The 141,711-nt window shown below is 36.1% G+C and overlaps 14 protein-coding genes, 3 long non-coding RNA genes, 1 other non-coding gene and 3 pseudogenes across 28 annotated transcripts; 9 read left to right on the top strand and 12 right to left on the bottom strand.

The window, feature by feature from the left end:
* Positions 1-7,565: 7,565 nt before the first annotated feature.
* On the top strand, positions 7,566-13,384 carry LOC113699092 (probable inactive receptor kinase At5g10020). Its single transcript, XM_027219185.2, has 3 exons — positions 7,566-8,761; positions 10,000-11,667; positions 12,450-13,384. The coding sequence occupies exons 1-3, from the start codon at positions 7,801-7,803 to the stop codon at positions 13,025-13,027; spliced, it is 3,207 nt and encodes a 1,068-aa protein (XP_027074986.1). The 5' UTR covers positions 7,566-7,800; the 3' UTR covers positions 13,028-13,384.
* Positions 13,385-26,520: 13,136 nt separating this feature from the next.
* On the bottom strand, positions 26,521-27,711 carry LOC140010341 (uncharacterized). The gene is made up of 2 exons (XR_011817624.1): positions 27,448-27,711; positions 26,521-26,775 (listed from the first exon to the last, which is right to left on the bottom strand). It is a non-coding gene; the product is annotated as an uncharacterized lncRNA (long non-coding RNA).
* Positions 27,712-28,145: 434 nt separating this feature from the next.
* LOC113699562 (cytochrome P450 71AU50-like) lies at positions 28,146-36,521 on the bottom strand. Its single transcript, XM_027219932.1, has 9 exons — positions 35,589-36,521; positions 35,429-35,543; positions 35,303-35,373; positions 34,227-34,310; positions 32,901-33,450; positions 32,338-32,591; positions 31,492-31,940; positions 28,968-28,978; positions 28,146-28,300 (listed from the first exon to the last, which is right to left on the bottom strand). Exons 1-9 carry the CDS (start codon positions 36,519-36,521, stop codon positions 28,146-28,148), a joined length of 2,622 nt encoding a protein of 873 aa, XP_027075733.1.
* A 3,233-nt stretch (positions 36,522-39,754) lies between these two features.
* LOC113698471 (uncharacterized) lies at positions 39,755-43,963 on the bottom strand. Of its 8 annotated transcripts, none has more exons than XR_011817902.1 (9): positions 43,908-43,963; positions 43,587-43,648; positions 43,457-43,496; positions 41,551-41,594; positions 41,328-41,464; positions 41,096-41,212; positions 40,615-40,686; positions 40,469-40,519; positions 39,755-40,181 (listed from the first exon to the last, which is right to left on the bottom strand). It is a non-coding gene; the product is annotated as an uncharacterized lncRNA (long non-coding RNA). The 8 variants fall into 8 exon arrangements; XR_011817903.1 differs by lacking the exon at positions 43,908-43,963 and adding an exon at positions 43,786-43,901; XR_011817900.1 differs by lacking the exon at positions 41,551-41,594.
* A 1,744-nt stretch (positions 43,964-45,707) lies between these two features.
* LOC113699561 (cytochrome P450 71AU50-like) lies at positions 45,708-47,541 on the bottom strand (annotated as a pseudogene).
* Positions 47,542-49,431: 1,890 nt separating this feature from the next.
* Positions 49,432-51,650, bottom strand: LOC113699560 (cytochrome P450 71AU50-like). The gene is made up of 2 exons (XM_027219931.2): positions 50,749-51,650; positions 49,432-50,287 (listed from the first exon to the last, which is right to left on the bottom strand). The coding sequence occupies exons 1-2, from the start codon at positions 51,625-51,627 to the stop codon at positions 49,658-49,660; spliced, it is 1,509 nt and encodes a 502-aa protein (XP_027075732.1). The 5' UTR covers positions 51,628-51,650; the 3' UTR covers positions 49,432-49,657.
* A 3,290-nt stretch (positions 51,651-54,940) lies between these two features.
* Positions 54,941-56,938, bottom strand: LOC113698274 (cytochrome P450 71AU50). Its single transcript, XM_027218040.2, has 2 exons — positions 55,992-56,938; positions 54,941-55,726 (listed from the first exon to the last, which is right to left on the bottom strand). The coding sequence occupies exons 1-2, from the start codon at positions 56,871-56,873 to the stop codon at positions 55,112-55,114; spliced, it is 1,497 nt and encodes a 498-aa protein (XP_027073841.1). The 5' UTR covers positions 56,874-56,938; the 3' UTR covers positions 54,941-55,111.
* A 6,537-nt stretch (positions 56,939-63,475) lies between these two features.
* LOC113698320 (cytochrome P450 71AU50-like) lies at positions 63,476-64,745 on the bottom strand (annotated as a pseudogene).
* LOC113698531 (cytochrome P450 71AU50-like) lies at positions 64,705-66,763 on the bottom strand. Its single transcript, XM_027218379.2, has 2 exons — positions 65,786-66,763; positions 64,705-65,405 (listed from the first exon to the last, which is right to left on the bottom strand). Exons 1-2 carry the CDS (start codon positions 66,665-66,667, stop codon positions 64,791-64,793), a joined length of 1,497 nt encoding a protein of 498 aa, XP_027074180.1. The 5' UTR covers positions 66,668-66,763; the 3' UTR covers positions 64,705-64,790.
* A 12,258-nt stretch (positions 66,764-79,021) lies between these two features.
* Positions 79,022-80,013, top strand: LOC140010541 (uncharacterized). Its single transcript, XM_072057830.1, has 2 exons — positions 79,022-79,935; positions 80,010-80,013. Exons 1-2 carry the CDS (start codon positions 79,022-79,024, stop codon positions 80,011-80,013), a joined length of 918 nt encoding a protein of 305 aa, XP_071913931.1.
* Positions 80,014-80,046: 33 nt separating this feature from the next.
* LOC140010142 (uncharacterized) lies at positions 80,047-80,711 on the top strand. Its single transcript, XR_011817401.1, has 2 exons — positions 80,047-80,084; positions 80,321-80,711. It is a non-coding gene; the product is annotated as an uncharacterized lncRNA (long non-coding RNA).
* Positions 80,712-87,577: 6,866 nt separating this feature from the next.
* On the bottom strand, positions 87,578-89,723 carry LOC113698228 (cytochrome P450 71AU50-like). The gene is made up of 2 exons (XM_027217969.2): positions 88,710-89,723; positions 87,578-88,344 (listed from the first exon to the last, which is right to left on the bottom strand). The coding sequence occupies exons 1-2, from the start codon at positions 89,592-89,594 to the stop codon at positions 87,730-87,732; spliced, it is 1,500 nt and encodes a 499-aa protein (XP_027073770.1). The 5' UTR covers positions 89,595-89,723; the 3' UTR covers positions 87,578-87,729.
* Positions 89,724-92,233: 2,510 nt separating this feature from the next.
* On the bottom strand, positions 92,234-94,616 carry LOC113698521 (cytochrome P450 71AU50-like). The gene is made up of 2 exons (XM_027218365.2): positions 93,387-94,616; positions 92,234-93,005 (listed from the first exon to the last, which is right to left on the bottom strand). The coding sequence occupies exons 1-2, from the start codon at positions 94,266-94,268 to the stop codon at positions 92,391-92,393; spliced, it is 1,497 nt and encodes a 498-aa protein (XP_027074166.1). The 5' UTR covers positions 94,269-94,616; the 3' UTR covers positions 92,234-92,390.
* Positions 94,617-96,263: 1,647 nt separating this feature from the next.
* Positions 96,264-98,445, bottom strand: LOC113698059 (cytochrome P450 71AU50-like; annotated as a pseudogene).
* Positions 98,446-107,546: 9,101 nt separating this feature from the next.
* Positions 107,547-109,656, bottom strand: LOC113697890 (cytochrome P450 71AU50-like). Its single transcript, XM_027217491.2, has 2 exons — positions 108,675-109,656; positions 107,547-108,272 (listed from the first exon to the last, which is right to left on the bottom strand). Exons 1-2 carry the CDS (start codon positions 109,554-109,556, stop codon positions 107,658-107,660), a joined length of 1,497 nt encoding a protein of 498 aa, XP_027073292.1. The 5' UTR covers positions 109,557-109,656; the 3' UTR covers positions 107,547-107,657.
* Positions 109,657-114,988: 5,332 nt separating this feature from the next.
* Positions 114,989-115,060, top strand: TRNAW-CCA (transfer RNA tryptophan (anticodon CCA)). The gene has a single exon. It is a non-coding gene; the product is annotated as a tRNA-Trp (tRNA).
* An 81-nt stretch (positions 115,061-115,141) lies between these two features.
* LOC113698226 (pentatricopeptide repeat-containing protein At4g39620, chloroplastic-like) lies at positions 115,142-118,703 on the top strand. Its single transcript, XM_027217967.2, has 4 exons — positions 115,142-115,575; positions 116,070-117,320; positions 118,114-118,153; positions 118,254-118,703. The coding sequence occupies exons 1-2, from the start codon at positions 115,207-115,209 to the stop codon at positions 117,183-117,185; spliced, it is 1,485 nt and encodes a 494-aa protein (XP_027073768.1). The 5' UTR covers positions 115,142-115,206; the 3' UTR covers positions 117,186-117,320; positions 118,114-118,153; positions 118,254-118,703.
* Positions 118,704-119,236: 533 nt separating this feature from the next.
* On the top strand, positions 119,237-120,316 carry LOC113697779 (F-box/kelch-repeat protein At3g23880). The gene has a single exon (XM_072057829.1). It carries the CDS (start codon positions 119,237-119,239, stop codon positions 120,314-120,316), a length of 1,080 nt encoding a protein of 359 aa, XP_071913930.1.
* Positions 120,317-126,929: 6,613 nt separating this feature from the next.
* LOC113698367 (glutathione hydrolase 1-like) lies at positions 126,930-130,000 on the top strand. Its single transcript, XM_027218159.2, has 6 exons — positions 126,930-127,589; positions 127,703-128,221; positions 128,315-128,550; positions 128,802-129,066; positions 129,199-129,336; positions 129,593-130,000. Exons 1-6 carry the CDS (start codon positions 127,227-127,229, stop codon positions 129,809-129,811), a joined length of 1,740 nt encoding a protein of 579 aa, XP_027073960.1. The 5' UTR covers positions 126,930-127,226; the 3' UTR covers positions 129,812-130,000.
* A 645-nt stretch (positions 130,001-130,645) lies between these two features.
* On the top strand, positions 130,646-134,857 carry LOC113698497 (pentatricopeptide repeat-containing protein At2g22070). 4 transcript variants are annotated; one of them, XM_072056469.1, is made up of 3 exons: positions 130,646-133,540; positions 134,065-134,118; positions 134,437-134,857. In XM_072056469.1, the coding sequence occupies exon 1, from the start codon at positions 130,826-130,828 to the stop codon at positions 133,166-133,168; it is 2,343 nt and encodes a 780-aa protein (XP_071912570.1). In that variant the 5' UTR covers positions 130,646-130,825; the 3' UTR covers positions 133,169-133,540; positions 134,065-134,118; positions 134,437-134,857. The 4 variants fall into 4 exon arrangements, with proteins under 4 accessions (XP_071912570.1, XP_027074139.2, XP_027074138.2 ...); XM_027218338.2 differs by having other exon boundaries at positions 134,065-134,142; XM_027218337.2 differs by having other exon boundaries at positions 134,065-134,199.
* Positions 134,858-136,125: 1,268 nt separating this feature from the next.
* LOC113698498 (alanine--glyoxylate aminotransferase 2 homolog 1, mitochondrial-like) lies at positions 136,126-140,273 on the top strand. Its single transcript, XM_027218339.2, has 9 exons — positions 136,126-136,501; positions 137,058-137,288; positions 137,546-137,716; positions 138,053-138,196; positions 138,280-138,459; positions 138,577-138,802; positions 139,526-139,639; positions 139,762-139,848; positions 139,984-140,273. Exons 1-9 carry the CDS (start codon positions 136,259-136,261, stop codon positions 140,025-140,027), a joined length of 1,440 nt encoding a protein of 479 aa, XP_027074140.1. The 5' UTR covers positions 136,126-136,258; the 3' UTR covers positions 140,028-140,273.
* The last annotated feature ends 1,438 nt before the right edge of the window (positions 140,274-141,711 follow it).

The raw sequence follows: 141,711 nt of genomic DNA, 5'->3' as shown, positions 1-141,711 counted from the left end.
TAACATAGTTCTGGAGAAGTCAATTTTCTCTAAGAGTTGTGAAAGATCAGAATCCTGATTGAAGGAAACATATTGGTGACCAGGAAGATGAACCTGAAGACTGTAAACAGCAGGGGTCATTTCATTCAAGCGAAATGCATAAATCCGCCACAAAGCTTCTGGAGGAGAAACCCAACGACCTCGCTGAAATTCCTTGATCTCATCGATATCCTGAGGTGTTTCATCAGCTATGATGTGGAAGTTGACAAGGTCATGGCCTTTAAATATGTATTTGTATAAATACTTGACTAATTTGATGGTTGAACAGATTTCAACATTGATGTGACAATCAATCAGAGCTAGCAAGTACGGAGTATACGGGATGACCCACCTATTATCCAAATCATAGCCTTTGACTCGGATTTTCTTGCCATCGTCTCGCCTACGATAATTCGGATAGCTATCCTCGCCGTGAGTCGTATGTTCAGAATACCCTTTTGGATAGTGACTTTTGCAAACACCGTTTTTCATACAAGGGCTGTTTTTGTTCATTTTTCCACAAGGGCCGTGAATCATGTGCCTTACAACTAGAGAATAAAGATGAGGATGTTCTTGACGATCAGGCAGTTCAGCAGAAACAATTTTATCATAGGCCTCTGGATTAAGAGGTTTAAACTGCGGTTTCAATATAAGCAGTAGGTGAGCATGAGGGAAGCCTCTTTTTTGGAATTCAATAACATAAACATATGCTGCAACGTCTCCAAATAATTTCTTTGTAACCAACTCTGTTTTCAGGATTTCAAACTTTGCCCTGAACACTCTAGCTAAAAGATCAGGCCTGTCCTGAGGTTTCTCTTTGTACTTTAAATGTGCCTTAATTTCTGGCCACAGGGGATTGCATGTCATGGTCAAGAAAATGTCAGGTTTTCCATATTTCTGGACCAGAGCCATTGCATCAAGATATCTACGCCTCATATCCCGCGGGCCTCCGAGAAAAGTAGCTGGTAAATATATTCGCCGGCCAACTTTAGAACCTAACGTTTGGCCTAAAGAGACACTATCCATTATTCCTTGAAGAGCTTCAGTCCGTATGGTATTCTGTTTTTTCCGGTGGAATTCAAGCCTAGATGTCTCTATCTTAACGTAGATATCAACAACATACTGCTGCAACAATCTCAGCGCATGTAACAACATGGACTCATCATCATGTCTCATTTGAAACCTATAACAGTAGTATTCCCTAGCAGTGACGTTAGTTTTCTGTTTCTTGCCACGATCAGCGGCTGAAACAAAATGGAACTACGTATTAACAACATGGAGAAATAGACAATATGTTTGAAAAATATGACCATGCCTCTAAGAAACTAAGTTTATACTTGCCTCTTTGTTCCAGATTAATCAAATCAGATGGACTACCGATAGATGCTGGATCAATAGCAATATCAGCTTCACAAACAGGACGGGATCTTTTCCTATTTTCGCACGTAATCCTTTGGATTCCATGGTGCCATCCAGACTCACCACGAGGAAATAATAAATGATACTGTAAAGAGTCATAGCAAGCATAGTAATGCTTAATCATATGACTCTGATCGGAGTGACTATAAACCTGAATATGAACTGACTTATCAACTGATTCATCATCAGTCTCGGTCCATATAGCGGCTACTTGAGAAGCGGATGGAAGATTATACAAACGCTGATCAAGAGCAGGATTGCAATTAAGAACAATTCTATGGCGCTCGAGATCAGGAACATGACGCAAATCTTTAAAAAATTTGGCATAGGGATTGGCAGCTAAAATGCGCATAAGCAATTTAAGAGTGTCTGCGCGGAGCCGAGAGGAAGCATCAAGTCTCCTGGCAAGCTCCTCATCGGTATCAAAAAAGTATAACTGAATACCCGATGGTTTATGACGATGTGATACCAAACCATCGAGGAAGTGATAAACCTGGCCTTGTACACGAAACGTATAAACACCATGCTTATTCTTCGTCAATTCTGGATCATACTTTGCAGCAAAAGTAGTGAAAGAAACATTGTTGTTGTACGTACGAGCATTTTTCCTGAAATGGTCACATTCTTCATCATCGCCAATAAAGAGGCGACGAAGATCATAAGGCATTGCTGCAGTGACCAGTGAAACTTCCCCCCTTGAACAGCAGAAATTAGGAGGTTCTAAATGGAACCGTATAGCTCCACAATACTGGCAATTCGGAGAATCAGGGAGAATCAAAGAATGATCTGGAATCCTGGCTAAGCGAGGGAGAATAGGTTTCCTAGATATTCGCGGCTGACCTGGAACAAAGGGCAGAGTTTTGATGTCTCTGTTTTATGGATACGCTGGACAAGAACTAAAGGTGAAAAGGCAATAATAAGAGATTTAAATGGACACAATTAGACTGCAAACTGAGCTGCAGGTTTTTTGTAGACACAGGAGCATACCGTGACAATGTCACAGCAAGCTGCATTCCCTGTGAGTGAAAACAAGGTAAGATATTTTTTTAAAAGTAAGAAGATGGGGACAGCTTGTAGCTAAGGGAGAAAGCAAGACAATTAGGATGGCGAAGGGAGTAATGCGAATCTAGCAAGACAATTACAATTATAAGGGATGAACAAAACGAATGCAGATGACGAAGGGAAAACAGGCAGATAGACAATCAGGAGGCGTTTTTTAAAAACAAAGCAGGAGGGAAAAAGAAGAAGCTTAACGGTTCAATCTGCAATAGCAAATGGCAGAGAGAAATAGGAATAAACAATGAGAAAAGGGCACTAAGGCCGCAAAGCTGAAAACTAAAGTTAAGTGCTACCTTGTCGAAAACCAGACGGAATGGAACTTGCGGCAACAGAAGAGGAAGCATGCTGGTCACTTTCCAATGGAGCAACTGTAGAGCTGAGAAGGTGCGTTAGTTCAACACCTGGTAACACGTTTTCTGACTGAACTCCTAAAGAATATGGAGTTCCACCTGCTAACGCATCACTGCTCAGAAGATCAGTACTCTGATTAGAAGCAGAGTGCACAGAAGTAACAGGAATGCTAAGGACTGTTCCTGCAGGAGCTAATGGAGTTTGAGGAGTGGAAGCTGGACGTTTTCTGTTAGAAATGCCGGAGTTTGGCACAGAATCAGAGACAGAAGGGGGAATGTTTTTCTTCTTTGAAGCATTTGCCTCCCTGCGACGGCGTAAAAGATCATCCTTTTTTTCCTGTGGCATTTGTGCGTAACGACACGCGCTAGCTGCCCGTTGGCAGCGTAAAAGCTCCTCCTTTCTTTCTGGGGGCATTTCTGCATAACGTTTTCGGCGTTTCGCATTTCTATCCATGATGCAATATGATACGAGACAGGCGAGAGAACTACATGAATGGTTTACAGGCATTTCCAACCGCAGAGTAGGTACATTAGACAGGAAGTAAAAGGAAAAGAAGATAACGGGGCATATAAAAAAATGGAGGGAAAAGTAGCAAATCATTGGTCGATAAAAGGAGAAGCACAGAGATTAATGGATTAGCAAGGACAGTGACTGGACTACAGGAAGAATGGTAAGTACCTTATCCGCTGAAACAAGGGAAAGCAGTAGCAGGTTGCAGACGGCAAAATCTGGGAGGTTTAAGAGTGGACAGGGGAAAAAGCAATAAGCATCACAACAGTGCAAAGCGTAGAAGCAATAACAAAAAAAGGAAAAACGAACATGACCAAGAAAGCAAACGATGGATAGAGTGCAGACACAATGTACGAGCACGAAGCCGACACCAAAAAAAGGAACAGAGGGCAAAAAATGGTGGGTAGCAGCTAAAGTTAAGCCGTGAGCTAAAAAATAAGAGGGAAAAAATGCAATGAAAGTGAAAACGTTAGAACAAACAGAAGTGTACAGCAGTTAAAAAAATGCAAGACGAATAATAATAGCATGGACAGGCAGAATAAAGCTGTAAGCAGGATTAGCAGGATAAGTAGAAGGAATTGGGGGGGAAAAAGTAAAACAAAAGGAAAAAACATAAAGATTAGTACAGGATTAGGGACAGTGAAACTGGAGCAGCACTTACAGCAGATGTAACAGCGAGCAGCAGAAAAATAGCAGGAACACTGATTGAAGAAAGGCGTAGGAGGAAACAGAGGAGAAGAAAAGCGCGAGTAAGAAGAAGTGGAAGCAAGGAACAAAATGAAGTAAAGGAAGAAGAAAAGGAAGTTGAAATGCAAGGGAAAGAAGCTGAAATGATTACCTGGCTTCTCTTGCATGCACCGGAACCCGGGAAAGCATGGCCGAAGACGTGCATTTTTTTGCATGGAGCCGATAAAAATTAATGGATTGTTGGCTGCGTATGCTGAGAGGGGAATCCGCTGACCAATGGTAGAGAACAGGAAGGCGTCTGCTTTTAATGGCGCGATTATTAATGGTCTGCTTAGTTGGTATACTAATCCAGCATTTGTATTAGCAGTATAATAAGGAAAAAAAGCTGGACTAAATATTGATTTCAAAGGAGGAGAGAAAAAGGGAAAAAGCATGGGTAGTATATAAAAAAGAAGCAAATATTGGATAGCGAAAAAATATACTGAAAAGAATTGAGAAAAAAAAATATAGACTAAATAGAAGATACGTATGTCATATACAATATAATAATATGGAAAAAAGTGTAGAATGTTAAATAGAGAATAAGAAGAAAAAAAGATTTGAGCAAAAGGGGAAAAAGATAGTCAGGTAGAAATAACAACAGAGCAAGTAATATTAAATATGGGATAAAGAAAAAATTGTTTAAAAAATGTACCAAATATTTATTTGAAAGGAGGAGAGAAAAAAACCATGGGCACTATATAAAAAAGAAGCAAATACTAGATACCGAAATAATATAGGGATAAGAATTTAGAGCAAAAAAGACTAAATAGAGTATAGGTATATATATAATAAAAGAAGGGGTAATAAAAACAGCAGGGGTAATAAAAAGAAGCAAATAATGGTTAGTAACCAATCTGAATTGAGGGGGAAAAAATAGAAGATAGATACTGCATGATGACGGATGACTAATAGTGCATGATGACGGAGGACAAAAAAGGCAGCAACAAACTTTAAGAGAAAGAATGGGATGCAGGCCACGTGATTTGCACAGGAGTTGGAGGACGAAAGACCAGGAAGAACCCAAGCTCCATTCCCACTTTATATAAAGTACTTTATATACAATACTTCCAAAGTTAATGAACCATAAAAGAAAATTTTGACTAAAAGATAAGGAGAAAAAACAACAAATAAAAATCATAAATAAATTGACCCCATTAAGGTATTGGTTAAAAGGCATGTGAGTGCCTAGTAGGGCCTTGAGTCAGTTTTTGTGCTGTCCTTTACAGATTGTAGTTATGTAACAGCCTTATACCAACCAACTTGCTCATCCCTCTCCATCTCCCAAGCCTCCTTTTTTTTAAATTTATATGATTCACTTTTTTTTTCCTTTTTCTCTACTTGGGTTCTTTATGTACATAGCTCACATTGTATAAGAAAATATTAGACAGAGATATACAAAGTTACATACCTATATGGATAGAGGAGAACATAATATTTTAAAAAATTAAAAATTAAAAAATACCTAATATGGATATTAGAATTAGGTTGTTTGGATAGAGTATTATTTGAAATAATAACTATAACACTTTTTATAATGTGATGTATGTAAGATAAAAAGGTGGTTAGAAATATAAAAAAGTGGATTGAAAAATATATTTATGATGCAAGCGAAATAATATTTGGAATAATTTCAATATCCAAACAATTAATAGTTTTTGTGTGGGAGCTTTTGAGACTTTTTTCATCTTGTTAACAAGAACTCATTTCTTGATTTTCGTCTGGCTAAACATTTATTTCTTGTACTCACTCCTGACAAAGAAATCCCTAAACTTCCTAAAACTCTAAAAGGCAATACATTAGTTCTTACTAGCTAATTAAAATCTTTAAAAAAAAATTAAAACTTGTTTTTGGGTAGAATTATTTTTTAGACTGCCTCCTTTACATTCTTATCAACATTTCTTATGATATTTTCTAGTGTAGCAAATAAGCTAGCTAGATTGGTAGGAAAATTATTTTTTTCCCATGAGCTTTTTTATTCTGTTATTTTTCTTAGTTTTAATTTTTGATAAGAAAAAGTTTAGTAGTGGAAAATTTCCCAATTCTAATGCTAAGGTAGCACATTAACATGTTTTTCAATAATATCGTGATTCTTATAGATTACCTGTAAACAAGAGACTATTTGCATCACAACTTTAATTTGAACTAAAATTTCCCTTATATAAGATGAAGGAACCTTACTAGTTGAATTAAACTCTGTTGATTTTCTTTGTTTTAAAGGATAATATTAGAAACTTCTCCTAATGTTTCTCTTAATATCACTTAATACCTCTTCGGTTTTAAAAACATCACTTATCTCCCTTACATTTGCTATTTGCAAAAAATCCTAAACTACCCTTTTGCTAAACAAAAATATTCTTAAGTGACTTTGTTTAATCTATTAAAATCACCATCTAAAAAACAGTCTTAAGTACTACCATCACGTCACAAAGTCATATTTGCTAAAAATATAAATTTGAAAAACACAAAATATTCTTTATATGATCAACATCAATTTTTTATGAATCCTATATTTTTTCCAACAACTTCTCAAGCCATGACCTAAACCTTTAAGTTGTAATAAATCAGTATAAAAATCAAATCAAAATCTAGGGATTTTCAAAATCTCAAAGGTGCTAAATGCTACTAAGAGAAAACTCAGGGAGGTTTTCTGATATTATCCTTGTTTTAATCACCTCTGTAATGAATCAATATATGTTAGACCCATATAATACCGGCTCGCACTTGGGTGGATCCTACTTTTAAAGATCCAATGGCTTAGATTGAATAACACCGTCTCACAAAGTGATATGTCATAATTTGGGTTATTGTGTAATTGAAAACCGGCTTTACCCCAGATTTGGACTATAATACCTCCTCCCTCTCTCATAGACTCACACACTCCACATAGAGAACTCTCACAATCTCACCTTTCTCTCTCACACACTTCACACAATATACACATCTTTCTCTCATACACTAAGACACGTAGTCTCACCTTTCTCTATCACACACTTCACACAATATACACACCTTTTTCTCACACACTAAGATACGTGGTACAACCACCACCTTGTATATCGTCGTCTTAATTTTTTGTCACGTTTTAAGAATTCAATTTGTTAAGGATAGTATTTTGATTATAATATTTGTATTTTTTTCTAATCTTACCTCCATAAATTCAAATTCTAAATTTGAATAACAAAATATTCATATGATTAAAGGAATGAGATCGTGTTAAAAGGAGAAATTAATAAAATTATTATTTAATATTTTTAACATGACAAACATTTTTGAAATATTTCGAAATGAAAAGGACACCAGCGCGTCATTTTCAATGGAACGCGCAGAGAGTCCTCCTACATCACACACTCACACACCATTAGCTCACAATTTCACCTTTCTGTCTCTCACACACGTCATACTAACACAGACACAATCCCACCTTTCTCTCTCACACACTACACACAGAGACGTACAGAAAGACAAAGCACAGCACAGCACACTCTCACAGCACTACTCAGTCTCCCCCATACACTCTTCCCCTAATATAAAAACCCTAATTCTCTTACTTCCCTCCCCTTTTGCCTCCTCTCCAACTACCGCTACCTCCACCACCGCCCCTAACTCTGCACCATCACACCACTTTCCACCACCATCATCTCCGCCGCAGCCGCCTTCGCCTGTCAAATGCCTCACCCCTAATACACATCGTCCTTTCTTACTCTCTCGACTCCAATGACTCACACTCTCTCTCTTCTACTCACATTCATCCTCCTCCTTCACCACCTCCAACTTCGCCACTGCTCTGCTGTCGTGGACGACGAAATCCGGTCACTTCTCGAGTTCAAAAAGGGAATTAAAATCGACCCATTAAACAAAATCTTCACCACATGGAACGAAACCCTTTTAGATCCATCCATTCGCTCCAGGAACAACGTCACTTGCCCCTCCTCCTTCTACGGCGTTTTGTGCGACCCTTCTTCCAACTCCATCACTGCCATTAATCTCTCTGGCCTCGGCCTCTCCGGTGAGCTCAAGTTTAGTACCCTGTTGCCCCTAAAATCCCTCCAAAACCTCACTCTCTCTGGTAACTCCTTCACCGGCCGTCTTGTCCCGGCCGTCGGAACTATGACTACTCTGCAGCATTTAGATCTCTCAAACAACCAATTCGTTGGCCCGATTCCAGACCGGATAAATGATCTCTGGGGCTTGAATTATCTCAATTTATCGCGAAATAATTTAACCGGGTGGTACCCCGGTAGTACCTATAATTTGAATCAGTTGAAAGTGATGGACTTGCATCAAAATTTCCTAAGTGGGAGCGTGGAATTCTTATTTTCGGTTCTCAGGAATGTGGAGTATGTGGATTTGAGTGGAAATTCGTTTGTGGGATCCTTGGCATTGAGTGCTCAGAATGTCTCTAGCCTGGCTAATACAGTTCAGTATCTCAATTTGAGTGGTAACAATTTGGCTGGTGGATTTTTCACAGCGGATGTAATGCAATTGTTCAGGAATTTGAGGACTCTGGATTTGGGTGATAATAGGATCAGTGCTGAGCTTCCGTCAATGGCCACATTGCCGATTCTTCAAGTTCTGAAGTTGGGGAGTAATCAATTTTATGGGTCTATACCTGTGGAGCTCTTACAGGGGCCTGTCCCATTGGTGGAGTTGGATCTTAGTAGCAATCAGTTTTCGAGTATGGAATTGGTTATTAAATTTCAACTGTTTAATTATGGGATTTTACTCTGCCTTTTGATTGCTTAGTTGTAAAACTTCGTGCCCTTCTGTGAATATTAGAAATGTTAGAGTAATTATGCATGTGTTAGTCGTTATAATTTTTAAGTGTTGGAATTGGATGATATAGAGCTCCGAAATTGGATTGTTATTAGTTTTATTTGCAGTTCTTTGAGTTGGGAATACTTCATTTGCTGGATTAGTGATTTATAGAAATTTTATGGGGCCTCCTTTAGGTTTTGTGTAAAGTATGGACGTTTTGTCCAACAATTGGCTGTGGGCATATGTCTTAAATTCTGTCAATTTTTTGGCATGATGTACAAGTCTAGTTATTTGATAGCATTGTCTGTTACAAAGAGCTTATCTCACAAAAATGGAAAAGATTTGTCTTGTCCGAGAGGAATGGCTGCTTTGACAATGAATGGAACAATTTCAAATTATTGGAGCAAAACATTTTGTGGACTGGAACTACCCTTTTTCAATTTTGAGCATGAATATTTGGATCATTACTTGGTCATATTGACAAGATACTTGAGAAATTAGTATGTTGATTGCCACTTAATCCCTAGCGCAATCATTTCTTAAAGTTTTTGTCCAATTCTTTGAAACTTGTCGATTTTAACTTGGTAAGTAAAACTAAGACTAGATTCTGCATTTTACATATGCCAAAAAGTATATTTGAAATGGAAGTTAATGCTGTATTCAAGTAAAAAAATGCTTATTTATCTTCAAAAAGGGTAGGTAACAAAAATCATACACAGGAGCAACAGAATTGTCAGTACTAAAATTTTACATGTTTTGATGATGTGCTGTGGAAGCCTCAAGCTATAAACTTTCTATATGATCTTTGCTTTTTTTTTGTCGGTGCCAACTCATATTATCTGGCAGAATTATTTATGAGCTTAACATAGATGCTTTGCAGAATTTAAGACAAAAGAAGAGATTAGAGAAGTTTAATGATGCTCTCTTACACTCTGCATGTACTTATTTTGATCTTTTTTGGCATGCATTCATATCCTTTCTTGAATTCTTGTTCTGCCTATGTGAGAATATTCTATTGAGCCAAGTCTATGAAAAGAAGTTAAGATATTTGCCAATTTGTTACCAATGTTTTACAACTTTCCTGAATCTAAGATTGTATTTCAAAAACATGAGCTAGATGTCCTAAATATCTTGAAGGAACTGTTGGCATTTGTGCAGATTCTATCCAAGAGGTTAACTCGACTACATTGCGTACGTTGAACCTTTCGTCCAATGTGCTCTCAGGTTCACTTCCACCTTCTTTGGGAAATTGTGTTCTCGCTGATTTGAGTAGAAATATGCTATCTGATGACATCAGAGTAATGGATAATTGGGGAGCCAGTTTGGAAGTTCTAGACTTGAGCTCGAACAATTTGACTGGAAGCATTTCTAACTGGACACTGTTGCAGAGGCTGAGCCTGCTAAGTTTTAGAAATAACTCCTTGGTGGGAAGCGTGCCTAGCGAACTGGGGGATAGTCCAAGGCTGGCTACCCTCGATCTCAGCTCTAATAAACTTGATGGGAGCCTCCCTGGTTCTCTCTTTAAATCCCTGACCTTGACCAGCTTGAACATGTCTGGAAATCATTTGAATGGAAGAATTCCTATTGGTGCTTCAGGTGCCAGTGAGTTATTAGCACTTCCTTCATCTTTTCCGATAGAGTTGCTTGATCTTTCAGACAATTCCTTGACAGGAATCTTACCTTCTGATGTTGGTAACTTGGGGAGGCTTAGATTACTGAATCTGGCAAGAAATCAAATGTCTGGAGACCTGCCAAGTGAACTGAACAAAATTAATGGCTTGGAATATCTTGATCTATCAAATAATAATTTCAAGGGCAAGATCCCTGATGAACTTTCTTCAAGACTTGAAGTTTTTAATGTGTCATACAATGATTTAGAGGGGACAGTCCCGGAAAATTTGATACATTTTCCAGATTCTTCATTTCATCCTGGGAACACCTTGCTCATACTTCCACCTGGGGGATCATCTCCACATCACAAAGTTCCTGATGAAATTGATGTTAGAGGAAAACATCATAGCTCGAAATCTAGTATAAGGATAGCTATTATAGTTGCCTCTGTCGGAGCTGTTGTCATGATTGCCTTTGTTTTACTGGCATACTATCGAGCTCAGCACCATGACTTCCGTGGGCAGGGCAGATTTAGTGGCCAGACTGCTGGTCGAGATGATAGACTAGGAAGATTTAGTCGGCCTTCGCTTTTCAAGTTCCATACTGAGGAGCCACCTCCCACATCCTTGAGCTTTTCTAATGATCATCTGCTGCCTTCGAACTCAAGATCCTTGTCAGGTCCGCTGGACTCCAGTACTGAAATTGTTGAACGTGTTTTGCCTGAGGGTTCTGCAACTGGTTCTACATATGTGAATCCCAATGTACAAGATAATCGTCCTGCAACATCTGGAAGAAAGTCCTCTCCAGGTTCTCCAATTGCTTCCTCACCCCGTTTCATTGACACATTTGAACAACCGGTGATTTTGGATGTGTATTCGCCGGATCGATTGGCTGGAGAACTGTTCTTTCTGGATGCTTCACTGGCATTTACAGCTGAGGAGTTGTCTCGTGCTCCGGCTGAAGTTCTTGGTAGGAGCAGCCATGGTACCTTATACAAAGCTACCCTTGACAACGGTCATATGCTTACTGTGAAGTGGTTGAGAGTAGGATTGGTCAAAAATAAGAAAGAATTTGCAAAAGAAGTAAGAAAGATTGGATCAATAAGGCACCCCAATGTTGTTTCTTTGCGAGCTTACTACTGGGGACCTAGAGAACAAGAGCGACTTGTCTTAGCAGACTACATACAGGGAGATAGCTTGGCTCTTCATCTTTATGGTAAGCCCTTGAAACATCCTATTTAATCTGGAATATGTGGCCTGTGCACTGTATTTTCTGGTTTTGTTGATAATCACATAACGGATTACCATTTATTAACTCCCTATTGAACAAATCCTATAATGTGCTTTCTACTTCCTTCTTGTGCTATTTGGAAATATAAATGCTAGTCAGTGTTGTTTGCCATTGATATGTACTAGTATTTTCCTGTGTTACCTATATGGTACCTGTATTAAGGCAACAACACTTCTGGAATCATGAAAACAAGTTGGGTGACAGTTTATTTGAAGAGTTGCATTTGATTGTCTGTGTAAGCTTTCAATGATCCTGTCACTTCAAACAAAAAAGACAAAACAGGGAAGGATGATCGATTTAGCACATCCCAATGGACTCTACACACTTTTTGAGTGAATTTTTCTTGTGCTGAACAGTGGCGCAAGGCGTGTGAGTTATAATGCAGGACATTTACTGAGTGTTCTCACTTATAGTATCTTGATATTCTATGGTCCTCCTCTGTAATATTGATTAGCATTAAGAGGATTGCCTATTGCTCAGCTTCTGCAGTGCTATTATATTTCCCCAAGCAGGTGAGTCCATTTCTGCTATTGTTAAATGTCATTGCTTATTCTCTAGTTGTCGGACTTGGAATTTTGGCGTGTGGTAAGTTTTTGGCAACTGTTAAATTCTGATTAGTGATTTAACATGTCTTTATAGCTGGGTTAGAGGTAAAGCTCTGCAAAAATAATGTGCTTTGCTCATGTTCTGAAATGTATGCCATGCAGAGACAACGCCTCGGAGGTACTCCCCGTTATCATTCAGTCAAAGGGTAAAGGTCGCTGTTGATGTTGCTCGCTGTCTGATGTACCTTCATGAAAGAGGATTGCCTCATGGAAACTTAAAGCCTACGAATGTAATCTTGGAGGGGCCTAACTACGATGCTCGTCTTACAGATTATTGTCTCCACCGCCTGATGACTCCAGCTGGCATCGCTGAGCAGATACTGAACCTGGGGACCCTTGGATATCGTGCCCCAGAGCTTGCAAATGCCACAAAACCTATGCCATCATTTAAGGCTGATGTTTATGCACTGGGTGTTATTCTGATGGAATTGCTGACCAGAAGAAGTGCCGGTGACATCATCTCTGGTGAATCAGGAGCTGTTGATCTTACAGACTGGCTTCGGCTATGTGATCAAGAAGGTCGAGGAATGGACTGTATTGACAGAGATATTGCTGGTGGGGAAGAGCATTCAAAAGCGATGAATGACTTGCTTGCCATATCGCTTCGGTGTATCCTTCCCGTAAATGAAAGGCCCAACATCAGACAAGTTTGTGGAGATCTCTGCTCAATAGATCTGTGAAGCTTTGTACATCTGTTGGAATAGTTCTTTGCTTGACTTGATTGTTCATTGTATTTTCCCTTTCCTTTTTCACCTGATTGATTTGGTTGCCTCCTAATCCAGGCAATTATAACCTCCCCCCCTGCAATTTTTGTGTAAAGGGATGATTGATCCATTGATTGATTGACCATATTCTTTAGTTTGATTGTGAGTCCAGCGAGCTAGGTTTGTCATTATTTCTGTTGACAAATGATAGCTCGACCTTGTGTAGTTCACTCACAGCTATTAGTAAAGTTCCATTTCCTTTTCTTCTTGTAATTTGACTGTTGCTTTTACATCATCACATTCCTGTTGGGGCGATCACTTTGTGCAGATCAACCTTTGTCTTGATTATCTATCTTTTTGTTACTATAATTTATCGCCCTTTCGTCACCTGTGCCAACTTTGTACCTTATTGTTGTATCAAGTTCTGAGTTAGGAGGACATATGACTCTTAGATATTCATGCTCAAGCACCACCACACAGCGCTGTAATGCCTTATCCTTTTTGACATTTTATCTGCGCGCCACCATAGCCACGGCTGACTTGACCGCCTGAGGTGGTTTGCAAAACAATCTGAGACACTGTCAACTTCTTCCAAGATCATACTGCACAAAATTGTCTTTTACTTCTAAAACCAGTGTCCTATCAACCTGTTGACAAAACGCTTTAGCAGTCTTAATTTAGAGGTGGGAGTACGAAATATGGCAAGAGGCTCGGAGCATGCACAAGGAATTTGCTCAAGTAGCTCGACCAACCAAGGTGGGTACCTGTTTCTGGGACTGAGTTACTTGAGGATATGTGAAGAAATTCTTGGCGCAAAATGGCAGTCATGAAGTAGGAACTCCATACAAGGGCGACCAGATAAACATACACAAAATAGCAGGATTTATAAGTTTCCTGATGGACTTACTTTAGGTATAATAGCTCTGCAATAGCTAAGGGCAATTACAGAGAATAATTGACAGCCCAAATCAGTCCGTACTGATGTAGCCAGATTTAGGTGGTCAATTCAAAAACAAAGAAAAAAAATATTCGTTTTTGTTTTTAAATTTGAATTGGATGGTTTGGATTGGATTAGACTGATATAACTTAAACATAGACCATTAATTAGACCCTACAATAAATTGAAGATGCCCTTTATCTAGGTTACATTCTGATTCCCTAAGGATTCCACATCATTTAGCAATAATTTCAATTATAATTCTTCTATATGCAAAGCAAAGGAAGGCATCAAATAGCAATTAGTTGAATAATAATTTTTTTTATGTTGAAAGAAAAGGAAAAATATTTTGAGTGAAGAGGAGGGCTTTGGACCAAATCCATAGAAAAACTTCATAGACCGAAAGTTGGGTTGTTTGGCTCCACAGGTCATAACTCCTATAGATCCGTGTTATTCATCTAGATATACACTGTGTGATATAGAAAGAGAATTCATCGGAGAGTAGCCAATCATTGTAAAAAAGCTTCAATAATGACTACTTCAATCCAAATGATTAGGATTTAGACACTAATCATTGATCATGATTCATGCACACACTTGTGTATTTTTTACAATGCATTCAATTATTTAATAAGGTTGATCAGGTAGAAAATGTAGTAGTCGGTTCATTAGAAACAAAAGATCACATGCAATGCAGGTCAAGACCAAGAGTTTTAACAGAAAAAAAAAAAGGTTTTAAGCAAAGACTGCTGACTAAAAAGAAACAGACAATGCATGGTGCTTGTAGATGCAGTATCATGTTTTTATTAATTCCACTAACTAGTCAATCCACCAAAAATTGATTCTACTAGGGAGGTGTTTGGTAAGTGAATTTTAAGACCAGAAATGGGTTTTAATTTCATATTGTATTCATACATAATGTTGCTTTAAAGTCAGTCAATTAATGAGTTTCATGATTAAATATGAAAGATTAGGGTTTTATTTATCATTATTTTTTTATTATTAAGACCCATTGCAGTAAAGCTTTTTTTTTTTTTTTTTTTTTAAAGATTTTTTTTTCCTAGCAAGGGAGAGGAGGGATTTAAGAAGCGGGAAGGGAGCAGGGGAATAGAACCAAGAATTTCTACGTTCGGAAGCCTTAACCTTAACCAAACACTCCATGGGTTTTTTTTATCAAACTTGAACCAAACCGCTTGTAATCATAAGAATAATCTACAGTGATATTAAATAATTATAGATTCTGATTGAGAATAATTATGTGGATGTGCAAGATTAATGGCAATCATAAGAAGAACATGCTAATCCACTACAATTGCATGCATGTAATCATGCAATTGAGCAAACTGCCTTTTTTTTTTTTTTTTTTCTTCTTGAAGAGTATACTTTCCATCATGCAATTCAAAGCTTCTCACTATAGAACCGCTCAATCTCTTGTCATCTTCTTCTCATTCATATGAACTTTGTTCATCAGTTTTGTTAGTGAAAATGGGTCCCTTGACTTCTTTTGGTTTCATTCAAGAGCCAATTCACATGCAAACTTCCTGATTCTTTTAATTAATTGCCAGAAGAACCAATGACCTCCCTTTTGGAACTTGGCATATGGTAGTTGAGTGGTAATGGCCCACAAACGGGCTAAAATCTAAATTGGCGGTTGCTTTGCTTTTCCTTCCTTTTACTAAAAAACTGAAAGTTAGGTAACACGTCCCACAATTCACTGAATATATTATTCTTTGCATGTTCTTGTTTGATCTAAATTTTGTCAAAGTTGATTATGGAAATTTAATCATCTCAGGGTAAATTTTAGAATTTCACTTTTTTTTTTTTTTTATAAAAAAATGATTAATCTTTCCTATACTAACAGTGTATATATTATCGGCGTTAGATGAATGACAATTATATAAAATTTGAATTTGAAATTCAACTTTTACACGAATGTCATGAATCAAATGGTAATAGTGCATCTACTATCAGTGTATATAAGATTTACTCTAAAAAAAAAATTACAATCTATACTTGAAAGCAGACCAGAATATTTCCCAACTCGACCTTTTTTACACCTGGTTATATGATCAATTTGCAAGACAAAAATAATTACATAATAGATAAAAATTAGTAAAAAAAAAAAAAATTGGACTCTTGAGCACTTGAAATTGCTAAAAGTCTCTCATTTTCTCTCCCCTAATGGCCCTAGTATCCTCCAACTCCCTCCCTATTTGATACCTAGTAGTCTAAGACTATATATATCCACTCATTGACTACATAAAATGGCACCCTATGACAAATAGAAGAAAGCAACTACCATCCATCTATAAGAAATCCAACTACTACTAGTAGCAGTCACCTTAGCTTAATCTTGATACAGAAGAAAGCTACATATTCCACACACACATATCACTATCATCAATGTCATCATCTAGCAGTGGCAAAAAGAAGCAGCAAGCCCAAGTCAAGATGCAGCAGGAAACAGGTGGAGATGCAGTAAAATTCCTGGGAGTAAGGAGGAGGCCATGGGGACGATTTGCCGCGGAGATACGCGATCCAACAACCAAAGAAAGGCATTGGCTTGGGACGTTTGACACGGCCGAGGAAGCTGCCCTTGCCTACGACAAAGCTGCTCGCTCAATGCGGGGCGCTCGTGCTCGTACTAACTTTGTCTACTCAGACATGCCCCCTGGCTCATCTGTCACAGCCATCATATGCCCCGAGGAAACCATCGCGCCTAATCACCGATCCATTCAAAATAATCTTCGCGGTTTTGGATACCACCATGATCATATTAACTCCCTAGTACAACAACAGCAGGAAGGAGAAGTTCTGCAATTTCATCATCAGCACCAGCAACAGCAGCATCAGCAAATTTCCCAGTGCGGTAGTCAGGATTATCTCTATTCAAGAGTTGGGCATTCCAAAATGGAGTATAGTAGTTACTATGATGGCTATTCAGGGACTCCTGGAGATGTATATGCAAATCCAAAAAGTCATTATCATCAGCAACCTTCAGTTTCTGCAGCTGAGGGTATTCTTCACCATTTTGACTCTTCCCACCACTACTCCAACTCTTCGGGAGATGCTGGTGGGTCGGAACAGCTTCCTGCTCTACCTTCGGCCTTTTCGAGTGAGGTTTGGGCTGAACCCTCGACACGCCTGTGTGGCACCTACACAGATGAGCCCACCACAGAACCTGCCTCATCTTACTGTCAGAAACATCCTGGGCTGGGCTTTGATTCCACCATTTTCGTGCATAGCCCACTGTTCAGTCAGATGCCCCCGGTCTCCGATTTGGAGAGTTTTGAACCTCTCCATTTGCCCTCCTCTTATTATTTTTGATTTTTTTTTTTTTTTTGCCAAGAGATGGTTAACTAGACTAATTCCCATTCTGAGTTGCAGAGCCTTATCCAAAGGACACAAGCACAATACTATATTAGCAAGATTCGAACTGGTGACCTACGAGATACTATCCCATCTGATTAACGGTCGAGTGGTGTAATTTATTTTATGTTCTATTCCTGTTCTTTCTTTTTTTTTTTTTTTTTGGTTCAAAATTTCTTTATGATGAGGATCTTGTGATCCCGCATAAGGAATCAAAATAGCCTCGGATACGGTATGTGATTAGAGAAGCATGTACTTGTAGGTGGACCGGTAGATTAAGGGTCCATCTTGAATTAGGTTTGGTTTTTTTTTTTTTTTTATTTCGGTATTTCAACTGCCCCATTTGAGCTGATGTGTTGAAAATTCATTGGGCGAACTTTTCACACAATCGGCTTGGAATTGCGCGGCCTTGTAGCAGCCTATTCCGAGTATCTTGAATTATTATTAACTCTCTTGTTCGTTAGCTCCATGTGACTCGAGAGCGGAAGACAAGTCCGCATTTGTATGGCAAAATAATTTATTTCTATAGTTTAATCTGGTTTTTGTACTTAGCTGTGAAGTTTACTCTATAGTTTTCTGTGCATGATACCGTTTGGAGAAGGTGTCCGTTCTGCCTAATGAATCGAAGCAAACAAAGCTAATCAGGCAAATTGAGAAATTATACAAAATTCCCATTCGAGTACTTATTTTGCATATCCGGGTTTTGTATGGACCTAACCCTTGGACATAATAGATATAAGAAATTATTCCATCGAACATATTAAAAATAGAGCTTTTGTAACGGGTGCTTTTAGGGCACTCGTTAATATATACATCTAGTGTTTATCTAACATACCATATATATATATATATATATATATATATATATATACATATACTATACTAGAAGTGGCAAAATGGATTCATATCCACCAATCCATCCATATAAACCAACCTTAAATGGATTTGGATTATCCATATAAATTCAATGGTTTTAAATGGATAACCATTTAAATCCAATTATGTTGGTGGATTTAAATGGATTATCCATCTTATCCATATACATCCATTTAACTTAAAAAATAGAAAACACATTTATAAAAATGTGAGAAAATCTTGTGGGACAATCTATTTTTTTCTTCATAACTTCCTCATATGTCAAATTAATTTTGTGGGACCACCTATTCTTTCTTTCATAACTTCCTCACATGCCAAGTTGCCAATAACATTAATTACAATTTATTTGCTTCTAGTTCCTAGACTTCTTCCATACTTTTCAAAATTATATTTTAGTCTCTACTCTTGTTTTTTTTTAATTAAACTCTCATGTAGTAATGATTGCAAACATTTATATTCTTAAGTAAAGAAAAAGCGAGAATGCATCATGCAGTGTCAAAATAATTTTTATTTTTTTAATTCTTTTAATTATAAAAGAATTTTTCTAACGAGTGTCCCCGCAACATTGGTTAAGATATGTAAATGACACCTTTTTTTTTTTTTTTTTCCAAATCCTCATACTTTCAATTCCTCTCCCTTTATCACCCAACCCAACTATCCAAAAAAATATATATATACCTAATTTACTAAGTAATATAAGGTAGCTTGTATATCAATGGTATAATAAGGAGTTTTATATATGTTTAGGTACTACGTGCACATGTGATGAAAATAATTTACTTGTCAAATAACATAAGATTTCTTATTAGAACTCCACTTTTATTCAAGACATCACTCTTGAACAGGAGTGCAAAAAATTGGAAACGTAAACTTTTTTTCACTGTAAAGCCGTATTCAATTCATTCAAAAGTTATAAAAATATAGCTAAGTTCTTAATTGTTCATTACTTTACAAAATGATACTTAAAGTAATGATGAAAGGACAGTTAAATTTTCTTGGAACTAAACTAATTTTATGAAGAACTGAAATAAAGTAACAGTACAAGCATTTGTTATTACCAAAAGGTTTTAGGTGATTTAAGGATAAAACTTTGGGGATCTGTATTTTTTAGAAAAAAATATTTGGATCTTAAATTTAGGATTTGGAAGAGTAAATGGATAAATGGATGGATCATGGTTTACACTATCCATTTAAATGACATCCATTTAGATCCATTTATTAAATGGTTTTAATTGGATTGGATCAATTTGATCCACTATCCATTTAACTAAAACCATTTATCAACCATATATCCATTTTGCCACTTCTATACTATACTAACAATTAATTGTTATTCTTTCTTGCATTCATATATTCTCCCTATTTAATCTTGCCTACACTCCCTTGTATTTATTTATTTTGCCTAATTAATCTTATATTTTCAAAAGTATAATACCTGAAATATATATTAATGGGTGCCCCAGTCAGACAAACCGTTTAAAATATAGCATTAAGAACGCATTTTTGGAATTCTGATTTTTCATTTGACATCACTATCCGGGATGTTATTATAAAAAAAAAAAAAACCAATAAGAGGTTTTCAAAGCTAAGGGGGTGTTAGCCCAATCTAAAAGATCAGTAAATGGTTCTCTGCGATTGTGACTAATATCAGAGAATGAAACTTCTAATTATCCTTGCAGAAATGAAACTTGAGATATCAGCAAATGATAAAGGCCTACGACATTATTTGTGTTTAACTGTATTTAATTAATAAAGTGCTATTAGTGCATGAACAATTATTGCCATAAATGTCAAATTCATCAAATGTTTAGTGTGCCAAGCTGTTTTGCCTGATGTAAATTTGGTTGCACATCATTACCATATATGTTAACCTCAGTGGATCAAGGATGACTGAAAATTCTTAAGCAATTTGTAAAATGTGTAACAAAATTAATGTGGAGCCATGTTGGATGAATGTGATTGAAGAGTGGAACAGCCCACAAGACACTCACCAGCAAAAATAGTTTTTTTTTTCTTATTAGATATATATAAGATAATTAGTTTCTATATATATATATATATATATATATATATATATTGATAAGGATAAGAAAATGTAATGTGCCCTTTGTGCATAAAAATGCCTTAATCCCCATAAGCAACAAAGATAATGGGATAAATTGGTTTTTATTTATTTTTTCCAGAATGAGTGGAGGAAAGAATATAAAGAAAGAATTAAACATAGAAAAACGAATGAGGATTGCTCTTGCGTGTCGATATTATCCTTTGAACAAATGTACAAAATTCCCCTTAAAATTGATCTTTATTGTTTAAACTATGCTGTAGCATTATCCCCAGTTACTTTACCATTTGTGAACACATAGTTGCATTGGAATTATAGCATTAACAAGGCAGTTTTGGAGTTCTAAATTGTTTACATTGAAATCGATAACCGGCATGCTAGTCTAGAAAGAACTATTGGTAACATTCTTTGTTTTGCCCTCAGGGGTTTGGTCTGGTGGTTGAAGTTGCTGAAGATGGAGCCTCAGGTCCCTGGTTCGAACCTTGCTGCCAGCAAGTTGCTGAGGGTGGTGAATAGTCTGCGGGGTTCACTCCCTGCGAGACACACCTAAAAAAAAAAAAAAAGAAAAAAAAAGTCTAGAAAGAACCACTTACATATTGCCAAAGCTGAGACTTTCAAAAAAAAAAAAGTTCTATCAAAGCTGAGGAGATGTTAGCAAAATTTATGTCTATGTAACCGTAACAATTCTCAGGGAATGAAACTTTTATTTATCCTTACTGGAATGAGGCTTGAGAGAAAAGAAGATGATGCAGGCCCGGAACACACAAGTGATTGATGCAGAAACAAGTTTTCATGCACTTTCACTCTATTGCTTTATGCCCGTCTAGAATAAGAGGTGGAATGCTTTGCTCATACTTGAAAAAATAATCTGGATCTACAACTCCCTTAACAATTGCCAATCTTCTGAAATTGCTGTTGAAATATTTTGTTCCCCATACTAAAGCTTCTGAATAATAGAGCCAGAAACATTATTTGCTCCTAAATCAAGATCTCTATAGTTCAAATAAGCCCTCCTTGGTTGTTTTGACACAAACGGAGTCATATTCTTAGCCAATTAATGTGCCTTTATGATCCTCCAGCATCTTAATCTTCGCACTGTACCATGTACTGAATAAGTGAATATCATGCAGATTGCCTTTCCCGTGAGGAAATGGAGTTTCCGATTCAGAAATCTCATTCATTCAGCCCCCATAAGGATCAGAGATTACTGCAGGACTCTCTTCTTCCAAACACCATTTCCATAAGTCTTCCAATGCTGCACTGGAGAGAGGCTCCTGCACATAATCTGATGCAACCTTGAAGTAACTCTTAGGTTGGGGTATCCTGTTTTTGAGGGCATCCATGGTTTCTCCACTTGGATAGCCTGAGAAATAAAGGGTTGACTCATTTTGCTACAATCTTCTTTTCTCAAGCCAAGTTCTGGGAATCTTTCCTCTATTTCCCGAAGAAGATTAGTAACTCTACCGAGGAATAACAAATTGAAAGAGACTTGAAGTGTTTTATTCTTGCCAATCCCTTGTCCTTGGATAATCGCTCTGATGAACAGGTTTTCACTGAGATTGTGTGCTATGTGTTGCCATTTGTTGAGAAGACAGTGGCACCTTGGTCTAAAGTCTTGGCTAAGTTGAAAACAGTTACTACTTCTGGAACATGGACTAGCTTGATCCTCCAAGCAGCTATGACACCAAAACTTCCTCCTCCACCTTCTCTAATAGCCCAGAATAGATCTCTTCCCATTTATTCTCTATCAAGAATTTGACCATTAACGTCAACTACATGAGCATCAATAACACTATCAGCAGCTAGCCCATATTTTCTTAACATGGTACCAAATCCACCACCACTAGTGTGTCCACCAATTCCAGCCGTTGGGCAAATCCCAGCTGGAAATCCAAGGTTGGAGCTTTCTGAGCAATTCAATAGTACAATTCACCAACGGTTGCACCGGACTCGATCCATGCTGTGTTATCTGTAGTGCTGGCATGAATTGATCTAAGATTGTTTAGACCCAGTATGATAAATGGAACTTCAGATATGGAGGATAGTCCATTCATAGTCATGGCCGCCACTCCGAATTGTAACTTGTAGTCCAGTTTGCTTGCAACATACTACTGTGGATTGTACGAGGGAGTAATCTAAGTGTGTGATTATAGCCAGTGGTTTTTGAGTCGAAGAGGTTAGAAATCTAAGGTTTTGAATGGGAGATTGCAAGAGAGATTCATATGAAGGATTGCTTGGGACGTATTGCACACTTGATGTGGGGATGTTGGAAAGGAATTTATGAGAAAGGCATTGAAGAAACTGTTCAGGAATTAGTTGAGTATTTGAATAAGTAATTAAAAGGAAAAGGGAAAAAATTGCAAGAATTTTAGTGATTTCTGTCACCATTGTTTGGATTTTGGTCACACGTTTATGCAAGTTCTTGATTTGGGAAAGATAAACAAACTTTCCTAAACATAGCATAATTAAGTAAACAAATACAAGACTATGCAGCATTTGTGTGATAATGTACATTACGGTTGACGCAATGATTCTCTTGGTCCTTGTGAAGGGGAAGTTTTTAAGTGTGTTTGTGCAAACGAATCAAACTTCTTGCGAGCGCTAGTGAGTTGGATTAATTAAAGCTTGACTGAAGCTAGGTTAGCATCGAGTTTGAGTCAAATTCAAACCGACCAAATCGAGTTCAAACACAGGAAAACTCTCAGTTCGTTAACTCGTGAAAGATGAACTTACCTAGCATCCCGTTTCATATGCTGTCTATGTTCTATAGACTGAGAACTAATATTGAAAATGGTCCAGAAATTTGGTATTGATTTTAGAACTTGTTTGTTCTATTAGATTGGCGAGTACCGAGAATTTTTGTTTTCAAATTACAAAATTTCTTGAAATACAGGATTAGGTATCTGCTTGCTTGGAGAAGCTGCATAAAAAATTGCCAGTTCAGAACGATTAAAGGAGATTAATGGTCCAGATATCAAAATATTGCGCCTCAAATAATTTTCTAGTGAATGGTTGGTCTTGATGAATTGCATGCTAAGTTATTTACGTTACTGAGAGTATGTATATTCATTCTTATAGGTATTGGTACACTCTGATTTTGAGACTCCCAAACATGTATTAAAAAAGACTATAACGCTTGAGATTTTAGAAAATTGCGTAATTATATATTCTAAAATAGGGTTTGATGTAACAATTATGAATATTAATGGTAAAGATTCCAGATTACAAGAGCATTACCTTCAAGATTAATTTGGACTAATGGCTAAATAGGTTGGAGAAGACGTAAAATTAATTGCATAGAACTAATAAAAAAAAAAGACATCTTCAAGAAAGGAAGTTGATGATACCAACAAAAGAATAATTCAACTAGAAACAAAATTTTTTTTGGAACACAAAAGAAAGGAATTTTTAAAAAGATCCACCAGAACATTTGCATAGTGCTAAATCAACAAATGGAAAGAAAAGGGACAGGCATATGTCTAGAAATGCCAAAGTTCAACAAGTCAATGTATCATTCTTCAAGAAGACAAACTTTTATGACCATACCTATATATGGAGGAAAGGGCAAACTTGTGTAAAATTTAGTCAATTATGTTTGGGGTTTTTTGGTGGAAGATGCACGTTTTTGTAGCAAACATAGAAACACTGGCAGATGAATCTGTCGTGGTCTTTACATTTTCCCCATCCTTTAGGGTGCAATCTTGCGCAGAACTGGTCACAATGCGGTTGCTTGCAGGCAAATGGTGGCCTAGACAGCATTTCCTCCTTGCACACTAGGGCCAATCTGCAACTTCTACCTGTGTGATCATGGCAAATCGCATCATAATGTGCATACAGAAATAGAATAATATAATTAGAATGTTATTATGTGTCTTTTTTATGTCTTAAATCTCATTGTTTAGTTTTTCTAAAAAGAAAATTGAATCTACCTGTATAGAGTGACATGAAAAGAATGGCCATAACAAGTACAATTCTAGCAGACTTCATCTTCAATGAGAGAAACTTTGATGGTTGGGAATGAAGGACAAAATAGAGATAGACAGTCTAGTGTATCAATTGGACAAGATACTGTACACTTTTTGTGTTGTAGGTTCTTGAAAACTTACTCTTCATTAATTAGAAGGCTATATATAAGGGAACATTTGGTACCTTAGAAAAATGCACCATGGTTCATAACCAAGATGAACCTGACATTAAGAATTAATAATTCAGTAATGTGGACGCATTCAATTTCAGTAATTGTTGCCTAAGGTGTGTAACGGAGAAATAAAACAGCCCACATGAGAGTTGGTAGACAATTGTGCGAGAATGCAATGAAATTTCTGGTCTTCTTTTCAATGTATCATTTTCGTTTGGGCAAATTACACTTCATTCCCCTGTGGTTTAGTGTTTTTTCACAGAACCCCCATATGGTTTCAAAAACTATACACAACCCCCTCATGGTTTGAATTAAAGTGCCAAAGTGACGGAAATGGTCATTCGTAACGGAACTTTTAAAATGTCGAAATTACTCTTATAAATACATGACATACTAACCTCGTATGATTTTATATTTTACCTTATAACCCTTTTATGGTTTAATGCTTTATCACATAACCCCCTTATGATTTTCAAAATATACACATAACCCCCATTAGTTAATAAATATTTTTTAACTTTACATAAAGGTATTTTGATATTTTAGGTGACTCCGTTGCGAATGATTATTTCTGTCACTTTGACACTTTAATTCAAATCATAAGGAGGTTATGTATAACTTTTGAAATCATAAAGGGTTACGTAAAAAATACTAAACCACAGGGGAGTAAAGTTTAATTTGCCATTTTGTTTTGGTATAAATATATAGCCCCACTTATTGTGTGCTGCTAATTTCAAATATTCTCTTCTGAGTTCTAATTCTCAATATCTAAGTCTGCCATTACTCATGTCCCACACTCGAAATATATCATGCACGCCCATAATCTTTTGATATTTTCATTAAGGAAAAAAAAAAAATTCCAGATGCTGTAGAATTGAAGGTTACAGACGACTCTCAGCCACTAATTTTCCTGTTATCCATCCTATCGCCTTGTCTCTATGTTCTGAGTTTTTCTATCCCCTGTTTTATGTACAATTTTATAAATCTTAAGTAATACAAATTAAGAATTAAAAGAGTGTTAATATATATTGGTAACTTTCAGAGTTACTGTGTATATGATATAATTAGAATCCTTTTAGTGACACTATTGAATTCCACAGTTAACAAAATAAAAGTTGCTTGAGCGAGTAGTGGCTTTCATCACACATCAGTTACAAGTCAAAAAAGGAAATTAATGGGAACAGTTAAACTCATTTCCTATGGACAACTACTACCAAATAAAATAATAATAACTTGTTGCTATCTAAAATAATTAAAGATGCATTGATTTGCTATAGAAAAGTAGACTCTTCAATATTATCTTTTTTTGGACCATTTAGTTTTCCTTTTTCCCTTTTTTTTAAAATTTTTTTTTTTTTGATTAGGCCATTGGTTTCATTTGCTTGTGTTTGTTAAGATTTACATATCCCATTATCATTCTCGAAACTTTATGGACAAAGAAAAGAACAAATATTGGTCAATTAATACAATCCCGGCCACAATTCATGATCTCATCCATTGGTATATATATCCTTATTGATTTTCTTGGAGTTACAGTTTATTCCAAATTATTTATGTTTAAGATAAATTTAGTATCAGGAACAAAACATTGAACATAATTTTTTTTTTAATTTTTACACAAAAATCGTATGAGAAAATTGAAGTAAAGATACTAGTAGCAAGCAGGAAAAAAAACTGCCATAGTCATTGCTGGCATGGGCACTATCTTCTTAGTGCTCCTAATGTTGCTAGGAATTGCACTCCAAATAAAATTGATAACAATAGAGCAAAAATCCACAATACATGCTAGACAGAATGGATATTACAGTTATGCACTTTCAGGCATTATATGCTGAGTGGATAGCTAGGAACAACCCTCAGATGTCTAGCCCTGGTAACTACAAGCTATGTTTTCAGACTCGGCCCGGGAATCGACTCGGCCGAGCTTAAGGGTCCAGGGGTCAATGGGTTCGATCGGGGTCAATAGGGGTCGAACCGAATGACGTCATATATAGATTATATATATATATATATATATTCCTGCAAATCAAATTTATAAAATATAACCAAAGAATCCAATCATCTAAATTTATATCCAATTCACCAAATTCATCCAAACTTACAAAATTTATAAAATAGAAATCCCATACATGTTTAATCCCTGACAAATAGCAATCCAAATAAGGTAACAAGCTCATGTTCAAATGCTTGATAAATATCAATCTAAATAAAACAACACGTTCAATTTCTAAACCAAAGAACTATCTAAGCCATTCTTTATCTTCATCTTCATCTTCATCACCCTTTTCTCCAATTTCATAACTTTCGATATCGATGTCATCAAGATCATCCTCATCATCAAGCTGCACATTAAAAACTACAGAAGACTGAAGAGACATTGAGGTAGGAAATTACACTAAAGACTACTGCTTTATTGGACCACAGGACATTAAAAACTGCATTAAATGGTTGTAGCATATTATTCTACCATTTATGTCCATGGTACTAGTACGGCTGATAATTGTATCCATCAGCCTTTGAGGTAGGAAACACATAAGTTGGTCAACAAAACTACAGAAGAGACTCATTCATGTAACAGACATTATTAACTTTTGATCCAGTGTATTCTCAAAACGAAAAGATAACTATTCGCTTGGACTGTGTGATCATTATCAACTTAAAAATTCTTGATCCAGTGTATCCAACCAGTTTGCACTGGTACTGATGCTATACCAGAGAAACGTGAAGGGACATATAAGCATGGTTGTGCGAATTATAACCAGTAAATGGTTAACCCAGATGGAACAGACAAAGAAAAGTAACCAATCATCAATGGAAGAAACTTGAAAACAAGAAGAGACAATCAAATTCAAAATTTCAGATTCTCTAATAAGGACGTGATATTCTCACCCATAATATCCAAATCCCAAATGCCCAGCATAATAAATAAAAAAAATACTGAAATTTTAGTCACAGATCAACTTCAACATAATGAATTAGCCATCTTCACGACTGGTTTAGATTATAAAAATTACCAGATTTAGCTTCGGTTCACCAGCGTGTTAATTACTTGATTGAACCTTGAAATCTGAAGAAACTGGTGGTGTTGCGGCAGTGGAGGCTAGAGATTGAAGGACAAGTGACTAACGGCAACCTTGATTAAGCGACGATCGGTGAATCTCAAATGCCAGCGGTGGAGGCTTTTAGATTTTAGGGTTATTGGAGCTGAAGAAAAAAGGAAGAAAAGTACGGAAAGAGAAGCAGGGGAGCTGACCCCAAGTTTTGATAATTTCGTCTCTTTTTTAGTTGGTCAGTCCAACTTTTGACTGAAAAAAAAAGGCAGAAAGGGCAAAAAAAAAAACCGGGTTTGATCAAATTATCCGGTTCACCGGTCAAACCCGGTTGATCAAATGACCGGGTTTGACCGAGTTTTTAATATCCGAGTTTTTTAACTAGCTGGACCGGATGCCTGGCCGGTTCCCGGTTCGACCGGCCGGTCCGGTCCGAGTCTGAAAACACAGACTACAAGTTGGAAATCATGTACCTTGATAGCTATATTGCTCCCCAAAAATCTCTCTGGAGTAATAATCCATGACAATGTTCTGTGATTGACAACGTTTTGTGATGGAAATCTCCGTGAAAGATATGGTATTAAGATAACTTGCTAGCATTTAACAAAACCTTAATACATCCGAAGAACAGATACCATACATTTCAAGAACTGCTAACTTAATCATTTGCTCAATCGATAGGTTGGAACAGCCATCAGATGGTTGGCCCTGGTCATTACAAGTCCAAATTCCTCAGTCATGTTCAGCTCTGAAGTCAGCATTCCATTTGGAAGTTCCCAATTGAAACAATGCACCAATTGTGCCACCAGAAGACGAACTACAGTGAGCCCCAATTGTGAGGACCCGCAAATTTCTTATATTTTTCTCAAAAAAAAATGCCTTTTATTAGAAAATTATTATCTATTAAAGCCCTGCTACCCAATTGTTCAACAATAAGTACAGATGAACCTAAAAAGTAGGGTTTCACTCTTCGTTTCCAAGATTAGGGCAAATTAGGGTTTTCGCGATTTTTTTCGCCGGATGAATTTTCGGTATGGAGCAAGGATCAAATTTGGTGATTAAAAATGACTTTTAAGTGAGAAATAATATGTGATTAGGAGAAATGAGTTAAGGTTGGTGAATAGGAAGTAAAAATCCTAGTACGTGTGTTGAACGCACCACTTGACCACCACTTTCTTACCATACAAGCCCATTAATACTTGAGCAAAATATCTTCCATTTGCCAGCTATCTTGACCGAAATTTAGGGCTCAAAATAGCAAGAAAAAGAAAGAGAAAAATGAGAGGAGGTGGTGGCGCCAAGTGTCGCTACCTAAGGGTTTCTTGACCAAGACATCAGTCTTCCTTCTTATCCCCCAAATTGTACCTTTTCTCTTCATTTTTCTGCTGAAGAGTCGACCAAAGAGAGAGAGAAAGTGAGAGCAATAAAACAATTTCTTTCTTCTTGAATCTTAGCCAAACCAAGTGAGAAAATCGATTCCAAACCGATTAAAGTGCTAATTGTGAGTAGGGGAAGCTAGAGGAACCAGAAATTTTCAAAGGAGGTGGATTATCACTCATCCAAGCTTGTCTTTGAGGTATTAAATCTGATCATGGTCCTTGATCTTTTAAATCTTGTGTAAATTAGCTTAGCAACTCAAGTTTGTGCTGAATAACGGTTGTTAGCATGTTTTGGGGGTTGTTTTCTTTGTGGACACATGAGTTAGGATTTGAGGAATTGCTGCCAAATTGGAGGTATGATTAATATATGTTGTATATAAGATTATATAAGGGGCTTTGGTAGTGATTGGAATAAGAAATTTGAGAAAGTTTCATTGAAGATCAACAAATTCCAGATTTCTGGAAAATTTCCCCCCTTTCTGCCCATTTTTGTTGCTCCATGTTAGAGGCCGAATTGGCCTTAGGTCTAAACATGTAAGTTGTAGGGAATGGTATTTTATAGCTTTCTACAAAATTTCAGCTCAATCGGAGCAACGTAGCTTGTGAAAAGACGAAAATTCCCTCGCTGATCTAGGTCACTTTCCAGAGTTTCGCGTGGACAGTTCAGTCCTTTTGATTGAATTTATTCACTATAATCCGTTCGGATTTAGTCATTTGTTAAAACATGAAAGTTTTAGTGCCCTGTCTTAGCTTTGTAGATATGGTCAAAGTTTTAGTGCCAAGAACGTCTTAAACGGACCTCGGTAGATGGAGATATGGTCGTTTGAGTACAGTGCGGTTGATTAGCCGAATAGTTGAAACCAGGTTACGTGAGTTGGGAATTTGATCAGGTTACATTGAAAATTTGATGGAGTGCTCTTCATGAAAGTTGTAGGCCTTCATCTTAGCTTCGAAATGTTATAAGCTGCGTATCAATCCGATAAACGTAGCCTCGGATGTGTTATTTTCGCAAAACCCGTCAAAACTGTCTTTTGATAAGTTTCATTTCCGCACTTGATATTAGCTTAATCTTTGCTCTTGTGTTGTTGTGAGCCTATGGAATGGCTATTGAACTGAATTTGTGTTCTGGACTTGTTTTGTGTACAATGTTGGGTTGGATTGAGTAAGAATGAAGCCATAAATGGCTGGAAATTAGGTAAACACAAAGGGCATGCTGCCCAAATTTACGCTCGAGGGCTATAGAAATACACTTGCGACTTGGGTCAAGTTAAGATGAATAGTACTTGAGCCACCTAGGACTTTGGCTATCTTGGTTTGAGGGTTATACGTTAAAACCTAGCCGAACTTGTACCCTTGAGGAAAAGACATAATGGCCAATATAAACTTGTATTTTCTTGTACTTTCAACTCAAGTGTTGTTTCCAAGTATATATGCTACAAAACCTTACGATTTGAAAAGCGAGCAAGTGTTTCACGAATGTCTTCTAAATAAATTTCAATTGGTCGATTCTTAATGAACGGACGTTTAAGTTTCGAATCCTACTCGTGTTTCAAAATTCTCAAATTGACTTTTTATCGCAGATCTGGACTCCAAGCCTGGAGTATAATTGAACGTGAATACTTGAAGCACTATATTTTGGTGAGTGCTTCCAAATATCCGATTGTACTTGGTACATGTGTTTCTTACTTGACTTATATGATTACATGATGAATGAATGATAGGGCAAGGGTGTATTTTACCACACTTGCCCTAATATGACTTGTTCTTGCTATTGATTACACTTGACTTGCTCTACATGTACTTGAGATATGTCTTGCCCGAAATTCCAGAAACCCTGTGACTAGTTAATCGAGTCGAGCCGGCAAGGGTCTGGTCGATTAGATAACAAACCCTGGATCACTTGTAATGTCGAGTGGAGTGTTATCTCCTCGACTAAACGGTATACTCGAGTATTACCTCCCGTGTTTCGTGTGGCGTGCGGGTTCGGAAAAGGGTGTTGATTGGTGGACGGAGATTGGCGTGTAGTGGAGTTTTATTTTGGACTTGTTATGACTTGAAAGTTGGCGGAGTGTCAACTACCACTTGACCAAGCTGGAATGGAGCCGTGATATGGGTTACTGTATCCTTACATGTGAATGTGAACCTGATATTACTTGGTTATCTGAAGTACTATTTTCCTGATTGGATTTGTTTGCTCGCTATTTCACTATTACTTTGTTATCACTTGATTTGTTGACCAATTTGATATTTGGAAACTTCACTGAGATTTGGCTCACCCCGTTAGTTTGTTTTCCTTACAGGGGTACGAGCGAAGCGTGAGACGTGTAAAGGCTAGCGTAGTCTAGTTGCTCTTGATTTTGTTTTGAATTTTGACTTGTACTCGCGCTATTTCTCGAATGGATTGTTTTGTACTTGGATTGTATACGCTTTGAACTAGTTTGAGTATATCGAGACTTTGTACCCTGTTTCCTATCCATGTATATTATAAGCTTGAATCGTGGATGTTATTTATGGTTCATGGATGCGTATGTACGTGATTCGCGTGAGCTTGTGAGTGAGTCCTGGCGAGAGTTGGGCAGGAGGTCCGCCGAACCCTTTGGTACGCCTTAGGGGGAGGTGGGGTCGTCACACCAATTGCACTCCAGGGCAGCCTCTTCTACCTGAGCCAAAGGGAAGAAGCTGGAAATCATGCCCCTTGACATCTATATTGCTTCCTATAAATCTCTCTGGAATAAACTTCTCGGGGTCAGACCATGCATTTGGATCTCTCCCAATTGTCCAAACATTGATAATCACTCGTGAATTCTTTGGTATATGAAAGCCATCGACACTGCAATCTTCCATTGCTGCATGAGGGACAAGCAATGGTGCCACGGGATGAAGCCTCAGTGCTTCCTTTACAACCATATTCAAGTAATTCAGGTATTCTAAGTCTGATTCCTCAACCATCCTGTCAAGTCCTACGACTTCCTCCAATTCTTGCTGGACCTTTTTCAGTACTCGCTGGCTTTTCTGGAGCACTGCCAGTGTCCATTCAACAACTGTAGCTGAAGTATCCAATGCTCCTGCAAGCATGTCCTGAAAAGAACTTGATTTTGCTTCTTAGTTATTCAGCAGGTTGAATAAGATAAGGCGCTATAAGAAAAGTAAAAACAATAATGACTATCAAGTAAACATGGGACTTGAAAAACTAGTTCAATGTGGCCTACAAATAAAGAAAAGCTGATGAAGAACGGAATTAATCAGGCTCAAGTATATCCTATCCATCCCATATAAAAAGAGGTGATTCTATTCCGAGCTCAAACACAAAAAGGCATTCGAATTTACTTCACAAAAGACTGACAACCTTAATTAGACAGCAATGGCTAGTTTAGCGAAACTTCAAATTCTAAATGTAACATTTATTCAAGAGAGAGTATTTCAATATGCACAAAAATGTTGAACCCATATATCTTACATGCACCATATGACTTACCATCAGAATAGCTTTGATGTGGCGGCGATCAAATTGAAACTCAGTTTCTCCAGATTTCATGAGGGCCAACATATGGACAAAGTCATCTGCTGGCCTATCTTGCTTGGCAGATTTTTCATGCTCATCAATAATCTTCTCCAAAAATTCATCAAAAATTTTGCTAGTAGCTTTCATTCTCCTGGTCAATCCTTGAAGGTGAAGTTTTGCAAGACAAGGATAGTAATCGCCAAGATTAGGAGTCGCAGCTAGTTGCCCTCCCTCGTAAATATGGTTCGAAGACTCGGCCGAGACGATACCGCGACTGAAACGTTCCGAGATACATGACAGACCGAGATGTCACCATGAACGGTTGAAACGGCCGAGTCACTCCGAATCATCCCGAGTCAACTTGAATTTTTATTAATTTTACTAATTTTTAATTATTTTTATTTATCATATTTTTTACAAATTTTAGAATATTAAATATTTTAAAATTTTGTGTCTCACCGAGATCGCGATCGATATGCCGAAACCGATGTGGAACGTTCTGGGCCGCGACCATGACCGCGACCGCGACTTTGAACCATGCTCGTGAATTACAACTTTGAAGACTCTCTCGTCAAATTCCGTGTCTGCATACTTCTTTCCAAAAACCATCAGGCAACTCATGTCTGCGTTTAAGGATGAAATCCCAGCACTGAGATCAACAACATCACAATTTAGAGCAGCCCGTTTGAGCGTTTCCACAAATAGTCTGATCTCCTCTCTCCGCATAGATTCAAATGACCTTATCTTAAGGTTACTAAGCAAATTTAAGGTGCAAAACTTGCGGACATCTCGCCAATACGAACCATATTCAGCAAAGGACAAGTTTCTTTGCCCGAAACTCAAATATTTAGCTGCCTCGAGAGGTGGCCTACTGGCAAAAACCAGATCATGTGTCTTGAGGAATTGCTCAGCTGCACGAGGGGAAGAAACAATGATGTTTGACACGAACCCAAATCGTAAATGCATGATTGGACCATGCTGCTTGGACAGCTTATGCAAATCTTGGTAAGCATTCTTTCCCAAAAGATGGAGATGTCCCAGAAGAGGGAGCCCTCTTGGACCCGGGGGCAATTTCTTGTTCTTGTTCTTGATTAATAAGGCATTTAGGAAGAAAACAAGTGTAAATCCTCCTAGTAATGCTGTCCACAACCAAGCTACGGACATCATGATTTACTATACAAGGTCTGCTGGCGGTGTTTGGAAAGTGATTATTGCTATTTCAATTTACTGATTGGAGTGTTATCTTTTTCATCTTAAACATGCATTTATACTTGATTGGTTGACTAGAAGTTCTGACATAGCAAGCTAAATGGAATTGAAAGGGGACTAGTTAAAAGATTTGCCAGATTCGGAATTTGGATTATGCACAAACTGTATCTTGGGAAGAATGAAAGTTAAGATTATCTAGAACGTTTTAGCATCCAATGCCTGCTAAGGATGCTTTTTTTTTCTCCTCAAGAACACATGGACATAGTTACAATCAAAACTTTTGTTTTAGCCACAAACAATAAACCTTTAATCATCAGAGTCTTATCAATACAGAGTACAAGGAAAAACAAAAGGTAAATGGAATAGTGTTACTCAAAAACTCATCCTTTTCATCATAAATAATATCTAATTGGACGGAACTACTAACATTAAATCCAAACACGAAGCTCCAACTTAGCGGGATCATCAGCATAGGTATACGGGGCCTACCTGCTATTTTCAAATTTTTACCAATTTTTAAGTCATTTTGGATTCTAGTTTATGTATACATCTTAGTTTAGTTTAGCTAGAAAGGCTCGTTCACATTGCACAGTCTTGCATCAATAGGCAATCTGCAAAAATCTGCATCAGTCGCTGAAAAATACAATAGTTGCCTGATTAGCTTTACAATAGGCAAAGAAGAAAAGCTCTAATTTATCACCCCAAAAGTGGAGAATCTGGAGAATCTCCTCATCCCCCTAAATAAAAATTAAAAACTGATGAACAAAACTTAGGATAATTAATTGAGCTATATGATGGGAGGCCTAAATTCATTAGAAGTTGTTTAGTTTGTGTCATCATATGCAGTACCGAAAAAAAAAATTGTACCATTGTTTTTTGCTCTGAAAGAAGGTTTAGTTTAATACAAGTAATAGTGCAGAGCCCAATATAATATGTCCTTGTCCAGGCAAAGTAAGTTCAAACACGCAGAGTGAGCAAAAGGGAGCCTTTCTATGCTATTTGTCTCTGTGTCTGTCTATCTCTCTCTTTCAAGCTTCAACAGCACAGACACTCCGAAATAGATCCAAGGCCTCTTAATTGGAGTTCCATCCAATTGTGTAAACTGCCATAATTTTGATATGAATTAATATATTTTTGATGTAATCATAAATTTACACCAACTCAATTATATTTTGCATCTATATTAAAATTGTATCAATTTATACTAAAATTTATAGCTAGCAAGCCATCCAAAAAGTAATGTTGATTTTTTGGGGCATGAACTAAGAAACAACACCTTAGTGTTGCAAAAAAAAGCTTATAAGAGACTTGTATTGAATGTGGAAAATGAGCTTGTGTTCTACATTCATCAACTCACTATTTATAGTGATTACATAAAACAAACTAGCAAAATATCCAGCTAACAATTATCCTAAAAATCTCAACAAAATATAATCTTCTACTACTAGCAAATCTTAGCTAATATATTTGTTAACAAACCAACATGATCTTTGGTTAACAAATATCCTTATTTTCTAATAACTAAATTATTTTGATATCAAACCCAATCTGATAAAATCTGTAGGAAAAGTTGGCATATCTCAACACTCCTCCTTGCCACTTTTGCTGCAGAGTTTCAATTGTCTTTTCAAATCTTTGAACCTTGTTTTGGATAAGACTTTCATAAAAATGTCTGCAATCTGGTCATCAATCTTGCAATGTTTCTTGAGCCAAACTTCAACATCAATACCAAATTTTCAGATGTATTCAAATAACTTCTTTTCAACTTGAAAGTGGAGCTCCCATACATAATAGATGACCCTGAAGAAGAAATTCGCAATACAAAAAATGATTGCAATGAGAGACATAAAGCAACCTTTCAAATTTTTGTATGGCCTTTTATAAGCTTTGTCACCACCATCATTCTTGGGTAGTTTCTCATGAATTTTCACAATGTAACCTCCTTCAATTGCCTCATCAGTGATCTCCTCCTGAATTTTAGCAATATCTAAATTTTTTGGTTCACAATACTACACCTTAGAATTGTCAATTTCTGACAAATTCAAAGCAAAATTTTTGCCTCTTATTTTCACTGAGAAAAGCTCATTTCCAACTGGATCATGTATAGCACAAGTCCTGTTTTTGAAGATGATAGAATAATTCTTCTCCAATAATTGTCCAACGCTTAATAGATTTTGATTAATTTCAGGTACATACAAAACATTAGAAATAATTTTGGTACCTAAACCATAATCAATAGCAACACTACCTTTGCCTTTCACCTCAATATAATCTCCATTTCCAATTCTGACTTTGGAGATTTGCGATTTATCAAGTTTCCTAAATATAGATTCATCATATGCCATGTGATGAGTGCAACCACTGTCTATTAGCCAAGTTTCAGTATTGGAATTATTGCTTGCAAAACATGTGGCCATGAAAAGTTGCTCCTTATCTTGTTCGTCAACCATCTGAATGTGATGTTCTCTTTTTCCTTTATTTTTGCAAACTCTCTTCATATGTCCCATTTGCTTACAAAATCTACATTGAATGTCAGGTCTAAACCAACAATAGATTGAAAAATGTGAGGTTTTCTTACAGTGTGGACACGGAGGATTTCTGCCATTTTTCTTCTCATCGTTGCTATTTTTTTCTTGATCATTTCTTTCACCTTGTCGAATTTGATCCTTGTTTATTGCTTGAAAAGCACCTTCAATGACTTCTTCAGTTCTTATGGCTCGTCTTTGTTCTTGTGCCTCTAGAGCATTGATCAATTCTGGCAAGGTCATTCGAAAGAGATCTCTTGAATCTTCAAGAGAGGAAATCTTGGCTTCAAACCTTTCTGGTAAACTCACCAAGACTTTCTCCACAACTCTGCTATCTGGAAGTTGTTCTCCAATCAATCTAATTTTGTTCACAACATTTAAGAGTCTGTCAGAATACTCTTTAATGTTTTCTTTGTCTTTCATCCTAAGGAGTTCAAATTCTCTCCTAAGGTTCAAAACTTGCATCTATCTTGATCTGTCATTACCTTGAAAAGCCACTTTGAGAGCATCCCAAGTTTCTTTTGCAGTTTCACAAGTCATAATTTTTGTGAATACTGCATCGGAAACTGCTGAATGAATGCAAGTCATGGCTTTTGATCTCCTTTTGACTGCATCTCTATGGGCTCTCATCTCTGCAATAGTTGGATCTTCTGACAATTCAGGAACAGGATCTATCTCTACCACATCCCAAAGATCATTAGCATCCAAATAGGACTTCATTTTGACAGCCCAGATTTGGTAATTTTTACCAGTAAAACTTGGAGGATTGGATAAGAAGTTGTTTCCTGGCATTTCGATGTTGAGGGCTTAAGTGTGAAAAAGGAATTCTCACCAGATTCACTCACTCTCAAAGAAACAGGCCCTTAATATTTAGGCTCTTGATACCACTTTATTGGTTTTTTGGGGTATGAACTAAGAAAAAAAAAACACCTTAGTGTTGAAAAAAAAAGCTTATAAGAGACTTGTATTGAAGGTAGAAAATGAGCTTGTGTTCTACATTCATCAACTCACTATTTATAGTGATTACATAAAACAAACTAGCAAAATATCCAACTAACAATTATCCTGAAAATCTCAACAAAATATAATCTTCTACTACTAGCAAATCTTAGCTAATATATTTGTTAACAAATCAACATGATCTTTGGTTAACAAATATTCTTATTTTCTAATAACTAAATTATTTTAATATCAAACCCAATCTGATAAAATCTGTAGGAAAAGTTGGCATATCTCAACAAATAAACGCTTTTTAACCATTCAGGTTCGAGTTTTCTTTACTCTCCTTTCTTTTCTTTTCTACTAGAGTCCTCTCTTTTCCTTTTCTTCCTCTTCCTTCAATCCAAATGGTGTCTAAAGCTTATTAATATTGCTCCATGTCAACATCTCATGGGGAGTAAGACTAAAGTCTGCACAAACTAAGATGAAAGGGTTAGAATGCCCACAAGATTGATTAAAACAGCATCTTTAGACATCTTCAACTGTCCTCTTCTTCTTCTAATAATAAGAATATGATCAAATATGATAAGGAAACCTGCTGGCAATCTGGGCTGACTTCTCCTGATCATCATCATCATCATCGCCATCAGATGTTATCTCTCTCCCTTTTGATGGAGTCACTATCATGGTAATGTAATGCTACTAGTCATCTACTGTATCCATATATATATATATATATATATATATTCTCAATGGAGTGTTTAGCCTAAAGTAATTAGAAAGCTTCCATATCTCTGTTCTTTTCTTTTTAAATGATGATTTAAAATTATTTGATTCACATTACATACCATTTTGAATGAATCGTATCCTAAATCTGCTATTCGAAATTCAAAAAGTCTAGGGGTCTTGATGCGAAAAGAAGAAGCATATTTTTACCTGTAACATGGTAATCACTGCCAATTGTAAACATAGGGAAGCAAATTAAATAACTAAGGAGGTTACTAAGGAAAAATAAATAAAGTATATTCACATTTTACAATATGGTAATCCCTAAGTAAATATATAAATCTTACAAAATAAACATAATATAGCCTACCTTCAGTTTATGGATCTTTATTTGAAAACTTGTAGTGACACAGCATCAGTGAATTTATTTTTTTTCCTCTACATTTTCGATTAAAGATCTTAATTCCTTTTAATCTGCATGTATCTATTACATATTACTGAAGGAATTTAAATCTAGGGTCACAAAAATAAGGCTCTAAATTCTCATTTGAATTTTGTGAGAATTTTATGGACAATCTAAATAACTATTTGGATATTTTCATTTGATACTAAATATTCAAGCGTTTAGCAATTTTCACCTATTTTCTGTCAAAAAAATTTCACCTATTTTTAAATTGAGTCTTGAATTTAACAGCCCAAGTTTAAAAAGTTTACAATGGATGGAGACAACAATATTTCATATGGAAACAACAATATTTCATCTTCTAAATTATATCAAAATCAAATAAAAAAAGTATATCACAGCTGTTAAGTAAATAGGAATATGCAAAACTCCTTAGAGTTTTAAATCCTGACTAAAGACATAAGTACTACGAAAGTGAATTTCAGAAGGACAATTCAAAAAAAAGAATGTGCTAATTTTTTAATACAACTATTTGTTGATTCTCTTAATTTTGGATGGATCTAACCAACAAGATATGGGATTATTTCTCCATATCTAACAAAATTTTAGATGAACTATAATACATGTTGTTTGGTATTGTTTTGGTTTTTGTTTTTTTTTGTAATTTGGCTCAATTTGTTTTTTTTCAAAGTAACTCAATAATGTTAGAGTTAAGCATATTTTGCAAATTAAAAAGGAACTCAATCCATGTAATTTTTTTGGTAAAATACCAAAAAACTCCCTATAGTTTGATAAATATTCAATTTAACTCTCTCTAATTTGGAAACTTACATTACAACTCCCTATAGTGTTGACTAAATTGAAAATTGGACAGAAAACATCCAATCTAACGGTTGTGTGTGAAATGTCAATATTGCCTCTACTATATGTAAGATGCTTTCCATTCAATTTTCAATTGAGTCGAAATCACAGGGAGTTATAATGTAATTTTTCAAATTAGAGGGAGTTAAATTGAACATTTAACAAACCATAGGGAGTTCATTTATATAGGGGCAATATTGACATTTCACGTATAACCGTTAGATTGGATGCTTTCTGTTCAATTTTCAAATTAGTTGAAATCACAAGAAGTTATAGTGTAGGTTTCCAAACGAGTTAAATTAAACATTTAGTAAATCATAAGGAGTTTTTTGGTATTTTACCCCTTTTTTTTTTACCCTTCAAATTTTACCTTTAGAATTTTGAGGTACAATGTTATTGAAAACGGACTTAATCAGCTAGTACTTGAATGAAGCTGCAGCCAAAGTGGGATACAAGACCTTGATACATTTGGTACAACTAAGAGGAGAACACCGCGACGATGCGCGGTGTAAATTTCAGGCTTGCCCAGAAACATCCTGTTATTCAAATTAAAATATTAATTATAAAAAGTAAAATCTTTGCAACATTTACTAAAAGGACATCAATTAACCCATCTTATTTTGCAATAAAAAGATGGCATTAGAGTTCAAACTATTGTTTTACCGAATGAAATAAAAAAGTAAAGTTCAAGACAGTGACAAAATATTCATCCAATCAAACAAGAAAATTTCACGAAGAAATGCCATTGAAGTTGGCAATATAAAACTACATCCTCTAATAAACCATCAAAAAGTCAGAAAATTTGATTTATTGATGTCCTTGATGTCCTTCAAGGATCATCATCATTACAAAGAACTAAAAAATAGCTATATTACCAGTGGGAATAATGTAAATTACCTAGCAACAAGCACTCCTACCAAACCTGTGTGAATTCAATTTTCGTAAATATCTCCATTTTTTTGTTTAAACAATTTTGCTAGATGGGATTCCAGTAGCTGGCTCGTGGCCCTTTGGGTATTTGACCGGTTCATTCTGTCGTCTCTCAAAGGATTGCTGCGAGAAGTGGTGGTGCTCCCGTTACTGTCTGTACGACGATGTTTACGGCTAAGTTCTGGAGGTAAAATCTGCTTTACTTCGCCTCTTATGGCTTCGAACTAAAAGCAAGATTAATGAAGAAAGTAAGTTCCTTGATTATCAAAATGTCAACGAAAGAATGAGATGAAGAAAGTTTATTACTTTCTCAGACTTGAACTTTTGTGCTAAACACACACTCACGCACACGAACTCTGACAGCTCCAACATCTTATATTCTCATTTCTCCCTCATAAAAAATATGCACATTGCAAGAGGTCAGAAATTGATCACAGCTTAAGAAAACATTTATATGTTAAGAATCAGAGTTTACAACAGAAAGATCATGTTAGAAAATGAAAGAAATTACCTCTTGAAGCAGCAGATCAACAAACATATGAACCTCTCTTGGCTCCTTGTGCTATCATAAAAGGAGAAGCTCAAAACATTAGCTAAACTTATGAAGGGTATAGATTTTGAACCATTCACTGCAAAAATTTTACAGAATTAACTAACTTTAATCCAGTTTGGTGTTGTAAACCTTGTCCGCAACAGAACTGATATCTTTTGAGTTCTTAACCTTACATACTGAAAGAAAAAAACAAAGTACTCAACGGCTACTTTTTACATCAGATTCAGAAATCTATATTTACTTCAAGCAAGGATTCCACTTCCATCTTCCATTCTCTTAGGCAAGATATGGCCTCAAAGGATCTGATTGTGTCCATAATCTAGTGAGCTAGGGTAATAGTCCTCCAAAATTCACTACACAAATGTGAAAAGTAGAGTTTTTGCATGTAGAAACTGAAGTTTTGAATGAGAACAAGAAATTTGGCTTCTTTGAAATAATAATATGAGATAGATTTTGAGTCTCGAATCTAGCGCGCTAGACTAATAGCCCTCCAAATTTCACTACACAAATGTAACAATTTTGCACATAGAAAGTGAGTTTTTGAGCAAGAACAAGTAGTGCAAAAGATGATCCAAAAATCCATACATGGTCCAAGCACTTCTCCCCAGCTACCCGGAAGGTGCGACAAATCACTGCAGCGATGAAAGCAGGGCCATACTCATAACCCCGAGCACCACTAGAAGAAAAGGAAGAAGCTATTTTCTGGCACCGTTAAAGATAGGATTTTTTTAGAAAGTTTTCAGAATCTAATGGACATTACATATTCTCTAGTAGAATGCAGAAACAAACACAATAAAAACACAGAACAGAAAGTGACCTCGGTAATTCTTGGGATAGCACCTCGCCCAATGAAAAGAGATAGTTGAGCGAACAGAAGAACAATCCCAGGAAGGACCTTTTCTCCTCGCACTCCCTACGTCAAACTTAGATCTTGGCTACCTGACTTACTTTTGCCTGAAAGAAAAAGGAATCACTCATTGAGTTTTCTGAAGAATTCTTGAAATCCTTCTTGTACCTAGTGAATAGTTAAGTCTCTCAACTTCAATGATAGTTCAAGTTTTTCATCAAGAAGCTGACGGAAATCCTGAAATATGAAATCCATGGAAAAGACTGAGAACTAATCAAGAAGAACATAACAGGTAATCTTCCATTCAACGGAATCAGTATCATGCATTGCAGAATAAAGAACGAAGCCTCCTTTGCCACCCAAAAAAGAGAAACATGTCAAGAAGTATGCAAATACGAACTTATGGGACCTGTTAAGCAACAACAATTGGTCACTGCCTACACAGTGTAGGACATCAATAGACTTCAAGATGTGGCTTTATAATATTGCAAGCATATTCATTACAATAAGCAATTCATTTAACACAAATCAACTAAGCATCAATACAAAATAAGTTTGTCTTCCTACATATGACAAAAGTTGTTCCTCGTGATGCATAAATCCCTAAACTTGTTAAACTTAATGAGTTTGAATCAATGTAATCTGGGTAGGAACACATTACCAGCATATGGCATTCATAAAATAGTGAATTGTATTTTATACAGAGAGAGTCCACATTGTAGCTTTTTTGTTTTCTCCTCATAATTGGCAATTGATGGCAGGATTTGTGGTTGTTCAAGCTAGCAGGTGAAGGTATATTTACTTAAAAAATGGAACAACAAAACCTACTCCTCACCCCTACCTACAACACACACACACAAGCACAAAGGGGGAAAACAAAAAGAAACAGAGTTTCACAATGAAGTATAGCAGCACAGGCATTCATGAAAACAACCTTGATCATTACCCGCCATCGTCGAAACAACTTAGTTATTGATGTCCTACAACACTCTGTAGGCAGTGACATCAAGAGACTTCAACCTTGTTACACAGTGTAGGGGCCAGCAGAAAATGTAGAAAATCAGAGCATAGGCATTCTAGAAGACAATCTTGTTCATTACCCCTCATCCCTGCCCCTCCTATTCCTTTTGATCCCCATATTTTAAAATTTTATTGAGAGACTTTCAAAGGAAATATGACATGCAATTTCAGAAGTCCTGGCTTTACCGAAAGCCACAAGCTACCAGCTCTTATCAGCAAGACATTCATACAGCCTTGAATCTGCTATACAAATTTTTCATACATTATTCCCAAATTTTTAAGTTGTTTTTTAACTGGCTAGGTTGACATTGCCAACCAAAATAAAGTTCCAACAAAAGGCAAACTACAAATTACCTAGGAAAACAACTTAATTTACTCTCCTTGCCACTACTGAGTTGATAAACAAAAAGAAAAGTAAATTATCAATAAGGTTGACAAATAAACAAAAACTAAAAAAACAAAAACAAGACATATCTCTAGAAAAAGGGAACAAGTAAAGCTACAAGCCAAACAGCAAATGTACAAGCAATAACATGTTTGAGTTGAATTTTGCAAAAAAAGAAATTGAGCTTTAGGTTCTGGCAATGTATGATTCTCAAAAAGAGAACTCAAAACAATAAAAACGGAGCAAGTAAAACAAGTAAAAGAAAATAACTTTGGATCTAGAGGAAATAGGATGCCGTCACAAATTTTCACCCTTCACTTTTGTAAAGACCAATAACAGGATAAAGAGAGCAGAAAGTTACAGTAAGTTACAATGAAAAAAAATCTGTTCACAAAAAAAAGGGAAATTAAAACATATCGTCAAGGCTTATTGAAGAAAAGTAGCATCCATTATCTTTTCTTCGTTCATCTAAGAAAGACTTAGAATAAGCAATGCTGGCAAGAGCAAATTTATTAGGGGGAAAAAAACGAAGAAGACAAAACCTTGGATCTACACTAAACAGATTAACATAGTCGAGACCAGCATGAACAATATTGGATTTTCTCATATTATAGTTGAAGAAAGAAACGAGTAAAAAAAAAACCATATTATCACAACCAAATAACCCAAAAAAATGAAAGGGCAAGAAACTAACTGTAATTCCTCCTTCAGTGGCCTTCCTTGTGTGTTTTTACCTGAGATAATCACACAAAAATTCCATAAGAACAAAATAATCATAGTCAAAAAAGTCACGAGAAAAATAAACATCATGTGAGATTTTTTACCTGACGGGTTCTGTAGAGATTGAGGATACCAGATAATAACATACAAGCCTTAAACTTGCACCCTGAAACAAACATGAAAAAAATCAGTCAAAATAAAGGAAAATTTTAAAACTAAAAAATGGCGAGATCAGCGGAGAGAAAATAAATCAGATAAGAAAGATCTCCAAGGTAATTATATACAAATAAAGAGAAAAATAACTGAGAGAAAATATAAACTTTTCTGCGCAGAAAGAGGGAAAAATCATAAGTTTATGAGGAAAAGGGATGGATAAAAATCAGAAACGGAAAAAGAAAAATCAAACGTGAGCAAACAAGATCGACCAAATCTTCAAGGTTCTCCTATTTCAGGATAAGAAGGAGACAAAACGGAAAAAAACAGAAAGAATAAAAATGTGGGTTTTAAGTAGAAGTGGCAAAATGGATATATGGTTGATAAATGGTTTTAGTTAAATGGATAGTGGATCAAATTGATCCAATCCAATTAAAACCATTTAATAAATGGATCTAAATGGATGTCATTTAAATGGATAGTGTAAACCATGATCCATCCATTTATCCATTTACTCTTCCAAATCCTAAATTTAAGATCCAAATATTTTTTTCTAAAAAATACAGATCCCCAAAGTTTTATCCTTAAATCACCTAAAACCTTTTGGTAATAACAAATGCTTGTACTGTTACTTTATTTCAGTTCTTCATAAAATTAGTTTAGTTCCAAGAAAATTTAACTGTCCTTTCATCATTACTTTAAGTATCATTTTGTAAAGTAATGAACAATTAAGAACTTAGCTATATTTTTATAACTTTTGAATGAATTGAATACGTCTTTACAGTGAAAAAAAGTTTACGTTTCCAATTTTTTGCACTCCTGTTCAAGAGTGATGTCTTGAATAAAAGTGGAGTTCTAATAAGAAATCTTATGTTATTTGACAAGTAAATTATTTTCATCACATGTGCACGTAGTACCTAAACATATATAAAACTCCTTATTATACCATTGATATACAAGCTACCTTATATTACTTAGTAAATTAGGTATATATATATTTTTTTGGATAGTTGGGTTGGGTGATAAAGGGAGAAGAATTGAAAGTATGAGGATTTGGAAAAAAAAAAAAAGGTGTCATTTACATATCTTAACCAATGTTGCGGGGACACTCGTTAGAAAAATTCTTTTATAATTAAAAGAATTAAAAAAATAAAAAGTATTTTGACACTGCATGATGCATTCTCGCTTTTTCTTTACTTAAGAATATAAATGTTTGCAATCATTACTATATGAGAGTTTAATTAAAAAAATCAAGAGTAGAGACTAAAATATAATTTTGAAAAGTATGGAAGAAGTCTAGGAATTAGAAGCAAATAAATTGTAATTAATGTTATTGGCAACTTGGCATGTGAGGAAGTTATGAAAGAAAGAATAGGTGGTCCCACAAAATTAATTTGACATATGAGGAAGTTATGAAGAAAAAAATAGATTGTCCCACAAGATTTTCTCACATTTTTATAAATGTGTTTTCTATTTTTTAAGTTAAATGGATGTATATGGATAAGATGGATAATCCATTTAAATCCACCAACATAATTGGATTTAAATGGTTATCCATTTAAAACCATTGAATTTATATGGATAATCCAAATCCATTTAAGGTTGGTTTATATGGATGGATTGGTGGATATGAATCCATTTTGCCACTTCTAGTTTTAAGTGTCATTTTTTTGAATAATCTTTAAAAGAGGGGAAGAGGGGAAAAATGAAGAAGAAAGAGAGAATAGAAGCTGTGTGCCGTTATTCTGTGTCTTTTCTTAGGAAATCCATGGAAGGAATGGCGGAGAGAAAGGAACTACAGAGGCAAGAGAGAAAATGGCTCGGAGAAGAAGAGATACAGTGAGTGGCGTAAATGAATTCTCAACAACCCTATCAATCCAATGAGGAGGCGAAATCTCAATTTTGTCCTCGTCTCAATTGATTGGGGGACGACCATCAATTGGCCAATCACATCGTGCCACGTCAGCAATTGGGTTCAATTGGAGGGATTGGCATTCACACATTTAGCTATATATGTTAAAGAACAGATACCATACATTTCAAGAACTGCTAGCATATAATCATTTGCGCAATCAATAGGTTGGAACAGCCATCAGATGCTTGGCCTTGCTCACTACGAGTCCAAAATCCTCAGTCATGTCCAGATCTGAAGGCAGCATTCCATTTGGAAGTTCCCAATAGAAACAATGCACCAATTGTGCCACCAGAAGACTAACCACAGTGAGCCCCAATTGCATTCCAGGGCAGCCTCTTCTGCCGGAGCCAAAGGGAAGAAATTGAAAATCATGTCCCTTGACATCTACATTGCTCCCTATGAATCTCTCTGGGATAAACTTCTCAGGATTGTCCAATTGTCCAATTGGATCTCTCCCAATTGTCCAAACATTTATAATCACTCGTGAATTTTTCTGTATATGAAAGCCATTGACAGTGCAATCTTCCATAGCAGCATGAGGAAGTTGTAGTGGTGCCACAGGATGGAGCCTTAATGCTTCCTTTACAACCATGTCAAGTAGTTCAGGCTGTCTAGATCTGATTCCTCAACCATCCTGTCTAGGCCTACGACTTTCTCCAATTCTTGCTGAGCTTTTTTCATTACTCGCGGGGTTTTCAGGAGCTCTGCAAGTGTCCACTCAACAACTGTAGCTGAAGTATCCATTGATCCACCAAGCATGTCCTGGAAGGAACATCTTTTTCCCTTCACAAAAGTAAAAATGGACTACCAACTGATAACCTAAAAATTAATTAGTTTAATGCAATCTAAGTATAAATACGGAAAAGCTGATGAAGTGTATTAATCTGACTGAAGTGTATCCTTCCACTCCAAATGAAAGTTCCTTCTTTGGCTAAGATGCATGGTACTTATATTCAGGAAGTAGAATGATTTTGAAAGCAGAATTCAAGCGATCAAAGAAACTCAAATTGACCATCTAAGAGCCCCAAAAACTTAAGTTGGGAAAGTCTGGCTAGTATATTGAAACTTCAAGTTATACAAGCCACATGTATTGAAGAGAAAAAATTTCAATGTGCACAAAAATGCTGAACTTAATTATCATGTGCTGACTTACCAAGAAGATAGCTTTGATGCGTCAGCGATCAAATTGAAGCTCTGTTTCGCCAGATTTCACGAATGCCAACATGGTGTACACAAAATCATCAGCTTGCCTGTCTTGGTTGGCAGATTGTTCGTGTTCATCAACAATCTTGTCTAGAAATCTGTCAAAAATTTTGCTAACAGCCTTCATTCTCCTAGTTAATCCTTGAAGGTCAAGTTCTCTGAGGTAAGGATAGTAATCGGCAAGATTAGGAGTCGCAGATAGTTTGTTTCTCATCAAATTCCTTGTCTACATACTTCTTTCCAAAAATCATTAGGCAACTCATGTTCCCGTTTAAAGATGCAACTCCCACGCTAAGATCAACAACACCACGATTTAGAACAGCCTATGATTTGACAAACAGTCCAAGCTTCTCTCTTCGCATAGATTCAAATGACCTGATCTTATGGTTACTAAGCAAATTTAAGGTGCAAAACTTGCGGATATCCCGCCAATACGAACCATATTGAGCAAAGTCAGGTTTCTTTGTCCGAAACTCCGGCCTAGAGAGGTGGCCTACTGGCAAAAGCAAGATCATGTGTCTTGACAAATTGCTCAGCTGCACGAGGGGATGAAACAATGATGTTCGACACAAACCCAAATCGTAAGTGATGATTGGACCATGCCGCTTGGACAGCTTATGCAAATGTTGGTGAGCATTCTTCCCCACAAGGTGGAGATGTCCCAGAAGAGGTAGCCCTCTTGGACTAGCGGGCAATTTCTTGTTCTTGTTCCTGATTACTAATTCATTCAAGAAGAAAACAAGTACAAATCCTCCTAGGATTACTGTAATCCAAGATAAAGGTATCATAATTTGGTGCTTGGAAGATGATTAACTATCTCAACTCACTGACTGGAGTGAAATCTTTTTCAGCTTAATTATGCATTTACACTTGACAAGAAGTGCTAACATGCAAGGATTTGCCGAATTCGGAATATGGAATATGGACAGATTGTAGCTTGGGAAGAATGCAAATTAGCCAGAACTCTTTGAAACCAATGCCTGCTAAGGATGCTATATGCCAAGCACAAAAATTATGATACTCAATTTTACTTCAGACACTATGATACTCAAATTTTATTTTAGACAGAAGCAGTGGAGGCCTTTGATCATCAGTCTTATGAGTACATTTTCTTTTAAATTTTCCAACAAATTACACTCTTCGATTTCATACAATGCCAATCTTATTCCCTGTACAAGCAAAAAAGTTAAAAAAAAAAGAAAGTAACACGAGTTCTGCAACTTGAAAACTCATACTTCCCATCATAAAATAACATCTCATAGAAACGTAATACGACATAACTAATCTTACCATGAAGCTCTAATCTGCATCAGCATGTTCATCTCATTAGGCTATCGCCTGAACAATGCTTTTAACATTAAGGCTCACCAGGGTGCACGCCTCAAACGCCCAAACTTTCAAATCATATTGAGGATTTTGATAATTACTATGAATTCGTTTGTTAGACCAAGGAGAATGGAGGAGAGAAGGGGGGTGGGGGGGGACTCATCAGTAAGACAATGGAACTCTGCAGTACTTTGTTGTGTTTCACTCGTATGCTTACTATATTACTTTTCATTGTCCAATTAAATAATCATTTCATGTTCTTTGAAATGACAATTCCCTGCTAACACGAATTGAATTTCTGAATTTTGGAACAGTTTCAAGTTTTGTTTCAACTTTTATTATCATTTTATTAATTAAATGTTGTATATTAGTTGATATATTATTATTTTTAACAAATATTTCATATTTCTAGTATCTTATTAGTTTTTAAATAATTAAATTTCAAAATTCTTGGGCCAACACCTTGTACCACGGGGTTTTTGTCCTGCTTAAAACAAATAAAAATGACTTGTCCAAAGCTTTTGTCTTTTAAAACATCGATCATAATAGCTCTTTCCAGTTGAGTTTTATGATGCAACACCTAAAGTCATACGAAGCTACTTGATTGGGGGAGGGAGGGTTCGGTGAGGTGGTATGAAAGAAGAAGTATATATAAGTGAAAAATCTCGGATTCGATATCTTCCATTTATACTTTAAAAAAAAGCTACTTGATATGAAAAATACCAAATTACATTCAAAATATAGGTGGTATATGTGTCATCACGTAAAATAAATTAAATTAATGTAACTTCCTTTTTGACAAAGTCACTATTTTCTTAATGCATTACTAGTAGTAATTAACTAGTGGCGCACTCTTGTTAGACTAATTAATCAGCTTTATTCACAAATATCTGATGATGTCTTCTTGTGAAGATAAAAAATGCAATGTGGCAGAGTAATATATAGATTCCACAATAATCTGTAAAATCCATGGTGGTCTAAAGAGGAAATAACATTGTGAACCATTAGAATTAAGGACCGGATTTTGTCTTATCTGTTTGATTTTTGAAATCCTCTATAATTCTTTTCGAGAATTTTATGCTTGAGAAACAAAGGAAATTAAGAGGAAAGATACATTGGAAAGAAACAAACACCCTTAATGTAGAGAAAGAGAGGGAGGAAGAAGGCAAGAATGAAATTGAAACACAAAGATGTTGCTATCCTATCAATCTAGCACACATATTTCATTATATAGGAGGGGAAAAAATGAAAATTGTAGTTACCTTCTATCAAATTTTATATAACCAATATTGGGATAATAAATCACTATTGAGACATCAAGCATACAACAATTTGATGACAGACAAATCATAAGCATAAAAGAGAATTTTAGTATTCCCATATTAAACTGTAGTACATCAAATATGATAGAGCATGCTTTTGTATTAAGCGATAAAAGAAGAAGCCGTCAAAGTACTTGATTATGTCATTGACACCTATCCTTGACAATGTTAGACATTGTAATTGCTTGATGAAAGATATGGCAAAGTAGACCTTAAAATACACGAGATACAAACTACAAATACGATGTTTTAGTTTTTAGAAACTGCTTAATTGTTTGCTCAATCGATAGGTCGGAACAGCAACCAGATGCTTGGCCCTGGTCACTACAAGGCCAAATTCCTCGGTCATGTCCAGCTCTGAAGGCAGCATCCCATTTGGAAGCTTCCAATTGAAACAATGCACCAATTGTGCCACCAGAAGACGAACAACAGTGAGCCCCAATTGCGTTCCAGGACAGCCTCTTCTGCCTGAGCCAAAGGGAAGAAGTTGGAAATCATGTCCTCTTACATCTATATTGTTCCCAACAAATCTTTCAGGTATAAACTTTTCAGGATCAGACCATGCATTTGGATCTCTCCCAATCGTCCAAACATTGATAATCACCCGTGAATCTTTTGGTATGTGGAAACCATCAACTGTGCAATCCTCTCTAGCTGCATGAGGAATAAGTAATGGTGCAACAGGATGGAGCCTTAGTGCTTCCTTTACAACCATGTCCAAGTATTGCAGGTTGTCCAAGTCTGATTCCTCGACCATCCTGTCCAAGCCCACTTTTTCATTCAACTCCTGCCGGAGTTTCTTCATTACTCGAGGGTTTTTCAGGAGCTCTGCAAGTGTCCATTCAACAGTTGTAGCTGAAGTGTCCATTGATCCAGCAAGCATATCCTGCAATGAAGATGTTATTTGTATCCTAGTCGTTCAGGAGACTAAATGATGTCAAGGAAAATCACAGGCAAAAAGCATGCTACACGTGTAGACTAACAATTGAACACCATCAATTAACCTGACACTATGATCTATGACTATAGACAAGCTTATTCAGAATTCAATCAGGGCTGAGTACATGGACGCTAGTTTTCCAAATGGAAAATGCTACTTTCACTTGGGGTGAAAGTTCAAAAGATGCACATGCACTGGGAAATTATAAAATCGAGGATAAGTAAGGAGCATGTAATGATCATCAGAAGCATACTAAAGTCTTGTTTTGGCTAAATAACTGTAAAACTTCGTTCTCTAAGAAAGTGGACGTTAGATTTGAGCAGAATTGAGAAAGAAATAAGGCATTCAATTTATCAAAAGGGACTAGTAAACCTAGTTGATTCTTGGAAACCAAGTTCACGCCTTACCAACAAAATGGCTTTGATGTGAGGGCGATCAAATTGGAATTCAGTTTCTCCAGATTTCTTGAGTGCCAACATGGTATAGACAAAATCATCTGCTTGCCTAACTTTGTTTGCAGATTGCTCGTGCTCATCGATAATCTTCTCAAAGAATTCATCAAATACTTTGCCAACAGCCTTCATTCTCCTGGTCAAGCCTTGAGGGTCAAGGACTCCAAGGTAAGGATAATAATCTCCAAGATTAGGTGTTGCAGCTAATTGCATCGCTTCTTTCATGACAGCTTTGAAGCCCCTCTCATCGAATTCCTTCTCAGCATACTTCTTCCCAAACACCATCAGGCAACTCATGTTCGCGTTTAGTGCAGCAACTTCAGCACTAATATCAACAACATCATGATTAAGAGCCACCCCTTTAAGTGATTCCAAAAACAATCCAAGCTCTTCCCTCCTCATAGACTGAAATGAACTGATCTTGGGGCTATTAAGCAAATTTAAGGTGCATAATTTACGCATGTTGCGCCAATATGGACCATACTGCCCAAAGGACAGATTTCTTTGCCCAAAACCGATATATTTAGCAGCCTCATGAGGTGGCCTAGTAGCAAAAACAAGATCATGTGTCTTGAGGAATTGCTCAGCTGCATGGGGGGATGAAACAATGATGTTTGACACAAATCCGAATCGTAAGTGCATGATAGGACCATGTTGCTTAGAGAGCTTATGCAAATCCTGGTGAGGATTTATTCCCAACAGATGGAGATGTCCTAGAATAGGAAGCCCTCTAGGACTAGGAGGCAATTTCTGCTTTCTCTTTCTCAACAATGAATTGAGGAGAAGAACAATTGTAAGTAATATGAAAGCTGTCCAAATCAAAGCTGGAGACATTATGATTTGGATGGTAATTCTTGCTTTCTCAATTGATCTGAGTGTTCAAGGTACGTTTCAGCTTGAATTTATACAAATGCTTGGAGGGATTGATAACAAGTACAAAAAATTTTGTGCTAAACTTAGTAGAAATCGATTGGTGAATGATGCCGAAATGGGGATATGGACAGATTGGAGGCTGGGAACGTTACAATTAGTAGCATTACAATGTCTTGCTAACAATGCTCTATATCTCAATCACAAATCTCACAAGCTTTATTTCTTGGATCATTATTCCCAATTCATTTTCGGTTAATTATTTTTGGTAGTGTAACAATTTTTTTTTATGTTTTGGAGTGTTTATGTTAACATGAATATAACTGTTTGGAAGACAACTAGGACCTAATAACATCACGTACAAATTAAGATGCGGAAATTGATTATACAGAAGAATCAAGTTAGTCGGGTTCAAAACCAAAGAAACTTTATTAAGACTAGTGGTTAGGGCACACCCAATGTGTGTCCTACTAATAAAAAGATATTAAAAATGATTGGCATTATTTTTTTATTGGAAAATAGTAATTTAAAGTATTTAAACTATTATAGTGTTCTAAAAAAAGTGATAGTTTTTTTCTTAGGGAAGTAGTGATTAGTTCAACAAATATGGAATGATTGTAGGAAAGTGAGTAAATAAAATGATATAATTCTCTTTAGAAGTAAGATTAAATTAGGCAATACACTAAATGATACAATTTGTTTACACCAAATCCCTCCCTCCCTCCCACTTTATATATATAGTAACATGTTTAAAGATATGGTTATAGAATCGTTATGAATCTTGGCAATTTGGATTTGGATTGGATAGGACCACATTTCAACCTTTTCTTCTTGACAAAAAATTCATACAAATGAAACATGGTTATTCTTCTTTGGTATTTTACTTTTTAAATCAGATTTTGATTTTCTTGATGGTTAAAGAAAGTGTATGTTATATTGTCAAATGGGATATTATTGATTGACGGTTTGACTAGCAAGTGGTCCTAGAGAATTCATTAAAATAGTTTTAAGTATTAATTTTTTGGCAAGAGTAAAAATAATTTAGGAAAAATATCTAAATGCAACGATAACAAAAGTGAGGTGTGCATTCACATAATAAGTTAGGTGTCTTAACAAAAACGCTCGAGCACTCAAGAGAAAAATCCTTGATTGAGTTATATTATTTAGACAACAATTTCTGATTTCAATCAAGCACTAAGTAGTATAATACGACCGCTAAATCTTACTGCTGGATTTTCAATAAAATTACCTGGCCAATATGGAAATTAATGGTGCCTTTGACATTTGGGGCAACAACAGATGGATGTAGCAGAAGTATAACAACACTATTCCTTTTACCTGTTGGTTTAGGACAAAAATGACAGAGACCTCAATGATTATCAAAACTTTCATATATTTTCCACGATATTGATTTTTTTTTTTTTTGATAGTTGAAAGTTCAAAAGCCATTCTGGGTGATTTTTTTTTTCTAAAAAAAAAATAACAGTCAAAACTTGAAAATTCGAACTTTGAAGGTTTATAACATTCACTTGAACAAAGTATACATCAAACTCAAAAGTAAACAAAGAAAATGTATGATTGGTTGATGTTCCATCGCCTCTATACAAGTCGAGTGGACTAGTTGACGTATTATGCTTCTATCAAAAAGACCTATTCACATACGCACAAAACATAAATATTTCAAAGCTTCCCAACCAGGAATTTATCCAGAATTTAATTGCTTAAATGAATAATTTTTGTGAAAACACGTATTGATAAAGTCAAGGTAATGAAGATCAATGAGTTGTATGAAACACGAAGATAAACAGGTCCGAGATCAAGACAAAATGCAACATTTCATGGGTAAAAATAGAACATAGAACCTAATCCGTAATCACTTAAATGTAATTAATTCATTGGACTCTACGCATTCGACAAACATATTGAACTAATTAAGGTTACAAACTATGCTTATGACTTAGTTATATCCACCTGTCTTTAAGATTTGACATCAAGATCTTTGTCATTTTTTATTTAACTAGACCGACCTCCCTATTAAAGCTAGTCCATGCAAGAATAGGGTTTTAGTACTAATCTGCAAATGGTAACATTAGGAGTGATATCAAAAGAATTAACAAATGATAGTAATTTTAAGGGTCCATATCGAGACATAACTTAGAATTAATACTTTATGGGTCATTTCTTTTTTTAAAAAAAATATTTAATTTATATTAAATAGATAACCTGTCGATTTCCTTTTTGTAAGAATATTACTATAACACTTTTTGAATTTTACTTACAAACATTGATATATTTATCATAAATTAAATGTTTGAAAGTAAAATATCCATAAAGAGCCAGTACTTTAAATGGGTAATGCGTATTTGCCCATAAACTACACCCCTTAAAGTTTATTAATTGTTAATTGATTTATAGTATTTTGTCATTCATTGGACATGTAGCACAAAGAGCAAATCTAGTACAAAATTCTAATTTCACTCCCTAAAACAATATTTTAATCATTTGGACTGAATTTGCAAAGGATTAGTAAGTGCAGGGGAGATCAGTGCAATTTTTCAAACCACAGGGGAGGTCAGTGCAAGTGTCAGAAACCTCTTAGGGGAGGTTTCTGCAATTATCCCTTTTTATTTTGCAGACAATGGTGAAATCCTATGTTATTTTCCGTTGGTGTTCTCGTTTTTATTTGTGTTATTCTTGTCCTGTTATATGCTTCAAAGAGATGAAATTATGAAATCAACGATGTATAAAAGTCTACAGTCCACCTTTTGAATTCGATACATGAATAAAGGGAGAAAATGGCAATCTACATACACAGAACAGAAAATGATGTTGTTATATATGTTGCGTGAGAAAGTGCACAACAATTGCCCGTTTGGATTGCAATTTTTTAAATTTTTTATAAAAAAATATATTATAAAAATATAAGATATATGAAATAAAAAGATACTTGAAAAACATGTTACGAGAATATTCTAAAAAATTTTCTGAGAAAACTCACAATCCAAACGCCCTCTCCCCATTTACTACAAGCAAAAACATACTTAAGAAGAATTTTGAGAATTAACATATTAGAATATGAGGGCCTTTAAATCATTTTTGCCAGACATTTGGATCATGGCCGATTTTTCTTCCAATCCTCTCTAAAGTTTCCGTAGTAATTTCACTGGCTATAAAAGTAGCCAGAAAACGGACTGGCAAATAGAAAAAGTTTGTGAATCATGTCCAGACTGTTTAGGAAAGCTGCTTCTTTAGAAAGAGATGGAAATAAGTATACAAAAATGATGAACTCACAATTTTTGTTTTCAAGAATGGATAGACAGAAAGCAGCAATATGTCAAACAAGATGCTAGAGTGCAGACAAATCATCAATGGAAGTACGACTCAGGTATGTGGTAATACATTTCTGTCAACGTTTCCAGAAGCGAAAAATGGACTTGATAATCCTGATTCATTTGGCTAATCGGTAGGCAGGAATAACCCTTAAATGCGTAGCTCTGGAAGTTACAAAACCAAAAACCTCAGACATATCCAAATCACTTGGCTTAATGTTATCTGCAAGTTCCCAATTGAAACAATGCACCAATTGTGCCAGCAGAAAACGAACAACAGTGAGCCCCAACTGCATACCTGGGCAACTTCTTCTGCCTGAACCAAATGGTATTAGTCGGAAATCTTGTCCTCGAAGGTCGATGTTACTATCCCTGAATCTTTCAGGGACGAAGATCTCAGGATCAGGCCAGACACTTGGATCGCGGCCGATTGCATACACGTTTATGATGATTCGCGTATTTTTCTGAATGTGGAAGTCATCAATCTTGCAATCTTCCATTGACTCATGGGGAAGCATTAGTGGTCCCACAGGATGAAGCCTCATGGATTCTTTTACAACCATGTCCAAGTACTCTAGGCCTTCAAGATCTGATTCCTCCACAATCCTCTTCAATCCGACTTTTTCTTCCAATTCTTTCTGGAGTTTCTGCATAGCCTCAGGATGCCTAAGGAGTTCTGACATGGCCCATTCAACTGCTGTCGCAGAACTGTCCATTGAGGCTAGAAGCATATCCTGTATTGTCGAGTTAGATACATGAAAGAGTAAGAATTATGCCAAATTTGGCTTCATTTATCACAAGCACTGATTTATTTGATATAGCATTTGGAACAATCCCTTTCTCAACTGTACTGGAAGAAAAAGAAAGAGAATGAACAGAATTGGATCTTAGTAAATTCCCTCAATTTGCTTTGCATTGCAGTAGAAAAACACTACAATAGTCATTTCTTCAGACTTACCAACAAAACAGCAAATAAGAATATAAAGCTACCAAACTTACCAACAAGATAGCTTTGACATGACGACGATCAAAGTCGAATTCAGATGTTTCGGATTGAATAATTCCCATCATGATGTCTACGAAGTCCTTGGTTTGCTTGTGCTCCTTGGATTCAAGATGCTCATCAATGATTTTATCAAAAAAGTTATCAAACACCTTAGCCAGAGCCTTAAATTGACGAGTAAGTCCCTGAAGATCAAGCACACCAAGCAGGGGAAAATAATCACCGAGGTTAGGCAGCGCTGCAACATGCAATGATTCTTGAATGACCTCTCTAAACCCCCGATCATCAAAATCCTTGTCCATATATTTCTTTCCAAATATCATCAAGCAACTCATATCTGCACCTAAGGATGAAATCGCTGCACTAAGATCCACAGAAGCACCGTCTGAAGCAGCCTGTTTTAGTGATTTGACCAATTTTCCCACCTCTTCTCCTCTCATTGGCAGAAATGAATTGATCTTGTGGCTACTGAGCAGCTGTAAAACGCAAAGCTTACGCATGTTTCGCCAATAAGGACCATATTGGCCGAAAGTCAAGTTCCTCTGCTCATACGCGATGTACCAAGATGCTTCATGATAAGGTCTACTGGCAAAAACTTGATCGTAAGTCTTGAGAAACTTTTCAGCTGCTTCAGGAGATGAGACAATGATCGCTGGGACATAACCAAAACGCATGTACATTATAGGGCCATGTTTTCTGGCCAATTTCTCCAAATCTTGGTGAGGATTCTTGCCTAACAGATGCAGATTTCCTATAATAGGAAGCCCTTTTGGACCTGGAGGCAATCCTTTTCTCTTCTTCATCAAAAACAAATCTTGAAGGAAGTAGCAAACTGCAGCCAATGCTAGAGTTGACCATAGCCAATGAACACTCATCATCTTTTTCAGCTAGATAAATAATTTTACTACCTTTTTCTGATCTAAAGTATAGGCCTCAGATCAGTGATTATATGTAAATAGTACACAGTTAGGCAATACTTAATCAACCCAAGCAATGAACTAGACGTCAAAATCGTTGAATGTGAATTAAAATAGCAGTATAACGAGTACACTCCCTAATTAAAGTAAAGGATATCAATCGCCCTACAGGATACAGCTGAATTTTCTTGGCTTTTGCGGATTTTTTTATATGCTGTGATGTCAGAAGGGCCACATGCTTGGACAATACTAAATGGTCAAGAAGGTATCCCACCTACCAAGTTGTGCTTTGCCATTTTTCAGATAAATTTACCCTTTTAGACTATTTATAAAAAGATTTTGCTGACCAATGAAGTAATATGATCTAAAGAAAATGGCATAGAACATTTTTGTCGACATCCAGCCGACAAAAAATGAAACAAAAAGGGGATAAATTTTGGATATTGGTAATCATTTTAGTATCATTTATAGTCATATTCTGCTAAAGACACAACCATATGGCTAATCAAGCCCCTGTTGAAAGTGCTGAACAGTGAATACACATCATCCCAGAAGCCAATAATTGATTCCACATAAGTTGTAGGATCGATTATAAATCTGAATATAATTAAGTGATTAGTAGGGGAGCAACTGAGACAGGCAGCTACCAAACTTTGGTCAGTTTAACTACTTATTTCTAAATTTCTGAAAAAAAAAAATCTCTTCACATTTAAAAAGGATAAATTGCACTTTTTTTTTTTTTTAACAGAAACGTTAGGAAATATATTGATTTCAAAACAAGCTATACAAACTTGAGCAACGGCCCATAAGGAGCTCTACAATTGTGTCATTTGACACAGAGGACTTAGATATTCCTCATATCTTGCGCTAATGAAGTAGCATACTTACTAATTCTTCTCCCTAGTCTATTACACTGGTTGGCAACTAAGCTAAATGAGCAGTTCATAAACAAAGCTTTGAACATGTGAATGTCTTCCAATTGAGCAAAGAGTCTTACGTCTGTGGTCTTGTTATTTCTCAGCATTCGTACCATCTGTGCGGATGAAACAAGCAGATGCAACGCAGGCCAATGCTTCTGGCTGATTTTACACAACGCTAATTTGAGTGCAGCCGCATAATCCAATAAAGTGTCCCCTGTACTTCTGTCCTTTATGGCCCATGCAGCATGCACCTTGTTGTCCTTGGTTGCCACTATACCAATGCCCATAGTTTTCGTTTCCTTCTGCTGGCTCACCTCCACAACAATTGTCATTGTGTTGCTGTTTGTTGTGTCATCTGGTGCCTCTTCATTGCTAGCTGATGTTTCCTGTCTTCTCGCCAGCTTACCTGTACCTTGCACTTCAGTGTATTCTATCCATTCTAGATGAGCTTTCTGTACAATGTCAAAAGGATTCCTACTCTTGTTGTTGAAGATCTTCTCATTCCTGGCTTTCCACAGTTGCCAAAGAATGTTCACGGTAAGTGCTTGGTGCTGCTGTCCTTCCCTCCTACTTGATGCTTCCATCAACTCACTCCACCATGTGTTAAAATTACCTCTTCTATCCTCAATGCCATCCCACTGCACTGGTGCCAATCTCCATACCTCCTTTGCGATAGTGCAGAAGAACATCAAGTGCTCTATTGTTTCCTCCCCTTCGCCACACACTTGACATATTGGTTCCCCCATTCGAGTTCTGTAGTAAATGAGCTCGTTCACTGGTAGAGCTTTGTTCAGACATTTCCAAAGAAAATGCTTTAGTTTGCCCTTAATGTCCATTCCCCACATCTTCCTCCATACCTTCTCCTTCTGCACATGACAGCTGGTTTCCCCTTTCCCACTACTCTCTTGTTGTTGAGCTTTCTCCTCCCTTTCCAGCATCTTGTAGGCTGACTTCACAGTGTATTTTCCATTATTGCTTGCTATCCAGTAGCTGCAATCTGTCCTGCCTGCTAAACTTATTGGAATTTTGAGGATTTCTTCAGCATCTTTCCCATTGAATGTACTGAAAATCAAAGGTCTATTCCATCTGAAATTTGTGATCAGCTCTTTCACTTTGTGTAAATTGCAGCTTTGTGGTTTTGGGGTCGTAGGTTTCCCTTCTGTTGTATTTGGGATCCACTGATCTTCCCAGATGTTTGTGCTATTACCGTCCCCTATTTTCCTCCAGATTCCCCTTCCCACTTCATCTCTAACACTTGCCAGGCTTTTCCAAACCCATGAGGCAGTTGGATTCACCTGACACTTGACCCTCCTGTGAACTGTGATTTCTCTTGCGACTTTACTTAAATATTCAACAATTTTCTTTTTATTTGCTCTTATCACCAATATTTGTTGTATATTACATTTTTCCAGGTCAAACTACGAGGAGCAAAATTGCAGCAGGTCGAAATCTAAAATTAAAAACATATTTTCTTTTCCAGTGCTTCTTCAGTCTGTAACTGCTTCACAATTGCAAAAGTCAACACCATCACAACCGAAAAAGTCAATGATCATCACAGCCGGCCACCGAGAAAAAAACTCCAAATTCATCCAGATATGACAAATTAGACTAACATCTACCCAGTTCATGGAGGAAAATCCACAAGTGTTCGCATTGAAGCATAGATCATAGGTAGGCTTGCTCACTATATCGCCGAAATGCAAACAAACATCAAGAATATGAAGTATCAATTGCCGGGTTCCAACTCAGGTTAGAATTTGGGGCGGCAGCAAATTTGGTAGAAGTTCAAGAAAGAAAAGGAAAAAAATGGTTTAAAAAAAAAAAAAAAGAATGGGTTTAAGTGGGGAATCAGAGGTGGGGCTTCGGAAAAAACATGTAGAAGTTATGGTGGTCACCGGGGCAATGAAGAGGCAGGAGTTGGCGATGATCGAGGACACGGTGGTCATGGTGATGCACAAACCACTCTGTCTTCAATTCTATCCATTTTCACTGTGCATGAAACTATGAGCATATTATATAGATGGTTATTTCAAAACCATAAAGAAGTCATGCAATAATACAAAGATATAACATCTTCTCGTAAGATTGATTATATCTTTCAAGATCAGTTAAAATTATAATATTTACTTAGCTCCATGGTCTTTTGCATATTGATGGCTAGAGGGCACTGCGCCCCCATCTGGTTGGTCAAAGAGCGAACCTGGCCAACTGGTATGGGTAGTGTGGGAACAAGAGGAGGGGAGAAGGGCATAAAACAATAATAAAATATTCTTGTTTTCCATTTTATCCCCAGTAGTATTACACAAAGTGGTTCTCCATAGTTTTTTGCAAAATAACAATAATAATGATAATAAGTTTTGGTGAGAATATTTTTTTCATATTTTTCAACTATTTTTTTACTTTACGTGTATCACATTCTACAAAATGTGATGTAGTAATTTTTCTTCAAAAACTCTCCAAAAAATGCAATCCAAACAGACTTGTATACTTTTGCTGCGCCCAATTCTATGTTCTGTAGCTGGATTTCTTCCGAAATTTGTCCGCCCTTGAAAGTGATTCGACACAGCTTCATAAGATGGGTCTAGTCCTGGGGCTTCATTTGTCACTCTCTACTTTTGCGCTTTCGCTTTGCCAATTTACGGTTTAATGTCTTGCCTTCAAATTTTGTTTTCATAATTTGTCTTGCCTATCAAAATTTACGGTTTAATGTTTTGCCAATCGCTTTGCCTTTTTTTTTTTTTTTTCATCCTTTCCTTTTTGACCTTTTTTGTGTTCCTTTTTTGATTCTTTCTTTTAACTACTTTCAAATCTCTTCACATATCTTACCATAAATCTCGCTCACAAAGGGATAAAAAATAATACACACACACACACACACATATATAATTCACCTAGAAACATTTTATCAATTTTATGATTTGACCCCTAGAGTACTGGAAAACTATTAATACACCTAGAACCATTTTAGAACTTATAGCTATAGCCCTAAATTTTTGTATTACTTTTCAAATAAGCTCTCCAATTTGGTTCTAAACTTGTTGAATATGCATTAAATTATTGTATAAATTCCTACTTAATTATACTATCTTATTTGTATTTTCTTGTAAAGTATCTTAGAAACGTCAAACATACATTGAACCTGTCTTTCTTAGTATTAATATGTTTTTAGAAATTTTACATAATATATTAAATTTTAAAATTAAATATAGGGTAAATTACATTTTACCCCCTATGGTTTGGATTAAAGTGTCAAAGTAACGGAAATAGTCACTCGTAACGGAACTTCTAAAAATGTTGAAATTACTCTTATAAACACATGACACATTAACCCCGTATGATTTTTATATTTTACCATATAACCCCCTTATGATTTAATATTTTACCATATAACCCCCTTATAATTTTCAAAATATACACATAACCCCCCTGGATTAATACATAAATTTCAACTTTACATAAGGGTAATTTTGACATTTTAGGTGACGCCGTTATGAATGATCATTCCCGTCACTTTGACACTTTAATCCAAACCATAAGGGGGTTATGTATAGCTTTTGAAACTATAGGGGGGTTATGTAAAAAAATGCTAAATCACAGGGGAGTAAAGTAGAATTTGCCCCTTAAATATATTGATGAAATCATGATGATATCATTCGATTCTTGGATGTGTTCGACCATCCCCGACCCATGACCTCGACCAAATCGATGGCTGGTATGAGTTTCAAAACATTGCAATCCTGTGTATCCAAATCATCCTTGAAAATACACCTTCAATTATGCTAAGGTTGAAACTCAAGAATTAGAGATCTTGAGTTCTAATTTTCCTACCCCTTTCCTGCTTTTTAAATCTCACATTTCCCTTGTTAGAAAAACTATTAAAAGAAGAACGTTATGCTAATGCATTATAGGTCCTTGTCAACATTTTTCAGAATTGAGAACTGGAATTCACAATCTTTATTCATTAGCATAATCGGTAAGTTGGTACCACTTTAGATGCTTAGCTCTTGAAGTAGCAATTCCAAAAATCTCAGACATATCCAAATCACTTGGTTGAATGTTATCTGCAAGTTCCCAATTCAAACAATGCACCAATTGTGCTAACACAAAACGAACTGGAGTCATCCCCAACTGGATAACTCATTATAGGTAAAGAGTTGAGGTAGAGCTTTACATGAACTCTGGGTGGCAAATATCATTGGTACGTTTGCTTGTGCTCCCTGGATTCAAGATGCTTATTAATTATTTTCTTTGGAAAATTATCGAACACCTTAGACAGAGCTTTCAACCAACGTGCAAATCTCTGAAGATCAAGCACACGAAGCTGGGGAAAGTAATCACAGAGGTTAGCCATTGCTGCAACATGCAATGCTTCTTCAATGACCTCTCTAAACCCCCTATCATCAAAATCAAAATCAAAATCCTTATCCATACACATTTTTCCGAATATCATCAAGCAATTCATGTTTGCACCTAAGGACGAAATGGCTGCACTAAGATTGACAGCAGCACCGTGAAAAGCAGCCTGTTTTAATGATTTCACTAAAATCCCAATCTCTCCTATTCTCATTGGGAGAAACAATTTGATCTTGTAGTTACTTAACAACCTTAAAATGCAAAGCTTACGCATGTTTCGCCAAAATGTACCATTTGGCCAAAAGTCGAGTTTCACAGCTCATGAGCAATGTACCAAGAACCTTCATGATGAGGCCTACTGGCAAAAACTTGATCATAAGTCTTGAGGAACTTCTCAGCTGCCTCAGGGATGAGACAATGATTGCTGGGACATAACCAAATCGCATGCACGTTATAGGACCATGTTTTCTGTCCAATTTTGCCAGATCTTGGTCCGGATTCTTGCCTAACATGTGCAGATGTCCTCTCTTCTTCATCAACAACAAATCTTGAAGCAAATAGCAAATTGCAGCCTAAGGCTAGAGTTTTCCATAGCCAATGAATGCTCATCATCCTTTTCAGTGAGCTAGATTTGGTTTACTAGTTACTACTTTTTCTGAGATAAACGTAAGCCCAGAGCAGATATTTATGAAGTAATTTTTTATAACTCCTATGCATGTAACAATGCAATACGTTATCGCTCTAAGCATTTGTGTATCACGACATCAATACGGCTAACTTCGTTAGGCATCAAGGACAAGAATCATGGCGAGACCAAGAATTTGTCCCACCAAGTTTAAAATGTCATTAGATGGAAACCGCTCTCACAAGTTGAGTTTTGTTCAACTGGTCGATACAATTCTTACAACTTTTGGTGTAAATTTATATGATTTTGATATAAATTTAAATTTATCAAGTAACTAATTTTACACCAATATCATATGAGTTTACACAAAATATAGTAAGAATTATACAAGTAGGATTTGAATTAGACAGAATTTAATTTGTGAACCCGAATGGATCATTAGACAGTCAGTCATACCTATCAAAAACATTAGAAGTGCTTAGCTAAATTTCTCTTGATCTTATCCTAGTTAATATGTGGGAACATTGTTGATTAAAATCAAACAAATGAATACCTTTCCATAATGTCACTCGATAAATAATACAATTAATAAAGAAAAAAATCTACTTAACTACAAAAGTAAAAAATAAAAAAAAATCCACTAAACAATGTATTCATTATAAAAGTAGCAAGGAAAATGAAACAATTGACAAATGCAACATCAAGTTCGGAAACTTCTGTACTATGTCTATTGCTCAAGGAAGAAGCTGCTTCTTCAGATCGAGATGGAAACAGGTAGATAAAAAAGAAAACTAATTGGCAAATATTTTTATCATCAACGAATGGAAAGAGCAACAAGCAGTACGTGCAAGAAGACACTAGAGTCAACACAATCTTCAAGGAACAGACCAGTACACTTCCAGCATTGGAATTGGAGTCCACCGTCTTTATTCATTTGTTCAATCGGTAAGCAGGCACCACCTTTAAATGTTTAGCCCTTGAAGTTACAATACCAAAAGCCTCAGACATATCCAAATCAGTTGGCTGAATGTTATCTGCAAGTTCCCAATTGAAACAATGCACCAACTGTGCTAGCACAAAACGCACAACGGTGAGCCCCAACTGCAAACCTGGGCAAATTCTTCTGCCTGAGCCAAATGGTATAAGTCGGAAATCTTGTCCTCGAAGGTCGATGTTACTATCCCTGAATCTTTCAGGGACGAAGATCTCAGGATCACGCCAGACACTTGGGTCGCGGCCGATTGCATACACGTTTATGATGATTCGCGCTTTTTTCTGAATGTGGAAGTCATCAACTGTGCAATCTTCCATTGACTCGTGGGGGAGCAACAGTGGGGCCACAGGATGAAGCCTCAAGGATTCTTTGATAACCATGTCCAAATATTCTAGGCCTTCAACGTCTGATTCCTCTACAATCCTCTCCAATCCGACTTTTCTTCCAATTCTTTCTGGAGTTTTCTCATTGCCTCAGGATGCCTGAGGAGTTCTGAGATCGCCCATTCAACTGCCGTGACTGAGGTATCCATTGAGGCTACAAGCAAATCCTGTGTAGTTGAGGTACGGAATTGGCAGAGTTAGGCATAATGTCAAGATCAAAATAGGCGTCAAATTTGTCTTCATTTGTTGCAAGGATTGCAATTATTTGATTTAGCTATGAAACAATCCCTTTTTCAACATATAAACAAAGGAGAACCTCAGAAAAGAACGCTGGTATCGTTATGTAGAAAGTAAGAACACAGAATTCCAGATCATGTTTTAAGGTGCAAAGTTTTGTCAACTAACGACAGATTTAGGCCCGTTTGTTTAGGTGTTTGTCAACTAACGCGATGGTATAGTAATGAAAGTTTTATCGTTTGGAAAAAAAAAACGAATGGAAAGAGCAACAAGCAGTACGTGCAAGAAGACACTAGAGTCAACACAATCTTCAAGGAACATTACTTTTACACTTCCAGAATTGGGATTGGAGTCCACAATCTTTATTCATTTGGCTAATCGGTAGGTAGGAATAACCCTTAAATGCGTAGCTCTGGAAGTTACAATACCAAAAGCCTCAGACATATCCAAATCAGTTGGCCGAATGTTATCTGCAAGTTCCCAATTGAAGCAATGCACCAACTGTGCCAGCACAAAACGAACAAGGAGGAGCCCCAACTGCAAACCAGGGCAACTTCTTCTGCCTGAGCCAAATGGTATGAGCCGAAAATCTTGGCCCCGAAGGTCTATATTGCTATCCTTGAATCTTTCAGGGTTGAAGGTCTCAGGATCAGGCCAGACATTTGGATCGCGTCCGATTGTGTATATGTTTATGATGATCCGCGACTTCTTCTGAATGTGGAAGTCATCAACTGTGCAATCTTCCATTGACTCGTGGGGGAGCAACAGTGGGGCCACAGGATGGAGCCTCATGGATTCTTTGATAACCATGTCCAAATATTCTAGGCCTTCAATGTCTGATTCCTCTACAATCCTCTCCAATCCGACTTTTTCTTCCAATTCTTTCTGGAGTTTCCTCATTGCCTCAGGATGCCTGAGGAGTTCTGAGATCGCCCACTCAACTGCCGTGACTGAGGTGTCCATTGAGGCTACAAGCAAATCCTGTGTAGTTGAGGTAAGGAATTGGCAGAGTTAGGCACAATGTCAAGGTCAAAATAGGCGTCAAATTTGTCTTCATTTGTTGCAAGGATTGCAATTATTTGATTTAGCTATGAAACAATCCCTTTCTCAACAGACAAACAAAGGAGAACCTCAGAAAAGAACGCTGGTATTATTTTGAAGAAAGTAAGAGCACAGAATTCCAGATCACGTTTTAAGGTGCAAAGTTTAGTTATTTGAATTTCGTTAGTCCAGAAGTTATAACTGACCGAAAATTTTGTTGAAAAAGCTAAAAACATATTCAGCAAGCAATACAAAAATCTGGTGCTGTCAGCTACGTATATGAACAACAAACCAGCAAACCAGAAAGGTCTAAAACATACCAACAAGATGGCTTTGACATGACGACGGTCGAACTCAAACTCAGCTTCTCCAGATTGCATAATTCCCATCATGATGTCTACAAAGTCCTTGGTTTGCTTGTGCTCCTGAGACTGTAGATGCTCATCAATGATTTTCTCAAAAAATTTGTCAAACACCTTGGCAAGATCTTTAAACCGGCGAGTAAGTCCCTGAAGGTCAAGCACACCGAGTAGAGGAAAGTAGTCACCGAGGTTTGGCATGGCCGCAACATGAAGTCCTTCTTGAATAACATCTCTAAACCCCCTATCATCGAAATCCTTGTCCATATATTTCTTCCCAAATATCATCAAGCAACTCATATTTGCACCCAAGGAAGAAATTGATGCACTAAGGTCAACAGCAGCACCATCTGAGGCAGCCTGTTTGAGTGATTTAACCAATGTTCCAACCTCTTCTCTTCTCATCGGCAGAAATGAGTTGATTTTGTGGCTACTGAGCAGCTGCAGAATGCAAAGCTTACGCATGTTTCGCCAATACGGTCCATATTGGCCGAACGTCAAGTTCCTCTGCTCATAACTAACGTACCAAGAAGATTCATGATAAGGCCTACTAGCAAAAACTTGATCGTAAGTCTTGAGAAACTTTTCAGCTGCTTCAGGGGATGAGACAATGATTGCTGGGACATAACCGAATCGCATGTGCATTATAGGGCCGTGCTTTTTGGCTAGTTTTTCCAAATCTTGGTGAGGATTCTTGCCTAACAGATGCAGATTTCCTATAATAGGAAGCCCTTTTGGACCTGGAGGAAATCTCTTTCTCTTCTTCATCAAGAACAAGTCTTGAAGAAAAAACCAGATTGCAGCCAAGGCTAGAGCTGTCCATAGCCAATGAATGCTCATCATCTTTCTCAGTTTGTTTAATGGTATTCTTGCTCTTCTTTCTGTGATCTAAGAATAGGCCTCAGAGCACGTATTTATGTGTAGCAGTAGTATTGGATAACAGCGTAAAGCGTAATAATTTGACGGTTGTGAATGAAAAGTTGTATTACGTACAGAGTTCACCTACCTACAAGAAGCTGCCTGGAAATTACAGCTGGTCCGTTTGAATTAATTGTTTTTTAGGGTATTACTATAGTAGAGTTTTTAGATTTTATTTTAGAATAATTGTACAAAATATTTTGAAATATTTAAGAATAGTAGAGTTTTTAAAATATATTTTAGGATATTTTTTGAATATTAAAAAAATTTAAACTACTTTTTAAAATATCTTTTAGAATACTATTTAAAAATTTTTATAGTATTTAAATAGCTGAAGGATCCAAACAAAACCAACATTTTTAAGCAGATAGACACGAATAAAGGAATCTCTAGAATCCAGGAGCTGAACTATCTTTTAATAAAAAGAAATTCTTGAAGTTTGATGCTGTACAATTTGAACCGCTACTTATTATAGTAGAATTCACACCACTTCGATTCAATTCACAAATTTGTTAAGTAGGATTGTTGTCACTCAATTCCAAGACCAGGCCACTTGTGTGATATATTGTTGTGCCACATTCCACTGTGATCATATCTTGAAAAATGTCCAAAAACTTGCCGTAAAATTTTTTCCCATTTTTTTCAAATTTTTGTATACTGTTGTCATAGAGGAAAAATGATAATTCTTGCGAGCTGGCCTTATAATGAGTATATGTGAATAAATTGCAGAAAAGCTTGTAGATTTTTCAACTCTAGCCATCAGAACGGAAAGCGGTGACATTGGGAAATGGGTAGGGACGGTCATGATCTGGCCTCAAAATTTGTGCAGCTGAGATTACAAGTTGTAACTCGATTTCCACGCCATGTGTGGGTCTCATAAAAATTTGCTCTAAAGTTATGCGATGTGCAAAAAAAGTTACACGATGTACAAAGAAAGTTACGCGCAGTTAAAAATGATCAAAACTGTCCGGGACGGTTGCACCTGTCCCGAGTCCGTGACATTGTGGCTGATTGCAATCCATCAATTGTCACAATTCTGACGTGTTACATATTTTTTTTTTATTATCGATATGATAATTTCTATTTTATATACAGGAAACGAACGAATATAAAGTGGTCAATGAAGAACCGTAAAGAGATTGAATTGCCACTAGATCAAACGAATGCATTTGAATATGAAACTTTTAAAAAACCGTAAGAAAAATGCAAGTCAGGAAATTTTATCTCTTGACCACACTCAATGTAAGATTTAACTCCTTTCGTGGCGGCTAACTCAACTCAACTTGGCTGAGTTAGTTACATATTACATAGTTTGCCATTTCTCTCATTTTCTATGGATTACGTCATTACATATGTCTCTTCTGATTACAAAGATAAAGAAATCAACCGTGTTTTTTTTTTTTACTTTTTGAGACAAGTAAAGCTGTAATAGTATTCTAATGGTGTTATGGTCAAGGCCACGAACTTGGACATTTGATTTCCTACCTGTAGGATCCGTGAAGCAATTGAAGATGTAATAGTCAATCGCAAGCTAGTCTCCACGGTGATTTCAATTTGATTGAATTCATACTCAGTTTGCTTAGGAATGGAAGAAAAATAAATTGATCTATGATATGACGTAGGTAAAGAAATAAATTCGTACTTTAGTCTAGAAGCTCAAAGAAAAGACCACAACAGTGGGTATGGGGGGGGGGGGAGGGGGTGGAGGAGTTCAAAGAAAATAACACAAATGAAAGGCTTAAACAAGTAATTTTGTGCAACAAATTTATTTTGTCAAGCGACTTGCTAGGGGAGAAGGCCATGGTAAAGAAAGCTCAGGTTCATTGGGCTCTGAAAACTGGGAGTTGGTTACATGAGCCCATTCCCAATGCAGCTCGTTGGGTAAAGTAGAGAATTACAGTGGGTAGGTCTCGGTTTAAGCTGATTATCAAAACCAATCTGGAAACTAATCAGAGTTGTGCAATGAAGGAGTCAGCCCAATTTGGGGACCAGCTTTATGAAATACTTTGGCCGTCGTCAATTTATGCTTATCTCTATTTATACCATATAGAAAGGGGGTGGGGAGGTTTTTGGTGTAAAAAAAAAATCGTCATCTTATGATCTTCATAAATTACTCTTTAAATATGATTATTCATCTATCATATTTATTTTTTGTCTCTTCTACCTACTATCATATTTACCCGTGTCTCTCCTATCCACCACGATCATATCTATTTATAATTATCCATCCACTATCAGATAACAGCCTATTTATATATTTTATTTACAAAGTAATTAAAGCTACAGTTCCCGTCACATTAAGAATGAACTCCAATTTTGCACACCGGATGTGACACCATATTTCATTTCAAAAAATGATGCTTTTTTTTTTATTACTATGCATCACTGAAATTGGCGCCTCAATCTTTAAACAAATTAACAGTAGTCTCTCATATGACTCATCAAATAGACTCCAAAAATTCTGGATATGGTAGCTAAGTATATGTAGGAGGAGGATACGTGCTTTGAAGATTCAGCTAAGATGAAAATACTCCACCTGTTATAAAACTAATAAACTATTATAGTATGAATGGAAATATTAGAAAAAAAAAGTAGAGAAATAGAGAGTGATTATCTTATTATTCCAACTAATACAAAAGTCCTCACAAAGGATGTCAATGTACCTCTATATATAGGTACTACAAGATTAAAGATACATCAATTCTATTAAACACCCATTATTACAAGAATATGAAAAAACCTATGAAACGGTTTCTCCACTACATGAATAGATTTATGGATTGTAATTTCTATACATAATGTAGTCATAAAATCAAGAATTAATCCTCTTGGGAATACAAAGGGACATCCATACTTTTAATTGTTTCATAACACTCCCCCTTGGATGTCCATTACACAAAAAATATGCCTCGTTAAAACCTTACCAGGGATAAACCCATCGGGACAAAAACCCTAGTGAAGGAAAAAGAGTACACTATTCTTGTGTATTAATTTCTCCCCCTGATGCAAACATTATTTGAGATCTTTTAATTATCGCATTCCAATATTCTTCGCCAATTGCACTGAAATATGGTACTTCAGAACCAAGTATCTTTTCATCTTCCTCTTGCGATCCTAAAAGGATCCTTTTTAGGATCTAATGATCTGACGACCATTGGAATACTTAATATATGTGTATTATCCATATAAAATCGCTTTAATACTTTCCGGATATATGCAGTTTGGTGGATAAAAATTTCACTTTTCAAATGCTCAATTTATAAATCAAGGTAGAATTTTGTTTTTTCAAAATTCTTGACCTCAAAATCCTTCTTCAAATATTCAACATTATTTTGAATCTCTTCAGGAGTTCCAATCAAATTTAGATCATCAACATATACAGCAATTATCACAAAATTTGATTCATTTTTCTTAATAAAAACACATGGACATATTGGATCATTGGTATAACCTTCTTTTGTCAGACATTCATTGAGACGGTTATACCACATACGTCCAAATTGTTTGAACCCATACAGAGACCTTTGTAATTTAATAGAATAAATATTTTTAGGATTTGATTTGCATGCTTCAGGCATGTTGAATCCTTCGGAGACTCTCATATAAATATTATTTTCAAGATTCCCATATAAATATACAGTAACAACGTCCATTAAACGCATCTCTAGTTTTTCATGTACTGCAAAACTTACAAGATATCTAAATGTGATAGCATCCACTACAGGTGAATACGTTTCATCATAATCAAATTCAGGCCTTTGTGAAAATCTTTAAGCTATTAGCTTTACACCTTTAAGTGTTTGGACTACAAGTCCAAAAACTTTTCTTTTAACCAATAAATCCAATTCAGATTGGATCGCATCTTTCCACTTTAAACAATTATTTTTATACCGACATTCATCAACCGATCTAGATTCATGATTCTCATCAACTTTTATAATATCAAGTGCTACATTTTATTAGGCTCCAATTAAATTTTTTTTTTTATGATTTCATTCTCTTCATAAGTTGGCTCTTCAGGAGCAACCTCTTCAAGAGGTTGAATTTTGTCATGACATTTAATCTCCGGAGATATTTGAAATCTATTTATACCTTATTTAGGTAGGCCGGCCTTAAATTTATTTGTAGCACTTGTGCATGTCCTTTAGGGACATCAATTTTAATCAAGGTATTTCCTGCAGGAACAGTTGATTTAATAACTCTTCTGGAGTCGGTAATATATCTGACAATTGGTTTGCAATTTTCTGCAAGTGAATAATTTCTTGAACTTCCAGTTCACGTTATTTTGTATGAGGATCGAGGAAATCCAATTTTTCAGGTGATTTCCTTTCGGTTGATTTCTTCCTCCCCCTAATGTCGGGAATTATAATTCATCAGAATAAATAAATCATTTAATAGATCACTCATCAAATATTTTACGATATTTAATCGTAAAAAGTGATTCATACCCGACATAAATTCTAAATTTCTTTTGGAGCCATATATAATATAAAGGGGGTATGTATAAATACTTGTCGGCTCTCAAATATTCTCACTTTTGTCAAATCATATATCCATTGGGATCAGTAAACTTCTGGTTTACTGCATGTGATAATTATAAATCAAATGAGAATGAAGACAACTATATCGATAATCATTTCTCTCTCGAATGATTATTATGATATAATTAACCTTTATCTCACTTGATTTTAAATATGATCTTTATTATTGTCTCATTTAATGTCTCAATTTGATATCCATTTCTACGGTTATTCAAATTCAATAATTCTTTTGAGACATGGTAAAAAGTAGTGCTTTATTTATGATGAACTTTTTTCCTACAAGGAGAAATATAGCAGTCGCTCTTCCGGAACTTTCAATCACTTAAACTATAGCGTATATAGTGGCACTTATTAATGAGACACATATCATTGTCACCATAATTCTTATGGGACAAATATCATCACTATAATCCTTTGATCTCAAATATTTAACATCTATTTTTTCTTCAGGAAGAAAAGTTAATTAAATCAATCATCATATACCTTCAGGGTGTTTAAAGAAATTGGTCATGTGAAGATGATATTATAATTTTGATTCGTTAAATGTACTGCGGGACATTTATCTTCAGAATTCTTATTTTCTTGTCCTCATCAATATTATTCCACTTCAAGTGGTAATTTTTTCTTTTGTTATGGTAAAATATATATTTACCAAAACCATTGTCATGGCATCAACCATAGCTAATAAATTGAAATTTAGTCGCATTCACTTCTGGGAATGGACTAGAATTAGCATGCAATAAGTACAAAATACTTCTCAAAATTTCTCTTAATATTGCTACTACAGGAGCATATTAGAGAAATCAATTGTGGAGAATATCATTTTCAATATATCTTATGAGTAAAATTTTCTCGACACAATTTCAACTGAGAAGTAATTCTGAAAATTGCAGAATTATGTTCTTGTAGCCATAGGTAAATTTATCATACTAGGCTTTTGAAATAATGACCATCTTCTAGTGGCCAAATATTTTCGTTAAAGAACAACCATCTTCAGGTGGTCGAATCTTTTTCTTTAAATATTTCAAAGGACAAGTAGATCCTTAAATATAATTGATTTTCTATAATAGCATCACCAAAATTCAATGCATCAGAATAAAAGTATCTATAACGAATAATTCTAAATGTAAATAAATAGAATTAAAAGAAGAAATATTACCTCAAATGTATCAAACAGTATATGTTTGTGTTTAGTGATTGTTCAGCAATAGGCACTTGTATTTTTTGCGATAATTCAAATGTTAGCCATAAGAAATTGAAATAAGTTTGTGAGTTAGAAATTTACCTCAGAATTTACTTGAAGAAATGCAGGCAGAATTTTGGCAAAATCTAGTGTTTCACTTTTGTTCAAAGTAGAACCTCCGTTTTCACCTTTTGCTCAAAAGTAGAGACTCGTGCTGATAACATGTTATAAAACTAATAAACTATTATAGTATGAATGGAAATATTAGAGAAAAAAGTAGAGAAATAGAGAGTGATTATCTTATTATTCCAACTAATATAAAAGTCCTCACAAAGGATGTCAATGTACCTCTATATATAGGTATTACAAGATTAAAGATACATCAATTCTATTAAACACCCACTACTACAAGAATATGAAAAAACTTATGAAACGGTTTCTCCACTACATGAATAGATTTATGGATTGTAACTTCTATACATAATGTAGTCATAAAATCAAGAATTAATCCTCTTGGGAATACAAAGGGACATCCATACTTTTAATTGTTTCATAACACCACCATTTAACTCTTAAGATATATAAGACTGAAAAGTTCCTTATGACGATTGCTGAATTACACGCTGGGGCTGGGTGGATATGTACAAGTGCAAGGAGAAGGTTTACGATTGAACAAGCAGAGTTCATATAATTCACTTTAGGACCTATTCTTGTACTACTTGACTAATCAAGCAGCTCATAAAAATTCACCGAACCATGATTTATTAGGTGATAGGAAAGGAGTTGGTAAAGAAATCAACCGTGTTTTTATTCCTTTTCGGACAAGTAAAGCTGTAATATTATTCTAATGGTGTTATGGTCAAGGCCACCAACTTGCACATTTGATTTCCTACCTGTAGGATCCGTGAGAAATTTTTTTTTTTTTTTGTCTACACAAGGGAGTCCGGCCTTCGACCCGACTAATCCTCTACGCTTGTGTACCCCGCCCCCTTCAGAATACACAAGAGATTAACAGGAGTCGAACTCGACCACACGGTGCCAGAATCTTACTAGGCAACCCCAGCACCAGCCGAGCCAACCTCGGGGTCTCCCTGAGGAAATGGAAGATCTAAAAGTCAATTGCAAGCTACTACTCCACAATGACTTCAACCGATTGAATTCCTTATACTATATAAGATTGAGTTTTGGTGAAAGAGGGGGTTGCATTTCAACCGCATAGGCAGGGACTTTTTAGGAATGTGAAATATTCTGTAGTATTTTACAAGCAATAGGTATAAGTGAGGGAAGCTTGTGGTTAGGTATATTAACCGAAATACCCTTATTTATAGACATTTAAAACTTTATGTTGTTGAAACATATGGGTATTTATCGTATGTGCAATTAATCTGCAACCATTTATTGCTTTTGGTACAACATACATAAGCCTGTGGGTTTGTGAAATTACTTAAATGGCATTCACACATCATAAGTGCAGTCATTACAAATAGAAAAAGTCATGACCATAAATACGGCAATTGAATCACATGGTTATTACTGAAATGGCCTTCACACATCATAAGTGTGCCGTTTGACTAATGATAAGATTGAGTTTTGGTGAAAGAGAGGGTTGCATTTCAACCGCATAGGCAGGGACTTTTTGGGAATATGAAATATTCTATAGTGTTTTACAAGCTATAGGTACAAGTGAGCGAAACTTGTGATTATGTATATTAACCGAAATACCCTTATTTATAGACATTTAAAACTTTATGTTGTTGAAACATATGAGTATTTATGATAGGGAATGTGAAATATTCTGGAGTGTTTTACAAGCTATAGGTACAAGTGAGGGAAACTTGTGATTATGTATATTAACCGAAATACCCTTATTTATAGACATTTAAAACTTCATGTTGTTGAAACATATGGGTATTTATGATATGTGCAATTAATCTGCAACCATTTATTACTTTTGGTACAACATACATAAGTCTGTGGGTTTGTGAAATTACTTAAATGGTATTCACATATCATAAGTGCAGTCATTACAAAAAGAAAAAGTCATGACCATAAATACAGCAATTGAATCACACGGTTATTACTGAAATGGCATTCACACATCATAAGTACGTCGTTTGACTAATAATCATTAAACTTGGAAATCACTTGTACAGGGAGCCCACAAGTGAAAGGGAATAAGAAAGGCCAATCTTGCTCAATCGTCACCGTAGTTAGAGCTCAGGTGTGGAAGCACCTCCTTTTAGATCTCCTTCTCTATCATTTATATCTGAATTTAATGGCAAAAAACATGGCCCTACTAATGGCTCCTGAGATTCGGAGATTGGATTTTCTCTTGCAACCTTTGTCTCAAACAGAATGCCGCATCGTTTCCTCTCTCACCCCGAGCTTATGGCCGAAACACTCCTTTTCTTTCTCATTATAGCCTCAATTAAATAGTCAGATGTTGGTAAGTTAATGCCCAATGGCTGCGTCGGTTATGATTGTTTCCATGCCTCCTCTTCACCTTCTGATTGTTTCCATGCCCCCTCTTCACCTTCTTCAGATTCAACCTTTTCATATTCTGGGATTGGGATATTTTTTTATGCTCTTATATTGCATAAATCCTAGGCATGGAAACAATGACCGCCCACTGAAGCAGGAATTTGCGGAGGGCCCGACCAACAATATTTACGAGGGTCATTAACTTAATTTGGGATTTGATGAGACTTTCACTTGGCCTTTGCTTCATTTTGGTTCCATGATTTTTTCATTCTGCTATAGCTTGTTTTTAATCACATTCTATTGGTAAGTTAATGACTCGCTCATTTGAAGACCGACCAAATATGGACATTAGCAGCGCATAGTCCTTCACCACAGAACTCCTTCAACTTACTTGCTTCCTTAAGCCAAAAGCACCAAGAGTAGCTGCTCTGACAAGAAAAGGCACCAACATCCCTGCATTGCCTCCGCTTTCAACTTCAGCAGTTAGAGTAGTTGAAGCAGGAAGTTGTGGAGGACCTTCGATCATGTATGTTCTACACTCATCATGTAGATGCTGAAGTTGGGACCAAAATGAAGAAACCACCAAGAAGCAACGCATCTGATTGCTGTCTATTACAGCATCTACGTGAGTTTACTACTATTCGTATCACTAAATAAATAGACATACATGATGTCTTATTTAATCTACTCTGCTATCTATCTCGTAGTTTTTACCTGAAACAATTTTATAAATATTTGCCCGTACATCTTTGGGAGCTTGCTGCATCTAATTTTTGTGTTCGGGAATTTCCTGATTCTAATATTGGAAGACTCTTATGTTGTTTGTCTTATAATTGTACCTGCTTCTAATTATTTATCGCAACGTACTATTCTTGCAATGTATTATTATTTGTCCAACCAAAAAATCGTCTTTAACCACAGGCACCAAACACTCGCGCGATACGCGGGCACTTCTCCCCTAGTCATACATATGACTTTGTGTTTAACTAAGATCAAATGGATCCGTGGAGCAATCTAATGACTGGAAGATTTTTTGGAAAGTAAAGAAGAATAATAAAAAAAATTTTATCGCAAAAAATTTTAACGCAAATTTTCCTTGAATTCCTAGAAAAAAAATACTTTGGAAAGAAAATGACTGGATTCATATCTCAACAAAAAAAAAAGCAAAGGAGAGAGAAAGAAAAACTACAAAAAGGAGTTACAACAAAACTTTTTAAGGAAATATTGTATTGGTGAACAGGTAGACCAAAAAAAATTCTTTGAAAAAATTCTGTTGCTTTTAAGGAAATTTTGTATATTGTTAATGGTGATTTAATATGATAAGCTTAATTTCCACTAAAAAAATATAAAGTTAGGCTTAACTGACATTTTTGTACATTCAAATTGAAAATCTCTAGTACCTTGGAAAAAGAAAGGGATAATTTCAGAAACCTTCCCTGAGGTTTCTGACAATTTCACTGACCTCCCCTGAGGTTTCCACAATTACACTGACCTCCCCTAGCAGAACTTGGGACCCAATTGCTGACATCATATAATGCGAAATTACTATTATACCCAAGACATTTTGTGTTATTATAGGACTAAAATATGGTAAATAAGTCATTAGGGTCAAATTAGAACTTTCAATTTCATTAACCAACTTAACAGTTGGAATCTTGCTAATAAAAAATGCATAAGCAACTGGCGCCAATTTCGTTCACCAATATGGCACCATTTTGCTGATGACATTAGGGACAAGACAACAAATCAGTTTTTACATATTGTGAAGAAGGGATCGGGCAGAAGAAAAAAAAATAAGAAGAAATGCAGTGAAGATAGAAGCTAAACAAACTTGCAATTTTCGTTCAACTGGTGAGGCAGTTATGATAGTGCTCTAATTTCATGATTTTGAAGTAGAAAGGAGGGAGTATGGAAGGCAAATTCTAAGATTTTGAATGTTGTAAATCACAAAAATAACAACAAAAAAGGTATGCAAGCTCTGTTATCTGTTAATGTAATATGATCGAATGTGACCTATTACTTCCAGAACATATAAATTTTTAGAGTTCATCATGTAAATTTGAAAGAAAAAAGAGGGAGTATGTCAAAACCATGAACTTAGTTAGATGTTAAAGTCAAAAGCATGACAAAAATCATCATTTGTTATGTTGATCATAGTTGTTCAATGCTTGATAAGCTGAATAGATGATGTAGTTAGACAAGTTGTGATCACTGGTACATGTAGTGACCTGTTACGTTCATCATCTGTTATGTTGACCATGGTTGTTAAATGATTGATAAAATGCTTGATAATCTGCAATAAGTTAGATAAATTGTCTATTCTGCCAAATATAGTTTTAGATCTTTGAGTTGTGCCCTGTTATTCATTTATTGAGTAAAAGTGTTTCATCATCACAGAATCATGTTAATGGTTGTTAGTGCTGATCTATTAATTTTAATAATGTAGGATGGTGAATAATGGTTCTTATGACATGGTTGTGCATTACAAGGGAAGGAAAGTGAAGATTCCGAATGTTGATCCTAATGGCAACTTGTACATTAACTTACTATATGATGTCGCTGAAAAAGCATTGAGTGAAATGCCTGGAAATGCGAATATGATGATACATATGAGGCATGAAATTCCTGGAACATGTGAAATGCGTGATGCTAATGATGACAATGCAGTAGTTGAGATGTTTAAAAGGCATCAATCTGGAATTGTAATCATTTTGCATGTGTATGATATGGAAATTATTCCAAGTAAGCCTGATGGACCTTTAAACCATAACAATGTTCAGAACACCCAAGAGAATTTAGGCATTGAACAAACTTATGAAAGGGTGGTTGTTGACCTTGAAAATTCTGATGATGAATTTGAGGACTCTAGCTCTGGTGAGTCATGGGAACATATGCTTGATAGTGATAATGAAGGTGATATAGATGATGATAGAGTTTCAGTGGAGAGTAGTTACTTTAGTGACACTAATTTTTCTGATTTTGAAGAAAATGAGAATTGTGATGTGGTTCCTGATTCCGAATCTAATCAGGAACTTGATCCTATGAGAGAAGTGATGAGATAAAAAATGTGGGTGTACAACCCAAGAGAGGACATTGAGTTTGAGAAGGGCCAATTATTCACCAATGTGGACTCCTTTAGAGCAGTTTTGAAGGATTATGTCATTCAAAAGGGATTTCCAATAGTAAGACTGAAGAATGAGAAAACTAGAGTGACAGCTATTTGTGGTATAGATGGCTGCAAATGGAGAATTCATGCAAGTCCGGTGGCCGATTCTGTCACCTTTATGATTAAATCTTACCAACCTGAACATACTTGTGTGATGGATAAAAGTAATGTAGAAGCCACATCAGATTGGATTGCAAAGAAGTTGGTGCCTTTGATGAGAGTTCATCCTAACATATCTAGCCAGGGCATAGAAGCAGAGATGATAACAAAGTATGGTCTTAAACCGAGTTACATGCAGCTTTTTAGACCAAAAAAGAAAGCAGAAGAGGAGATTCAAGGTGTTACAGATTATATGCAGGATGATTTGTAGGGATTAGATGTTACAGATTATATGCAGGCTGATTTGTAGGGATTAGATAGCTGTCACAGATTGATATAGGCTGATTTGTAGGGATTAGATAGCTAACAAATGTAGGCTAGTTTGTAGCCTAAATTATAGGAATTAGAGGACTGATTTATTGTAATAGGATATCTTCCTAGTATAGGATGTCTATACCTGTATATATACCCTCACGATTGATGAATAAAAATATGGGGAATTTATTCTCTTCCTCTGAAATTCACATGGTATCAGAGCAAGGTTTGTTCATAAATTTTTTTCCTGGGTTGTTGGGTGTGAGGGAAGCTGCTGCCATATTCAAGGTACAGGCTTTAGAGGTTCCTTTATAGACACCGCCAACTCAGGGAGGTACGTAGTACCAATTGGTCAGAACCCAGCACCTCTCTTCTGTCTCTCGACGCTATTTGCATACCTGTTTGTGGGTCAACATCGATCTAGGTGTGGGACTTGGCTACAACAGGTTTTTCTTGTGGGTAATCTGTTATCTTGTTGAATTTTCTTAGCAATTATGTCTGACAAAAAGCCTGGAGTTGTTTCTGATATAGTTCCGCTGGTTTCAAAAATCACGGAACATAAGTTAAATGGAATTAATTTTCTTGATTGGAACAATACTATTGAATTATATCTGCTCAGTATTTCTATGGATGGCCATCTGACTGATGATCTACCTACGGATGACTCTAAATTGTCTTGGATGAGAGAGGATGCTCGCTTGTATATACAGATCCGTAATTCTATTGATAGTGAGGTGGTTGGTCTGGTTACTCATTGTAAGATAGTAAAACAATTAATGAACTATTTACAGTTCTTATATTCTGGAAAAGGAAATTTCTCTCGTATCTATGATGTTTGCAAGGATTTTTACAGGGCAGATAAAGGAGACAAGTCTCTCACCAGTTATTTTATGGACTTCAAGAAAACATATGAAGAGCTCAATATGCTGCTTCTCTTCAGTTGTGATGTGGAGGAACAACGAAATCAGCGAGAGAAGATGGCGGTTATGAGTTTTCCAGCCGGTCTTCCGTCTGAATTTAAGACTGCTAAATCTCAAATTCTTTCCGGTTCAGAAATTTCCAGTTTAGAAGATGCTTTTCGAAGGGTTCTCCGTACAGAGAATACGTTACCTGTTCTATCTACTCAGCCTAACAGTGTTCTTCTTAGTCGAACTACCACAGCTGATTCAGGAAGACAACACTACAAGAGTAATGGCAACAGTAGGAGCATGGGGTCGGGGCCCAACCACTCTGATAAGAATACTGGCAATCATGGACAGGAGCAAGGAGAAATTGTATGTCTCTACTGTCATAAACCAGGTCATATCAAGCGAGACTGTCGGAAGCTGCAGTATAAGAAGGCTCACTCTGCCCATATTGCATCTAGTTGTGCGACCTCTGACAAGCATGTTACAATATATGCGGATGAGTATGCTAGATTGACTCAGTTTCAAGAAACAGTGAAACAGTCATCCGGTCATGTTACTGCTCCTGTCGAGACAGGTAAACCCAATGCATGTCTTGTTTCCTCTTCTCCAACATGGGTCATTGATTCTGGTGCTACTGATCACATGACAGGTAATCCTAGTTTACTTTCTAACTTTCAGCCACATAAATCTATCACTCCTGTTACTTTAGCCGATGGTTCAACATCCAGTGTTATTGGGTCTGGAACCACTAAGCCCACATCATCTCTCCATTTATCATCTGTTCTGAGTCTACCACAACTATCTTTTAATCTGATTTCTGTCAGCAAACTTACTCGTGCTCTTAATTGTTGTGTCTCATTTTTTCCTGGTTATTGTTCATTTCAGGATCTCATGACGAAGAAGATTATTGGTGAGGGACATGAGTCTGACGGTCTCTACATTCTTGATACACCGAAACCAGGGTCTATAGCTTGTGCTGGAACAATCTCTCCTTTTGAAGCACATTGTCGATTGGGTCATCCTTCGCTTTCTATGTTGAAGAAACTTTGTCCTCAGTTTTCAAACATTACTTCATTAGATTGTGAGTCTTGTCAGTTTGCTAAACATCATCGTCTTAGTTCTAGTCCTAGAATCAATAAGCGAGCTACTGCTCCCTTCGAGTTAGTACATTCTGATGTTTGGGGTTCTTGTCCAGTTACCTCTAAAACTGGTTTCAGATATTTTGTTACCTTTGTGGATGATTATTCTAGAATGACATGGCTTTATTTGATGCAAAGTCGCTCAGAACTATTTTTTCACTTTTCTTCCTTTTGTGCTGAAATTCGAACCCAATTTGGTAAACCTGTACAAATTTTACGAAGTGATAATGCAAAAGAATATGTTTCAAGCAGTTTTCAGAAATACATGCTTGAGCAGGGTATTCTTCATCAGACCTCTTGTGTTGACACCCCTTCTCAAAATGGGGTTGCCGAGAGAAAGAATAGACACCTTCTTGAAACTGCTCGAGCTTTGTTATTTCAAATGAAGGTTCCTAAATGTTTCTGGGCTGATGCTCTATCTACTGCTTGTTTTCTAATCAATCGTATGCCTTCCTCTGTTTTGTCTGGTAATACTCCTTTCCACACTCTATTTCCAAATAAACAGTTGTTTCTTATAGAACCAAAGATATTCGGTTGTACTTGTTTTGTTCGGGATGTTCGTCCTCAAGTTACAAAACTTGATCCTAAGTCCTTAAAGTGTATGTTTCTGGGTTATTCTCGCATGCAAAAAGGGTATCGTTGTTATTGTCCTAGTCTTGGTAAGTATCTTGTGTCTGCTGATGTTACTTTTTTGGAACAAACACCTTTATCTTCATCTTCAGGCTCTTCAAGTTCTGTGAGTCCAGGGGAGGATGATGATTTGTTAATCTATAGTGTCATACCAAATTCGGGTCCGCCTCCTTCTACACCGGTTAAGCCTCCCATCAAATATACCTACTCACGTCGGGCACATCAGCCCAGTTCTGACTTGGTCCTTGAGTCTCCAGAATCATGTCCTGATGAACCAGTCTCTTTGTCATCAGATCCGGCTGCCAACGATGATCTTGATCTCCCTATTGCTCACAGAAAAGGTAAACGTGCATGTACTTATCCAATCTTTTCAGTTGTTTCCTACCATCATTTGTCTTCCTCTTCTTGTGCTTTTCTTACATCCCTAGACACTGTTTCTGTACCTAAGACTGTTCGAGAGGCATTAGCTCATCCCGGATGGCGGACTGCTATGATTGAGGAAATGAATGCTCTAGATGTCAATGGTACATGGACTTTGGTTACCTTACCTGCAGGTAAACAAGCCATTGGATGTAAATGGGTGTTTACTGTCAAAATGAATTCTGATGGCTCCATTTCTCGATTGAAAGCTCGACTTGTTGCTAAAGGATATGCTCAAATTTATGGGGTGGATTATCATGATACTTTTTCTCCTGTTGCTAAACTTGCTTCGGTCAGGTTGTTTATCTCCCTTGCTGCAGCTTATGACTGGCCTCTGCATCAGTTAGACATCAAGAATGCCTTTCTTCATGGTGATCTTCAGGATGAGGTATATATGGAGCAACCACCTGGTTTTGTTGCTCAAGGGGGGTATGGGAAAGGGAAAGTCTGTCGTCTGCAAAAATCTCTATATGGCTTGAAACAGAGTTCTCGGGCTTGGTTTGGAAAATTTAGCCAAGCTATTGAGAAATTTGGGATGCAGAAAAGCAAGTCAGATCATTCTATTTTCTATAGACACTCTAATGGAGGTATTATTCTGTTAGTTGTATATGTGGATGATATTGTAATCACAGGTAGCGACTCTAGCGGAATTTCGTCTCTATAGTCCTTTCTTCATACTCAGTTCTATACCAAAGACTTGGGGATGTTAAAGTATTTCTTGGGAGTTGAAGTTAGCAGGAGTAAGAAGGGAATCTTTCTATCACAGAGAAAGTATGTACTTGACTTACTGTCGGAGTCGGGAAAGTTGGGTGTTAAACCATGTAGTACCCCAATGGTTCCTAATTTACAATTAACCAAAGAAGGTGAATTGTGTGCAGATCCTGAGAGGTACAGAAGACTAATCGGAAAGTTGAATTATCTCACTGTGACACGTCCTGATATTGCTTATTCAGTGAGTGTGTTAAGCCAATATATGTCCTCACCAACTGTTGACCATTGGAAAGCAGTCGAACAAGTTTTGCACTATTTAAAATGTGCTCCTGGACGTGGAATCCTATATGGCAATCATGGTCATACTAGGATTGAATGTTTTTCAGATTCAGATTGGGCAGGGTGTAAGGAAGATAGGAGATCTACTTCAGGATATTGTGTTTTTGTTGGGGGAAATTTGGTCTCATGGAAGAGTAAGAAACAGAATGTCGTCTCACGATCCAGTGCGGAAGCTGAATATAGAGCTATGGCCAAGTCTGTGTGTGAAGTCATATGGGTATATCAGCTCCTTAGTGAAGTAGGAATTAAGGTCTCAGTACCTGCCAAGCTATGGTGTGATAATCAAGCTGCACTTCACATTGCTTCCAATCCAGTCTTTCATGAACGAACGAAACACATTGAGATTGATTGTCATTTCGTTCGTGAAAAGATCCAACAAGGTTTGATCACTACAGGTTATGTGAAGACTGGAGAACAATTAGGTGATATATTCACAAAAGCTCTTAACGGGGTCCGGATTGATTATCTATGTAACAAGCTGGGCATGATTAATATCTATGCTCCAACTTGAGGGGGAGTGTTACAGATTATATGCAGGATGATTTGTAGGGATTAGATGTTACAGATTATATGCAGGCTGATTTGTAGGGATTAGATAGCTGTCACAGATTGATATAGGCTGATTTGTAGGGATTAGATAGCTAACAAATGTAGGCTAGTTTGTAGCCTAAATTATAGGAATTAGAGGACTGATTTATTGTAATAGGATATCTTCCTAGTATAGGATGTCTATACCTGTATATATACCCTTACGATTGATGAATAAAAATATGGGGAATTTATTCTCTTCCTCTGAAATTCACACAAGGAAATTTCATTGATTCTTATAGCAAATTACCAAAGTATGCTGTACTTCTAAGACAATATAATCCACAAAGCATTTGCAAAATACATTATGATAGGCCAAATCTCCTTGTATAGCCCAGATTTTTAAGAATATTTGTTAGTTTTAGAGCATAGAAAACTGGTTTTCTTGAAGGTTGCAGGCCATTCATTGGCTTTGATGGCTGTCACTTGAAGGGTCCCTTTGGTGGTGTTTTGCTCACAGCAGTGGCCTTAGATGGCAATGATAGTATATTTCCAATTGCATTTGCTGTAGCCGAATGTGAAAACAAGGAAACATGGGGCTGGTTCTTTCACTTTTTTGAGGAGTTTTTTGGACCATTCAACAGCCACTTACCTTTAACCTTTATGAGTAATAGGCAAAAGGTACTGCTCAGAACAACCTACTCTTTGCTTGGACTTGTTAAAGGATCTGAAATAGCTTTTTTGACTCATGAATTATGCTGTTTTATGGGCTCAACCTTGCTTATGAGGAGATATTTCCAAATGCTAGTGGCAGATATTGTTGCAGGCACATTTGCAGCAACTTCAAGCAGCAATTTCCAGGCATGCTGCTTAATTGTTTCTTTTGGAAGACAGCAAAGAGTTTTGATCACAAAAGCCACAATGAAGCAATGTCAACCATTAAAGACATCAACATACAGGCTTGGAAATATTTGGACAAAATTCCCAAGAAAGCCTGGTGTAGATATGCATTTCTAAAAGAAATTAAATGTGACCATGTCACAAATAATTTCACTGAATCATTTAATTCATGGGTTGGTGACCTCAGAGGCAAACCCATACTTACCCTTGTTGAAGGTTTGAGAAGAAAGTTCATGAAGAAAATGCATAAGAGATACCAAAAGGGATGCACATTAACTAACAGAATCACCCCAAAATTTGCTGAAAAGCTCAAAAAAATTGCTCAAGCATCAAGGCATTGTACCCTGACTATGGCAAGTGATAATACATTTGAGGTTGGTGATATGGACAGATCGTTCGTAGTCAATTTAAACCAAAGGACCTGTGACTGTGGTGGTGCCTTCCAATTAGTTGGACTTCCTTGCAAACATGTTGCACTTGGCATCATCTACAAAAGGGAAAAGTTGGAAGATTACTGTGATCATTGGTTCTCCAAAGACATTTACCTGAAGGCATATGCTTCTATGATTCATCCTATACCTCATGAAAAGATGTGGCCTCCTATGCATGAAATTATCCCTAAGGTTGTATTGCCCCCTCCTTTGAGAAGAGTTCCTGGTAGACCTAGAGTTAACAGAAGAAGAGAACCTGATGAAGGGCCTTCATCTCAACCAAAAAGGTCTAGTACTTTAAAGTGTGGAAATTGTGGTCAGTTTGGTCACAACATGAGAACATGTCAAAGAGCTCCTATGCAAAGAAAGAATCCGGCTAATACTCATGCTCAACAGGTATCATCATACACATATTTGTACAAATTAAATGTTCTTGCTTGACTCATCAACTGCTTATGTTGTTTACTTCATGACAGATGCCAACTAGAAGAGGGAAACCAGGCAGAGGAATTGCAAATTTAGGACTGAAATGATCTGTTCTCTGGGTATAAATCATCTTTCAATTACGCAATTAGTCCTTAGTGTTACCTAATCATATTACATTAACATGTAAATTTATTATGACAGGATCATGCACATGGGAATGTGCCTGTTGTGCATTCAAGTATAGGTAGCAATTCAAATCCTTCTACTGGAAATGCTGCCATAAATGTTCAAGTTAATGTACAAACAGGTACAATTGCCTCTAAAAGAAAGGTACGGGCTCTTTTATTATGAAATCCAATCTAGTGCTACTACATATATATTCAATAAGGCACAAACTCTTCTATTTTGAACAACTGCAGAGAGGAAGGCCTTCAAATGCTACTTCGACAAATGCTGCAACAGGTTCTCGCAGAAGAGTTGCACCAGAACTTGCTCAACCAACTAATCATCTGTCAACAACTCCTGTTCAAGCCCTTGGTGATGCTCAAGCTACTACATCTGTTAGCATGAATGCAGCTGCAACTCTGAACTCTGCCAATATTAGCACCAGCAGTAGTTTTAGCCTGCATTTCTAATTGCTACTGTTATGCTTACATTTCTCTTCTTTTGTGCTTAGTGGTGCTTTGTGAAGTATAGTTCATTAATATACTGCTTACTCATGCTTTTGTATACGGTGTTTTGTGAAACTATAACTATAACTAAACAATGGTTTTGCAATCCTCACCCTTTGCCTGAATTGCTTTAAGGCAGATGGTGTTTTGGATAGTATTGGATTGCATTTCTATTTATTTAATGTATGGTTATGAAATTTGTAATGATATTACTCTTGGATTGCAGTTTTGGTTTGCACCTTATTACTGTTAAGGTTTTATAAATGACTGTTTTAGTTCTTGTTTCATTTAATGGATCTGAATGTTGCAACTTCAGCCTGTGACAAATAACTTAGTTTCTGCACTGCTCATGAACTTGTTCAATTCACTTCTTAGTTTCTGCACTTCTTAATGCTGGTTCAGAATATGTTGAAAATAAAAAACAAATCCTATCCAAAGTCAAGTTACTGCCGTGGTGTTCCAGATCCAAAGATCAAGATCTATGATGTTGGCATGAAGAAGAAGGGAGTTGATGAGTTCCCATTCTATGTCCACTTGGTTAGTTGGGAAAAGGAGAATGTCTCCTGTGAAGCACTTGAGACTGTTTGTATTGCTTGCAACAAGTACGTGACTAAGTATGCTAGGAAGGACGCATTCTATTTGAGGGTTAGAGTTCATCCTTTCCATGTCCTGCATATTAACAAGATGTTTTCAATTTGCTGGAGCTGATATGCTTCAATATGGTATGAGAGGTGCTTTTGGGAAGCCATAAGGAACATGTGCTCGTGTTGCTATTGGTCAGGGAGTCTCTTTGCATGCTGCAAGGATGCTAACAGCCACCATGCTCATCTCAGCTTTGAGCAATGCCAGGTTCAAGTTTCCTGGTCGCCAAAAGATTATCATTAGCGGGCCATTCAGAATTCACCAAATTCAGCCGCATAGACTATGTCAAATGGAAGCAAGAGAATCTGGATCAGATTTCTGGTGTTAATGCCACTTATATTTCTTATTTCACTAACAGCCCCTCACTTTTTCTTATTTATTTCTGATTTTTATTAGTTTTCATTAATTCACTAATATAACTTATATACCTACCTTAAGGGCATTTATGGGAACAAAATTTCCTCTCTTTCCTGAAAACACTTTTTTATGTTTACTTTTGTAGTCATGGGCTGATTTTGTTACAAAATCAGAAACCTCAAGGGAGGTTAGTGTAATTGTGGAAACCTCAGGGGAGGTCAGTGAAATTGTCAGAAACCTCAGGGGAGGTTTCTGAAATTATCCCAAAAAGCAAATACAATTGATCTGAGCAAGGACAGAAATTATTTGAATATGACAGGCACATTGAAAAATCCTTGAAAACAAAATAGCCACCACATGAGAAAGAGAAAATATGAAACTAAGGCCTTTCAGTAATTTACAACAGCTCATAATGCACATGATGATAGTTCCATTTTAAAATTCTATCAAGACATCAATACGGCTAACTTCGTTGGGCATCGCAAGACCAAGAATTTGTCCCACCCAGTTTAAAATGTCATTAGATGGAAACTGCTCTCCCAAGTTGAGTTTTGTTCAATTAGTTGATACAATTCTTACAACTTTTGGTGTAAATTTATATGATTTTGACATAGATTTAAATTTATCAACTCATATAACTTATTTTACACCAATGCTATATGAATTTATACAAAATATAGTAAGAATTATACAAACAGGGTTTGAACTGGACAGAATTCAATCTGTGAATCCGAATCGGTTATTCGGCAGCCAATCATACTTATCAAAAACTTTAAAATGGCTTAGCTAAATTTCCCCAGATCTTATCCCACTTAATATAATATTTTGGAACGTTGTTGATAAAAATCAAACAAATGAATACCTTTCCATAATGTAACTGGATAATCCAATTAACAAAGAAAAAAAAATCTACTTAACTACAAAAGCAAAAAATAAAAACAAATCCACTTAACAATGTTTTCACTATGAAATTAGCAAGGAAAATGTAACAATTGACAAATGCAACATCAAGATATATAAGAATTCCGAAACTTCTGTACTGTCTAATGCTCGAGGAAGAAGCTGCTTCTTCAGAACGAGATGGAGTCCACAATCTTTATTTATTTGTGCAATCGGTAAATGGGCACCACTTTTAAATGCTTAGCCCTTGAATTTACTAAACCAAAAGCCTCAGACATATCCAAGTCAGTTGGCTGAATGTTATCTGCAAGTTCCCAACTGAAACAATGCACCAGCTGTGCTAGCACAAAACGCACAACAGTGAGCCCCAACTGCAAACCTGGGCAAATTCTTCTGCCTGAGCCAAATGGTATGAGTCGGAAATCTTGTCCGCGAAGGTCTATATCGCTATCCTTGAATCTTTCAGGGATGAAGGCCTCTGGATCAGGCCAGACATTTGGATCACGGCCAATTGCGTATATGTTTATGATGATCCGCGATTTTTTCTGAATATGGAAGTCGTCAACTGTGCAATCTTGAATTGACTCATGGGGGAGCATTAGTGGTCCGACAGGATGAAGCCTCATTGATTCTTTGACAACCATGTCCAAATACTCCAGGCCCTCAAGATCCGATTCCTCAACAATCCTCTCCAATCCGACTTTCTCTTCCAGTTCTTTCTGAAGTTTCCTCATGGCCGCTGGATGTCTAAGGAGTTCTAAAATGGCCCATTCAACTGCTGTCACTGAAGTGCCCATCGAGGCTACAAGCATATCCTGTTTTGTTGAGGTAAATAAATGAATGAGCAAGGAAAGTGAAGATAATTGTCAACTTTTGCTTCTTTTGCCACAGGGACTGCAATCATTTGATATGGGTATGGAAACAAACCCTTTGTCAGCAGACAGCAACAAAGAAATGATCAGCACCCATAAAAGTAACTAAGTAAGACCAACACTACTGTTCTGAAGAGTAAGAGCAATAGCACAATAACTCAGCAAATAACTATTACTTCAAATTTTATTAGTCCATAGATTATAACAAGCTGAAAGTTTTGTAGAAACAATAAAGACAAAATTCAACAAGGTTAAAATAACCAGCTATGTATGTGAACAATAATTCAATTTAGAGCAACCACACTTACGAACAAAACAGCTTTGACATGACGACGGTCAAATTCGAACGCAGACGTTCCGGACTGAATAATTTCCATCATGATGTCCACAAAGTCCTTGGTTTGTTTCTGCTCCTTGCATTCAAGATGGTCGTCAATGATTTTATCAAAAAAATCATGGAACACCTTAGCCAGGGCCTTAAATCGACGAGTAAGTCCCTGAAGATCAAGCACGCCAAGCAGGGGAAAGTAATCACCGATATTAGGCGTCGATCCAACATGCAATGCTTCCTGAATGACCTCTCCAAAACCCCTATTATCAAAATCCTTATCCATGTACTTCTGTCCAAATATCATCAAGCAACTCATATTCGCGCCTAAGGATGAAATCAAGGCACTAAGATCAACAGCAGCACCATCTGAAGCAGCCTGTTTCAGTGATTTCACCAATGTTCCAACCTCTTGTCTTCTCATTGGCCAGAACGAATTGATCTTGTGGCTGCTGAGCAACTGTAAAATACAAAGCTTACGCATGTTTCGCCAATACGGACCATATTGACCGAAAGTCAAGTTTCTCTGCTCATACGCGATGTACCAAGATGCTTCATGATAAGGTCTACCGGCAAAAACTTGATCGTAAGTCTTGAGAAACTTTTCAGCTGCTTCAGGAGATGAGACAATGATCGCTGGGACATAACCAAAACGCATGTACATTATGGGGCCATGTTTTTTGGCCAATTTCGCCAAATCTTGATGAGGGTTCTTCCCTAGTAGATGCAGACTTCCTATAACCGGAAGCCCTTTTGGACCTGGAGGCAACCCTCTTCTCTTCTTCATCAAGAATAAATCTTGAAGAAAATAGCCAAGTGCGGCCAAGGCTAGGGATGCCCATAGCCAATGAATGCTCATCATCATTTCAGCTCTCCAAGCAGTACAAACTGTTAGGAAATTGATGACAGAATGCAAAGAGACAAATTGGATTGGAGTATCTTATTTTGTCTATTGTCTTCCTAATTCCAATTTAGTTAAGTTTACCATTTTTTCCTTCTTTCGTCTTGTTTGAGTTATCCTTTTCAGCTTTTTAACTAATTTGTTTGTCCACTTTGTATCATTTAATTATTGGTTTTTATGAGTTGTCCTTTTCAGCTTTTTAACTAATTTGTTTGTCCACTTTGTATCATTTACGCCACTTGTGGTTTAGTGTTTGTTTACGTAACCCTCTTATGATTTTTCAAAAACTATATATAATCTTCTCACAGTTTGAATTAAAGTGTCAAAATAATGGAATTTATAATTCATAATGGAGCTAACTAAAATATTAAAAATACCCGTATATAAAGTTGAAAATTATTTATTTACCACAGGGGGGTTATATATATGTATCGAGAACCATAAGGGGGTTATATGATAAAACGCTAAATCATAAGGAGGTTATATGTTAAAATATAAAACCATACGGGGTTAGAGTGTCATGCATATTATATTTACATGTTTTGGTTATTTCAATCATTTTAATTTTAAACAAGGGTAATTTCGATACTTTCATAGGTTTCGTTACGGATGATTATTTCTGTCACTTTGACACTTTAACCCCAACTATAAGGGAATTATATATAATTTTTAAAACTATAAGGGATTATGTACAAATTATCTATATCACTAGGGGTAAAATGTAATTTGCTCTTTAATTATTGGTTTTTAGTTTTAGGGAGTTTTTGACTTTCAGTTTTAGGGATTTTTTATGGCATGCTCTTAATGATGAACTTTAATTGTTTCATTGTATTATTTCAGTTACAAACAACTTTTGTGATAGTTAATTGACATGATTGATATTCATTCCTTCGTCATTATTGAAACGCATTACAACTATTTTTAGAGATGATAGTTTAGGTAGTACAAGATGCATTTATAGGGAGTACAGATGTATATAAATAGACAGATAGATATAAATAGATTGACGGATGGATATATTCAAGGCCAAACAATGTACAAGATCAAATAAATGCGTGACATGCGCTTTCAGAGATGTCGTTTCAGTCAAGATCTAATATTCAATTAGCAAGAGAGAGGAATTCATGCCCCTTCACTTGCCATTGACTTCTTTGTTTGGTTTTGCCACTTGATCTGAATTCTCAGCGAGTGAAATAAAATTAACCATCTGAGATGTATCTTTAAGTCAAATTTAGATGAGAAGGTAGGAAAGCTCAATTCATACTGGTTTGCAAGTTCAAGGAAAAGGGCTTATTAACTAGTGTTTTGTAACATTTTTGTTGTGTTAAAGGAAGCAGCTTCTTTAGAACGAGATGGAAACAAGCTCCAAAATTGACGAATTGGCAAATGTTTGTGTCATCTATGAATTGAAAAGAAGCAACCAGCAAAACGTTAGAGAGGACACAAAAGTGCATGCAGAGTCTTGAATCAAGTATGCATCGTTGTTAACATTTTCAGAAACTAGTGATAATTCACGTACAAAACTTACACGTGATTGTATTATTCAAAAATATAATATTGCTTTAGATATTAAAATTGTGGAATTCTGATTGTTAACATCATAATATAAATTTCTATGTTTTTATTTTCTTTAACCAATTATTTTTCAAAACATTATTTAAAAGTACAATCATAGATCAACGTTTTCATTACTTTTCTTTCCTGAACTGTTTAGATATTTTGTCACTTTAACTCTAAAACATCAAATGCTGATAGTACTGCACTTATATATCAATACAATGTTTAAAGTAGAATTGACGATTGAATGGAAAATTTAGCTTATATTCACTATTGAGAGCACCTTTTCTTTTTATACTATATTGTTTTGGTATCTGCATCAAACGTTTTTGTCTTTCCATGGGATTTGAGTGACCTAAATATTTTCTTTTCTATGTCATTTGATTTGAATTTTTCAACTTTGTGATTAACTTGTTATTCTCCTTTATGTCATTTTATGATTTTTGTATAGTGACTTTTCTTTCAGTTTATTTTTTTTTTCTATTAATGATGGGTTATAAATGTTCCATAGCGCTAGTTCAATTATAAGTATATTGAAGCCTTCATTTTTTTAATGGTTAACATGATTGATATTGATTGATTGATTGTAGCGCAAATTACTATTAGTTCCCATGTGGTTTCATCTATTGCCACATAATTTCTTAACGTTTCAAAATATCCACTTTATCCTATATAGTTTCATGTAAACTGGAAACTTAGAAAAAAAAAAAATAACTTATGTAACATCATTAGTTGAAATACCAGTTGTGTCATTACTTAAATGCTCAATCAAATGACGATTTAACCACCTTATACAAAATCATAAAGGGATCATGTGGATAAATGCAAAATTCATAGGACAATAAAATGGATATTTATGCAAACCGTAGGGGTTTAAGTGGATATTAAGATTTCATCACACACACTTTTAAAGCAGTGCGGTCTAATTGCAATAACTAATTATGCATTCCATTTACTTTCCACTTTACATAAACCCCCAAGAGAATTATGTGGTTATTTTGAAACCTTAGGGGGATCATCTGGCATTATACAAAACTACAAAGGGATTATATAGAATTTAGCGTTGATTATATCATTACTATTCAAATCCAATCCAATGTATGTCAAATTTTGCTTACACTTAATCAAATAAAATTGGTGATGCTTCTAAAGAGAGTATAGACCTAGACAGAGATAAATAAAAGTTGAGTCCACCCTCTTTACTCATTCTTGTAATCGGCAAGTAGGCACAACCTTTAAATGCTTTGCTCTTGAGGTTACTAAGCCAAAAGCCTCAGACATATCCAGATCAGTTGGCTGAATGTTATCTGCAAGTTCCCAATTGAAGCAATGCACCAACTGTGCCAGCACAAAACGAACAAGGAGGAGCCCCAACTGCAAACCAGGGCAACTTCTTCTGCCTGAGCCAAATGGTATGAGCCGAAAATCTTGGCCCCGAAGGTCTATATTGCTATCCTTGAATCTTTCAGGGTTGAAGGTCTCAGGATCAGGCCAGACATTTGGATCGCGTCCGATTGTGTATATGTTTATGATGATCCGCGACTTCTTCTGAATGTGGAAGTTATCAACTGTGCAATCTTCCATTGACTCGTGGGGGAGCAACAGTGGGGCCACAGGATGGAGCCTCATGGATTCTTTGATAACCATGTCCAAATATTCTAGGCCTTCAATGTCTGATTCCTCTACAATCCTCTCCAATCCGACTTTTTCTTCCAATTCTTTCTGGAGTTTCCTCATTGCCTCAGGATGCCTGAGGAGTTCTGAGATCGCCCATTCAACTGCCGTGACTGAGGTGTCCATTGAGGCTACAAGCAAATCCTGTGTAGTTGAGGTAAGGAATTGGCAGAGTTAGGCACAATGTCAAGATCAAAATAGGCGTCAAATTTGTCTTCATTTGTTGCAAGGATTGCAATTATTTGATTTAGCTATGAAACAATCCCTTTCTCAACAGACAAACAAAGGAGAACCTCAGAAAAGAACGCTGGTATTATTTTGAAGAAAGTAAGAACACAGAATTCCAGATCAAGTTTTAAGGTGCAAAGTTTAGTTATTTGAATTTGTTTAGTCCAGAAGTTATAACTAACCGAAAATTTTGTTGAAAAAGTTAATAACAAATTCAACAAGCAATACAAAAATCTGGTGCTGTCAGCAACGTATATGAACAAGAATCCAGCAAACCAGAAACGGTATAAAACAGACCAACAAGATGGCTTTGACATGACTACGGTCGAACTCAAACTCAGCTTCTCCAGATTGCATAATTCCCATCATGATGTCTACAAAGTCCTTGGTTTGCTTGTGCTCCTGAGAATGTAGATGCTCATCAATGATTTTCTCAAAAAATTTATCAAACACCTTGGCAAGATCCTTAAACCGGCGTGTAAGTCGCTGAAGGTCAAGCAGACCAAGTAGAGGAAAGTAGTCACCGAGGTTTGGCATGGCCGCAACATGAAGTCCTTCTTGAATAACATCTCTAAACCCCCTATCATCAAAATCCTTGTCCATATATTTCTTCCCAAATATCATCAAGCAACTCATATTTGCACCCAAGGAAGAAATTGCTGCACTAAGGTCAACAGCAGCACCATCTGAGGCAGCCTGTTTGAGTGATTTAACCAATGTTCCAACCTCTTCTCTTCTCATCGGCAGAAATGAATTGATTTTGTGGCTACTGAGCAGCTGCAGAATGCAAAGCTTACGCATGTTTCGCCAATACGGTCCATATTGGCCGAACGTCAAGTTCCTCTGCTCATAACTAACGTACCAAGAAGCTTCATGATAAGGCCTACTAGCAAAAACCTGATCGTAAGTCTTGAGAAACTTTTCAGCTGCTTCAGGGGATGAGACAATAATTGCTGGGACATAACCGAATCGCATGTACATTAAAGGGCCATGCTTTTTGGCTAGTTTTGCCAAATCATGGTGAGGATTCTTGCCTAACAGATGCAGATTTCCTATAACAGGAAGCCCTTTTGGACCTGGAGGAAATCTCTTTTTCTTCTTCATCAAGAACAGGTCTTGAAGGAAAAACCAGACTGCAGCCAAGGCTAGAGCTGTCGATAGCCAATGAATGCTCATCATCTTTCTCAGTTTGCTTAATGGTATTCTAGTGCTTCTTTTTCTGATCTAAGAATAGGCCTCACAGCAGTTATTTATGTCTAGTAGTAGTATTGGATAGCTATGTGTAAAGGGTGATAATCTGACGGTTGTGAATGGAAATTACAACATTTCTAAGCAGATAGACAAGACTATGAAATCTCTAAAGTCAACGAGCTAAACTATCTTTTAACTTATCTCTATTGCTAATCGTGCGTCGCTTAATATAGGATTTTCTTATATACACTCCCTGAGGTAAAGGGTATCAAATATCAATCTCCATACCAGATACAGCCGCCTTCTCTGGTGCTTTTGCAGATATTTTTTGGGCAAGATGTGTTGATGTCAACCCCACGCGTTCAAGGGAAGTGACATTGAACTGATTTCGGTGATATGGTCAATTGGGTCGTGCAAATCTTTTTTCACAAATATAAAAAAATAAGAATAAAACGAAATTCTTGAAACTTGATGCTGTTCAATTTGAACCGCTATTTATTATAGTAGAATTTACACCACTTCAATTCAATTCACAAATTTGTCAAGTAGTCTGGTGACTCAATTCCAAGACCAGACCACTTATATGATATTTTATTGTGCTACATTCCATTGTGATCATACATTGAAAATGGTCCAAAACCTTGCCGTAAATTTTTTTTTTTTTTTCATTTTTTCAAATTTTGCAGACTGTTGTCATAGAGAAAAATTGATAATTCTTGCGATTGGCCTTATAAGGAGTATGTATGAATAAATTGCAGATTTTTCAACTCTAGCCGTCCGAACAGAAAGTGGTGACATTGTGGTTGATTGCAACCCGTCAACTGTCACAATTCTGATAGTTTGTCCTTATGTTTTTTTTTTTTTTTTGCCGAAACGGTAATTTCTATTCTACATTATAGGTAACAGACATATTTAAAATGGTCAATGAAGAATCCTAAGGAGATTGAATCACCACCAGACCAAATGAATGGCTATGCATCCACTTATAAAACTTTCAGAAATTAGGAGAAGAATGCTAAGTTAAGAAATTTAATCCCTTATCCTACATTAAATGAGAGCTTTAAGTCTCTTCTTGGTAGCCAACTCAGTTGGACTGGAATAGTTACACGTTAGTTTGCCATTTCTGTCATCGTAGCTAGGCTGATTTAGTTACATGTGACATTGTTTGCCATTTCTCTCATTTTTTATGGATTACATCATTGCATATGTCTCTATTGATCTATTGATTACAAAGATAAAGAAATCAACCATGTTTTTTCCTCTTTTTCAGACAAATAAAGTGGTAGTGGTATTCTAATAGTTTGGATATCAAATTTTTTCAAATAATATTTCGTTTGTATCATAAAAACATTTTTTAACTCACATTTTTATTTTACATACATCACATCACAAAATTACTACATTAATTATTCTAAATAATATTTCAAATAATACTCTATCCAAACAAAGGCCAAGAATTCTATCACTGCTAACTTCGTTAGGCATCACTGCTAATTTCAAATAATACTCTATCCAACACGATGATAGTTCCATTTTAAAATTCTATCATTGCTAACTTCGTTAGGCATCAAGGACAAGAATCATCGCAAGACCCAGAATTTGTCCCACCAAGTTTAAAATGTCATTAGATGGAAACTGCTCTCACGAGTTCAGTTTTGTCCAACTAATTGATACAATTCTTCCAACTTTTGGAAAAAATTTGTATAATTTTGATATAAATTTAAATTTATCAACTCATACAACTAATTTTACACCAATACTATATGAGTTTATACAAAATATAGTAAGAATTATACAAACAGAATTTGAACGAGACAGAATTCAATTTGTGAACCCGAATCGGTTATTCGACAGCCAATCATACCTATCAAAAACTTTAAAAGGGCTTAGCTAATTTTCCCCGGATCTTATCCCACTTAATATTTGGGAAAGTTGTTGATTAAAAAACAAACAAATGAATACATTTCCATAATGTAACTGGATAATCGAATTAACAAAAAAAAATTAAAAAAATCTACTTTCACAGTTCCTGAACTAGAATTGGAGTCCACAATCTTTATTCATTTGTGCAATCGGTAAGCAGGCACTACCTTTGAATGCTTAGCCCTTGAAGTTACTAAACCAAAAGCCTCAGACATATCCAAATCGATTGGCTGAATGTTATCTGCAAGTTCCCAATTGAAACAATGCACCAACTGTGCAAGCACAAAACGCACAACAGTGAGCCCCAACTGCAAACCTGGGCAAATTCTTCTGCCTGAGCCAAATGCTACAAGTCAGAAATCCTGTCCGCGAAGGTCTATTACGCTATCCTTGAATCTTTTGGGGATGAAGGCCTCCGGATCAGGCCAGACATTTGGATCACGGCCAATTGCGTATACATGATTCGTGATTTTTTCTGAATATGGAAGTCATCAACTGTGCAATCTTGAATTGACTCGCGGGGGAGCATTAGTGGTCCGACAGGATGAAGCCTCATTGATTCTTTGACAACCATGTCTGAAGAAGCGCTGAGCTTCCCCGGACCGAACTGGGCTAATGAGCTCGGCGTGCTGATGGGAAGAGCTGGTTCCAAGCCTGCAAGACAGACAAGAGAGTGGTCTAACAAAGGGGGCCCCGAGGTCGTCCCCGAGGGCACTCCGACGGTCAAGTTAGTTCTCCGGTAGACGAAGTTCACGGGAAGTAAAGCAACTGGGAGTAATGTGCCAATAGTGAGCGTACCTTGTGTAAGTGGTATGCATTACCATTTATACCTTCTTGAGAGTCCGACCTCCGTACGTTTTGGGACTTGCCCAGAATAGCCCTTATCCCGCGTCGAGGGGGATCTCCTCCGACCTCTGCGGGATGGTCCCCTGGCCCTTCTGGAGCCCTAGTGATGATACGGCCCAGGACAGTTGTCACGGGCCTGGGGTCGAGGCCCAGCTCGGCCATACCTGGGCTGCCACGTGTCTAGGCCCAGGACAGGGCCTCTGCAATGTCCAAATACTCCAGGCCCTCAAGATCTGATTCCTCAACAACCCTCTCCAACCCGACTTTCTCTTCCAGTTTTTTTTTTGGAGTTTCCTCGTGGCCGTTGGATGTCTAAGGAGTTCTAAGATGCCCCATTCAACTGGCTGTCACTGAAGTGCCCACCGAGGCTACAAGCATATCCTGTTTTGATGAGGTTAATAAATGAATGAGTAAGAAAAATGAAGATAATTGTCACAGAGACTGCAATCATTTGATATAGGCATGGAAACGAACCCTTGATCAGCAGACAACAATAAAGAAATGATCAACACCAATGAAAGTAAGACCAGCACTACTGTTCTGAAGAGTTAAGAGCAATAGCACAATAATTCAGCAAATAACTATTTCTTGAAATTTTATTAGTCCAGAGATTATGACAAGCTGAAAGTTTTGTTGAAACAATGAAGACAAAATTCAACAAGGTTAAAATAACCAGCTATTACCAGCTATGTATGTGAACAATAATTTAGCAGATGAGAATTTAGAGCAACCCACTTACAAACAAAACAGCTTTGACATGACGACGGTCAAATTCGAACTCAGACGTTCCAGACTGAATAATTTCCATCATGATGGCCACAAAGTCCTTGGTTTGCTTCTGCTCCTTGCATTCAAGATGCTCGTCAATGATTTTATCAAAAAAATCATGGAACACGTTAGCCTGAGCCTTAAATCGACGAGTAAGTCCCTGAAGATCAAGCACACCAAGCAGGGGAAAGTAATCACAGATATTAGGCGTCGATCCAACGTGCAATGCTTCCTGAATGACCTCTCCAAAACCCCTATCATCAAAATCCTTATCCATGTACCTCTGTCCAAATATCATCAAGCAACTCATTTTCGCACCTAAGGATGAAGTCAAGCCACTAAGATCAACAGCAGCACCATCTGAAGTAGCCTGTTTCAGTGATTTCACCAATGTTCCCACCTCTTCTTTTCTCATTGGCCGGAATGAATTGATCTTGTGGCTGCTGAGCAACTGTAAAATGCAAAGCTTACGCATGTTTCGCCAATACGGACCATATTGGCCGAAAGTCAAGTTTCTCTACTCATAAGCCATGTACCAAGAAGCTTCGTGATAAGGCCTACTAGCAAAAACTTGATCATAAGTCTTTAGAAACTTTTCTGCTGCTTCAGGGGATGACACAACGATTGCTGGAACACATCCAAAACGCAAGTACATTATAGGGCCATGTTTTTTGGCCAATTTCGCCAAATCTTGATGAGGGTTCTTTTCAATGTTTTAAAAACCGGACCGTTAATTGAATCAGTGACGTGAAAGGGTCGAGATTCAACCAGTCGGACCGGTTCAACTTCGGTTCAATGAATTTTTTAAAAAATAATTTATATAAATATTTATGCACAAAATAAGACATGTAATGGATTAATTTAATACATTATATGATGAAAAGTTTACTATTTTTGAATAACTTGATTTTTTAAAAATAAAATTTTTAAATTATAAGTTAAAACAAATAAATTTCATTTCAATTTCAATTATATCTACCAAAAAAATCTTAGATCTAACCCAAAAATATCATAATATTTTAAAATTATACAAAATTCATGTCTATGAGAATTTAGATTTTGTGAACTTAAATTTTAATTTACGTTTTGGGATTTAGAGATTGCAATTTAAAAAAGAAATTTTGAAGTTCGAAAGAAATCAAGAGAATCGAAAATAGAAATGCAAACTTGATAAGAAATAAAAAATGAGATAAAAGTGAGTAGTTGTGGCATTAAATAATTTGGATTAAAGAAAAATAATTCTTTTTTAACCTTTTTCAATTTAATGGACAAAAATAAAATTCAAAGATGGAAGAAAATATCAATAAATTAAAAATAAAGTGGTTTGATTAAAAAGAGAGTGACAAAAAAAAAAGAGGAGAGAGTGAGAGTGTGTGTGTGTGTGTGTGTGTGTGTTGAAGATTAAAAAGAAAGAGCCATGAAAGGATTAGATTTTGTAAAAAAAATGATAAAAAGAAATATGCGTTTTTGTTTTATATAAATAAGTTATCAAAAAAAAAACTAATAAGATGTGATGGTACAATGGTTACTACATTGGTCTTCTATTACAAAGGTCTTGAGTTCAAATCTTGATAGCTGCATTTTGCAAAACGAAAAAAAAAAAAAAAGAGAGGAAAATTTCGAAAACCGCAAAACTGCCGGTTCAATCCGGTCCGGCGGTTTTCACGATTTAACCGATTTTTGACCGATTTTCTAACCTGGTCAACTATAGCATAGAACCGGACCGGAGCCATGGCCGGTTCGCGATCCAACCGGTCGAACCGGCCGGTCCGGTCCGGTTTTCAAAACACTGGTTCTTCCTCAGTAGATGCAGACTTCCTATAATCGGAAGCCCTTTTGGACCTGGAGGCAACCCTCTCCTCTTCTTCATCAAGAATAAATCTTGAAGAAAATAGCAAAGTCCAGCCAAGGCTAGAGTTGCCCATAGCCAATGAATGCTCATCATCATTTCAGCTCTCCAAGCAGCACGAACTGTTAGGAAATTGATGACGGAATGTAAAGAGACAAATTGGATTGGAGTATCTTATTTTGTCTATTGTATTCCATATTCCAATTTAGTTAAGTTTACCATTTTTTCCTTCTTTGGTGTTGTTCGAGTTGTCCTTCTCAGCTTTTTAACTAATTTGTTAGTCCACTTTGTATCATTTACCCTCTTTTGGTTTAGTGTTTGTTTACATGTTCCAAAACTATATATAAGGCACTTATAATTTGGATTAAAGTATCAAAGTAACAGAATTTGCAATTCATAACGAAATTAACTAAAATGTCAAAAATTTTCCTATATAAAGTTAAAAATTATTTATTAACCACAGAAGGATTTATGTATTAAAAACCATAAGAGAGTTATATGATAAAACACTAAATCATAAGAAGGTTATATGGTAAAATATAAAATTATATGGAGTTAAAGTGTCATGCATATTATGTTTATATATTTTGGTCATTTCAATCATTTTAATTTTAAACAACGGTAATTTTGACATTTTCATAAGTTCCGTTGTGAATGATCATTTCTACCACTTTGACACTTTAATTCAAACTATGAAGGAATTATATATAGTTTTTAAAAATATAGGAGGTTATGTGACAATTATCTGTACCACTGGGGTAAAATGTAATTTGCTCTTTAATTATTGGTTTTTAGTTTTAGGGAGTTTTTTACTTTCAGTTTGAGGGGTTTTTTTTTTTTGGCATGCTCTTAATGATGAATTTCAATTGTTTCATTGTATTATTTCAGTTACAAACAACTTTTGTGGCAGTTAATTAACGTGATTGATATTCATTCCTTCATCATTATTGAAATGCGTTACAACTATTTTTATGAATAATAGTTTAGGTAGTACAAACTACAAAAATTTCTACTTATATTACTTGCACTTCCATACTCATGATACATTTATAGGGAGTACAGATGGCTATAAATAGACATATAGATATAAATAGATTGATAGATACAGGTAGATAGACAGATATATTCAAGGCCTAACAATGTACAAGATCAAATAAATGTGTGACATACGCTTTAGAGATGTCATTTCAGTCGAGATCTAATATTCAATTAGCAAGAGAGAGGAATTCGTACCACTTCACTTGCCATTTGACTTCTTTCTTTTTTTTGCCATTTGATCTAAATTCTCAGTGTAGACACCAAATTTTTTTCAAAAAAATTTGCTAATTTTTATTGTATCTTTATTTTTATATTATTGATTAAGTAATCATTTTTATTTATGTTATTTTGTAGGAAAAGGAAGAAGAAATGGAATTTTAAAATATTCTTCATTTTTAGCCCAATCCAAAAGAAAAAAAAATTCAACTAAAATCCATACAAAAAAATTCGAACAATATCCACTCAAAAACCCAAACCAAACCCACCAAAAAGCCTGAAGATATTAAATAAGAGGAGGCCCATTTGGCCCAGCTTCGTTTAAAAAAAAAAAATTCTTAATCCGACGCGCGCACAAAGGTTTCTTCATCTAAGTTTGCAACAACGAAACCACAGTACCCAAAAAAATAGCTGGAATTTTTTTGATGCAACCATCCAAAAACCTACCAAGAAACGGCTGGCAAAACAATCAAATGGATCAAAAACAGCCACATAAATCCATTTTCTTTTCTATCCCAACCATTCATCTTAGATTTTAGGGTTTTGTCCCTTATGAATAGAAAATAATGCAGCTTTTAGAGAGAGGGAGATGGTTAGGAAAGTTGGCTAAGCATAAGGGAGAGAAAAAGGAGAAAAACAAGAGATTTTTTTCTTAAAAAAAAGGAAGAAAAACATCAAAACAGGGCTGACGAACCAGCCCTGTTCGTCTCGTTTTTGGACTTCATCCGAAGTCTATTGAGCGAGATCTTTGTTAATGCACTATCTACGATTGTAGGGGAGCAACTTTCATTTTGAAAATTTCCTGAAAAAATGCCTCTAGACCCCTCGAATTCAAGCACGAAGTTGACAGTTCATCAGCACTTGAATTTCTGTAGTTGGGTCGAGTTTGCTTCGATTCAAGAAGGTGGGTGTGTTTTCTTGCGATTTCCCATGTCTACTTGAGTTCAACATCATCCCTAGGTAACTATGGCATCCTTCCTTGGTTGATTTAATGTTTTGCATGTGATTTTAAACCATTACATGTGTTTCCATAGGTTTAAGTCTTAGATCTCATTCTTCTTATGATTTGCGGTGTTTCATGGGTTTGCTTGATATTTAAATGAACTCATGAGACTGTGAAGAGCATGTTTATATCAAAATCCGACCTTAAATCCCCTTAAAAATAACTTCCAACGAGATTTATGGCCGAAATTTTTTTAGATCCCGACGGACTGACCTGTCGAAATCTTCATCCTCTTTCTGCTTTTGTTTTTCTCATTTTTCTTTGTTTTGTTTGTTGTGATTTAATCTTGCAAAACTAGTTGAGTTGAGGTTATTTATGTTTGTGGGCTAAGAAATGGCTAATGTTTATTTTTTTGCTTAAGTTTATGGTTGGGCTACAAAATTCAATCCCAATACTTTTGTTAAGTTTAAGTTTGGTAGAATAAGTTGGGTAGGGATATTTTCCTTAAGGGTTAATCACACTTTATCCCCTTTAAGTATGGGCCATTTCTCACTTTACCCCACAACGTTTGTTTTTCTTCAGTTTATCCCAAATACTAACAGTCAACTCTAACGGAGATTAACAGAATAATGAAAAGACAATAATATCTTTAAGAAAATAATGAACAACCCAAAATACCCATATGTCAAAGGTTTATGGAACGGATAAAAACAAATTTCCAAAATTACCCTGGAACAATGGAGGAGGAAATTTCCCTCCATTCGGCACATGGGATAAGAAAAGGGAAACGAGAAGACAAAAGGTTTCCTTCCTTTTTGTCATTGTCGGTCAAGTTTCTCTCCCCTCTATTAGCCTCTTTCTTCTTCTGTATTCCTAGCAAAACCTTCAAAACCTCCATTAAAGAACATGAAACGACACCACAAATAGAAACGGCACCTGCTTGGCGAGTCGGACCTAGGTGCAATTGACCCATCGGTGGTGAAATCTCAATTGAGAAGGAGGAAAGTGAAGTTCGTCGAATGGATTGTAAAAGGTGACGACGAACCTCAGAAGAGAGGGAGACTGGGGCTGCTTGTGGTGGTAGTGGCGGTCGGCGTCGTGGTGCTGAAGAAGAAGAGCGGTGACAACACTAGTCCACCAGCCGTCCCTATAGTAGGCATCAACGATGTCGCCTAGGTCGAAATAGGGTTCAGAAGAAAGAGGGTTAGGAGGAGGCACAGGGCGGAGGAATTCGGCATTGATGTACTCGCTGAGAGAGACATTGGAGCCCTCCTTGGCGACGAGGGTGTGGTACTGGACGTAGGCCTTACTGTTGGAGTGGAATTTGAATTTGCGCTTCTTGGCAGAAGAAGCAGAGGAAGAAAAAGAAGAAGCATATAATTTTTTGAATTTTATGTTTGTGAGAAAGCTTCTTGCACGTTTACTGGCTGATGCTTAGGTTAGTTTGAAACATCTGTGATTTCCTAATGGATAATTTCCTCCTCTGTAACTTTTTTGCTCATATTCTGCTTTGCTCTGTTGGATTAGTACTCGTGGGTCTGTTAGAATAATCCAAAGTATTTCTGAAGCCTTTGAACTGTCATGTTAGCCTGAGAATTAGTTAAAGTTTACAGTATGTTAGATAGCTGATTCACTCTGCTATTCTTTGAAATCAAACTTTTTATGTTTATTCAAAAAGTGATAGTCTGAATCTTCGGAAGAAAAAAAATCTCTCTTTTAAGGAGGAAAAAGTGCTAAGCAACTTTTTAAGTGTTCAACTGATGAAATTGAAAGGTAGTGCTGGAGGAAGGAAATACTTAAGAGACTGTGAAAGTGACAATTCAACAAAAATATTATCAATTAGAAAACCATGCACTACCTTGAACTGCCGATGAAAAATGCATACATCCAACTCAAAATCAATTTGCAATAACTACGGAGCCCTATTCACTACCCAATTTCGGCATCTTGAAGTTTTTAACGTGCAATTGCTGACGAAGGGGGTAAACTGAGGAAAAACAAACGTTGTGGGGTAAAGTGAGAAATGACCTATTCTTAAAGGGGATAAAGTTAGATTAACCCTTTCCTTAATGATACAATTTGGTTTAATTTTCTCGGGCCAAGGTGGTGCAGTACAGTTACCCTAAAATGGCCCAACAAGGTTTTTGTATGCAATTTTAGCAAATCAGAAATGAATTTTGCAATTTGGCCCCTGATCTTTCAAATAATTTTATTGTAACCCTAAATTTTGAATTTATTTCACTTAAGTCCTTAATTTAATTACATGTTGGTCTCTAAACTTTATTTTTACTTGATTTTGACCCCTAATTTTTTTAAAATATTTTTTGATCTTGAAAACCTTCTAACTTTGAAATTTAGTCCCTAATGGTTTTTGTTTTCTTAATTACAATTGTTTATCTTTTTTTAATTGTTAATCATGCTTCATTTAAATGCATCTAATTTGTAAATGTTAGGGATTTTTATATTTATTCATATTTTTTTAAAAATAATAAGGTGAATTTGCTATATGTTTACATTTTCTTTTAAAGTGATTTTGTTGATTTTGGAGTAAAATATGGCAAACTCTATCTCATTTAACCATTATTTCAAAGGAGGTACCCTCTATTATTCTTTAAACTCTTTTTACGTGCTGCTATGTGTTTTTTATGTGTGATTGTATGTTTTATGTATTTTTATTTACTCATTTCATCCGTTCTTAGATTTTATTTATTATTTAATTTCAATGTTTATTTGAAAGGCATTTAAATGCCAAATTGTAATAGATAGATCGTATCCTCTTGTCAAGAAATGCAATTAGATAGGCAATGTAACAGCTAATTTTTATTGTTTGCAAAAAATGTAATTAGTTAGATAAATGTAATAGATAGATTTATTATTGTCAAAACTCCCCTTTTAGATTGTAGTTAGGACTCTCAAATGTAATTGTTAGGTTTTTATTTGCTTGCATACTTGTGTGCTTATACGTTCTTTCGCTTTCTTAGGGTTTTTGTTTTTAGATATTATATTTTATGTGTTATGTGCTCTATATGTTTTATTTATTTATTTGTTTTATTTATACTTTATATGCTTTATTTATTTATTTATAATGAATACATGACATTACCACACTAATCCAATACTAGTTGTGACTTTTCTCCCGATTTCTCTCTGGTCCAATGCTAGTGATAACTTATAGAATTGGGTTAGTCCAATATTAAACCCTTTAGACCGTTTACATGATAGATTCATACTTTATATGACATTTATTATATTTTATGAATGTTTTCATTTTTAGGTTATTACGATTTGCATGATATATCCTCTATATTAATCCCTTATCCCTACATGCGTGTTATTTAGACTTGCATTTTATTTAAGTAATTAGGGAATAGGTTAGTTCATTTGCTTGCATAAGTTAGAAGAATCACCCTTCGAATAAGGGAAATAGACGAGTATGATTTTTTTTAGCCTTAACATGCTCCTATTCCTCTCTATAAGAAGAAAGATCGAGTCACAAATTTTAGTTCTCCGTACCCATCATGTTGCATTCCATTTTCTTTGGTCACTTATACTTTTGTATATAATTTAATTTTCTTTTTTCAAATTTCATCTTTACATATTCGTGATCTTTTCAAGAGATTAATTTGGACTATGCAATTAATACGTTTGATACCAATTAGATCTTGAATGGACATTTTATCCCTTTCGATATCCTCTTTTAAGTTTAGGTTTGCATTTATATAGGAAGCAACCAAACATGATAAATTTAAGGGTTAAATTAGGAAAATTTTGACTAAATCTTGCAACTAGTTTAGACTAGGTTGAAAGAGTGCCTTAACTTTGAATCAATCGAACATTTGCCTTTCTTTGCTTCAACCGTGATTCTCGAACTTATTTTCTATTGTTTTCAAAGATTTGGAATTGTGAAAAGTGTTTTATTTTTATTTTGTTTTAATTTTGTTAAAAACATTTTTGGGTGACTTGGTACATTTAAATTCGATACCAAGTGACAATTTCTATTTTCTTAAAAATCCTTTTAGACTAAGTTTTGAGCCCAAACCGTCACATTTTTTAAGGTCCATATCTTTATTTTCTCAAACAAAAAAAAAACTCATTTTTCTTACACTTTTCCTTTTATTTAAATTTGGGCCGCGACACTCAGCTCGCACTTGAATGAAATAAAATTAACCATCTAAGATGTACCATTAAGTCAAATTTAGATGAGAAGGTAGAAAACTCAATTCATATCTTGGCTTGCAAGTTCAAGGGAAAATGTTTATTAACTAGTATATTGTAATATTTTTATTGTGTTATTGGAAGCAGCTTCTTTAGAACGAGATGGAAAAAAGTAACAAAATTGACTAATAGGCAAATGTTTGTGTCATCTATGAATTGAAAAGAAGCAACCAGCAAAACGTTAAATATGACACAAAAGTGCATGCAAAGTCTTGAATTAAGTATGCCTTGCTAATACGTCTTTGTTAACATTTTCAGAAACTAATGATAGCTCACGTACCTTACACGTGATTATTATTATCAAAAAAAAAAAAAAACTTACACGTGATTATATTATTCAAAAATATAATATTCTTTTAGATATTAAAATTGTTGAATTCCGATTGTTAACATCATAATATAAATTCCTATGTTTCTCTTTTCTTTAACCAATTATTTTTCAAAATATTATTTGAAAGTATAATTATAGATTAACCTTTTCAAAACTTTTCTTTACTGAACTGTTTAGATATTTTGGCACTTTAACCCTAAAACATCAAATATTGATAGTACTGCACTTATATATCAATACAGTGTTTAAGGTAGAAGTGACAATCGAATGGAAAATTTAGCTTATATTCACTATTGAGGGCGCCTTTTCTTTTTATACTATTGTTTTGGTATCTGCATCAAATGTTTTTGTCTTTCCAAGGGATTTGAGTGGCCTAAATTTTTTCTTTTTTTTATGTCATTTAATTTGAAATTTTCAACTTTGTGATTAACTTCTTGTTGTCCTTTATGTCATTTTATGATTTTTATTTAGTGAATTTTTTTCCATTCTATTTTTTTTCTATTAATGATGGGTTATAAATGTTCCATAGTGCTAGTTCAATTAGAAGTATATTGCAGCCTTCATTTTTCTAATGGTTAAAATGATTGATAGGGCAAATTACCATTAGTCCCCATGTGGTTTTATTTATTGCCACATAACCTCATAATATTTCAAAATATCTACTTTACCCCTATATGGTTTCATGTAAACTAGAAATTTAGAAGAAAATAGCCTTTATAACACATTAATTGAAATATTAGTAGTGCCCTTACTTAAATGCTCGATCAAATGATGACTTAACCATTTTATACAAAATCATAAAGGGATTATGTAGATAAATGCCAAAAACACAGAAGGATAAAGTGGATATTTATACAAATCATAGGGGACTTAAATGGATATTAAAATTTGATCACACACACTCTTAGTGCACGTGTGATCTGATTGTGGTAATTAATTATGCATTTCATTCCTTTTTCATTTTACATAAAACCACAGAAGAATTAAGTGGTTATTTTGAAATCTTAGAGGAGTCATCTACCGTTATGCAACCATAGGGGATTATATGTAATTTATCCTTGATTATATCATTACTATTCAAATCCAATGCAATGTATGCAATTATTGTTTACAGGGAAATTTGAGCATCAACAAAACTATAACCAAATTTTGCTTAATTTTCTTTCAATCAAATAAAATTTGTGATACTTCTAAAGAGAGTATAGCTAGACAGACATATAGATAAAAGTTGGAGCCCACACTCTCTACTCATTCTTGTAATCGGTAAGTAGGTACAACCTTTAAATGCTTTGCTCTTGCGAGTACTAAGCCAAAAGTCTCCGACATATCCAAATCAGTTGGCTTAATATTATCTGCAGGTTCCCAATTGAAGCAATGCACCAACTGTGCCAGCACAAAACGAACAAGGAGGATCCCCAACTGCAAACCAGGGCAGCCTCTTCTGCCTGAGCCAAATGGTATGAGTTGAAAATCTTGCCCCCGAAGGTCTATATTGCTATCTTTGAATCTTTCAGGGATGAAGGTCTCAGGATCAGGCCAGACATTTGGATCGTGTCCAATTGCGTATACGTTTATGATGATCCTTGATTTTTTCTGAATGTGGAAGTCATCAACTGCGCAATCTTCCATTGACTCATGGGGAAGCAATAGTGGGGCCACAGGATGAAGCCTCATGGTTTCTTTGATAACCATGTCCAAATATTCAAGGCCTTCAACGTCTGATTCCTCTACAGTCCTCTCCAATCCAACTTTGTCTTCCAATTCTTTCTGGAGTTTCCTCATTGCCTCAGGACGCCTGAGGAGTTCTGAGATCGCCCATTCAACAGCCGTGACTGAGGTGTCCATTGAGGCTACAAGCAAATCCTGTGCAGTTGAGGTAAGGAATTGGCGGAGTTAGGCATAATGTCAAGATCAAAATAGGTATCAAATTTGTCTTCATTTGTTGCAAGGATTGCAATTATTTGATTTGGCTATGAAACAACCCCTTTCTCAACAGATAAACAAATGAGAGCCTCAGAAAAGAACGCTGGTATTATTTTGAAGAAAGTAAGAACACAGAATTCCAGATCATGTGTTAAGGTGCAAAATTTTGTCAACTAACGACAGATTTAGTTATTTGAATTTGTTTAGTCCAGAAGTTATGACTAACCGAGAACTTTGTAGAAAAAAGCTAATAATAAATTCAACAAGCAATACAAAAATCTGGTGCTATGGGCTACGTATATGAACAATAAACCAGCAAACCAGAAAAGGTCTAAAACATACCAACAAGACGGCTTTGACATGACGACGGTCGAACTCAAACTCAGCTTCTCCAGATTGCATAATTCCCATCATGATGTCTACAACATCCTTGGTTTGCTTGTGCTCCTGAGACTGTAGATGCTCATCAATGATTTTCTCAAAAAATTTATCAAACACCTTGGCAAGATCCTTAAACCGGCGAGTAAGTCCCTGAAGGTCAAGCACACCAAGCAGAGGAAAGTAGTCACCGAGGTTAGGCGTGGCCCCAAGACGAAGTGCTTCTTGAATGACATCTCTAAACCCCCTATCATCAAAATCCTTGTCCATATATTTCTTCCCAAATATCATCAAGCAACTCATATTTGCACCCAAGGAAGAAATTGCTGCACTAAGGTCAACAGCAGCCCCATCTGAGGCAGCCTGTTTGAGTGATTTAACCAATGTTCCAACCTCTTCTCTTCTCATTGGCAGAAATGAATTGATTTTGTGGCTACTGAGCAGCTGCAGAATGCAAAGCTTACGCATGTTTCGCCAATACGGTCCATATTGGGCAAAAGACAAGTTCCTTTGCTCATAACTAACGTGCCAAGAAGATTCATGATAAGGCCTACTAGCAAAAACTTGATCGTAAGTCTTGAGAAACTTTTCAGCTGCTTCAGGGGATGAGACAATGATTGCTGGGACATAACCGAATCGCATGTACATTAAAGGGCCATGCTTTTTGGCTAGTTTTGCCAAATCTTGATGAGGATTCTTGCCTAACAGATGCAGATTTCCTATAATAGGAAGCCCTTTTGGACCTGGAGGAAATCTCTTTCTCTTCTTCATCAAGAACAAGTCTTGAAGAAAAAACCAGACTGCAGCCAAGGCTAGAGCTGTCCATAGCCAATGAATGCTCATCATCTTTCTTAGTTTGCTTAATGGTATTCTAGTGCTTCTTTTTTTCTGATCTAAGAATGGGCCTCACAGCAGCTATTTATGTCTAGTAGTAGTATTGGATAACTATGTGTAAAGCTTAATAATTTGACGGTTGTGAATAAAAAATTGTATTACGTACAGAGTTCACCTACCTACAAGATGCTGACTGAAACTTATCACATTTCCAAGCACATAGACGCGAATATTACAACGATCTTCTCTCTAACTGTCCGTTTGACTTTTTATTATATTACTCCGTATTATTTTTCTTTCATAAATATCATATATTTTTTATTTTTTTTAAAATTCAATAATTATTAACTGTGTAATACACAAAATTTAATGAACTCAAAAAATAAAAAAATTAAAATGCATAAAACTAAGATTTTTTATGAATTTTCTACAGTATTTTTTAATATGCTATTATGTTTTTTAAGGCTATTTTATTTATTTTTTATTCAGTTAATAATTATTCGATCTTAAAATAACAAAAAAATTAAAATATAATATTTATGAAGAAAAAATAATAATATAATAAAAATAAAACAAAAAATGGGATAAAAGATCCATTTTACACGAAAATAATAATTTCTAAAATTTAGGAACTGAACTATCTTTTAATTTATTTCTATCGCTATCGTTGATTGTGCGTGCCTTACTGTAGGATTTTCCTATATATAGTCTCTAACGTAAAGGCTGTGAAATATCAATCTGAGGGGCAGGAGCGGTCATCAGACCGCTCCTGAACTGTTCACGGCCAGATTTTGGCCAAAAAAAATGTACGGTCCAGATCACTAGTTATACATCGATTTTCACAACGTGTGTGGGGCCTGCAAAATTTTATACTAAAGTTACACATTGTGCAAATAAAATTACATCGTGTACAACCAAAGTTACACGCTGTTGAAAATGACCAAAACCGCCGCCCTGCCCCTTGTCCCCATACTAGATACAGCTGACTTCTCCTGTGCTTTTCCAGATATTTTTATGGCAAGATGGAAAGATGTTCAACGCCATATGTTCACTGAAATTGACATCCGAACAAATCTAAGCTCGGTGGTCACCAGCTCCCTCCTTGAACTGTAGGTGAGGGTTCAAATCTCACCTGTAACAAAAAAAATTTAAAGGTAGTGCCTAGGGGTGCTGTCGAGTCGAATCGAGCTCGAGTAGTGCAAGTCGAATCGAGCTCGACTCGAGGCAAAATAATTAAGCTCGAGCTCGTCAACCTTTTAAAATTCGAGCTCGACATCAATTTATGGAACTCAAGCTCGAGTTTAATTAAATGTAATTAATTCAAATCAAGCTCAATCGAGCTTATTCGAGCTCAATCAAGCCTAATCAATCTCAAGTAATAAAAATTAATATTTTATATATAATTTTAAATAAAGGATATTATTGACATTTCACAATACTTAAAAATTAAAATATATATTATAAAAAACTCGATAGAGCTCGTCAAGCTCTCGAGTATTATATTTTCAAGCTCGAGCTCGACTCGATAGCTCTAACAAGCAGCTCGAGCTTGGTCAACCGAGCTCGAGCTCGAGCTTGGTCAACCGAGCTCGAGCTCGAGCTGCTGACCAAGTAGCTCGTGAGCTCGAGTCGAGCTACTTGGTTCAGCTCCAGCCCTACTAGTGCCATAGCATTTCCTTGATTTAGTTGGGTCTGTATACCTACTTACTGGCAAAAAAAAACGACATCCGAACAGAAAGTAATGACATTGTGGCTCTCATCAATTGTCACGTGTTACGGAGTTTGTTGTTTTTTTCTTTTTTTCGAAAAGATAAGTCCTTCTATTCTAGGTACAGGAAATGATCAAAGCTAAAGAGATCAACAAAAAATCTTAAGGGATTGAATCGCCAACAGATCAGGAAATTAGGAAAATAACGCAAGTCAAAAAATTTGATCTCTTGACCTATACTTAATGAGAGTTTTAAATCCTTCCTTAATGGCAAATTCAGCTAGACTGAGTTAGTTATATGTTACATAATTTGCCATTTCTCTCATTTTCTATAGATTACATCATTACATATGGCTCTACTGATTACAAAAATAAAGAAATCAATCATATTTTTTTCTAGTTACATGTTACATAGTTTGTTATTTCTCTCATTTTTTTTGTGGATTACGTCATTATATATGTCTTTATTGATTACAAAGATAAAGAAATCAATCGTGTTTTTTTCCCCTTTATTAGTCAAGTAAAGCTGTAGTGGTTCTTTCAAATCGTGTTATGGTCAAGGACACCAACTTGCACATTTGATTTTCTACTGTTGGATCCGTGAAGCAATTGAAGATCTAAAAGTCAATTGCAAGCTACCCTCCACAGTTATTTCAATTTGATTGAATTCATACTCAGTTTGCTTAGGAATGGAAGAAAAATATCTAAGATATGAAGCAGGTAAAGAGATAAATTCGTACTTTCGTCTAGAAGCTCAAAGAAAGGAACAAAACAGTGGGTGGGGCCTGTGGTCCGCGTGGAAGAGTTCAAAGAAAAGAACACAAATGAAAGTCTTAAACAACTAATTTTCTGTAACAAATTTATTTTGTCGAGCGGCTTGCTAGGATAGAAGCCCATGGTAAAGAAAGCTCAGGTTCATTGGGCTACGAAAACTGGGAGTTGGTTACATGAGGCCATTCCCAATGCAGCTCGTTGGGAACAGTACAGGGGGAGTTAAAGTAGAGAATTACAATGGGTCCGTCTCTGTTTGGGCTGATTGTCAAAACCTATCTGGAAACTAATCAGAGTTGTGCAATGAAGGAGTCAGCCCAATTGGGGACCAGCTTTATGTAGTACTTTGGCATAATTAATGTATTGCATAATCAATATATATATATATATACATATATATATTTACAATAATAAAGACTGTGTAGGAAGTTAACACCAACTTGGTGTTAACCTCATGTGCTTTCAAATTTACGTTTATCTCTATTTATACCATATATAAAGGGGTAGGGAGGCTTTTGGTGTAAATAAAAAATTGTCATCATATGATCTTCATAAATTACTCTTTAAATATGACTATTCACCTATCATATCTATTTTTGTCTCTCCTACCTAATGTCATATTTGTTTGTGTCTCTCCTATCTACTATCATATCTACTTCTACCTTTCTTTTTATAATTATACACTGCTAGATAATAGTCTATTTATACATTTTATTTACATAAATGTCAATTTTCCGTATGTATTATAAAAATATAATATCAAATCTCATAAAAAATAATTTCAACAAATATCTTTAAAAAAATTTTAAATATTTATTTATTATTGCACATGCATCGAGTGTGCCTTAAGCACTAGTGTGTATACATGCACACACACACTATATGTAAATCCTGAGGAAGGATTTTGGAGTTAATATTGGAATTAACATTTATCGTTACTTTATGAACTTTTTTTTTACCCTTATAAAAACTACTTTTAATTTAACTACCTACAATTACCCATGACTATTTATACTTTTAACTATTTAAGTCGTATATGTTTTCAACATTACTACCCCTAAACATTATAACTACCAATATAAAATTATTTTATAAAAAAAATTAAAAGATTAAGGTTTGCTTCAGTAATAAAAAATTTATTTAAAATATGTGATCATAAATATTATGTATTTTTTGATTGCAGACATATTAGGTGTGCATTGAGCATTAATATATATAATAGAGGGAAGGAAGGATTTGGTTTAAACAAATTTTTTCATTTAATGTACAGCCTAATCTATCCTTATCTCGAAAAATAATTACACTATTTAACCACTCATCTCCCTACAACCACTCCACATTGTTAAATTAACTACTACTTTCCTAACAAAAAACTATGACTTCTTTAAAATAGTAAAATAGTTGAATTTTTTTAAACTACGGTTTGTCAAACTTTAGGTTTTATATTTTAAAAAGGTAATATTAATCAGGGAAAAAATATCAATGTAAAGAGTATGTATGTATTCATGGTAGATAATGTGGGGTTTAGGTGTGTTATTGGATGCATGTTAGAAAAACCTTTCAAACTACTGCTTTCAAACAAAAAAAATCCTAATTATTTTAAATATATTTTCATTAGTTGCACAAATCTTGGGTATGCCTGAACCACTAATATGTATTACATATGAGGTTATTTGGCATATCCTAGTAATGTGTTCATTATCTTGAAATGAAATGAATGACTAGTTGGGCAAGAAGTTGCATATCTAGAAAAGGGTGTTTTTAAAGGGTAAACAAAAACTAATGGTATATATAGACTGGTCACTTAGAAAGCAAACAAAAATGTAAGGGTTTACATCGATTAATTATAAGTAATTAAATAATTAAACTTTGTTAATACTCAATTATGTTTAAAAGCGAATATCCAATTCCAAATTACACTCTACTTCTATTAGTAAGATAATTTTTACAGGTTTCATTACCAATTGAAACAAAGAATAGGTAAATTACTAAGGTCATGCTGTACAAAAATATTATGAAGACTACACTTTGTAAGTTGCAGAAAATGTTGAAAGTAAGTTGAGATAAATCTGTATTAAAGCAATTGGGTGCGTAATTTGGAGGGACACTAACCTGGTGTGCTCTTGAATTATAATACTATTTTTTATAAGAAAAAGAGGTTTTATTATTAAGATTGTTAAAAATCATCCAACAGCAAATGATTAATAAAAAGTTGGAGGAGAATTCCAAAGAGATTCGACAAAGATGATTGGATGATTTACAATATCTATATCTAATTGGCTGCCTACATTTTTGTCAAGTTAAAATCTTATTATATAACAACAAAGATTTCGACAACCTTCTCATGCCCAATTAGAGCTGTTAATCGAACCGGGTAGCTTGCGAGTCGAACTCGACCCGACTCGATAAGGGCTCGACTCGGCTGGTTTATTGAGAGAAATGAGCTGAGCTAGAGTTCAACTTGATGCTCGTTTAATAGACGAGCCGAGTTATGCTCGACTCGTTTAAGTTCGACAGGCTTGAATAGTAGGGGTATTAGCATCATTTCATTGTGTATTTGATACTCTACAGCTCGACAGGCTCGAGTTTGAACTTGAAACTACTATAAATAGTAGGGGTATAGTGTCATTTTTATTGTGTGTTTGATACTCTATAGGCTCGACAGACTCGAGTTCGAGCTCAATAAGCTCGACTCGATTTTGAACTCGAGTTTGAGATCGAGCTCGAGTTTTCTACCGATCACATCGAGTCGATCTCGAATAATTTGTGAAACTCGAATTACTAATCGAATGAACTCGAGCTGACTCGATTAGGGGTTCGAGTCTCGATTATCACATACTCGAGTTCGGCTCGGTTCGTTAATAGCTATACGCCCAATTAAACTTGCGTGTGGTAATTTAGAAAGTAAACTACAGAGAGTGAGAGGTTCAAAATAATTTTAAAATATATTGATATCACATCAAGTGGATCCGTGGCGCAATGGTAGCGCGTCTGACTCCAGATCAGAAGGTTGCGTGTTCGATTCACGTCGGGTTCAAAACCCCGATCCAATACGGGTCCTTCATTTTTGCCCCTCATTCCTTACTTACTGCATGGGCATTCTCGTCATTTCAGACAACATCTTCTTCACCCAAGCTAAGCCGAATCCCACTCCACAGTCCACTGCCCCCAGCGAAAGTAAATATGACTCCGTCAAACTTCCCAGCGACTCTGCAATTCTCTCCATCAAAACCAGCATTTCTTCTCCCAAAATTTTACCCAAATTCTTCCCAGAATTTCATTAGTGTCTCTCAACCATGTATTGCCAGGAAAAAACCCATTTATTGCATCATCAGCAATGTGCCCACAAGGCCAAAGAAGAAGAGAACAAAGACCAAGAGGGCCATTTCAGAAGCAGAGGAACTGGTTGGTCTATTAATGAGGAATTTTGATGAAAAGAAGCAGCCTTTGGTGGCCACTTTGAACAAGTATGTGAAGCTTGTGAGAACTGAGCATTGTTTCTTGCTTTTTGAAGAGCTTGGCAAGACTGATAAGTGGCTTCAGTGTCTGGAGGTTTGAACCCTTTTCTTGAATTCGGGGCTTTTTCTCAATTCGTTATTGCGGTTCTTAATTAATTGTATGGTTCTGTTGGGTTCTTTTATATGTTCGTTGAATTTTTATCCATTTCTTATGGATGTGTTGTGCCTCTGAGCTAATGACTGTGCAATGCACTATGGATTTCATTTTCTTTGCGAATTTAATCAAAATTATGTCATTTACTATGTTAAAGATAAGGGTCGTTTTTGTATCCCGTAGTGCAGATTAGACTGTTTCAAAATAGTGAGAAATGAAAAGTAAGTGTTTGTCTTCATGTGCATTGGCTGTAGGTTCAAAAAATAAGTTTCATGTCTAGAAATCAAATTTTGAATAATGTTTATTGTCAGTTTTGCTACTGGCAAGTGGCTGTAAATTATTTGCTTGAATGAAGGCAAGGCAGTGGTGATGTAGTACTGTTGTTAATATCAAGGACGAGGTCTTGGTTTTACTTACATATAATGAATGTTTAGGTGTTCAGATGGATGCATAAGCAACGGTGGTATATAGCAGATAATGGTGTTTATTCGAAGTTGATATCAGTTATGGGGAAGAAGGGACAAACGAGGATGGCTATGTGGCTTTTCTCTGAGATGCGTAATAGTGGATGTAAACCTGACACCTCAGTGTATAATGCACTGATCACGGCCCACCTTCATAGTCGTGATAAAGCCAAGGCCTTGGCTAAGGCTTTAGGATACTTTGGTAAGATGAAGGGAATGGAACGGTGTCCACCTAATGTAGTAACGTATAACATCCTTTTGAGAGCATTTGCTCAGGCACGGGATGTTGATCAAGTTAACGCATTGTTCAAAGATCTTGATGAGAGCATTGTTACACCTGATATCTTCACGTTTAATGGAGTGATGGATGCATATGGGAAAAATGGGATGATTAGGGAAATGGAATCTGTTCTATCACGAATGAAGAGTAACCAGCTGAGACCTGATCTAATTACTTTTAATTTGTTGATTGATTCATATGGAAGAAAGCAAGAATTTGAAAAGATGGAACAAGTTTTTAAGAGCTTGTTACATTCCAAGGAGAAACCAACACTTCCCACATTTAATTCAATGATCACAAACTATGGAAAAGCAAGGCTGAGGGAGAAGGCAGAGTTGATTTTTCAGAAGATCACTGACATGGGATATTCCCCAAATTTCATCACTTATGAATGTGTTATTATGATGTATGGCTATTGCGACTGCGTTTTCAAAGCAAGAGAGATATTTGATAAGGTGAGAGAATCTGGGAAGGAGAAGAAGGTTTCAACACTCAATGCAATGCTGGATGTCTACTGCATGAATGGTTTGCCATTAGAAGCAGACACACTTTTTGAGAGTATACATGCCTCTAGAGCATTTTCTATTGATGCTTCAACCTATAAGCTTTTGTACAAGGCCTACACTAAAGCAAACATGAAGGAGCTGGTAAAAAAATTGATGTTGTACATGGACAAAGATGGAATCATCCCAAATAAAAGCTTCTTCCTAGATGCTTTGGGAGCTTTTGGGTCTTCACCTGCAAGCCACAAGATGGCTAGCAATACTGACGATTCAAGAAAACAAGTGACTGCTGCAAAGTTATAGGTGGAATGGACCAGTGATTTGGTTTGTCCTCTTTTGTACTTTCTATATCATCCAAAGAACGTTTGACTTATTGAGGACCATGCATCAGACCCATTGTTGAGAGGCCCCTGACAATGTCTTCTTCCAAGTTAATTGGTAATTTCTTTCTCTCATGTTGACTAATTGATAGAACACTTCCGGACTCTCTCTTTCCTGCTGCATATAAAAAGTTACGTGTCAGTTCGGAAATTATTATCACCTTTTCTGTTTCTTGATTTGGGTTTCATTTTTATGGTACTTTCATTGTGATTGCATCAACATTCTTTTGCGTGCATGCGTGTGTATTTTTTTCCTCCATTTGAGAAAATTAGAAGAGGAACCTGCATTTTGTGTACCTACCCAAAAAAAAGAAAAAAAACCTGCATTTTGTCTGAACTACAAGGCGGCTGAGCTTTTGGACAAGTTAAACATCTGTATGAAGCGGTATAACAAGAGGTTGGTATAAATATTCTGAATATGATAACTGTAGGTAATTTGTGTGTATGTAGCCATCCAAGTCTGTATATATATTTATTTACGCCACATGAGGATGACTTAATAGCAAGTCATATGATGGCCTAAAACTGTGCCTGATCAGGACTTGATTCTTAGCCCTCCCTAGTTAATGCAATTATACCAATTGCTCTGTATCAGCCCATTAGTTGTCTGGTACTAAATATCAAGTTGACTTTACATTGTGAAATAGCAAAGGTTGAAAGAGTATTCAATGTTTCTGTATAAGGTTTTTATACTAACTTATAAAATGGCAATCTCTCAGTCTCAGGATATTTCACCAAACATTAAATGCATGCCATGCTAATGCCAAGTTTCTGTACAAACTTGGCATGCTATTATTCGACATATATTTTGCTAGACAAGTACCTTATATGGTTGATGTATTGTATTCCAGGCCTGCAAAGCATATCCATCTACTTTCTTCTGTCTCCGTGGTACATTTTCTTCTTTACTTCAGTTTCCCTACTTCTTTTCTTTGTTCCTTCAAACTGCCACAGAATTGGTACTAATATTCCTTCCTCCTACTTCTCCCAGTTTGTTGCTTCATACGAGTCATTTATGAAATTCTGCTGTCTTCTGATGGATAAAAGCAACTTGTGACGTGAAGTATATTAACAATCTTTGATGCTTCAGAATCTCAATTTGATGGTGTTGGTTAAAAATGCATTAGCATCACTTGATGAGTGCTCCAGGTTGATAGTCTAGCAATTTTCTTGCTTCTTGTGACTCGGCTTTGTAGACACTGGTGAAGCTGGAGGATTCGTCACTGTCTCAGATGTTGCCTTTTAGGGCTTCAAAGATCATAGAATCATGGCTGCAATGATTTATGGTTTGTATAGGAGATTTGGAGCTAAATTACTGCAGAATTTTTTGGAATGGGATTGTAATGTCAGCGTGAAGGGTAATATTAGGGCGGTTCTCATTGAGCTTCACAGTTGTAGTTCTTGAGGTTATAGTTATTCTGATGTTTCCTTTTTTCTTTCATGCCTTTTTTTTTTGGGAAGAAGTTTCTTATATTGAATATATCTCCAGAGTTTTTGGCCAAAACAATCTTCTTCCCAACTCTTCTTGCGAAGTCGTAGAAAACATTTTGGTAGACCTTTTCTAATTATTGAAATTGTCCCGCGTAGACCTTTTTCTTGTTAGAAGATTGTCAACATTAGAGCCCAGAACAAGAAATTTCAGTAAAAAATTTCTTTAATTTTCTTGAAACTTTTTTTTTTTTTTTTAATTTCTTGAAACGAACTAGGATTAAATTTTATAAACATTGTCCTAAACCAATTAGGATTAATCTTCAGAAACATTGTCCTAAACCAAATAGAATTTGGTAAGTTCTAATATGTACATCTATTTATTCCCTCAGCTCCTTCTTTCTGTAACCCGTGACATCTTATTGATCAAAAAATTTTTATCAATTCATTCATCTTAGCTCGCTGATTTTTTTCAAATCATAAAAGAGGCATATTCTTGACCATTGTTAACTTAAAAATTCTCAGAGAAAGTTACAAATTTTCGGGATGGAGACGTCAAATTCAGTCCCAAGCATTCTCAACGGTGCCATTCTCGACATCTTTTGCAGACTACCTGTGAAATCTCTAGTCCGATTCAGTGCAGTCAGCAAGCTTTGGGAAAGAGGTCTATTCGATTCCAATAAGCACTCGATCATATCCATGGAAAAATCTCCCAAAACCAACAAAAATTTTCCTCTTCTAGTTTGCTGCAAGAAATCTCATAAACAATCATGCAGCTGTCACTATGCCCTATTTGAGATTGAGAGACTGAACAAAATCAGCCTGTTTACAACTCCCTTTTGTCTTCCAGATAATTACATTCTTGCAGGTTGCTGCAATGGAATCCTATGTGTTCACAAGATTTGCAATTGCTACAATCCCAAGAAAATATACCTCTGGAATCCCTTATTGCATCAACGCAGGGCACTTCCCAAAAGCAAATCTCTTGAACATTTCACAGATTTGGGATTCTTCTTCGACCAGCGTAACGATGATTATAAAGTTGTCAAGATTTTCATGTTCCGTATAGTCGAGATATATAGTTCGAAGAGCAATTTGTGGAGGTCAGTTGACCTGACCAACATGCCTATGAGCGTCAGCCGCACCAAAGATTTTCAGATTCCTGCGGCATTCAATGGGATTCTGCATTGTCTTGTGTATAAAGTTAACTGCGGTAAAGATGCACCACCATATTCAGTGATCAAATTCAACAATGTTGAGGAAAAGTTTGAGGAGATTCTGTTGCCGGAAAGCAATCCTCTCGACTTTTCTACTGCTCGGCTTGGGGTTTATCAGGGCTGTCTTTCTTTAGCCTGTTGGTTTCCACCGCTTGGGGATGAGGTCTGGATAGTGAAGGATGATCAGGATAAAGGTACATACAAATCTTCGAAAATTGCTGTCCCAAACTCTTCAGACGGCGGATTCCAGCACTCTGACGTAAAGGGATTCACAATCAACAGTAAAGACTTAGCAGATTGCAGATGGGATATTGTTTTGTATGACTATGGAAGAGGCATCTACGAAGATTTTGGACTTGGATCTGGTTCTGGTTCTGCTTCATCTTCATATGGGCGCATTACTTTGTAGTTGATTATGTGGAAAGTCTGATACCTGTTTGGCCAGGTGCCAAAAAGGTCTTATATAGTTGTAGGAAAACAAAATTGAAGGAGAATCTCCAATTATTTATTGAAAAAGGCCGTTTTTTTTTTTTTTTTTTTTTGCTTAATTTCTCAAATTAGTTCAGCAGTTGTAGAATATAGAAGTTGATTTTAGTGATACAATAGTTCAAGTGTTTTGTCAATATAGAGATTTTGTGAACTTTTTGCACACTTGGTACTTCTCTGTTTCCAAATTGTTGAATTCCAAAGGTGGTAAAATTCCAGGACTAAATTGTTCAATTTTAAAGGTGGTAAACTTCGGATTTGACTCTTCTCCGGTCAATCCTCTCTCCATTTTTCACAATATGCATCTGGATGCGTGTTTTTATTTATTAGAAAGGGACATGATTATTTTAACTTTGACTAATTCCAACTCTTGTTAATAAATGAAGGCATGTGTCATACACCCAAATGTACACTCCGAAAAATAGAGAGAAGTCAAATCCGTAAAATCTGAGGACGAAATTAGGAAAAAGTATGCCTTCAAATAGAAGTTTAGGTGAGTTTCTCGTAGATTTGAATTTTGAACCTGCTAGCAGAGAGAACTCTAAAAATCCTTTCTAATCACTCGCCAACCTCAATGGTTGGACGAGTTTCTCATTCAGCAATTAGGTTGGCGAGTTTCTCATTCAGCCAATTGCTTGATCCAATTATTAATTGTGCTTTGCATTTTTTTCATTGGACTTAGCTCATGCACTTGATATTTTCATTCAACTTGTGATGCACAAACTTACACACAACAAAGCTTTTTCTTTTTCTTTTTTTTTTCTTAGGAGCAAATTTTAAAACTAAGAACTTATAAACATGGTGTTAAAAGAATGGATGTCAAATTACATGAAAAGATTTGACCAGAATCTTTCATTGGAAAGACTTTGGCACCGAGGAACTATTCCCTGATTGCAATTTGCTACTTCTAGATATTTTCCTGAACCTATTTTTAAAAGAATACCAATCTTGGACAACAACAATCCATTTGTCCAAAATAGCAATAGATTTAAAAGCAAGCATAGCAAATATTATTAGTTGCTTTCCTTAAAATATATAAATAAATAAAAAGAGCAAATGTTACTTGAGGGGCACATGTAGAATAATATCACAAAATATAAGAGTATAAAAGGTCGTTTGCTATATTATGCCTCTAGTGTTCTTTTCTACAGCATGATAAGAACTTTTTATGGCTAAACTTACCAAAAGGCAGAAAGGGAATTTCTTATGGCTTGATTGAGCAAGAAGAGACAGCAATCAGGCCAAGAATTATGAAATTGAAAGAAAATAACACCTGATGTTAAAAGGACAAATACAAGAGTCTTCAAAAAGAAACAAAGTCGCATTTCTTTGCTGATAATATAGGAAACTATCTGGCAATTCTCATCTTTAATTTTGCTGCTAGTTACATGACAAAATATGGTACTGTTGACCTTGGTTGATCAGTCATTGGTTTTGATGATTAACAAACTAAAATATAGATTTGGACTAATGTTTTTATGTGAGAAATTTGTTAGAACAGGTCATTGATCCAAAAGAGAATCGAAAAGATTTGAATCAAAGAGAAGTTAAGAAATATGAAGGTTCGGACGTAGAGGATCGGACGCTCGATAGAGGATCGGTCGTCCGACTGACGACGATACTCTTCGGACGCTTGGATCGGACGCTCATTCATTGCTTCGGCTATCCGACACAAAAAGAATGAACGTTGAACATTCTGATTTCTATTGGACGCAGGGTTCGGACGCAGAACAAATGGTTCGGACGCCCGATAGGTGGTTCGGACACAGAGCAAATGGTTCGGACGTCCGACAGGCCAACGGCTAGTTTCGACAGCATTTAATATTTGATCGTTGGAGAGCCTTTTGGAGTCACTTCTCACCTTCTATAAATACCCCAAAACACAAGAAGACACGAACTTTTGGCCAACACTAAATACAAGCTTACAAGTGAGATTTTTGAGTAGAAATATTCTTTGTTGGTTGTATAAGGGGTTGGGAAAGTTGGGTTGTGAGGTTGCTCAAGTGAAGGTTACTCTCTAGGAGGAGTAAAACCTTGTTGAAGGTGAACCTATCACTTGGAGTGGTAAAACCTTGATAAAGGTTGCCTCACTTGTATAAAGTAGTTCTTAATTGAAAGAGTAAGCTTTCAATTGTAGCTAGTTGAGGGTTTACTTGGAGAGTAGTAAAATTCCTTTGCTCAACCAAAGTATGTTTGGGGTGAGGAAGGAGTGAGCCTTCACTTGTACAAGTTGGTTAGCACTACCATCACTTGAAGAAACTATTTGGTGGATTCAACTCCAAGTTTGGAAGAAGCTTGGGAGTTTCATTGGTTTGAATTTCTTTTACTTTATTGTTACTCTATTTTTGTACTTTAAAATTGTTTATATTCTTTGTCATTGTATTTACTTGACTACTTGTCTGGTTGAGTATTTTGGTTGTATTTGGTTGCATCGGGGATTACTATTGGTATCAGAGCTTGGTCTCCTAGAGATTAAGGTTAACCGTTTAGAGTAAAGATCATGGCAACCATAAAAGTTTCCTTTTTAGAAAGGCAATCTATTGATAGACCACCTATGTTTAATGGTTCTCATTTTAGCATGTGGAAACAAAGAATGATGATTTTCTTACAATCCGTTTATATTGAATTATGGTTTGTGGTAGAAGATGGTCCTTATGAAGTTAGAATAGTTGACTCTACCACTAATTTGAGTAGATTAAAGACTAGACAAGAATTGAATGAAAAAGACAAGAGATACCTTTCTTTGAATGCCAAGACCATGTATATATTGTACAATGCATTAGATGTAAATGAATCTAGTAGAATTAAAGGTTGTAAATCACTTAAAGATATTTGGGATAAATTGTGTGAATTTCATGAAGGTAACCAAGATATTAAAGAACAAAAGAAATCTTTACTTGTTTCTCAATATGAATTTTTCAAAATGCATCCTCTTGAAAATATTGATAAGATGTGTAGTAGATTTTGTGATATTATTCAAGATCTTAAATTGCTTGGAAAAGAATATTTTTTGGGTGAGAAAAATAGAAAGATTTTGAATGCCTTGCCAAAAGAATGGGAAAACAAAATAAATGCTATAGAAGAGGCAAAGGATTTAAATTCTATGTCCATTGAATCTCTTGTGAATTCCCTAACCTCTTATGAATTAAAACTGAAATTCAAAGTGCAAGAGGAAGATAATGCAAGAATGTATAAGAGAGGCATAGCTTTTAAAGCATCTCAAGTGGGGGATAACCCATCCTTCATGGGTAATGAAAACATGAAAGTGGACAATGATATAACTCCTCACATCAAAAGTTTCAAGAAAATTTTCAACAAGAGAAGTTCAAGAGGAGATTGCAAAATTACATGGGATGAATGCAATTCAAAAAGAGAAAAAGAAAAGTTGGCCCAAATGGCACTAATGGCCTTTGGAGAAAATGAGGTAAATTCTTATCACTCTTCTAGTGATGAAGATAATGAACATAATGAGGTGCAAATTCTTATGATTAAAATGCATAAAAGTTTGAGAGAATCTTATGCTAAAAATAAAGATTTGAAAACAAAAATAAATGATTTGTTGGAAGAAAACTCCAAACTTTTTCAAGAAAACAAATGTTTGAGAATGGAAAATGATGATTTAAAAAATCAAAAAGGTGTTTTTGATTGCAGAAATAATTTGAAAAGGAAGTTGGAAGAGAAAACAAAGTTTTATGAAAAAATGTTGGAGGAACAAAATTTGTTAAAGAAAAGAATTAATGACTTGAACGAGTTTCTCCAAAATGAAAAACAAAAGTTTTCTCAAACAAAAGAAAGCAAATCTTTTCAAGGCACAAATAAGTTTGCTATGATAAGAAGTAAGAAAATTAGTTGCCTTAAATCCACTTACGTGCAAAATACTTCTATCATGTGTCACTTTTGTTGCCAATTTGGACATATGCAAAATGATGCTATGTAAAGAAAAATATGAGAAAAGGTATAAAATCCATGTGGATTGCTAGATCATGTTGTACTAACTCCCAAGGACCCTATAAAAAATTACAATTGGTATTTTGAAAGTTTTGACTTTCTATATGATCTTGATTTGAAAAATAAAGGGGGAGTTTGCTTTTTGATTGATGCCAAAAGGAGAAGTAGGATTTATTGAAATTTCTTTGTATGTTGGCTTTTTCTAAGGGGGAGTTTTATTTGAACTTATTTGATCAAAAAAATCTTCATTTTGTTTGTCATCATAAAAAAGGGGGAGATTGTTGACCTTGGTTGATCAGTCCTTGGTTTTGATGATTAACAAACCAAAATGTAGATTTGGACTAATGTTTTTATGTGAGAAATTTGTTAGAACAGGTTATTGATCCAAAAGAGAATCGAAAAGATTTGAATCAAAGAGAAGTTAAGAAATATGAAGGTTCGGACGTAGAGGATCGGACGCTCGATAGAGGATCGATCGTCCGACTGACGACGATACTCGTCGGACGCTTGGATCGCACACTCATTCATTGCTTCGGCCGTCCGACACAAAAAGAATGAACGTTGAACATTCTGATTTCTATCGGACGCAGGGTTTGGACGCAGAACAAATGGTTCGGACGTCCGATAGGTGGTTCGGACGCATGGTTCGGACGCAGAGCAAATGGTTCGGACGTCCGACAGGCCAACGACTAGTTTCGACAGCATTTAATATTTGACCGTTGGAGAGCCTTTTGGAGTCATTTCTCACCTTCTATAAATACCCCAAAGCACAAGAAGACACGGACTTTTGGCCAACACTAAATACAAGCTTACAAGTGAGATTTTTGAGTAGAAATATTCTTTGTTGGCTGTATAAGGGGTTGGGAAAGTTGGGTTGTGAGGTTGCTCAAGTGAAGGTTACTCTCTAGGAGGAGTAAAATCTTGGTGAAGGTGAACCTATCACTTGGAGTGGTAAAATCTTGATAAAGGTTGCCTCACTTGTATAAAGTAGTTCTTAATTGAAAGAGTAAGCTTTCAATTGTAGCTAGTTGAGGGTTTACTTGGAGAGTAGTAAAATTCCTTTGCTCAACCAAAATATGTTTGGGGTGAGGAAGGAGTGAGCCTTCACTTGTACAAGTTGGTTAGCACTACCATCACTTGAAGAAACTATTTGGTGGATTCAACTCCAAGTTTGGAAGAAGCTTGGGAGTTTCATTGGTTTGAATTTCTTTTACTTTATTGTTACTCTATTTTTGTACTTTAAAATTACTTATATTCTTTGTCATTGTGTTTACTTGACTACTTGTCTGGTTGAGTATTTTGGTTGTATTTGGTTGCATCGGGAATTATAGGTACCTAACAGCAATTTTTTTTTTATTATAATGCAATTTGGAGATTTTATTTTTCCAATTGTCGCATCAATTCTACCAAATGCCCAAGTTTCTTGCTTCTATATATGTACAATTGAGCATCATAAGTTAGAATTGCACCATCAAGCAAGTCTCTTCCACTTTGCTCATCAAGAGAGGTTTTGCATGTTATCTTTTGCAGTTTTGCAAAATGGTCATAACATGTGAGTAAAGTGCTTTGAAATATTCTCGTATTGGGTGCTTTTTTTTTTTTTTTTTAAATATTTGTATATACCATATTTTAGGATTCCACACTTGACACGATCAGTCGATATTTGACACAGTAAAAATGCACTATCTATTCTATCTTTTTTTTCCAAAATTGGGATGTGCTGTCCAATGAGGGAAACCACATTCTTATGGGACTATAACTTTTGCTTCTATAACTATTATATCTTCATTAATCATTCATTTCCCTCAAATTCTTTTGCACCTCATTTGTGTGCAACAATTGGCAGGATTAGGCACACGTGCCAAAAGTAGTAATATAAGCATTTTACAAAATTGTAAGTAACACAAAAGAAGAAGAAGAAGAAGAAGATTTGCAATACGTTAAGGCACTGTTTGTTTTGAGGGAATGGGAGGAAAGGAAAGGAAAGGGAAAGATAAGGTTTTTGGTGTTTGGATTGGTTTTTGAGAAAAGAATTGAAATGATTGGGAGGGAAACGGAGGGATAAGATTTAGTTATTTTTTGTTAGTTTGCTTTCCATCCAAAAGTAAGTGGAAGTTGAGGGAAAGGACATTAAGATTAATCAAAATTTTAAAATTTGCTAAAAAAATATATTATGCATTCATAAATTGAATTTTTAAATTATAGATAAAAATGTAAACAACGCATGATAGTTTCTTTTCCTTTCCTTCCGTAAGCCAAGCAAGATAAATGAACTCCGATTTCTTCTACTCTCCTTTCTGTTCTTTTCCACTGGAATGCTCTCATTTCCTTTCCTTTACTTTCCTTCAATCCAAACGGTGCCCAAGGTATTAGATGTGAAATAAAAGATATCAAGGACCAAATCAGAACAAGAGACAAAGGTCAAGGACGAAAAGGGTAATTATCTTTTGCCATATCACACTTGGGTCATATTGACGCGTCTTCTATTCCGTACTAGGTTATATTGGTAATTTCACAAATGTTCAATTCATAAAGAGTCATGTTGAGGTACAGAGACGGTCAACTGAGGTTGTCATAAACTCTTCCCACTTTCTAGGATCACGCAATCTGTCCTCAGCCTCAACTTTTAGCCAAGCCACATCAAATTTGTGTATTATTCTTCCTTTTCCACAAGTTCTGTTTGGCTGATCACATGAAAACACATGGCTCCTGGAAATTTCCCTGTAATCCAGTGGAAGGATGTAACAAAGTAGAGTTAATGGTTTACAGTTAAGATACCTTATCAGCATTTTTCCTCTGAAGTTGACTTGCACTAGAGAGATATGGCTAGGCCAAAAATGTGCATTTTGATCATCATTTGAAGTTTTTGCGAGATCATCTCCCTCATGAATTTTTCAGCTAGATGCACACCATGGCTGGCATCTGTAGTCCTGTTGCTTTTGCTGCTGACTCCTTTGAGTTGGAGCTCAAGCCTCGAGACGGCATCAACAACCAAGAGAAAGGAACATATAAGAGGAAAACGTGGTGTTGTTGCCACGGATGATGGTCGATGTTCCAAAGTTGGAAGAGATGTTCTTCGCGAAGAAGGTCATGCTGTTGATGCAGCAGTTGCTGCTGCCCTTTGCTTGGGTGTTGTTAGCCCGGCCTCTAGTGGCATTGGTGGAGGTGGATTTCTGATTGTTCGATCAGCTGATGGGAAATCTCAAGCTTTTGATATGAGAGAAACCGCTCCAAAAAGAGCTTCCCAGGTACATAAAATTCCAATGTATCGACCTGATGATTTATTCCTATTTGAAAACTTTAGCTAGCCAGAAGATAGAATTATCTGATCTTAAGCCCATTTCTTTTGCTTTTTGTACAGAATATGTACTCGGGAAATGAAACGATTAAAGCTGCTGGTGCGCTTTCTGTAGCAGTTCCAGGGGAATTGGTAGGTCTCCACGAGGCTTGGAAGCATTATGGAAGGCTTCCTTGGAGTAGGCTTGTCAGGCCAGCAGCATATTTTGCTTACCATGGATTCAGGATTTCACCATATCTCCACGTGCAAATGGTTGCAACAGAATCAGAAATTCTGGCAGATAAAGGACTTCGAGAGATTTTTACATGGAATGGCAGCCTCTTGCAGCCAGGGGATAGATGTTACAACCGAAAACTAGCAGACACACTGATCAAAGTTTCAAAGGATGAATTGAAATCTTTCTACAATGGGACAATTGCATATAACTTGGTTAAAGATGTCCAGGACGCTGGAGGAATACTCAGCCTGGACGACATGCAGCGTTACCAAGTTAAGATCAGAGAACCAATCTCTACCAATATCCTGGGGGTTGAAATACTCGGAATGCCTCCTCCTTCATCTGGAGGTGCTGCAATGGTTCTTGTAAGTAAATCACCTTTACTTTTTTGCTTCATTTTCAATATAATGCTTCTGAAATTTGCATTGGACATTGAATCTGTTAAATTTTGATGTCAGACACTAAATATTCTAGCACAATATGGAAGTTCTGTGAATAGCTCTAATCCCCTCTTGGCACACAGAACGATTGAGGCTTTAAAACATGCATTTGCTTTGAGAATGAACCTTGGAGATCCAGATTTCGTTAACATTAAAGATGTCTTAAATGATATGCTCTCAATTGAATTTGCACAAGAGTTGCAGAAGACCATCAATGACAATATGACCTTTAGCCCTCCTCATTATGGTGGCAGGTAATTAAGCAGCTAGTCTCCAATTGTACAATTTCAGATCCTGCACTCTCTCACTGTTTTAACCATCTAGGAGAACTTTATTAATTACCCACATAATTTGATTCTATCAACTAAAGATCTGTCTGGATTTTCAAGCATGTGTTAGTATGATCATCATCAACCTTTTCAACCTGTTACTGTTACATTTTAGCAAGTTGCTTACAGTTGTATTCTCATAATTTTGCTCTTGCTGAATCCTTGCTCCCAACTAGGTGGAATCAAATCCATGACCATGGAACTAGCCATGTGTCAATTGTGGACACTGACAGAAATGCTGTGTCAATGACTAATACCATAAATGGATACTTTGGTGCTAAATTTCTTTCACCATCTACTGGCATAGTCCTCAACAATGAAATGGATGACTTCTCCATGCCTGATAATGCTTCTACAGATGAGCCTCCACCAGCGCCGGCCAACTTTGTTCATCCAGGCAAAAGACCTCTGTCATCCATGTCACCTACAATTGTTCTCCAGGTAATTCGACCAAGTCCTTTCCATTTGATCAACTTAAAAACTACAATGCCAAGGCTTGTCTCGTCCCTTCCCAAGACTCAACATGATTGGACCTAAACTAGAGCCCTTTATCATGAATGATGCGAAAAACAGGGAGGAAAGTTGAAGGCTGTTGTAGGTGCAAGTGGAGGATCCAAGATAATTGCAGGAACAGCAGAGGTATTCTTGAACTATTTTGTTAATGGGATGGATCCTCTGGCTTCTGTCATGGCTCCAAGGTTTTATCATGAGGTGATTACTCATTATTCGGTTGCAAAATTCTGCATTCAGCCCTTCTTTTCCTAAGTACATTTTTTTTGCTTATGTTCGAAATTGTTTCAAATTTGCTTGACTTCTTGCTGAACAGCAACAAAACTCATTAAATTCTTGATGATTAAACAATAAGATATCTCTCATACATCTTCAGATGCTTATAATTTGAGACTCAGTCTATTACAAATGTAGTTGCTTATTTTTACTCATACACTGAATGCTCATGCAAATGCAGCTGATCCCTAATGTGGTGAATTATGAAGACTGGAAAGTAGTGACCGGAGATCACTTTGAAGTTCCTGAGGAAACAAGGAGTTTCCTGAAGAAAAGAGGCCATGTACTAAAAAGTGTTGCAGGTGGGACAATTTGCCAATTTGTGGTTCAAGATCTGGAGTCTAATGAGCTTGTGGCAGTGAGTGATCCAAGAAAGGGTGGTTTTCCTGCGGGTTTTTGACTTTATAAGGAGTCATTTTTTCAGGGCTCTAGTGAAATAGTATATGCCCATTTTTTATTGTTGTGCCAATAAATATTATGTCCAATTTCTATATCAAATGAAAGCTATTGAGTAGAGGGAATGTTCATTTGTTCAACAATAACCTTCACCAAAATATTTGTCTAATTGTTAGAGATGAATTCCTTGTTATTGAGTCCAATTGTCCAAAAGACTTCAAACTAACAAGAAAATTTAGAGAATACCTTTTTTTTTTTTAAATTGTAAGATTGCAGTAGGAACTGTAACCTATGTCTAGTGCAATTTACTATCATCCTAAACAAAGATTCGTTTTCCGACCTTGGCATTAGAGTATTTAACCAGCTGAGCAAACCGGCGATGGAAAATCAGAGTATACTTTATTTATTTATTTTCAATTAATCGAACAGTATTCTTCTTTATTTTATAAGAGAAATTTGGGTCAGTTTGGCTCTTCAATCACTACCATAGATAAATGCGTGCTTTCAGAACCATAGATCGCTTATAGAGATTCTTATAAATCACTTATCAATACAATTTTCATGTCAACGGCAACCTTCTATGAATAAGTGATCGTTCTTATCAATTGAGTCAACTTGTGTTGGTAACACTATTATTCTTTGTTGGGGAGATGATAACTTTTGGATGACTACAATTTAAAGGCCTATTATGTAAATTTTCCATTCATCACTTATTAGGTACTATTTTAATTCCTTTTATCCCTTTATTATTTTTCTTTCTGATTTCTACTTTTTCTTTAGGGGAAAAAATATATATATAAAGTGAGATATTTTAAAGGAAGCATCTTGACCGTTAGGAAGAGCCCTCCAATTTTGGCGCCATAAAAGCCTCCTCTGCATTTCCCGCATGTTCTTGCTTTTCAAAACTCTCAGCCATTAAGTTTCAAAATACCACCGAAACCTTCTAATTTCAATGAGAATCAGACGCCATAAGAGTGGTAATTAATCGTCTAAGTTAGTACAAGTCCAAACCCGAAGAATGCAATCATGGGCCTCTCAGTCAAATCTCTACATATCCCTCCTCCAAACAAGTCTCAAAAGCAAAGACCCTGTAGCAGCAAGATCAATCCACGCCCAAATCATCAAGTCTGGGCTTCAATTAGGACTCTTTGTGATGAATAATCTCATAAATGTATATGCAAAATCTGGGTTCATCCCCGATGCTGTTAAGGTTTTCGATGAAATGCCTGTGAGAAACACATCTTCATGGAACACGCTCTTGTCTGCATATGCAAAACGAGGCATGATTCGTGAAGCAATTTCTCTTTTTAATGAGATGCCTGAATATGATTCTGTTTCGTGGACTACAATGATCGTGGGCTATAATCAACTGGGGCGTTCTGAGGATGCTGTAAGGATGTTTTGTAAGATGGTATTGAGTAGAATTCTTCCAACCCAATATACTTTTACTAATGTACTTGCAGCTTGTGGTGCAATTAAAGGGTTACATATCGGTAGCAAGGTGCATTCTTTTGTTCTTAAACTCGGGTTTGGTGGCAATGTAGCTGTAGCAAATTCATTGTTAAATATGTATTCAAAGTCTGGTGATGTTGGTACTGCAAAGGTGGCATTTGACAGGATAGAGTTAAAGAATGTCTCAAGCTGGAATTGGATGATTTCCTTGCACATGCAGCATGGTGAGGTTGATCTTGCACTTGCTCAGTTTGATCAGATGAAAGAACGTGATATTGTTTCTTGGAACTCAATGATTACAGGTTACAATCAGCATGGTTTTGATAATGAAGCTCTGGACATGTTCTCCAACATGGTCAATGGCACTGACCTGTTGCCTGATAAGTACACCCTAGCTAGTGTTTTATCTGCTTGTGCAAATACTCAGAATGTTACTTCAGGAAAGCAAATTCATGGTCATATTGTTAGGACCAGTTTTGGTACTTCTGGGGCTGTTGGGAATGCTTTAATCTCGATGTACTCTAAGTGTGGCTGTGTTGAAATTGCTCAAAAAGTTGTACGCCAAAGTGGAATATCAAATCTAGATATTGTAGCATTTACAGCTTTACTGGATGGATATATCAAGATTGGAGATATCAATCCAGCAAGGGTGATCTTTGACTCATTAGAAGAACGTGATGTGGTTGCTTGGACGGCAATGATTGTAGGTTATGTGCAGAATGGCTTTTATGACGAAGGGATGGCACTTTTTAGATTGATGATAAGAGAAGGTCCAAAACCTAATAATTTCACTCTAGCAGCTATGCTAAGCATTTGTTCAAGCTTGGCTTCATTGAATCATGGCAAGCAGATCCATGCAGTGGCCTTGAAATCATTGGAAGCATCGTCTGTATCTGTGAGCAATGCTTTAATTACCATGTATTCAAAGGCTGGTAGCATTGGTAGTGCAAAGAGATTATTCAACCTAATAAATTGGAAAAGAGACCATGTCTCTTGGACATCCATGATCATAGCTTTAGCTCAACATGGAGTTGCAGATGAAGCCATTCAACTGTTTGAGAAGATGCTGGGATTGAGTATTAAGCCAGACCATATCACTTATGTAGGTGTTCTTTCTGCCTGCACACATGTGGGGAAGGTTGAACAAGGCCGTAGATACTACAAGATGATGCAAGATGTACATAGAATTGTACCCACCACAAGCCACTATGCTTGCATGATTGACCTGTTTGGACGTGCTGGATTGCTACAGGAAGCACAATGTTTCATTCAGAACATGCCAATTCAGCCAGATGTTATAGCTTGGGGATCGCTTTTAGCTTCTTGCAAGATTCATAAGAATGCAGAGCTAGCAACTGTAGCAGCTGAGAAATTGCTTTCAATTGAGCCAGATCACAGTGGGGCCTTTACAGCACTTGCTAATGCTTATTCTGCCTGTGGAAGATGGCAAGAAGCTGCTTTGGTCAGAAAGTCAATGAAAGATAGACAGGTAAAGAAAGAGCAAGGATTTAGTTGGATTCAGATTAAAAGTGAAGTTCATGTATTTGGGGTAGAAGATGCACTTCACCCACAGAGAGATGCAATTTACCGGGTTATGGACAAAATCTGGAAAGAGATAAAAAAAATGGGTTTTGTTCCAGACATGGAGTCAGTGCTGCATGATCTTGATAACGAAGTGAAAGAACAGATTCTTAGACATCACAGTGAGAAACTTGCTATAACATTTGGTTTGATAAATACTCCAGAAAAATCCACTTTAAGGATCATGAAGAACCTTAGAGTTTGTAATGACTGTCACTCTGCTATTAAATTCATTTCCAAACTTGTGGAGAGAGAAATTATTTTAAGGGATGCTACTCGTTTTCACCACTTCAAAGGTGGTTTATGTTCTTGTCGGGACTATTGGTAGGACAAAAAAAGATATCAATTCAACTATTTAACTTGGAACCTGTTATTAAGGGGACCGTCAAGGTTGACCGGTTTTATTCGCACAGTTCAGCTAAATGAGAAATGTAAAGTTAAATGTTGGGTATGGTGCACCAAATTTAGTGACATTGCTGAAGGATTTGATGTTATATCCTTAGAACGTGGTTGAAGTTTCAGGAAAAGGGAAGATGGTTTTGTTTCATGAATATAGCGAATTGAGTGGTCCAGGCTAATGCAACCAGCAACTGGGGAAGCATCTCCTGGATGATTTCTGAATGATTTACAAGGATTGGGCTTGGAGACATCCTTTTGTATAATTGTGTATCTCCTGCAGGTCTTACAGACAGCATATCTGGTTAGTCATTTATTTGGATAGCCCCCCCCAAATAGTCATTTATCTGGTTAGTCATTCTATGATGTGCATATTGTTTTTGCATCCTTTTCTAACGAAGCATTGAACTAACTCAAGAAATTTGACTAATGATGTCATATTCTTTGTGCATATGATGTCATTACATAATTTTTAGAAATTTGACTAACTCCAGACATTGGAAGTCATTGTTATAGTTGTAATATGGTTTATTCAATCAATGCTTAACTAGTCCAACATTTGGCCTTTCATTCATGGGTTTCAGACGAATGATCAAGATCACCTGTTCATCTCTTTGACATCGTTAATAAAGCAATTAGTATCTCCTTTCCACCATACACGTCTTACTTCAGTAGAATTAAAGCAACACATTTTCAAGCTATCAGTCTTAATGTGACAACTTGTCATCATTTTGCAAGAGATTGAATTGCTCTATTTCCCATATGGTTGATTTGAAGTGCCATTGTTGGTCACAGCTCTGAGAGATGATTTCTTGTTTTTATGTGCAGTCCCAGGTAGGGAACAGTATGAGCATTGGTGCATCTTGCTATGCTGCCTTACAAGTAAGACAATGCTTCAATGAAAAGGTGTGCTGAATTGCTGGAGTAGGGCTTAAGATTTATGTCTGTTCGTTATGAGATTAAGTATGCCACAGATTCCTGTGCTTTGGCAAAAGAATGAAGTACTTAACCAAGAGAATTTCAATACTCAAAGATTTAACGAGTTATGGTAAAATCTAGCGGCATAATTTTCCACCTTGAAACGATTTTTGGTTCATTTTAATCCTCTGATTTTGAACTTTCTTTACACGAGTATGCTTTCTGTTCCTCATTCTTTACATGAGTTCAGTTGTAGAGATCTTGTGTTGGCTCTTACTGCAGGTATAGAGGTTAATAGCTGCTCAACGCTTTGGTCTCCAATGCTGTAAAATCCTGTGGACATGAATCTCTACAACCATGCCGAGATTCAGGCAATCATTTGCAGACTGGTGAGAATTACTAGTCAAAGGTCACAAGTTCATCATAAATAACCACAGGCTGGTGAGAGTTACTAGTCACTAGATCATCATAAATAGCCCTCCTTTATGTTTTGCAAGCGGCGAGGACAGCAACAAGTGTCTATCTGATAGGGAACTTCTACAAATTTGCTCTTTTAGATCTCAGATGCCGTAACATCCTCATTTTCTAATACATGTCTGGCTTTTTAGTGATATAATAAAATGACTTGTCTTTATAAAGATTGAGGAGAAGAATCAGCATCATGATTTCAATAAGATAAATTTGATACTGATATTCCATGGTCTTTTGTTCCTCAATTGGTGTCCCTAGTTGGACATATTGCTTCAATTTTATTGACATGCTCTAATTATTTTTCTTGCTGGAATATTATCATTTGAGATCAATTTTTGCAGAATGACTCCTAGTAATTCCTGAATCACAAATTTGTTACTCAATGGGGTTTCTGATCTTATTTTGGTGGGATTACGTAAAATACACTGGAAAGAAGTTCTAGCAAGGCTCTTCTAGTTTTCTTGGACTGAAATCTCTCATCTTCTCATGCATTTTGTCTTTTCTCCTTCAGAAAGACAATTCACAATACACTAAACAGCATTACATGATCACAAACTTGAAAAGTGCTAAAGGGCACTATATTTTAGCCTGGGGTTAATCCTTTCTTGTCCTTCTGATTGTAAGTTATGGTGTTGCAAAATATTTTTTCACCATATGGATTGAAAGAAGTTCTTGTCAAAGTTGGCTAATGTACCAAACTCTTGATCTTGAGGAAAAACAAGACAAAGAAAACAACGTACTGATGAAAAATGCTATATCAATAAAGCAAAATTAAAAGGCCAAATTGGAAACGGAATCTTTTGATAACTCGGCCACCATTTCTACTCACATAATGGAGAATCCATTAAAAATCCTCCAAAATTGAAAATTCATATCATTCTCATTTCTCAACACATAAAATGAAAATTACTCTAAACTGAAACCCTTTTCAATTCAATTAGTTACAAATTCATTATCACTTACTTTCAGCTACAAATAGGCTAAAATTAATTAAGACAATTTGCCCTCATGACCTCATAATTTCCCCCAAAATACCTCATTTCCATTATAACTTACTTAAAAAGTGAGGGAAAAAAACGGGTACGTTTGGATACCAAAATTTTGTTAAACACAAATTTCAATAATCTTTTCACATAACCAACTACTTCTTTATTTCACATATTATATACCACAAAAAGTACTACAGTAATTATTTCAAATAATACTCTACAAATTGACAAGGAAAAAGAAAAAAATTATTTGAGATATCTAAACTCATCATCTTATAAAAAGAAAAAAGAAAAAAATCTTAACACTTTTTATATTTGAAACTCTTGTTAGTCCTCTCCCCGAGATAAGCATCAAATCTATAAATATGTTATCACAGATCAACTAGTACTATTGTAATTTATCCAAAACCATAATACAAAAAAAAAAAAAATTGATATTATAAAGACTAAAATACAAAATTCCACGTCAACATTTCTCCAAAATCCAAAACATAAAACAGACATGCCCCACCCCAACCAGCGTCCAACACTGCGCCAACTTTTCTTCTCAACTCAACATTTTCACACACTCACACGGTACAGTTCAGTCTGTCTCACACAGTAGTGACTGAGTGACGGTGTGTGAAAGAAACGACGAACCGACGATGTCATTTAAGACGGTGGGGAGGAAGCTGTTGAGGAGTAGTAAATGGCAGTGTGTTAATACTACTAATGTTAAGCGGCGTTGCTTTTCGGCGGGGATCGCAGCGGAGGCATCTGTGTCTCGGCCGGAGCTGCCGGCGTTCGACTATGAACCAAAGCCATATAATGGTCCCTTAGCCGATGAAGTCTTCCAGAAGCGGAAAAAGTATCTGGGCCCTTCTCTTTTTCACTATTACCAAAAACCCGTAAGTTTTCTTATGGAGACTAAATTCTTTAGTAGTTTCTTTTATTGAAATGGATTTATTTTGGTGCATCTTAGTTAATTTCTGTGAATTCCAATTTGAATTGGTAATTTTCTGACAGATTGTTGGTCAGAGACATCTTTTTGTGTATTGAAACGGATGGAATGCCAGCAGGGTCTTGGCCATTTAAGAGTGTTTAACCAATTTAATTTGGGAATGGGTTTAAGTTTTCCTTCTTTTTAAACTCCTTTTAAGAATATAAATTTCTGAGCTTTAGTGAGGTTTTCTTTTAACTTAGGCTACTTTTAACTTGGTTTAAGCATTTTGAGCAAGTGGTTTAAGTTCAACAGTTAATCGACTAGGCATGACTAGGCATTAAATAGTTTTATTGTAGATGACATGTCTATATTCTTGATTTCAGTGAATAGCTGCCATGGTGCCATTTATGATTTGTATGGAAAATCTAGTCTTTATGAAAATTGAGCTAAATGTCACAAAGTTTTTTTTTTTTGAGCCAAACTCCGAGATCTCATTTGTTAACTTTGTGTTGTATGGACAGCTAAATATTGTTGAAGGGAAGATGCAATATTTGTTTGACGAGAATGGAAAGCGTTATCTCGATGCATTTGCTGGAATAGTAACTGTATCTTGTGGACATTGCCACCCTGAAGTACTGAATGCCATCATTGAGCAAAGCAAGCTTCTTCAGCATGCAACAACCATATACCTACACCATGCAATTGCTGATTTTGCAGAAGCGTTGGCATCTAAGATGCCCGGAAACCTAAAGGCTAGTATTTTGATGGAATCTGTTTGGAATGTTGCGGCTGTGAAAGTAATATGCTTGCTGTCTTTTGACTTAAGTGTGAAGCGCAAAAGGCCGTCCATGTCTTTGTTTTGCCAGCAATTTCTTTCATGTCTCGTCCAATATTTATATCTATTCTCTACGTACTGAATTTTTTTTTCCCTTTTTTTCTGCTTCTTGAAATCTAGGTTACACTTCTCATGCAATGCAACTTGCTAATACTGCTCCTTTTGGAACTGCAGGTAGTTTATTTTGTAAATTCAGGAACCGAAGCAAACGAATTAGCAATGATGATGGCACGGTTGTACAGTGGTAACCTTGGTATCATTGCCTTAAGAAATGCATATCATGGTGGAAGTTCCAATACAATTGGACTAACAGCTCTCAATACATGGAAGTATCCAATTCCCCAGGTTTGTTCCTGGAGGTTATGTGCATTATCCAATGCTTCCACACCATGCTGCTTTCCGAATATATTACACATTACAATCGAATATGTTACGTGCAATGCTTGAGTGGATACTTGTTCAAAGCATGGTGCTTTAACCTATCTCTGGGGGCTGTTCTTAAGTTGGTTAATGAGTTAATTTGTTTACTGCCGCTTGTTGAGTAGATTTTTCCTGGCATTAACTTGTACAATTTGACTGGAATGTATTCCAAAAATAATTTTATCCAACCTAAATAGTTTTTTAGTTTGTTGGTTCTGATATTCACTTAACCAAGTAAAAATCCTGATTTTGACAATGCAGGGTGAAATTCATCATGTCATCAATCCCAATCCATATAGAGGTGTCTTTGGGTCTGACGCTAGTCGTTATGCTGAAGAGGTACAAGATCATATTGATCATGGGAGTCCTGGAAAAGTTGCCAGCTTTATTGCTGAGACCATTCAGGTTTGCAAACTTATTCTGGTTACTGAAAGTATAGCTTGATGTTGACACAAATAGCTTACTTGATTTTATTATGCAAACTCCAGGGGGTTGGGGGAGCAGTTGAATTGGCTCCTGGATACTTGAAACTGGTTTATGACATTGTTCGCAAAGCTGGTGGTGTTTGCATTGCTGATGAAGTACAAACTGGGTTTGGTCGCACAGGAAGTCATTATTGGGGGTTTGAGACACAGGGCGTGATTCCTGATATAGTTACCATGGCAAAGGTGTACATGATCATTCCCTTGCCTTCTCTTGTATATCATAATACTAATCAGCAGTTCTCACCAGTTGCACAGTTGTCTAGCATAATCAATTTTGACTGGACATAATGTACTCATCAGGGCATTGGGAACGGTTTACCTCTTGGAGCTGTTGTGACCACCCCTGAAATAGCAAGCGTAATGGCTCAAAAGATACAGTTTAACACCTTTGGTGGCAATCCCGTATGCTCTGCTGGTGGACTTGCAGTACTTAAAGTTATTGATGCTGAGAAGCGCCAAGAGCATTGTGCTAAAGTTGGCTCCCACTTGGTTGAACGACTGAGAGTTCTTCAGCAAACACATGACAGTAATGCTCTGTTTGCCTATGGTGCTTTGTTTCACCCACACACCTATATAAATAAAGAAAGATTAGACTCATAATTATGAGAACCATGACTTTTATTATCAAGACTATCAATTCATTCTTTTCTGTGTCAGCCTAAAAGGTAATTGCAATAGGCTAAAGTAATCCTTATCAACATGCATATGGTCAGGAAAATCTGATAGTTCAATGTCTTCATAATGTCATCACAGGCATATGCTTACTACTGACAAAATTACAATGATTTTAAGGATCTAAAATATAACTCCAGAATGTTGATCTCTACGTATAATGTACAATGTTATGTTTTCTGGTTACTTACTGGTATACTAGTACTAACCTAGTAATAGCACTCCTATGCAAATTTGCTTACCTCTAGTGAACCTAGTCAATCTAATTGTCAATGAAGTTTACAAGTCACAGATAATTTTAGTAATATTCTCATTTGCATGACCTGGATAGCTGTATGTAAGCAACATCTCTCGAACAAAAAATATTTACTTTTCAATGACTCCATTGCTTGCTTGGGTTATTCAAAATCTAGTATTAGCAGTCTAGAGAAGTTAGCCACTGCCACGTGAGCAGCTGCACAGCTCATCAATCGCAGCATGCCAAATTGATATGACTGCATCCCTATATACTCTGTTGCATTTCCTGACATGTAGGAATAAAATTGTGAATGCTAACTAATGTTTTCCTATGCCTCAGTAATTGGAGATGTGCGAGGTAGAGGCTTGATGGTGGGTATAGAACTGGTCAGTGATAGAACTAAGAAGACACCTGCAAAGGCAGAAACTGCAATTCTGTTTGAGAAGCTCCGAGGTTAGTAAGACCAACCAAAAAATATTCAGGAAATCATGAGAATCTTCATCTATACATTATAGTCTATATGCTTCTATGGTAGTGAGTTAAAGTTTTAATGTAATTCTCATATTTGAACATAGAACTTGGCGTCTTAGTTGGAAAAGGTGGACTGCATGGGAATGTTTTTAGAATAAAGCCTCCTATGTGCTTCAACAAAGATGATGCAGGTAATTTCATGCTTTGCCATTTGAGTTCCTTTGAGTAAATTCCTCCTAGATGAGGTAAACTAACATTAAACAAGACTTCTTAATGAGTTTTTTGCCCCCTCTACATCTGAGCCTTTGAATTTTCTTTTTCTGCAGATTTCCTGGTTGATGCATTGGATTATGCCATGTCTAAGTTATGATGATTCATCCCTGAGAAAATTTGATGATGTACCAGCCCACAAAGGAGAGAACTATAGGACTGTGCAAAGATCTTCAAAATGCGAACATGAAATGTAGTAGTTGCTTCTGCTCCTTGAAGTGGACAGAACATGTCAATGTCAGAAAACAGCATTGCTATCAGCAATTGCCAATGATTATGGTTGGATTGTACTATAAATACTATGCTATACGCTTTAAATGGGAAAAAGAAGAAAAGTGTTCGAGTATACATTGAGCGAGCTTTGTATTTGGTGATTGTCGACTAGATTAGAGTTTTAGGTCAATATGGTTGGACAATCTTTCTTATCCACAAAAGGGGGAAAAGAAAAGGAGGAATGAAAAGCAAAAGGTGGAAGAACTTCAAACGTAATCATAATGGAATATCTAAATATAGCAGCCCATGTGGTCTTATACATTAGGCCTCGAGAATAGCTAAATAGTCACATGCACCTAAGAGTAAGGGGTTGCGAGGACGCCGCAGCAGAGAGTGCTGCGGGGAGCCTTTACAGCTCTGCTTCTCGTGCTGTTTTGAGAGAAGGAGAAGGATTGACCCTCGGACCTAGTAATATATGTCGAACCTTTGAAGAAGGGATCTTGTAGTTTCATTTTTTTTTTTTTTGTTTTTTGAATGCAACATTACGTCAGGTCTGGCGATCGGATCAGATCAGATTCGGATTGGGTTGAGATTCAGATATAATAGATAATATGTCCGAACACAATCCGTCAACTCGAAACATGTTAGGATACCTGATCCAAAATAAAAAATTTCGGGTTGGTGGATCAACCCCGAATGACATGAAACATAATTTCAATTTATTAATTTATCACTATAGTTTTTAACAGAACCAATTTCGTACAAGGCTAATTACATAATCAAGTAATAAAAATCTCGATAAAATAATCCCAAACCATATTTGAAATAAATTAAAACACTGTAAAAGTATTTTATCTCAAACCATATCTAAAATAAATTAAGATACTATAAAAAATAGAAAATAATCTAATATATCATTTGTCCTTTTTTTTTTAGGAGTGTTCCGCAGGGAGTGGATCTCGCAGACTAATCCTCCGCCCCCCTCAACTTGCTAGCAGCGAGACTCAAACCAGGGACGAATTCCCTTCTTCAGCAATCCCATGCCACCACATCAAGCCCCGGGGGGCTAATATATTATTTGTCCAAACATAATAATTCCAATTTCAGACAAGTTAAACAATTCATTTAGGATTAAGTAGTAAATGCCTTTGCGAAAAAAGAATAACTTTAGTTTAGTTAGATAAAATATTTTTATATTTATTAAATTATTTTTAATTTATTAACGGGTAATCGAGTCAAGTCGTGGGTGACCTGAATTCAACCTGTTTTTTTTTTTGTTCATCGGATTCTGTCCGATTCTGATCCGAACCCGTGAAGTCTCAATCCAATTTATTAGTTTGGTATTAGGTTCATGTCGTGCTGTCATGTCATATCAAAAATTATCAGACGACCCCTTTTCCTATGTTAGGGAAAGGGGATGTAGGATGAACCAGACGGGCGTACTTAACGCACCCTCAGGAAGTGAAGCTAAGAAACTGGCAAATGGTGCACTAAGGCATCCTAACATGCAGGCAGGCGACTTGAGACCCAGAATCCCTTTTCTTGGTGGCTATTGGGCTGGAATCCAATGG

The sequence above is a fragment of the Coffea arabica genome, chromosome 7c (assembly GCF_036785885.1).
Source record: "Coffea arabica cultivar ET-39 chromosome 7c, Coffea Arabica ET-39 HiFi, whole genome shotgun sequence".
In the NCBI taxonomy this organism is placed as follows: Eukaryota; Viridiplantae; Streptophyta; class Magnoliopsida; order Gentianales; family Rubiaceae; genus Coffea; species Coffea arabica.
This window is presented reverse-complemented; position numbering and strand designations above follow the sequence as displayed.

What these genes read in the sequence shown, in the direction of transcription:
- LOC113699092 (XM_027219185.2), top strand. Translation starts at nt 7,801, where the DNA reads ATGACTCACACTCTCTCTCTTCTACTCACATTCATCCTCCTCCTTCAC. An exon ending in TAGTAGCAATCAGTTTTCGA is followed by an intron (nt 8,762 to 9,999) that starts GTATGGAATTGG and finishes GCATTTGTGCAG; the next exon opens with ATTCTATCCAAGAGGTTAAC. An exon ending in CTTGGCTCTTCATCTTTATG is followed by an intron (nt 11,668 to 12,449) that starts GTAAGCCCTTGA and finishes TATGCCATGCAG; the next exon opens with AGACAACGCCTCGGAGGTAC.
- LOC113699562 (XM_027219932.1), bottom strand. Translation starts at nt 36,521, where the DNA reads ATGAAAGACAAAGAAAACATTAAAGAGTATTCTGACAGACTCTTAAAT. An exon ending in TGAATACATCTGAAAATTTG is followed by an intron (nt 34,311 to 35,302) that starts GTATTGATGTTG and finishes ATTTTTATTTAG; the next exon opens with GGGGATGAGGAGATTCTCCA. An exon ending in AGTTGTAATTCACGAGCATG is followed by an intron (nt 32,592 to 32,900) that starts GTTCAAAGTCGC and finishes TTTACGAGGGAG; the next exon opens with GGCAACTAGCTGCGACTCCT.
- LOC113699560 (XM_027219931.2), bottom strand. Translation starts at nt 51,627, where the DNA reads ATGTCTCCAGCTTTGATTTGGACAGCTTTCATATTACTTACAATTGTT. An exon ending in ACATCAAAGCCATTTTGTTG is followed by an intron (nt 50,288 to 50,748) that starts GTAAGGCGTGAA and finishes TCTTCATTGCAG; the next exon opens with GATATGCTTGCTGGATCAAT.
- LOC113698274 (XM_027218040.2), bottom strand. Translation starts at nt 56,873, where the DNA reads ATGATGAGTGTTCATTGGCTATGGTCAACTCTAGCATTGGCTGCAGTT. An exon ending in ATGTCAAAGCTATCTTGTTG is followed by an intron (nt 55,727 to 55,991) that starts GTAAGTTTGGTA and finishes TCGACAATACAG; the next exon opens with GATATGCTTCTAGCCTCAAT.
- LOC113698531 (XM_027218379.2), bottom strand. Translation starts at nt 66,667, where the DNA reads ATGATGAGCATTCATTGGCTATGGACAGCTCTAGCCTTGGCTGCAATC. An exon ending in ATGTCAAAGCCATCTTGTTG is followed by an intron (nt 65,406 to 65,785) that starts GTATGTTTTAGA and finishes TCAACTACACAG; the next exon opens with GATTTGCTTGTAGCCTCAAT.
- LOC140010541 (XM_072057830.1), top strand. Translation starts at nt 79,022, where the DNA reads ATGTCTGACAAAAAGCCTGGAGTTGTTTCTGATATAGTTCCGCTGGTT.
- LOC113698228 (XM_027217969.2), bottom strand. Translation starts at nt 89,594, where the DNA reads ATGATGATGAGCATTCATTGGCTATGGGCATCCCTAGCCTTGGCCGCA. An exon ending in ATGTCAAAGCTGTTTTGTTC is followed by an intron (nt 88,345 to 88,709) that starts GTAAGTGTGGTT and finishes TCAACAAAACAG; the next exon opens with GATATGCTTGTAGCCTCGAT.
- LOC113698521 (XM_027218365.2), bottom strand. Translation starts at nt 94,268, where the DNA reads ATGATGAGCATTCATTGGCTATCGACAGCTCTAGCCTTGGCTGCAGTC. An exon ending in ATGTCAAAGCCATCTTGTTG is followed by an intron (nt 93,006 to 93,386) that starts GTCTGTTTTATA and finishes TCAACTACACAG; the next exon opens with GATTTGCTTGTAGCCTCAAT.
- LOC113697890 (XM_027217491.2), bottom strand. Translation starts at nt 109,556, where the DNA reads ATGATGAGCATTCATTGGCTATGGACAGCTCTAGCCTTGGCTGCAGTC. An exon ending in ATGTCAAAGCCGTCTTGTTG is followed by an intron (nt 108,273 to 108,674) that starts GTATGTTTTAGA and finishes TCAACTGCACAG; the next exon opens with GATTTGCTTGTAGCCTCAAT.
- LOC113698226 (XM_027217967.2), top strand. Translation starts at nt 115,207, where the DNA reads ATGACTCCGTCAAACTTCCCAGCGACTCTGCAATTCTCTCCATCAAAA. An exon ending in AGTGGCTTCAGTGTCTGGAG is followed by an intron (nt 115,576 to 116,069) that starts GTTTGAACCCTT and finishes ATGAATGTTTAG; the next exon opens with GTGTTCAGATGGATGCATAA.
- LOC113697779 (XM_072057829.1), top strand. Translation starts at nt 119,237, where the DNA reads ATGGAGACGTCAAATTCAGTCCCAAGCATTCTCAACGGTGCCATTCTC.
- LOC113698367 (XM_027218159.2), top strand. Translation starts at nt 127,227, where the DNA reads ATGAATTTTTCAGCTAGATGCACACCATGGCTGGCATCTGTAGTCCTG. An exon ending in CTCCAAAAAGAGCTTCCCAG is followed by an intron (nt 127,590 to 127,702) that starts GTACATAAAATT and finishes CTTTTTGTACAG; the next exon opens with AATATGTACTCGGGAAATGA. An exon ending in CTCCAAGGTTTTATCATGAG is followed by an intron (nt 129,337 to 129,592) that starts GTGATTACTCAT and finishes ATGCAAATGCAG; the next exon opens with CTGATCCCTAATGTGGTGAA.
- LOC113698497 (XM_072056469.1), top strand. Translation starts at nt 130,826, where the DNA reads ATGCAATCATGGGCCTCTCAGTCAAATCTCTACATATCCCTCCTCCAA.
- LOC113698498 (XM_027218339.2), top strand. Translation starts at nt 136,259, where the DNA reads ATGTCATTTAAGACGGTGGGGAGGAAGCTGTTGAGGAGTAGTAAATGG. An exon ending in GGAAGTATCCAATTCCCCAG is followed by an intron (nt 137,717 to 138,052) that starts GTTTGTTCCTGG and finishes TTGACAATGCAG; the next exon opens with GGTGAAATTCATCATGTCAT. An exon ending in TCTGTTTGAGAAGCTCCGAG is followed by an intron (nt 139,640 to 139,761) that starts GTTAGTAAGACC and finishes ATTTGAACATAG; the next exon opens with AACTTGGCGTCTTAGTTGGA.